Here is a 143,574-nt window from a genome sequence, read left to right on the forward strand (position 1 = left end):
GCACTGCCCCCTGCTCAGGCCAAGGAGAGGCAGGTCTCTGCCCCCCAGACCTGGCAGAGACCTCCATGCAGTGAGGGCAGGGGATAGCCCTCATTAGCTCATCTGATCCTTCCCACCCATGGGTGTCTGCACATGCATCAGCCCCTCCACCACGTGCAGGTAAAACACCTGAGTGTGTCCACGGCCGGGGTCCCATCTCAGCTCTCCTGGTGCAGTCCTGCTACTGTCCCCTTGACCCTTCCAGCTCATTCCGTGCTCTGTGGCCTGGGGCACTGGGTTGAAGTGAACCTACTTAGCACGTATCAGATGGCCCTGGATGGGCAAGGTGATAGCACAAGGGCCCTCGGCAAGCAGAGCTCTGGAAGGTCGCATTCTTGGCTGCACAAGGAGACGCAGTTAGAGCCAAGATGGCCCTGGACAGACCTGTGACGACTTGGACCAGTTGCAGCCCAAACTACAGGGGCCTCTGTGAGCATGTTATATTTAACATTTCTCAACAACAACATTGTGAAACACATCTCCGGCAGGTGGAGGGGGATGGTCAGGATCTGGGGGCTCGGTGGGGGCTCTGGGCCCAGTGGCGGGTCTGCCCCAGGCACCCACAGTCCTTGCAGCACTGTGTCAGCACACACATGGGCTGCGGGCTAGCGGCTGTGCTGGCCGTTCAGAAGCAGGTGCCTGCTGGTCCCAAGGCCATTCTTCAAACAGTCTCTCTCTTTGCTCTTGCCAGCCTCTTCCTCTTTCTCCTCCTCTTCTTCTTCCTCTTCCTCCTCGTCCTCACTCCGCACATCTTGGATTTCCTAGACAAAGGGAACAAGGGCTGTAAATGATGTTCCCCCAGGAGGTCTGGAGAGAACACGTGACATGTGGCCCCAGACCAGAGGCTCCACTTCAAGACAGGCCAGTAGCCAACCAACCTGCTAGGCCATACCATGAGTTAGAAAACAAAGAACTGAAAATAAATAAATAAATAAATAAATAAAACATCAAAAACTCATCAGGCAGACCGACAGAGGCAGAGGGCAGGACCAGAAGAGGGGAGGGGTCAGAGTGGACAGCCAGTGAGGCAAGTGTGGCTACTCCACGCACGTGCAGCTGGCGAGGGGAGCTCCTAGGAACCAGCCGAGGGATGCTGCAGCCAACAGAGGCCCAAGGGGAACTGTCCCTCAGTCCAGCACAGTTCTGCTAACTCCTTTATTTCATTTCGAAGGTTACTACAGGGTCTCAACTTCCAATCATATACCCTAATTGTCTACATAATAAGGAACTCTCATAAATTCAACAAGAAGAAAATAATAATAAAAAATACTCACCTAGGAGCATACAAGAACTTTGGAGGACAGAATGAAAAGAAAAAGAGCGTACAAAATGTAAAATGATTACGTGAAAAGACGTTCAATGTGATAAGTCTTGGGGACAATGCACATTTAAACAGCATAACAGCATGTGATCTGGCTACAAACACAGAGGAGCTAACATGAAAAACACTGGCAATGCCAAGCGCTGACAAGCATGCTGGGAGCTGGGGCCTTCGTGCATTGCCAGTGCAGACGTCACATGGTGTAGACCTGCTGGAAAACACTACGGAAGTTACCTACAGATTCCAGTATCAGTGCACTTGGGAGTCCTCCATTAAGTATCCTCCTCCACAGACATGAACATTTATGTTCACACAAAAACAAGAGTACATAATGAATGTGTTCATAATTGTTAAAAGTTGGAAGCCACCCAAATGTTCTTCAGTCAATAAATAGATGAACCATGTTACAACTTAAAATGAAACATTACTTAATAATATAAAGGAAATATGGACATTTATCAGAAGTTGCATGAACTTGAAGACATTTTGCTAAGTAAACAAGTTTCAAACAATTATCTACTAGCTGGGGCTGGCATTGTGGGGCAGAGTGTTAAGCCATCATCTGCAATGCCAGCATCAGGTATGAGAGCTGGTTCAAGTCCTGGTTGCTCCATTTCTGATCTAGCTCCCCACGAAAAGGCACTGAAAGATGGTCCCTGTGTCCCTGACACCCACTTAGGAGACCCGGATGGAGTTCCTGACTCCTGGCCTAGGCTTGGGTAGAACAATGGATTAGCAAGTAGAACACTTGCTTGTTTAGCAAGTAGAACAATGGATTGAACAGATTTCTCTCTCTCTCTTTTTCCCTCTGCCTTTCAAATATATAATTTTTTTAAAAGATTCATTTTTTATTTTTATTGGAAAGGCGGATATACAGAGAGGAGAGACAGAGAGGAAGATCTTCCGTCCGATGATTCCATCCCCAAGTGAACCGCAACGGCCGATGCTATGCCGATCCGAAGCCAGGAGCCTCTTCCGGGTCTCCCACGCAGGTGTAGGGTCCCAAAGCTTTGGGCCATCCTTGACTGCTTTCCCGGGCCACAAGCAGGGAGATGGATGGGAAGCAGGGCTGCCGGGATTAGAACCGGCACCCATATGGGATCCCGGGCATGCAAGGCGAGGACCTTAACCACTGCGCCACCGCGCCGGGTCCCAAATATATAATTTTTTTTTTAAAAGATTTATTTTTATTATTTTTTTATTGGAAAGGCGGATATACAGAGAGGAGAGACAGAGAGGAAGATCTTCCGTCCGATGATTCACTCCCCAAGTGAGCACAACGGGCCGATACTATACCGATCCAAAGCCAGGAGCCTCTTCCGGGTCTCCCACGCGGGTGCAGGGTCCCAAAGCTTTGGGCCGTCCTCGACTGCTTTCCCGGGCCACAGGCAGGGAGCTGGAAGGGAAGCGGGGCTGCCGGGATTAGAACCGGCGCCCATATGGGATCCCGGGCGTGCAAGGCGAGGACCTTTAACCACTTGCGCCACCGCGCCGGGTCCCAAATATATAATTTTTAAAAAGTAAAATGTTATCTACTATGTGCATGCTAATGTGGAGTGTGTGATACTCTGGAAAGGAAAGAGCAGCAGAGATGGAGAACAGGGAAGCAGAACCAGGAAGTGGCACGTGCGTTTTAAGTCCTGATTATGGTGATGGGCACACACACATGCATGTAAATGTAAAAGCCATAGTTCTGCACACCAACAAGTCTGTTTTGCTGAGGACAATGTTAAAAACAAAACTTAAAAAGATTTTTTTTTTTAGGAAGCTAAACTGGCTGGGGTTAGCCTTGTGATGCAGCAGGCAAAGGCTCCACACGAGCGCTGGCATGGAGCTGTGGCTACTCCGCTCTTGGCCAGCTCCCGCATCTGAGAACACAGCGGAAGATGGCCCAGGTACCTGGGTCATGGCAACCCACAGCACTGGAGAGACTGAATGAGTCTCCTTGTTCCTGCTTTCAGTCTGGCCAAGCCTGGGCTCCTGTGGTCATCTGGAGAGCAAACCAGTGGACAGCAGATCTCTTTCCCTGTCTCTCCTTCTCTGTCTGTAACTCTGTCTTTCAAATAAATTATAGATATTAAAAATAAGAAAGCAAACATGGCATTCCTAGTAACCATATGGTTAAGTTGAGCATGTCCCACCTGGGCACTTGATTGTCACTGTATGTCACTGCTGGTGATGGGCGCAGTGTGTATCCTCCTCAGGCATGGGCACCGTCAAGCATAGTTCCTAACTAGGAGTTGGTGGTTTCTTTTTCTCTCAGGATCCTTTAAAGCAGTTTTGTAGGGCAAGCTCCTAGGACACGTGGCAGTGAAGAGGGAGATGGGATTGTTACAGACCAGTCCTTGCTCTGAACGACAGAAGAAGAATGTGTAAACGAAGACAGAATGTGAAGTATTCCGATACTGGAGGAAGGAGCGCAGGTGCAGTCCTCCCAGCAAGGACCGGTCACAGGTACAGCGATGGACCTGACCTCGGCCTCCCCGCTTGGCCAGCTCAGAAAAGGAAAGGGCAGCAATGCGGGAGGAGGGGAGGCAGCTTCCTCCCACAACGTTCCTCAAAGATGACATTCACAACCATCCTGCTTGCGTTTTCCTTCTGGGACCTGCAGACCAAAGCCGACCAACCCCTGAGAGTCTCGTGGTACCTGTAACCAAACCCCTCATGGTGGAATCTGCACAGACACAGCTTTTGAAGAACTTGGCATGCACACCACCTGCTGGCTCCATCACTGAACTGAAATGTTCTGGGTTTTCCCACAGCACAGGAAGAGTCTCCAAGTCTGCACTCAGACACACTAAGCAATGAACTTGGTGTCTGCAGTGAGCACGCAACAGAGAAAGACACCCTTGCTGCACTGCCACGGGAGTGGGACTCCACAGAGCCCCTCCCACGGACGATGCTTTCAGGAAGGGCCCACCTTGGCTGGCGCTTGCTTTCCTGGCTGCTGTCCTGCCAACTCCTTTTTCTGCTCTCCAAGGGGTTGGTAGGGGGCAAGAGGAAGCTTGAATTAGAACAAAGAACCAAGTTCTTCCAAGCAAGGAGGACTGGCCACAAGCCAGGCATCCTCCAGGGATTGCAGAGTTGTCCTAGGTGGGAAAGCAGCCCCTCTGGAGGCTGCCCCAGGCTCCATGCCCTAGCCCCTGCCTGGCCCCAGGTCCTCCTCCACACCTTCTCTTCTGAGCAGATGCCCTGAACACACGGGGGCTTTGTGGTCCTGCACATTGGGGACCTGTACTCATGTCCACATATCCTGCTGGACACAGCAAAGGTGAGAACCCTGCTCAGAGCTGCCCACGCTGAGGCCCTAATCCACCTGAGGCCCCAACACGGTAACTTCCACATGGCTCTCACATACAGTTGGCCCCCTTGGCCATGCAGCCAGCCAAGCACAGATTGGAAATATCAGCCAACAAGCTGTGTCTCTTCCAGCCAGTGTACACACCTTTTCCTCTGGCTTCCTGAACAGCAACATTTACATTGTATATATCAAGTTGCAGGGATTACAAGCCTGTGGATTCGGCTTCCCTTGTGCAACCCACAGCCACTTGGCCACAGACACCAGAGGGTGATGCGTACACTCAGATTCCAAGACAAGCAGATATGATTCAAGGGAAGATCACATGTCATGTAGTCTAGAACATCACAAGTCATGGTCACACACACACACAGAGTCCAAGCCATGTCCCCTCCTCAGGCTAGCTGGTGCCACACGTGAAATGCTCAGACGCCTTCCATCTTCCACACCTCAAGTGGTAACATATGCCTTATTAGAGTTACAAGCCTGTTTCAACTATCCTAACATTCGCCAAGTTCAGTAAAAATCACACTTCAGGGCCCGGCGCGATGGCGCAAGTGGTTAAGGTCCTCGCCTTGCACGCCTGGGATCCCATATGGGCGCCGGTTCTATCCCGGCAGCCCTACTTCCCTTCCAGCTCCCTGCCTGTGGCCCGGGAAAGCAGTCGAGGACGGCCCAAAGCTTTGGGACCCTGCACCCGCGTGGGAGACCCGGAAGAGGCTCCTGGCTTCGGATCGGCATAGCATCGGCCCGTTGTGCTCACTTGGGGATGGAATCATCGGACGGAAGATCTTCCTCTCTGTCTCTCCTGTCTGTATATCCACTTTTCCAATAAAAACATAATAAAAATAAGTCTTTAAAAAAATCACACTTAAATACTATAAGCTGCTAAATATAAAAATGAAAATAGACACGAGACATCTGAATAGTACCCTTATAGCCATTTTAAGGTGTATAGCAGCCAGTTATGTATAAACTAAAATTGAAATGTCAATGAAGTAGTCACAGGATGTGGTTAAGAACTTGCATTTTCTAACATATTGGTTGCTCAATACCATGTCAATTAACTCCATGATGTTATAAATTGTTATTGATGTGTTGTGGCTTTACACTGGAGGAGATGATATTCTGCCAGCTATACTTTCAGACCAGGGAAGGTCTCCCAATGAAACTGTTGAATTTTTCTGGACAATAGGACAATGAAGGCACATGCCCACAATGAAGGAATCATGACTGGATATGAACTGTTCCACTGCAACAACGTCACGTGCAATACAGACTGCCTGATGACAACAGGGAACACTCACGTGCTGGTCTGTGCATCTAAAACATCATCGCGCCTGTTACTGTTTTAGGGTATGAGATGTAAAAGGGTTGTCACGGAAGTGCATGTGACACAATGCCAGCCACATCGACAGGCCACACTGAGGGACTCTCCCGGAGCACAGGGGCTGGCATGTTTTGCATATCCCCAGTGTTAGGTAATGCGTCACAACACATCTGTGTGTGTATTTCCTGATCAGTGACATAGGGTTGTTCCGTGAGGTACAGGTAAGGATTTGGCCCTATTTTGCATGCCCCCCCAAATGGCTGCAGGAATAAGCAAACAATAAGCCCTGACAATGAGAAACAGAAATGACTATCGCTAAGCTAAAACACTTCAGACGCACATCATCCCAGTCCCCAGCCCCTCCACAGGCGGTGGGGGGTGACAGCCACCCCAACAGCTGCAGGCCGCAGCCCACCTTGTGGCAATGCTGTGACGAAAGCCTGGGGACTCTGCGGGCCAAAGCCCAGGAGGCTGGGACTGACTCATACTGTCCCGCTGCTTTCTCAATGACTCCACATCTAAATCCACAGCTGGCAAAGAAACAAAGAACAATAGAATCAGCGTTTTAGGCTGTTTTGAAAGCAAACTTTCAGCTTTATGAGAAAAACAAAAAAAGTGCACTTTAAGCACTCAGCTTTCTAAACCACTAGCCAATGACATGCCTTTGTGTTATATAGCTCTTAGCATCCAAGTTGACAAGGTCACAGAAAAAACAATGAAATTTTCCTCCCCTCCCCCTTCAAAGGTGTTGTGCTGAATTGGAACTGGACCCTGGGAAAGCTGCTTCCCCTCCCCCTTTCCTCCTGGGAACGTGCAGGATGAATCCTGCTCCAGGTTTCACCAACTTCAAAGTGCACATGAGTCACTTGAGGTTTTTGATAACCCACAGACTGTTTCCCTGGAAGGCTGCTGGGGGGGGTGCCGCGTTCTCCCCCATGTCCAGGGTCGTCCAGGCTGGCGGACAGGGCTCAGGCTGTTGGCAGGGATCCCGTGGCCTCCCTTCCCTCTCCCTTAGATGGCTGCTCTCTGTGACAGGGGTCACCGTACAATTCCAGGACTTTAACAACTTTGGTTTCCTTTTTCTCCACATCTCATGAGCAACTTTGCAGCCCAGAAAGGCAATTGTACTTGTGCATAAAATTCCATGCATGTCTCACTTTACACAGGAAGAGATTCTTCAAAAATTATTAATAAAACATCTTGTAAAATGTTTTTAATTTACCAGGGATATGTACTATTTAAGGAATTCTGCTTCTCTACAAAGTAAAAAATTCCAATGCGCTTATTTCAAAATCTGGATTTTCATTTACAGGGCTGTTTTCTGTATTTTAGCCTAGAACACCTATGTAACAGAAAAGTCTGCTCCTCTTGTTACAGCATGCAAGATGGGCGTGCAGGCTAAGCCAAGCCACACACACAGGGTGCAGCTGTTTTTGCTGTCTGGCAGGCAAGCTCAGCCGGCGGAGGGCCCGCTGTGGCCCCCTGCCCAGCGGCGGAGAGGACACGGCCTGCTTGTTCGGCTTAACTTGTGGCTCTCAACCCAGGACGCAGATTAGAATCACTTATGTCGGAGGAAGGAAGAAGACTGCCAAAAATTCCATTGTCTGGATCCTCCCTCACAGACTAAGATTTAATTGGTCTGAACTGGGGCTTGGCCAAAGTATTTTTCTGTTGAAGCTCCACAGGCCATTCTCACTGATTGAGATCAACACAGTCAGTATGGAACAAGGTGGTCTGAATCAAAAGTCTGAGTTTCTGATTCAAGTAGGCATTATGAGCTAGCTTGAATATGATGGGCCTGAACTCCTTAAATGGGTGCTTCTAACCAAAGTTCCTTCAAAGCATTTAAGCACCTGTCACTGAGACATTCTTTCCCATTCTCAAGCTAAACTCAAAAAGATAACCTGACCAAGCAAGAGGAAGTTTGAAAAGAAGGAATGTACAGATGTTCCAACAACAGAGAATCCTGGCACCATCTGACAATTACTCAGAGACAGGAGAGAGCACCCTGGAAGAAGAATCCGTGATCGCACAGTGCCCAGCTCAGTGGGCACAAACAGCATTCAGCGAGCACCTGCCATGCAGTGCAACACTCAGCTGCCTCGATGTTCAAACAGAGATGGTGTGCTGACTGGGAACAAGCATTGCGTCTTCCCAACAGTCGTTTCTGCTTGAATTCATATTAATTAAACCTTATCTCGAAAACTTTTGCTCAGTGCTAAGTACAATGCTTAAAGAATCTGGATAAGACAGTGAAGGAAGGCCTGGCGCAGTGGCCTAGCGGCTAAAGTCCTCACCTTGAATGCACTAGGATCCCATATGGACACTGGTTCTAATCCCAGCTGCCCCAGTTCCCATCTAGCTCCCCACTTATGGCCTAGAAAAGAAGTTAAAGATGGCCCAAAGTCTTGGGATCCTGCACCCACATGGGAGACCTGGAGGAGCCTCCTAGCTCCTGGCTTCAGATCAGCTCAGCTATGGCCGTTGCCATTACTTGGGATTGAATCAGTGGATGGAAGATCTTCCTCTCTATCTCTTCTCCTTCTGTACATCTGACTTTCCAATAAATATAAATAAATATATTTTTAAAAAGGACAGGAAAGTGAGCAGTGGGTGAAAAGACTCCACAGAGTTGCTTAGCCACGATGGTTACCAGGAACTGGATATGACCCTGAGCCAGGGTGAAGGAGGAGGGCGTGCCCTCTGCCTGCCCCCACTGCTGCCTTGATGTCATTTTTAACTGAAGCCCTGCCAGGAACCCAGATGGATCTTGGTGCTGCCACTGAGTTGAGGAAACCATGAGTGGAGCACCCAGCAGACACGCGGTCAGTGATGGGTCAGAACCCCAGAGGGAAGGGTGCTGCAGAGGACACAGTGCACGCTCCAGGGAGGTGTCAGGGCCCCCCTCGGTCTCCTGGCTGAGTACACACCTGGGCATGCATGTAAAGAAACGCTGACCCCAGGCAAAGAACTGTCAGAGAGGAATTGGCAAAAATAGCTGTTGGAGTACACACTGGGGCTGCAGTCATGCAAGCACCCAGAGACACATCACTGAGAATAATAAAGCCCTTTTCAGATCCCCTCTCCCCGCCAAAGCCTGAGAGGCATAAGACAGTACTGTGTCTAAAGGAAATCCTGGCCCCCAGAGGTCACAGGACAACATCCTGGCTTCAAGCAACCAACAGGCGAGTGGATTAATCACAGCAGATGTGGCCAAGACATGAGTACCTCCATGGCCGAAAAGAGGACAGAAAAATAAATGACACCAGGTGGACATCAGAAGTGGCAGGGGTGGCAAACCTGCAGGTAAGCATAAAACACATTCACATTTTAAAAATCACTTAAGAAATAACTGAAACAAGACAAAAAGAATAACAGAGAACATACATATATAATTATAAGTGTGATGAAGATATATAATAGTAGCACAAAGGACAGGTATAAATAAATGATTGATACAGAGAGAGGCTTTTGAAATTTCTGGAAATGACACCACTCTGCTTGCAGGAGCTGGCTTACCTCCCTGGAGACTGGAAGGGACACACATACAGGCCGCAGGTCTCACTGACAGCAACTCTCTGCAGTGGACATGTGGCAACACCTGGAGCCAGTCCTGGTGTCACACCCAGTGTAGGGTGCTCCTGGCATCTCATGGCTAGAGGCTAGAGATGTAACCAGCACCCTGCTGTGAACAGTGCAGCCCCACTGATAAGGACCCCCGAGCTGGATGCAGCGAGGTAACGTTGAAAGGAACTTGCACAACATGGAGGCAGGCTCAACTAGGACCTCCTGAGGGACTGGATGGGCAGAACTCTAGCAAGTGGACAAGAGCTTCCTGAGGCCTTTCAAAGACCCAAGAAGGTCAGACCTGACTCTTGGCTCCCCTCCCAGGACAAGGCTTTTGCGGCTCCTCCACCAAATGCACTTTGCAGAACCCCACACGGGGATGGGGCAAGGGCACTCTCCAGACAGCCCCCCAAGTGCTCCCGTGCCTTGAGGACCTCGGGGGGCCAGGAACGCAAATCACCCACCCATGCATGTCACAAGATGGTCTGAGCTACACTAGAAAGCTCTGGATTGCACAGGAAGCAGCAGCAGAGTAAACACAACAGAACGGGAAGAAGCATTTGCAGCGCATGCCTCTCATAGAGGAGTTGGAGCCAAAATAGACAAGGAACTCAACAACTCAACAGCAGAAAGCAAACAATCTGGTTAGGAAACGGTGAAGGAACTGAACAGACATTTCTCAGAATCAAATGGCCAACAAATGCTGGGAGCAAGGGAGGGGAAGCTCCACACTACCAACTTTCAGGGAAATGTACATCAAACCCACAAGAAAGAAACACCTCATCCCAGGTAACATGGCTATCATCAAAGACAGGAGGGATAGAGTGCAGATCAGTGCAATCATGGAGAAAGGTATGGTGGCTCCTCAGAACACTCAGAGAGGAGCTTCCACACAGCCCAGCTCTCCCACTCTGAGTGTGCATCTGAAGGAAGAGAGATCAACATGTGGAAGTAATGCCCGTCCCACCACGGTCACTGCAGCCACAATGTGGAGTCAGCCCAGGGTCCAGCCACGGGGTGAGGAGAGGCTGGCCACATGGCACAGCACGTCACACCGCCATCTGTGATGCCAGCATCCCACATCGGAGTGTTGATTACTCTACTTCCAATCTTCTTTCCTGTTAACAGACTTAGGAAGGCGGAGGCTGCTGGTCATGTACTTGGGCACCTGCAACTCACATGGGTGACCAGGAAAGCTTTGACCTGGCCTACACCTGGCTGTGGAAGGCATCGGGATAGAAGATCTGTGTGTGTGTGTGTGTGTGTTTCTAATTCCCACTGTTGTTCAATAAATAAATCTTTGAAAGAAACAGATGAATGAATAAAGAAAATATAGTTTATATGTACAATGCAGTATTCTGCCATAAAGAATGAAACCCTGACATTTATTGCTAGAGGAATGAAACTGGAGTTGATTGTGTTCAATGAAATAAACCAGACACAGAAGGTTAAATACCACACTTTCTCATATATGGGAGGTGATAACAATAACAATAAAATTATTCAATCTGATTACTAAGGGTGGATAACAGGTTCTCCCACCCAATAGAGTGAATGTGGGAGGTTCTGGGGCTCCACCACACAGTGTGGTGACCATGGCTGATGTGATATATAATATTTTGTGTAAGGAATTGGAGTTGAGGAGCTGGCAGGCACCAGGTGCAAAGGAGAGATAAGGAAATGGAAAGGCTCCATAGGCTAGTTGGCTTGAACTATGTATATGTGTTAAAAGTTACACTATACTCTTTCAAATTGTGTATTACATGTTAATCCAAAGTTAAGTATAAATTTAAACACTAAAAGACATGCAGCCCTAGGGAGATGGGGGCCTGGGAGGCGAAGGGAATGGGAAGGGACAAGTGGTACTGGGCTGGTGTGGGACGCAAGCTCGCACAGCAGTAGACAGGCGGTTCCACTGCTGTGCCAGCACCAGTGTTCTCTGCCCACATCCCTTCTAGCATGTCACTCACACCATCCATTGAGGGAGGCAGGGCATGAAGTAACACCCAGATAAAACAGAGCAAGAAAGAAACCTACTGGCATGTTGAAGGCAGCACACCGTGGGAAGTGTCTGGGCCTAAAGTCCACTTCAATTCCCAAGATGCCTTCAGACATAGAAGATATGATGTTCTTCTAGGGAACTGACTATGGGATGGGACAGGGAAGCCACACGGGTGTGCGGTGGCTGAAAACCCCTCAGGACCGGGGCTCTGTCCCCCATGTGGGAGGCTCATGGTATGTCCCTTTCCAGGGGGTGTCATTTTGGCGGAAAGCAGGGCAGGCCACAGGCAGGGACAGGTTACTGGGCAGCAGACTCTCTCTCAGGCTCTTGCTATGGCTGGCTGAGGACTTCCTTGCACATTTCTCTCTTCCTCTCTGCCCAGTCCAATATCCTTTACACCCTTCACAAGTGTAGAAGGCAAGAGTTCCACCCACAATCCTGTGTGTGCACACCCACACACACATGTGGACACACATGCACAAGCGCACATCCATAGATGCACACACATGCACATGCGAACACATCTGTGTAGCTGTATGTTCCAACAACCAGGCGAGCACATGTGCACACACTTACACAGGCACATAGACCCATGCATGTACTCACTTGCGTGCGCACGCACAGATCCAAACCAGCAACAGAAAACGTCAGAGCAGGCTGTGTTTGCCTTAGCTTCTCCAGAGGCTCTTGGCAGTTTCACCCTCTGCCCTCTCTTTCTGCGAGTGGGAGATGTGCTGGGTCCCCTCTAGCCTTGCTCTTCATCAGATTCTACCTGACATGAGGTACGTGGGAAGAGGAAACATGCAAAGTGCAGGGAGATGAGAGGCTACCGTTCCATCATTCCTGGGGTCCCCTGATATATGGACTCCACGGTCAGCTCTGACCTCAGTCAGTGCCCTCCTGCAGTTGGGCCCTCTGATGGAAGGCTCAGGAGTTAGGTCAGTGAATCCAGGCAATTCTACACTTCCATAAGCACGTGCTGCATTCCTTGGCTCACACGGAAAACACTACAGAAGCAGACCAGTTGCCTAGAGCCATGCTGGGAGCCGAGGGTCAGGCCTAGCCAGAGCTCTGGCTGTGGAGCCAGGTAAAGAGTTCACGCCCAGTGGGGCTCTGCCTGGGATTTCCTGAGCTGCCTGTGTGGTGAGAAGATGCTATTAGTGCACAGCCCCTGAGAGTCCTAAGTCCCCAGGAGAGCACAGAGCAGGCCATCTGTGCCATAAATCATCACGTGATAAATCAAGGCTAGAATGTTTTCAAGGCTCATTTCTTGTACCCATGTCTACAAACTCTGAGTTCTCAGGAACAAGGTTTCCTTTGTGTGACATAAAATTCTCTTCTGAAATGTCCAAGGGGGGGTGGAGAGTAGCTAGGGGAGGGGGATAGCCATGGAAAATGGTGGGGGATTAACAGGGACAACATTGGCCAGCACGGGGTCTCCCCACACCTGTTTCTACCAATCTCTCTGGCGCAGGAGCACATTAACACAGCTTGCACATCCTGGTTATGCGTGTAGAGTTAGCAACAAGCCATGTATTCTGTCTGTTGTTAGAAACTCAGATTCCAGCGAAGATCCCTGTGTGTGTGTATGTGTGTGTGTCTGTCTGTTTGTCAAGTGGAGATAGCATGATCCTTTTGGAATAATATTTTAAAAAAGAAAAAAACCTTCCATTTGTGTGGAGTGATTTTTAAAGTGTACAAGAGTCATCCCAGACCTCTGCTTGGATATTCTTGGCCCCTCATGCTCCTTTCCAGCTCCAGGAAGATCAGGCCAGTGGTGGAGGCTACACAGAGCACAGTCACCGTTTACCAGACAAGAAGTGAAGTCAGCATCGAGTGTCCACAGGGGTCCATGAGACACTCTCATGAAGTTGCTGCCTCTCGGGAGGTCCCTTCACGTGACAGCTGCCTTCACCTCATTTCCAATAGGTCAAATGCTCTCAGTAGAAAACCTTTGTTAAAAGCCAGAGCACACAGAGAGGCGCTCAAGCCTGATGGAACAACACAGGAGAAACTACAGGTAAATAAATCGTGCATGTGTATCTGCAGGCAAGGAAAGTTTGCTCTAACAGGCAGCAGCTCAACAGTCACCCTGCCATGCAGGAGGGCTGCCAAGCAGCAGACGTTGGAGCAAACAAATGCCAAGGAAATATTGCTCTCCTGTTCGAAAAACCCAGAGCTGGAAAGGCCCTTGGGTGGGGTGCCTTGAGCACCAGGGAGAGACACAGTGGCTTTGGAAGTGATGGACTTCATCACTGTCCCAACAGAAAGAGAGTCATTTTGGGAAACAGCAATGGGAAAATTTCTAAACAGCTTGCAAAAAGATAGTTGCACCCAGGAGAAGAAAATACTTGGAGCAGGCAAGAGGGACCCAACAAGCAGGGCGCGGCAGGGGTAGCCGTCCTGACGTACCCTACCCTGCCTTCCCTGCGGTGGATGAGCCCTCCAGTGTGTGCCACTTCCACCGCAAGTGATGAATGTGGGCTTGGGCCCGTTCCAGGGCACTCATCTCAGAGCCCGTATGGTATCCATGAATCTAGCTCAGAGAACTCCTGCATCACACTGTCCACGAAGAGCTGTAATGAACCAATCAAATTCCTCACTGAGCACTGAGGACAATGATAACAGAACAAAGCCAAAGACACAATGGTGAAGAGCACATGAACTAGGCACAGGCCACGCTGAGCATACACACAAGCTGTGCGTCACCACCAACAACCTAACCATATAGGACACCTGTTGGCTCCCTAATCCTGGGACATACTCCAACCACAATTGGGAGAAAGTTTGTACAGATAATGGTGCAGCCTCAGCACGTATCACAGGAGGTGGAGAGTGGTGAGCCAGGAACTGGGGCTACAGAGATCATGCTGGAAATCTAACATAAGAACCTAGACTGGAACTCGCTGGAGGGAGTGGCACAAGTGACTGCAAACAAATAGCCATGTACCAACTGCAATAAGTAAAATCAAACTGGTGACCTGTGGGTGACAGAGCTTAGAAACCTGTCCCAAGGAGAAGACTCTGCTAACCAGAAGTACAATGATCAAGAGCAAAAGAAGAGACAAATGCACAATGAATATTACTGAAGACTCCCCTGCAAAGGAACAAAACCCTTTGCCAACCTCAGAGTTAACTGAGAAAGACATTGAGAAAATGGGGGATACAGAATTCAAAACACTTGTTATAAAACTTCTTATCAACAATAAGAAGCACGTAAAGCAGGCATTCAAAGAATTTAAGGAATATGTAACACAGGAAACGAATCAAATGAAAGCTGATATATCAGAAATGAAGAACACAATGGAGCAAATTAAAAGTACAGTGGAGAGTCTCCAAAATGAAGTGAAGGAGGCAGAAGAAAGAATCTCAAAATTAGAAGGTATTTCCTGTCACCAAGGGGAAACAAATAAAAAGCTGGAAGCAGAGCTGGGTCAAGCTAAAAAAAAAATATTCAAGAATTCAAAGATGGGTTGGCACGATGGCACAGTGGTTAAGGTCCTTGCCTTGCATGCCCCGGGTTCCCTTATGGGCGCTGGTCCTAATCTGGCAGCCCTGCTTCTCATTCAGCTCCCTGCCTGTGGCCCGGGAAAGCAGTCGAGGACGGCCCAAAGCTTTGGGACCCTGCACCCGCGTGGGAGACCCGAAGAGGCTCCTGTGGCTTCGGGCATAGTATGGACTGTTGCGCTCACTTGGGGAGTGAATCATCGGATGGAAGATCTTCTTCTCTGTCTCTCCTCTCTGTATATCCGCCTTTCCAATAAAAATAAAATAAATCTTAAAAAAAAAAAAAGAATTGAAAGACACTATTAAAAGATCTAATAGAAGAGTCTCAGAAGGTGCAGAAAGAGAAACTGGGCTTAAAGGTGTATTCAATGAAATAATGAGGGAAAATTTCCCTAATCTAGAGAAAGAATTGAGAAACAACATCCAGGAGGGGCACGGAACTCCCAACAGGCTTGACCAAAAGCGATCTTCACCTGGACACGTGATAGTCAAACTCTCTTTAATCGAACATAAGGAAAATATCCTTAAATGTGCACGTGAAAAAAATCAATTGACATATAAAGGAATGCCAATTAAACTCACAGGAGATCTCTCACAGGAAACTGTATAGGTCAGAAGAGAATGGAGTGACACATTGCAGATTCTAAAAGAAAAAAATTGTCAGCCCAGGATAACATACCCAGCAAAGCTTTCTTTTGTCTTTGAAAATGAAATACAATTCTTCCACAGTGAAGAAAAGTTAAAAGAATATGCCCATTTCAAACCTGCCCTACAAATGATACTTCAAGATGTTCACTTGACAGAGAAAAGGAATAGCACCCACCAAAACCAAAGATAAATGTGAGGAACATTCCAATAAAATGACAACAGAAGACTAAATCAATGAACAGCCCGTTGCTAAAACAACAGAACAAAATTACAATCTATTTATATTAACCCTGAATGTAAATGGCTTAAACTCATAAATCAAACATCATAGATTAGTAGATTGGATTAAAAAACAAAATCCATCTGTTTGTTGCCTACAGGAGACACATTTCACCAACAAAGATCAGAGGAAACTATATCTCATGAATTTTAATTTTTCTTGTTAGTTTCATCTCTTCAAAATACTTTCTTCTGATTAAATTATTCAGTGATTCATATAGTAGCATCATTTTCTTCAAGAAAATTCTTGATTTTCTTCTTTATTTCTTCAGGGACACATTAGTCATTCAGTAGCATGTTATTTAACTTCATGGTGTTGTTAATTTCTTTTTTCTTCCTGTTGTTCATTTTGTTTTGTGACTTTTCATTTAAGGGGGATGCATAGTAACTATGTAATGGAGACTATCATATCTAGTAACATGTTATTTAACTTCATAGTGTTGTAAATTTCTATTTTCTTCCTGTTGTTGATTTTGTATTGTGGCTTTTCAATTAAGGGGATATGCAGTAGCTGTGTATTGGAGACTATCATATCCAGATGTGAGGCTACAATGCAGTATGCATCTCTGCTTCCAGACTAAAAATGGACTCCCAATGAAATTGTTTACTGTATCTTGACAACAGGATGTTGGACTCTCTGCCATTGTCCATGCCCTCAGTGATGGACCTATGACTGTGTATGAATAACTATACTTTAGTAATGATATAGGGGAACTCAGTAAGCGGAGAGGGAATTGGGGAGGATATAAGGTAAATCCCAGGGCCTATGGAACTGTATCATAAAATGATAATAATAATAATTGAAATTAAAAAAAAAGGATGTATAAACTGGGGCTGGAACACCGGCTCAACAGACTAATTCTTTGCTTGCAGTTTAGGCATATCATATGGTTGCCTGTTCAAGTCCCATGACTCCACTTCCAATCTAGTCTCCCTTTTATGAACTCTGGAAGCAGTGGAGGATGGCTCAAAACCTTGGAATCCTGTACCCACATGGGGGACCCAGAAGAAGCTCCAGTCTCTGGACCAGCTCAGCTCCAGTCATTGCAGTTGGCAGGGAAATGAAACAGCTGATAGAAGACCTCTCTTTCTGTCTCTCCTCCTATCTAGCCTTTAATTCAAATAAAGAATCGTGAAAAGCAAAGCAGAGCAAGCTAGATGCTTGCATGTTTTTTCTTGGCTTTCCAGTGAACTTCCTGTACAAATCTGGCGAGGCCTCAGTTTCCTGGTCTGTTCTGTGCTTTCACTGAGACATGACGTGTGTGAAGTGTCCTTATAGGGAGCTGCAGGATGCTGCCCGCTGAGCAACAGGGAGCTGGGCCACTCCAGGTGGCAGCTCCCCTGACACATCTCTGCCATCCTCCAGTGGGAGACATGACAACCACATGCCTGGGTTTGCCAGGACCCCGTGTGGTATTTATAAAAAAGAACAAACTGAAGTACAACCAAGCTCTCAAGTCTCATAAGGCAAGGCATCCCGTGTTCCCTCTCCTGTCCTTGTAAGACAAAGAGAACAGCAAGGTGAGCAGGTCTTCTTGCCACGTTTCCTGCTGTGCTGTGCGGGTTCTCAGGTCATCACCAAGGCATCTGAGACCTTCAGACAAGGCTTGTGGTGGGCAGCACAATGCCAGCTGGGTGGTATTTGTTATCCTCGGAAAGCATGGTGACGTTTTACTTTAAGATCTTTGAGAATAAAAGCAGTGGCAGGGAGTCTTCAGTCATCATATGTGCACAATGACCCTAGTTGTTTTTGTTGTCCGCCCCCCCCCAGGGAAAGTAAGACATGCTTCTTATGAAAAATGCCATTTTTTTAAAAAAAAAATCTTTTTCTTTTCAATCTACCATGCAAATTCATGGAGACAAAGATGATTAATCAATTATTTTATAATTTTTTACCCTGATTTGTATGTTTATCCAAATTACTTATTCATTCTCATATTCACAATTACTTATTGAGGTCCTGCCACATGGAGGAATTTAAGTTACAAATTCTCAGTCGCTTAAGATTCCAAACAATTTCTGGAGGACTTTGTGCTTTTTCAATTTCATTTTTATAAGTTATCCTAAGAATCAGTCACCTTGGTAACAACTGAGGTGTCATTAAGGGTCAACTGTTTTTTCAACAGAGTTAATACGGTTTTGTTCCTTATTCCTCTAAGAATTTCTCGCTTCTGTTCCTCTCCTCTCCTCCCACTACCATTCTTTCAAAGGAAGTTTGGTGGCTTTGGAGGAATGAATAGATTTCACAGCCAGTTTTGTCACCACTCTGAAAAAAACACTGCCCAGGCAAGCCGGCTGGAGTCATTATAACTATGGCTGCTCATGCCTTTTCTGTGAGGCTGGGGCTGCCTGCCCACCGTGCTCCAGGTCGCCAGGCTCTGAGGCAGGCCCGCCAGGACTTGCTACAGACCAGAAGTAAGAAAATCTGCAGGGCAGGCAGCACAGCTGTCCACTGTTGTCCAAGCTACCCTCCCCTGGGATCACGCCTGGGCCCGTCATTATTGTCACTCATGAGTTTAACCAGGAATGGTCGTCCCATGGGGACAGGAGCTCCAGGAGGCGGGGACAGGCTCAGCCCAGCACCCTGCCCTCCTGCCAGCCAAAGATGTGTGACTTGTCCAACTGCTTAAATTCCTTCTCTCAATTGTTTAAACTCTGATCAGTTGCTTGGCCACAAAATAACTTTTTCAGAGATTACAGAAAACACTATTTCAAATTTTTATGCACAAGATCTAGAGGTAATAAGAGAATTTTTTTTACATAGTCCCAACTTTAAGGCAAAGCACCAATGCTCAAGAAACAAGCTCACATCAGTACTTTGGGTGAAAAGACAAAGTTCAGAACTTGATCCTTTTATTCCAGAATAATCTAGAAGTAAACCAATTTCCAGATCCCTCTAGATCCAGGAGCTAAAAGAAGGCGAAACCCCAGAGGTCAACATGAAAGTTTCATTTACTCTGTGAACTCTTCAGTGACCTCTGGGGCACACTTACTAAAGTAGGAAAAGGGTTTAATCCAAGTTGATGAATAAATGAGCTTGTCAGACTAACCAGCAGAACATCTGCCCCAGCCACATCATCGTGCCCAGGTGATGGAACCCACGTTGCACACAGCAGCAGCCCTTGGCAGTGGGCCAGCAGTGATCTCCAACTTCTAAGAGGCTCAGCTGAAACCACCCCAGGGCACGGGTTCAAGATAAAGACGGGGTGTGATGATCTTTAAACCTGGCTAAGGTTCAACTCAAACTGTGGCTCAACAAACTTTCCATCTACCACCCCCTACCACCCAGTCATTTCCTCCTTCAGGACTTCTGTCCCAGGTCTCTGGAGCCCTGCCCACCGACTGCCAGCCAGGGAGTGTCCCTGGTGACTGACCACATGGGGGCTGCTTCCCTGAGGTTACTGACCTTTTGTTGTTCTCCCTGTGAGCTGATTTGGAAGTCACATCAAAAACTGATCTCAAACAAACAAATGAAAGAGCATCTGACACTGTTTCCACCTGACCATTATCCAGGGAAGAAGCTGTTTCTTGGTTTAAGCAGTGATGGCTGTGAACACGGCCCTGCCTGCGCCTCACTTGGAGTCCGGAGTTGAACCGGACAGGTGGAGATTGGTCTTACCTTCATGAATATGCATCTCTTGAGCATCTTCAGGATGTAGTAGCCCCAGTAAAGGTGAAGGGCCTGTAGCACTATGAGCTGCAGGTTGAGGAAGATGTATGAGAAGAAAGGCTTGAGGTAGTGCAGGGGGATAACCAGCGTGCAGTACAGGATCCTAGGACACAAAGAGCAGGGTCGCATCAGAGCCGAGACACGTGGGAGTCGCCAACACGGAGACAACTACTTTCTCTCCCAAGGCATACAACAGTTATTTCATTTAAGACATTTTTTAAAAGATTTATCTTATTTTTGCTTGAAAGTTATATTCTACTCAGCTTTACCCCAAAACATTAGATGTTGCTAAAACCACTGGATATGAGCAGCCCTTTCCCAATCACTTTGGAAGTGGGTGCTCCTAAATGTGAGATGATTATATAAAAGGGTAAATTAAAGGATCCTAAACTCCAGGTGTACATTAAAAAGTTTTAAACAATTATCGCTTATTTGCCAAAGCTATAATGACTGATAAGGCCACCAGTAACTGAGGAATGGAGAGTTTCAGTGAATTCCCAGCCAATATTAGGTGGGTTTAAAACCCACTCATTTAAAGACAAAACCATCTTAATTTGCAGTATTTACAGTGACCTAAAACTCTCCCCACACCAGCTTAGCAGTTCATTTCCAGTCCCAGTTTTTGTTCAACAACGATATGAACTCTAAAGAAAAAACACATCAGCCACTTCTCCATTTTATTTAAGCAAAACTCTTCCATCCAAAATGTAACGGCTTCAAAGATTTCTTTTAGAAATTTTTCATCCCCACATACTGTCATCTAACAGGAGTCACATGGTCCATGTCATCTTGACCCTCATGTGTGGAAGGACAGGTCACAGGTTGCAACCTCCTCTGTCACCTAGTATGGAGCCAGCAAGTGGCAGGTAGCAACCACCACCAAAATTAACTGATGCCCAGACAGCACACCCATTAAGGTGTGTGGCAGTGTTCCAACAATACTTCATTGAACAAGAGCAGGCAGAACACTGGAGTTTGCCGACCCTGTTACCTGTTATCCTACAGAATCATTGCACAGAAGTCTGTTCAAAGATATGTCATGGTTGTCCTAACCTCTTACCAATACACATTTCAGTTGCTTTAAAGTTTTCATTATAAAGAACATTATAATATTTATAAGGACATGCTGATAGGATTGCTTGACTATCCCCCAGGAGTAGCTAAAATTCTGAGTCAAAAATTAAGTTCATTCTGCATTTTAGAATATAATGGTAGAATAATTTCTAGTGACATAGTATCAGCCTATATTCTTGCACCCAATAGATAAAAATATACTGACTCCCTCAGATCTCACCCAAGGCAGAATTGTGTCTATCTCTATCTAAAAATAACTCTGTTGTGTCTAAGTTTTTATTTCCTAAGCAGTGATTATATAAATATAGAATTATATGTATATATTACATGTAATTGGTTTATTTTTATTTTGGGGAACTGTTTTCTCATGATATGTGTCCATTTTTCTACTGAGTCATTTAATTTTTCTATTGGTTTGTGAGTTCATAAGTAACCGTGTATATTTCAAAATCATTAAACATCATTGCACAAGCTGATACTTCCTTTTAACCTGTAATCAAATCTGCCAACTGTTTCCTCTATAAACTTCTCTTTTGGTGGGCATTTGGTCTCGTGGCTAGGCCCCTCTTTGTGATGCCTGCTCATCCCACAACACAGTGTGTACATTCAAGTCCCAGCTGTGCTCTCAGCTACACCTTCCTGCTAACATACACCTTGGGAGGGAGCACGTGATGGCTCTAAGTAGACGGGTCCCTGCCCCGCACGTGGCAGAAAGGATGAGCTCTGGATCCCAGGATCCGCCTGGTTCAACATTTGCTGTTGTAGGCATTTGAGGAGTGTAACAATGGCTGCGAGCTCTGTTTTTCTGCCTCTCTGATACATCAAATTAAGACACTAACGTCCTTTCATCCCCATCAACATGCAGACATGTTTTTCTGGATCTCCTTAAAATCCTGGTTCTACTATTCTCAGTTTGTGGCATTCTCTGTGTATTTTATCACTTGTAAAATGGAAGAAGACCTTACTCCATAAACACTTATTGAACATCTACCCAAGTGCTCCATGACACTGGGAAAGCAGTCAGAATACAGCAATGAAAAAGAGATCAAAACTTGCCCACTAGTAAAACATCCCTCGGGCACCCACAGTCACAGGGGAGGCCTGTTCGCCATTCTAGCTTGCTGGAATGGCAATGCTACAACATTCTTCCCCTTTTCAATAGAAACTGCTGTCCTCCATCCAGTCAAGGGCCCCACGGCAAAAGTCTCCATGCTTTTCTGGTCACCCCCAAATTTGCAAATTTCCTCAATACTTCTGGCTGCCAATGTCTTGATGGTGACTGGTGTGACCTCATCCTACCTTGCAACAACAGTTACTTGTGTGACCTGGCTCCTCACTGGTAGTTATGCTCCTGAGGGCAGTGTCCATGACCCACAGTTATCTCCATGTTGCCTGACCCAGCCCCAGGCCTTGCCCCTCATTAGGTCCTTTGCTGCAGATTTGCCAATGTCAAAATACAGATGCAAAAGACAGACACATACTCACATACTCAAAAATATCCTCTTAGCACAGTCTACCAGAGAATGTTCATAGTCAGAGAAGACCAGGAAAGGGCAGGACTCCCTGTAGGAGACTGAACTGTAACTGTCTGGCTCCTGCAAGTTGGAGGGAGGGCAAAGGGGAGAGGCCTCCAGCAGGAGGGGATTTTGTTCTCCAACCTTAGAAGCCCTCTGGAAAATTCTAGAAGCGAAGAGACCAGTGTGGCAGGGAAGGTTGATGTAAGAGCAGGTGTGAGAGGGGAAAGGTATCTCCAGTAGGCTTTGCATGTGAAGGTCCGGACACAGCCTTCATTGTAAGAGCAACAGGAAGCTCTCTGCCTGCCTTAGAAAGTGAGGCCATATACTGGGATGGAGTCATCAGAGCTGGGTATTCAGCCTGCCACCACCAGCTTCTTGCCTTGGAAGCTGCCTAAGTCACTGCACCTTAGTGCCTTTGTGGGACTAATTATAGCCGTCAGACTGGGGGTAGGCATCCATCAAATGGAGCCCTCAAGGTGGAAGGAGCAGCCCTGGATGCACGCGTCTCTCAGATCTTCAAACCTCTGGACAGACAGACGAGGCCTCCGACATGCGCTCTCACCCCGTGAGGCATGGCTCCGGCCCTCCCCAGGAATTTCAGCAAGTCTCTCCCCTCTCCAAGACTCAGTTTTTTCCAGCAGATAAGGAAACCCCCATATGCCTCAGAGCTAATGTAGCTGACCAATGCTCAAAGCTTGGCCCAGCAGGTACTCAGAAAGCCCTCTTACTACCCTGACCACAGGAGGCTTTTTGCTCCCAGCCCTTCCCCACTACAAAGTACTTGGACTCATCACACACACACACACAGAGAGAGAGAGAGAGAGAGATGAAAAAGTGATCATGGCAAAATGACAACAGCAAAGGGCACAGGCCAAGGTTCCCTTACACATGTCTGGAATTTTCCTGTAAGCTTGACATTATTTCTCAAATAATAAAAGAACTGGACTGAATCACACACCAGGTCTCTCACCCTAAACCTGCATGGTCTGAAGGAGGGTGTGTACTGTAGTTGGTTGTGTCCCTTTCCAAGTGTGGGTACTCCCCCAAGGGCTCGCACAGAACACGGCCATGAGCACACCCTGCCAATTTCTCTCCACCTCATCAGGTGTACAACTGGAAAGTCTAGTTCCAAGATACACATCTGGCACTTCAAGGGAGTGGCCCCATCTTCAGCAGGGGCCCTCTCACATTGCACAAGCCCCTGTCTCTGTGCTGGCAGCGCCTGGGCTTTGAGCCTGCCATCGTCCCATCAGACCTGTGCTCTGCCCTCTAATCATCCTCAGACAAGGCCTGGCCCTCTGTAGATGAAAACTCCCACTGTGTGCATATCCCTTCTCCACCAGTAAGTCTCAGGCAAGAGCACATGTGATGCCTTCAGTGGTCTTTCAGTAGAGTTCACTCTCCTTTCTGCTAGCCATTCTAAGTAATTACATGGTCTCACTGCCACAAAGTTCTCATTCAGACAAGGGCCACGAAGGATCCCATTGTTCTCCCCTAGCGACACTGAGATCTCCAAGCAGAGACCTGAAGTCTGTGAACCAGCCATGGAGAATATGCTGACCACAAACACAGGTTCCAGGGAGGTGGGGAAGCTGGTTCTAATCTATTAGTCACACGGATGGAAGCAGTTTATTTTTCTCCCTTTGCAACATTCAAGAAACTCAAGTCAATATTTATACTCTACAAATATATGAATCATAGGTAAATTCAAAAATCTCTTATACTGCCGCTACCACTCCTCTTGTCTTCAGCATCCTCAGCTGTGATGAACCAATATCGAAGCAAGCAGTGGGGTGGCCACATGCAGACTGCAGTTGCAACAGACACCCAATTGTGGGCTGAGCCACAAACCAGTGCCCTTCCCTTCCCCTCAGGCTGACCAGCCTGAACAAAGTCAGTTCCTTCTCTTGCTACTTGTGAGAAAACTGTGCCACCAGAACAGCTGACTGGTCCTTGGGTCTTTCTGGCCTAATGATCCATTGGTGATTTCTGAATAATGTTCAGTGGAGTTATACATCCAGTGACGCAAAAATACAGAAGACATTGTTTGAAAACGATAGCTGAGAGTAAGTGTGGAAAGCACAAGGCTGCAAGATAAATGGTGCTGAATGAAAATGCGAACAAGTGATGTTTAAGCACCAATTAAATAAAAGCACTCTGGGTCAACCCCAGCATGCATTTTTGCTCAATGCTCGTGAGACAGTGTTTAGAACAACAGTGTATTTAACTCTGCTGACAATAAGACTATCAGAAACAGGAGGAAAAGAGCGAGAAGGCACAGGTGCAGAGATGTGGCAGGGACACATTGGAGCTGGTGTTCAGCTCAGTGGCTGACAAACTCTTGTCCTACATTGCAGTACCTGATTCAATCCCCAGCGCCAGCTCCTGACAGCAGCTTCCAGCCAATGCTGACTGGGAAGCAGCAGCGATGGCTCTGGTCACTGGGTTCCTGCCACACGCATGGAAGAATTGACTCCTGGCTCTAACTCCACTCAGGCACTGGAGCAGTAAACCAGTGGCCAGGAGTTCTCTCTCATGCTCTCTTTTACTTCCTTTATCCCTCTCTCCCTCCATCTCAAATAAATTTAAAGCAATAAAGATAAAAATGAAAAAAGGTTCATAAGGGAAAGCAAATGAAATGAAAACAATAGAAAGGAAGGGACAAGTGTGACATACAGACTCCAATCCCCAAAGCTTCCAGACAAATCCCAGTTAGCTTTCTCCCTACCCTACATCTCATTATGAAATGCACAACCAAAGCCACTGAAACAAAGAACAGAGAGGCTAGCCTGTAATCCACCCCACAGCATTGACAGAACACCTAAATCCTGAAATAGGTCAGCTGAGTCACCTTCCAATTGTACTTACTGTCTGTCTGTGGTTTGTTCAACAGTGAATCCCCAAGAAGTTCTGGACTGAATAAAACACCCTTGGAAAATGAATCCATAGAATTATGAGTCTGGTACAGAAACCTGGAGCCAGACTGACAACAAGGAACTAAACCTCCACCTCGAGCTGCACTGAGAGGACACAGGAAGATGTGGTTAGAGCCAAGTACTGTGGGCTTTAATGCATGTCTGCAGACTCTGGCGAAACTGCTCCTATCAAGAAACAGAAGCAAACTCTCCTTTTCTTACACATGAATCTGAGGTTGGACCTCCAAAGCTGGGTTACCACAGGAGATCCATTGTCTGCCTGGATTTCTCCTGAGAAGCACCACCCTGAAACATGGCCTCCATGTCAAGAGGAGGCCACCTCAAATGTGGGGCAGCCGAGGGCCAGCAGAGATCTCCATGCAGCTCACCTTCCTCGGACTACTCAACTCCATGACTGGGGAAAGTTGAACAAAAATCCCAACTCCAGCATCCTAAGGGAAAGCCTTCCAGAACCACCAGAGGTGGTGACAACCAATACATGCTGTTGCTTTCAGAAAGAGCTCTGCTAAGATGGCCTGGGGGAAATGTTGATTCTCTCCAACATGTTTCTTGTACAGCTTGTGAAACAAGTATCTCTTGGTACATTTCCAAAGGATTATACAAGAAAAAATGCAAAAGAAGGCTTACGTGATCCTCAAAACTTAAGATGCTTCTTCTTGGGCCTTTTACAGCAAGAGACTACCCACTGCCATGCTAAGTCATGGAGCCTTCCAATGGTCCATGACACACAACAGACCCTGGGGACATGTAGTGTGTGAGGAGGTGGGCACTGCCAGGCCAGTGGTGGGCTCACCTGTGAAGGTCACACTAGAAAGCTACACTCTATTACTATCCACGTGTCACTACTTATGCAATACTTGTTACCATACAACATTACAACTTCACAGTCATGCATGTCAAGCTAAAGTGGACAGACAGTAACATGATCTACCAGCAAAAGAATGCATCTTAGACATGTATTGTAGACTGGATTCTATATTGAAATCCAATTTCTGGTCTATTCATTAACCATGTTAGTAACTTCAGTAGTGAGAGATGGCATTTCCTGACCCCTTCCAGTGTCTCAGACATATTTCTAAAGTATCCTGCATTGCCTCCATGAGATCTCATATGACCCTTATTTCTAATTTGCAGGTGAGAAGCTGAGGCAAAAAGAGATGCTCTGACCTAGCCAAGATCACACTGGGTGGAAACAGCGCTGGGATGTGAATTCAGGCCTGACTCTTGCCCTGATGAACTGAGCCATGGCACGAGGTTTTTGCTCTCGAGAAAATGCCTCATGGGGCATGAAAGACACACCCAGGCTGATGAAGGTAATTGTCACAGGAGGTGACATTCTAGCCCACAGCAAAGCAAAATCAATGGATTGAGTCAAAGCATATCAACAGGACTCCCTGACTGTCCTTAAGACGTGCAGTCACTGAGAACAAACTGTCTATGGAGTGGCACTTCTCTGGTTTGTTGTGTAGACAGGAGCCAGGATACAACAAGGACCCAACCCACAGTTCGGCATTCCATTAGTGGGTGTAATTACAGGAACACACAGAACATGCCTCTCTTTTTAGAAACCTGGGACTTGGCCAATTACTCTTCATAGGGTACCTGGAAAAGCTGCACAAAGCAAGATGCACACTCAACAACCAAGATACTGGAAAGCTCCTGGACCACAAAACCCTCCATCTCCCCTTGAAAGAAAACTTCTTTCATACGAGAGCATTTTGTTCTGTGTATCTATAAAAAGGTTCAGGGCCCAGCACAGTAGCCTAGCAGCTAAAGTTATTGCCTTGCACATATCAGGATCCCATATGGGCACTGGTTCTAATCCCAGTAGCCCCACTTTCCATTCAGCTCCCTGCTTGTGGCCTGGGAAAGCAGTCAAGGATGGCCTAAGACCTTGGGACCCTGCACCTGCATGGGAGACCCAGAAGAAGCTCCTGGTTTCGAATAAGCACAACTCTGGATGTTGTGGCTGCTTGAGGAGTAAATCAATGGATGGAAGACCTTTTGTCTCTCTTCCTCCCTGTATATCTGATTTTCCAATAAAAATAAAATAAATCTTTATTTTAAAAAAGGCTTGGGAAGATTCCTTTGCCTCAGCAGAATACAGAGTAAGCAACCGGAGATCAACCTAAGCCAAGAGAGTGGTCTGACTGTAACACCACACTTGACACCCAGGCACACTGACCCAGGCAGGCACAGTGCCTGCCCACTTACCAGAAGGGGAAGACAATGAAACGGCTGATGAAAAACAGGGCAGAAAAGATGAAGAATAAGGTGTTGCACGTTTGGTTCCAACCGGCGTAGGAAAACATCTTAGCTGACTGAAAAGAAAGAAACTGCATTAGGCAAAGTGATAGTGGCATGAACTTTCAACATTAACTATGCATAAATAAAGTGATGGTTGCCAGGCATTCATTTCAAAAACAGTCTGTGAAGAAGGGCGAAGTGTAAACAGGCCACTGGGTCATCCAAGACTGGCCTTAGTGACAACCGCCAAGCTGGACAGCTCCATCCTACTGCCCCCCTCATCTTGTCACGTGTTGGAGGTTTGCAGTTAACACACTGTTGTTCTAAAAAGATGTCAAAGTGATTATAATACTCCTGGCTTTTAAAAGCACTCTAAGTTAGCATACAACAGCCTTCAAATGCATTTCATTGGGTCATTTGTTTAATATCTCCATCAGTGGAGAAGACAGCTGGGTCCAAAGCTGGGACTGCTGCAATCAGCGTGGCTACGGCAGAGCAGATCATGAGCAGCCTCGCTCCCTCACCCGACAAGCACTGGACACACACCAAAGGCAGCCAAACCAGAGGTCTCAGAAACAGCAGCCAAGAACACCGTTCTGACATCAGGGCCAATGTGGTTACAGAGATATGATCAGAGAAGGAGGTCATTAGAGCAGGGACAGCAGCACTCACAGTGGCTCACAGAGCGGCAGACCAAGGCCTCCTGCTCAGCCACTGGTTGCCCTAGGACACACTGGAGAATCCCGACCTCCAGAACGGAATTTACAGGGCTAATTATGATTACATGCGGGGTAAGAGCACGGGTCTTTCCACAGAGAACATTCCCACAGTGGCCAGATGCTTGGAAAGGGCCTCAAACACTTCTGGTTACTTCCTGAGCACAGTTTGGCAAGCTGCAGTCTGCCCCCAAGGCTGAAGCTGGCTGGTCCCTGAGAATGGGTTGCACATTTTTAAGGGGGTTTAAAGAAAAGAAAACACAAGGAACACGGAAGGGATCACACACAGCCCACAAACTAGATTTACTATCTGGCTCTCTACCAAAAAGTTCACTGATCTCAGATCCAGAAGAACAAAATTCTATTAAACTTAATCTCTTCCATATCAACCTATTTTCTATTATTAGTCCCTCAAGGAGCGATTCTGAATGTGAAATGGGTCAGCATCACTTTCCCTGGACTCATTAATGAGTGCATTTGAATGCTTCTGGGGCATGCTGCTCTGAGTCCAGCAGGAGATTCTTCAGTGACAAAGACCATTGAATCACAACTTCGTGCACAATGTGAACTAACAATGGAAGAAAGGAACTGGGCTGGAACAGGACCCCTGAAGGCAGGTGAACACTTACAGGCTAACTCAAGCACTGATCAAAACAAGCAGACGGTGCTGTCCAACCTTGAGAATCCCTAACACTATAAACCCAGGTTTTCCTTTTAAAGTTTAGAACCTTGCTTCTTTAGGCGTCTCTACTTGCTGATGTCCCTGCTAGCACCTGCAAGCACCTTTCTCTGTGGACTCTCCCAGACTAACCTCCTTCTCAGAAACACCGAAGAGCTCTGAGAATTAAAATGGACAGCTTCCTTTTTTTTTTTTTAATTAATCCTGAAGGATCTGGGAACCTGGAGACATTCTCTGGGTTTGTGCACATTCAGGACTAAGTTGCTCTCCGACCACTCCCTCTGGGAGCTGGCGGAGACGTGCTTCTGAGAGTTGTAATGGAGCATGCGTACCTCCAGCCAAACGTCAGCCACGTCGTGCACGAACATCACAAGGGTCCCACTGCGCACGTAGTTAGCACACCACGAGAAGCTCATCAGACTAATGGCGGCCAGGTGGTGGATGACGTGTGCTAGGAAGTCCTAAATAACCAGGCAGAAACGGTAGGCATTAAGCAAATGGAGACATTTCCCTGTCACTGGAAGAGCAATAATACCAACAACAGACATCTCATGCTTTGATTCTTAAAAAAAAAAATCTGGGTCTCGGTGCAGTGGGCTGGTGGCCAAAGTCTTTGCCTTGCATACACCAGGATCCCATTTGAGGACTGGTTCATATCCTGACTGCTCCACTTGCCTTCCAGCTCCCTGTTTGTGACCTGGGAAAGCAGTAGCTGATAGCCTGAAGCCTGGGATCCTGCACCCAAATGGGAGACGCAGAAGAATCTCCTGGCTCCTGGCTTCAGATCAGCTCAACTCCGGCTGTTGCAGCCACATGGGGAGTGAAACAGCAGATGGAAAAGCATTCTCTCTCTGTCTCCTCTGTAAAGCTGACTTTCCAGTAATAAAAAAAAATCTTTAAAAAAAACCTCTAAGAATAACAAGTACTGGCAAAAATGTGGAGAAACTGGAAGCCTTACACACAATAAAAAAAAAAATCTTTAAAAAAAACTCTAAGAATAACAAGTGCTGGCAAAAATGTGGAGAAACTGGAAGCCTTACACAATAAAAAAAAAAATCTTTTAAAAAAACTCTAAGAATAACAAGTGCTGGCAAAAATGTGGAGAAACTGGAAGCCTTACACACTGCTGGTAGAAACATAAAACACAGGGCTACCACACGGCCCATACTCCCAGAGATGAAAAACAGGTTTCAATAAGAAGCTGTGTCATAAAGGCCAAATGGAAGAAACTACTCAAATTTCTGTGAACCAATAAATGGTTATGTGCAATGTAATCTGCCCACACAATGACCAGTAATCAGCAATAAAAAGGAACTCAGCTCTGACATGGGCTGCAACATGCATGCACTTTGAAAAGACACAGTAAGTGAAACAGGGAGACACAAAAGACCACATGTGGTCTGATTCCCACGTACAGCCAGTCCACAGAGACACAGAGCAGGTTAGAGGTAGGCCAGCGTTTGGGGAGATTGGGAGAAGTGACGGTGACATTCGAGGGGACAGGGATTCTTCCGGAGGTGATGAAAACATCACAAAAATTATTGTGGTGATGATTGTATTAAAAACCACTTAATTGCATATTTTAGATGATTGAATTAAAAATTTCTGTTTCCTAGCAAACAAATTAGAACAGAAAATACGATACCAATAACAACAGTTCAATGTGTTGAGCACTTGGCATATCAGGCAGTGTTTTTGTGGATTAAGTTGCTCCCAAGGCATCCATGTGTTGGCTGTTGGACAGCCCCTGCACATGTCACAGAGTGGAGAAGGCAGCAAGTCCCACCCGGCCAATGGGGCTCCACCTCACACCACGTTAATATATCCAAAGTTACACAGCTATAAAACTTATTTGTTTATACTGAATTTTCAACTACTGTGAAATAGATGTGGTATAAGTACATGATCAACCTCCCTGTCTATGAAGACTTCCTAAAAATGAGTATTTTCAGTACCAGTCTTTGAGAAAAAGACTCAAGCAACTCAGTTTTGCTGTATTGTTAGACTGAGGTGGCGACAATTAATGTGTGGGACTCACATCTCTCAGATCCTCTCCCAGTATGCTGTCACACACAGGGTCTTTGTGTTCCCATGTAAAATGCTCAGCTGACCAGCTGAGTAAGTGAGCTCAACTCAAACCAATTCAGTCAACCCAACTTACTTTTTCCCAAGATTAAATTAAACTTGATTTTATTTATCATATACACGTTGCTGCAAACCACCCTTCTATGTGGGGTGTAGCACCATAGTGTTCATGGTTTGATCAACATTATCGACATACACAAAGAAGTCATGTGGCTACATTCAGGGTGTAACATGGGGTTGTGGATGAGCAAAGAGGATCGGTGAGAACCAAACAGCTCCCCCAAGGTCTCTCCCTATGACCTGAAAGGGGACACTGGGTATGTTTGTGACTCAGTTTCTCTGCAAATAAAGCAAAACTAATAATGGCTGAAGTAAGATTTCCTCACAAGAATATTCAAGGTCCCATTGAGAACAACAATAAAATCAATGGACTGCAACTAAAAATACATAGAAAAATACAATCAACTATTGGAATCTTAGGCAGGAGGATGAGAATTTTCACAAAAATTAACAAAGCAGCTTTGTACATAAGATGCTTACCTTCCTCTTGACGTCAGAACCAAGGCTAAACAAGAGAGACAAGTAGAAACCCAGCTCCAAGGTGTAGTACCAGTACTGGGACGGCAGCAGGGGCTGGGGAGAGGAATTCCTTACGTTAAATATCAACAGATTGTTTTAATGCATCAAGATCCATTTACACCCATTTATAGTTCACAAAAATCAATAAAATGACAATGATTTACATTTCTACTTTCAGGAATGGACTAGAGATAATATTCCATGATTATCTATTTCTACAATACAATTATTCCAAAGTCAGGTTAAATGTTTTGTCTAAGAAGTTAATAAAATAGCCACAGCTGTAGATACTTTATTATACTCACTGAGAATTAAATTGGAAAAACAATTTTAAAATCTTCAGAATAACAGGAAGTCTGTTTTGTTGGTCCCACATTTCACCTTGTTTAACATTCCTTGAATACTACTCAAATCTGATGCCTTAACCTCTTTCTTGGGGACAAGCCAGTGGTCAGAACTGGCCCAGTCTCAAAGGGTACAGCAATGAAGTGCACACAAGGACTTAAGGACACTACAAATGTCTTTAAAATTTTTTGTACAATTAGAATTTCCCCTAATGATTTTATAGTTGGGGGCGGGAGCTGATTTCAGCTAAGCTGAGGCACTGTGTCACGTGGTATGACAGACTGTTGTGACCCATCTCCAGGGCCTTTTGAAGTCTCCTTGCACAGCCACCAGGGACTTGGATGGAGTGAGCATGTTGGAAGCTGAGACCTCAAACCAAGCACCATCTAGACATCAGAGCTACCCTGCTGTCCTGCTGCAGAGAAGAGCATCGAGGGCTGAGTGGTAAGGCTACCAAACCCTCTGTGGACAGAAAACGCGTGAACAAAGTCAGAGGATGCCATGGGAAGCAGAGCCTTGGCTCAGCCACGGCCACTCAGATTGGTGATTCAAACCAGGAGCATGTCAGTGGTTGCTAATGTAGGTAAGAAGCTCTGAGGATGGCTTATTAGGCACCAATAGATGACCAACACACTTGACAAGGCACGAGTAAGCTGGAGGTGGAAGACAGTAGGGCCAGGGTTTGGCTGAGCAAACACTTAGGTCTCTTATTGTGTAACCTTTGATTCTTTAATGTCGAGGCTAACATATTCAAATGATTGGTTATCCTGGTCCAATCACCAGTCTTAGCTTAGTTCCCAAGTTAGAAACAACTTTTAAAAATCTGGATAAAAGGAAGAGGGAAAAAAAAGTGCATCTTTTTGAAATATCATACAGCAACAAGAGCATCCAGAACCCAAGGATCCCAAAGAGGAGAGAAAATGTATTAGAGTAAATCCTTTAATTCGAGTGTTCTCTTTATTCAAGAAGTACCACTGACCCAAAGAGAGTACAAAGAAAACCATGCCTCTGGATATCATGGATCCTCTATTGTTCAAATTTATATGCAGCATCAATTCCAGACACTAAGGACCTTTGTAGTTTCATAGTGCTTAGAAACAAGGTGGCAGGGCCTGGTGTGGAAGCTAAAGTCCTCACCTTGTGTGCGCCAGGATCCCATATGGGCACCAGTTCTAATCCCGGCTGCCCTGCTTCCCATCCAGTTCCCTGCTTGTGGCCTGAAAAAGCAGTCAAGGATGGCCCAAAGCCTTGGGACTCTGCACCCGCATGGGAGAGCCAGAAGAGGCTCCTGGCTTCAAACTGGCTCAGCTCCAGCCATTGTGGCCCCTTGAGGAGTGAATCAGTGGACAGAAAATCTTTCTTTTTGTCTCTCCTCCTCTCTATATATCTGACTTTCCAATAAAAATAAATAAATCTTAAAAAAAGAAAAAAAAAAGAAACAAGGCAGCATTCAAGTCAACCAAGGAAAAGAGAATCGCAGAAAACACTGAAGTGTTTTAATTCAAACCACTGAAGAACACCTGCTGGAACACGATTGGCTGAGAACACATCTACCCTCCCTGAGACATGGGCCACAATGAATTAGTCCAATCATGGACTACAGATGTTTAGCCCCTTCTCTAACACCCAGCAGAACTCTCAGAAAGAGGATGTTAATCTGATCATCTACGACTTGTCATATACAGTGTCTCTTATTCAACCAAAAGCTTTCAGAGCATAAGAATGAAAAAGAAGGGGCCAGCACTGTGGTGCCAGCATTCTATATGGGCAGCGGTTCGAGTCCTAGCTGCTCCACTTTTGATCCAGCTCCATGTCAATAGCTTAGCAAAGTACTGAAGGATGCCCCTAGTGCTTGGCCTCTTCCACCAAGGGTGAGACCCAAAAGCTCCTGGATCCTGGCTTCAGACTGAACCAGCTCTGGCAGTTGGGACCACTTATGGAGTGATAGCAGAGGGAAGATTCTCTCCCTCCCCAGCTCCACATCCTTCCTCTGTGTAACCCTGTCTTTCAAATAAGTAAATAAATCTTTCGTATTTTAAAATATGAATGAAAAAGAAACAGCCCCACTAGTGATGCATATATTAAGCTCATCAGACATTGAGTTTAAAACAGCTTCAAAAATCAATTAGAAACTAGGAAATTTTGGTAGAGAAAAGGAAGCCACAAAAAATTAAATGAAAACTGGAGATTTAAAAAATACAATAACAGAAATTAATGTCACAAAAGATGAAAGCTCTAGGGAACTGGAGGACATCAAAGTAGAAAACACCCAGAACTACAAGGCCTGGGGTCTTCACCCTACCTGCAAGCCAACCAGTCAGGTTGTCACAAGTTTTATAGATACCAGGAGAGGAGGAGGCTCCTGGGTCAGAGTATTGGCGACAGTGCCCAGGTTTCAGGATTTGGGTCAGGTCTGCCACCCTAGTTCCTTCCCTCAGGACTAAGCAAACGGGAGCCAGAGCAGCAGGCAGAGTCCAGGGGGAACTAAGCCCTGGCAGGGGCAGGCTGAGAGCTGAGCGAGCCATAGTGCTGAGGGACTTACCTGCTTGGGGTATCCATTCCAAACCTCCCACAGGTCGTATGCCCAAGGTTTCTGGGGGGGGGAGAGAAGCCAAGAGAGAAGTACACTGGTCAGTCCAAGGCTAACTTCAGCAGAAAACAGGCTCTTCTTGATGATCTTTTTGCAAGACAAGATGCAAGGAAAGATCTTGTGTCTCCCTCTATAGGTATTCACACATGTCCTTCTCAAACACCTGTAAGATTCATGACTTGGGAACTAGAGCAGAATAAACTGCTGTAAGCAGAGGCAGCGGCTGTGAGCCAGTGGCTCTGCTATCAAAATGATTCCTGCACCAACCAGATCCGTAACAACGAAAGTATCTCGAGATACAGTGGGAGTTGGGAGAGATCCTGACAGAAACCTCTAGAACTGTCTGGAAGTCTTGTAGCTTAAGAGCCAAAATTTGAAAAATTCAAGACAAATTTCTATCGACGAGATAAAAAGACAACTCACATCATAGAGGAACACAACTCCAGCAATGTTGAGCAACAGGTAAAACGCAAACCGCCAGCTGTGGAGAGAAAGACAAGTGTTCACTGCCGGCCAGGGGAGGCCCAGCCTAAGGGACGGGCACTCAACGTGACAACGCAGGCAAAGCATACGCGAGCCCTGCACTCCTTGCTCACAGCCCTGCCCTGCCCGTGACTGCCAGGCGATGCCAGGGAGTTCTTCCATCTCAGCAGGTCCTAACTTCCCCATCCACACAACAGGTGGAACAAACTTGCCCTCCACAGCTGGTGACAGGCAGTAGTGTGCAGTTCCTTTTGTAGTCTTTCTACCTCTCTGTGTGTTTGCAACTTATACTTTTTATCTAACAGATTGCTGAAACAATGCCATACAGTAGTGTTTGTCCTTACATTTGTGTAAGGTCCTTGGGGAGCCCTCCCTACCCTGCCTATAAGATAGGCAGGAGGCAGGCACGTGAGTGTGTTTCATGACTGCACCTGCAAGATGGGAAGATGGCCACTTGGCTGCAGATCCCTCTAGGATGTATTGTATCTACTTGGTAGGGTTGTGAGAGGCAATCTGCAAGAAGGTGCTGATTATAACGCTGACCTAGGCTGTGTCCCTGAAAGGGCCAGTGTTTAGACTCTGCCCAGGTTGTGTTTTCCGAGCACTGTCTCTACCTCCACACCAGAACACAGCCCTCTTTGTGGCTTGTTTGGATAGGAGAGCAGAATAGGGCTCAACATCAGCTGAACCACAGTAAAACACGAAGGGCATCTTACTAAGTGAAACAGTGGCGACCTGTCTGCACTTATTTTATCCACATTTGGTCCAGCAAAGCTGCAGACAGCATTTCCCTAGATCCCCTGGATTATCTTTGTCCAAACAAAAAGCACAAATCAGGAGAAACAAGATGGCCAGTCAGCCCGCCAACACAGCCTCCAGTCCAGCGGCACAGCCCATTGGAAGTGCTTCTCCAACATTTCCTTGTATCTTGCCCCTATGCTGGGGACAGTGCCAGCCCACCTGAGTAGTCACATTATAGCAGAATTTTTAACACATATCTCAACAAGATTATGAAGTTAGTATTACAATTAATACCTTCTTGCAGATTGCTTCTTACAACCGTGAAAAGTAGAAGCAACACATCCTAAAGAGATCTGAGGTTAAGCCACCAGAGCCTGCCCGAGCTTCTAACACAGACAAGCAGTGCAACCCACAAGCCACAGCATCTCAGAGCATCCTACTCAACTTCAATTCTAGCACATCAGGGGCTCTCAAAGTGAGTGCCAGGGAACTTGGAGGCCTAAGGTTATCATAATCATACCAACCCATCATTTCCCCCTTCCCCTTTCACTCTCTCACATGATTACAACATTGCTCTGAATGAAACTATACTGCTAAAATGAGAGCTTGTACAGTCTTGTGTTTCCACTACAGGGAATATCATGCAGGTATAACACACATAATGCTTCTTCAGGGGCCCCAAGAGTTTTTAAGAGAGCAAACTCTTAAACATTTGACAATCGCTATCCTTGACTGATAATGAGCGATGCCATTTCACTTGCTTCAAAAGAATCTAAGGTTGTAAAACTTCCTTTATTCCAGGAAAGGCTGAGATCCATATAATTGTGGGAAGAAAAAAAAAACACTGTGGAAAAAAAATTCAGAAATGGATGTGTTATGCAAAGGTAATAGTAACAGGGAAAGAGGGAACTTTAGGATGAGAATAGCAGGAACTCGGCAGAGTGACCTGGCTGATGGTGAGAGACGCTGACAGGGCCCAAGGTGGGATTGGAGTGTGGGAAAGACAGAAGACATGCCAAGTCAGGGAGAGTGAGGTAAGACCCTCCTCTGGCACTGGGGGCTCTCCTGCCTAGAATCTGTAGGCACCCAGGAAGTCACATCTTAATGTTGGGGAGAATGCTATTTCAGCTAATAGATTTGATTTCAAAATAAAAAGGGAGGGAGCGATCACTTAGCCTAGAGTTTGGATGCCTAAGCGCGACATCACAGTACCCGAATCAACATGTAATGCCAGCTTCCCGCTAATGCGCACCCTTGGAGGCACATGTGGTGGTTCAAGCACTGGGATGCCTGCCACCATGCGCTCGGGATGAAGTGCCCGGCTTCTGGCTTCAGCCTGGTGCAGCCCTGCTGGGGGCGAGCATTTGGAGCCTGAACCAACAGAAGGGAGAATATTCTCAAACAAGCAAGTCAACTTTTTTTAAAAAATGACCTGTTATGCAATAAAATCCAGAATGCTATGGATTAACATGATAGAGTCACAGGGAAGCCCCACAGAGCCCAGGGTGCCCGGAGCACATCCACTCCTCTGGCCGGTGGAACTGCTGCCTGTGGGAGTGTCACTGGAGCCTGCTGTTGGCGAATGCCTTTCCTGAGATTCCTACAATGCCCGGGCTGGAGGCTTGCCTGGGATTTCTGAAGCACAACCCAGAGCTGGCAGAAGAAAGTGGTATCTCCATAACAACACAAGCCTGATGTTTTCTTTATCTACTAGAGAGCAACATTTAACAGTTAACTGACTTAGGAGAAATCTGTGACATTGCCAAAAGCTAAGACCAACTGGAAATGCCATCTGTGGGTCCACTTACTGTTTCCTGAATATACCTTTTTTTTAAAAAGATTTATTTTATTTTATTTTATTTTATTTTATTTTATTTTATTGGAAAGCCAGTTATATAGAGAGGAGGAGAGACAAAAAGAAAGATTTTCTGTCCATTGATTCACTCCTCAAGGGGCCACAATGGCTGGAGCTGAGCCAGTTTGAAGCCAGGAGCCAGGAGCCTCTTCTGGCTCTCCCATGCAGGTGCAGAGTCCCAAGGCTTTGGGCCATCCTTGACTGCTTTCCCAGGCCACAAGTAGGGAACTGGATGGGAAGCAGGGCAGCCAGGATTAGAACTGGTGCCCACATGGGATCCTGGCGCACACAAGGTGAGGACTTTACCCACTAGGCTACCATGCTAGGCCCAACACCCTGCTTTTGATCTTGGCCTTGCTTGAAAATGCTGCCCTCAGCTTCTGCTTTAAAACAGAAGCTGTATATATATATGTGTGTGTGTATATATATATATATAAACTTACATGTATATATAAAATATACACACATTTATTTATTTATTTAAAAGCCAGAATTACAGAGAGAGAGGAAGAGGGACAGACAAAGAGAGAGTGGGTTCCTCCTTCCACTGGTTTCTCCCTATAAGGTCACCATGGCCAGTGCTGGGCCAGCCTGAAGCCACATTGCCACTATCCCCTTTGCACTGTCACATTCGTCTGGTCTCACAGTGTGCAAGCTGGACAACACTGCTGTGCAACTCAACCCTAAGACCACAGCAGGTGCGGTGGTCTCACACAAGAAGTCCCATCTCCCTAGTGAGAGCTTCAGGCTGCTGATCACACCAGGATTTCCTCTTAAGATCTAGGACTCTGTACAAAACAGCTGTGCACAGAGATGTCCACGGGTGGAACTCCAGGCCCCCTGTCTCTGCACTTACCAGCACAGCTAAGTTCCAGGAGATTGTGCACACGCAGATGGGGGAGCATCAGGTGGCAGTACAGCACAGCAGGACAGGAGTGGGAGACTGACTCCAGCAACTCTCCCAACAGCGGGGGGGAGGGGGAGGCCTACAGCCAGCCAGTTCCCTCCTGCGTTTTTTTGGGGGGGAGGGGAGGTTGTTTTGGTTTTTTTAAAGATTTATTTTATTTGAAAGGCAGACTGACAGAGGGGAATAGACAGAGAGAGAATGGTAGGGCTCCCATCCACTGTGACTTCCCAAACAGTGGCAGTCAGGACTGGAGCAGCCAGAGGCCAGGACCTCTCCTGTGACCATTCCCAGGTGCATTAGCAGGGAGCTGGCTTGGAAGCAGAGCAGCCCTGAATAGAATCAGGGCTCATGTGAGATGCCAGTACTGCAGATGGAGGCTTAACCTGTGTGACATGACAGCAGCTCTGTGCCAGTTCCATAACCTTGAAGGAGGCCTGAGGCCTCCTTCCCTCAACAGGGTCAGCCCCACATCTGCTGTCTCATCCTACTGCTGGGAGGACCAAGCAAGCCCTTCTGGGGAACCATAATGTCAAAGAAATTGTCAGAAAATTGAGTTGAAGTATCATTTAGCTCAAAGGTAGAGAATTAGTCCCAGCTTGGGACTTAAAGATCGGAATCATTTCTTAGCAAGAACAAGCGATTGACAGCAGGGAAAAGGAGAGCAGAATGTGAGACTAGCACCACTTCCTGTTGTTCAGTGGAGATGCTTACAAGGATTCCAAGAGTACTTTGCAAAGTTCCATGAACGTAAGGTTACCAGTTCAGGTGCCTGTGGCCAACCCACAGTGGAACAGCTGCCTCTGATTCCCAGCTCCTGTTCTGACTCCTGCCTCCTGCAGCCTGCTGGCATGAACCTCAGGCAGCAGTAGGCAGTGGCTGAAGTAACAGGCTTCCTGGACTGGTTTTCAGCTCTTAGCTTTGACCCAACTCAGCCCCAGCTGTTGTGACCACCTGGAAAGCAGAGGAGCACTCCCTCTCTATCTCACTCTCTCTGCCAAGTGGACAGATGTTTTTTATAAAGTTCATGGAAAATGTATATTATGAAAAAAACTATGCATAGGTTTCAACGCTTTGTTGGCACCAAAATAAACATCTTTGGCTTTAATTTTCCACGAATTTTCCGAAGTGCCTTTTTACTTGTACCAAGCAAACACTGGAGGCAACACAATATTATCGGATTTTTGAAGCATTAAAAACCAGAGTGAAGCCGCCTGCAGAAAGGATTCAAGGGGGCCAGTAGGTCGACAGTGACTCCAGCTCAGCCCACCCTGTCCCTCCCTGAAGTGAATGGGAGATGAAGGTGGAATCCTCAAGCTGGGAGTCACAGCCATGCTGGATAGAAAGAGGTGCTCACAAGTGGAGCTCTGAGCAACACAAAGATTGCAACTAGGTGAGTAGTTGTGGCTTAAAGCCAACCTGGACCCTAAAAAAGAAAAATCCAGTGATGGCATCCTGAGCTGCGGGTGAAGTACAGGAGCCCTCCTGGCCACCTCAAGAGAGCTTGTGCTTGCACAGTTCACAGCAGGTGGTGAGTGACCAGGCTCTGACCAAACCCATCTGCACCCTTGCTAGTGTTCTCGGACAAAACCACGGCATTATTCCACCCATGCCATCCTTCTTACCAAGCTTCCCGGAACTTCTTCATCCTGGAAGGCTTGTCTTGATTCTGCCGCCTCCTAAACCATCTTTCAACCTGGCGTTCTGTCAAGTTACATTTCTTTGCCAGTCCACAGAGGTCAGTCTGAAATGAAATAACACAAGTGAACTGCAAAGGCAGACTGGCAGGCAAGAGACAGTGAGATCAGGCTCCATGAACTTGCATCCAAGGAAGAAGGATCCTGGCACCAAATTATGAGCCAGGGATTTTCACTGTGACACAGTGGGTTAAAATGCTGTCTGTGATATTAGAATTCCTTATCAGAGCTTCAGTTCATGTCTTGGCTGACCCACTTCCTAACCAGCTCCCTGCTAATGTGTCTTGGAATGCAGCAGAAGACATTGCAAGTCCCTGGGTCTGTATACCCACATAGAAGACTGGCTGGGTTCCATGCTCCTGATTCCCAGTTATTGAAGTCACTTGTGGAGTTAACCAACAAATGGAAGGGCCCTCTCTCTCTTTCTGTCATTCTGCCTTTCAAATAAAGAAATAAATCTTAAGAGAAAAAGAGACCTTGACCAAGGACTTCATCTGTCCTGCTCATGAAGTTAAACAGTCTCTGTAACCAGGTGGAGACCCAGATTGGGTTCTAGGCCTGGCCCAGCCATTGCAGTTCTAGACATTTGAGGAGTTCAATCAGTAGGCAAATGATCTCTCTCTTTCTCTCTCTCCTCTCTCTCTTCCCACCCTCCATTCTTCTTTCCCACCTTCCCTTCTTTCTCACTCTTCCCTCCTCCTTCCTTCTTCTCTTCATGTTTCAAATACAATTAAATCAACCTTTTTTCCCATAGGGGAACTGAAGCTCCAAGAGTTTTAGTGACTTATCCAAATTCTAAAATTGGCAGCAAGTTGTAGACAAGAATCTAGGCTGTGTTAAATGCAGGAAAACTGAAAAATGTCTTGGCCATCCATGTTCACATTAGTCAGATGTGCAGCCTGCTTCAAACTAACCAGGAATAATTCCAACAACCCAGATGGATGCAACAGAAAGTGAAGTTTTGCAGAGTGGAGTAGGGGGAGGGTCTGGGATTTAAAATCAGAGACTGTAAGGAGGTCAGCCCAGAGGTCACAAACTTGAAGGTCAGTTAGGGCTGAGCAAGAAATAAAGATGGCCAAGGAGACCATACCATCCCACAGGGAAGACTGGACTATCAGCTCCTGGCGTCTGCACAGCCCTCTCCAGGCCACTGCAGGCATCAGAGAGTAAAGCAACACAAAGGAACTCATTTGGGCTTTCTCTGTCTCTGCTTGAAAAAAGATTTATTTACCTCTAACATAATTTGAAAACATAAACCAGAGTCACGCGGGCACAGATTATAATTCTAGCGTGTTTGCCCTGTCCACAGCAGAGCATGCTCGGAGGCTGTGATGAACTATATTTTCTGTTCTCTGGGCCCAGCTCCACTGTTACACATGCTGATTTGTTCAAAACTATGAGTGAGAGTCCGTTCACTAGTGCCAACTACTGCTCCGGGTATTGGAGATTCAGCAGTGAGAAAAACAGACAAAAATCTGTGTCCTCATTCTGGAATTTCCCCAGACTTTAGGACAACCCAGTTTTGTTATTATGCCAGCACTTTCACCAGAATCTGCTGAAGCAGAAGACACAAAGGGCAACCAGCTTGCTGTGATCAGCAACCTTGCTTCTCCAGTGCAGTCCAGGGACTCTGCACCACCCTGGCCTCGGCCACCACCATGGCCACTGGGAGGGAACTCTTGCACACATGTGTCTCTTTTAAAATTAATTTGTAAGGTAAGTATTTACTGAACACATACAATGTACAGAAAAACACACAATGTATCATGGGAACGGAAATAAGCATGATTAAGAGACACAGGGTCGGGAAGCCATGTCTAAGCATGTTCCTATGGGGGTTAGGGTGGCTATCTGTGTTACAGCTCTACTGAGCACTCAGGAGTAGGCTGCAGGCCACAGGGACACCGCAGGCAGCACCTACAGAACCACAGTGACTGCCACATAAAGCCCTGGCCTCCTCGCCGAGAAGGCAGCTCTGCAACTGGAGCAGCCCCCCTCCTGCCTCCAATGCCTACCAACTACACTAGGGAGACTACTGCTCCACAAACGTCAGAATATAGGGATGATTCCAGCAAGCAAATGGATGTCCTTACTGACCATAGAAACAGGCATCTGGTGGGTCCTCAAGTGCCACATTGTCCTGATCTCCTTTTCTAGAACAACTCTGCCTCAGTTCAGAAGGACGTGGAGTCAGGAGTCGGAGCAGGAACCTGAACCCTGGCACTCAGACAGAGGGGGCCAGGCAACCCAACAGCATTTCAGCACGAGGCCAAGTGCCCACCCCTGAACTACAACCCTAAACCCCTGGGTGCTCTAGGGTACAAGAGGAAGCGCACAAGGCGGAAGGTTGGTCCAGGCTCTGGCTTTTGATTCCACTACTAGGGAGCAGCAGGACAGCCCAGGTTGAGCCTTCGTCTTCCTCATCTCAGTCATGAAGTGAAAGGCGACTTCCCCTCTAGGTCAGTTTCAGTACTTCTTGATTTTCCTTAAACTGTCACATGCCCATTCTCTTCCCAGAGCAAGAAAACTGGGCAGAGACCAAATTTTCCAGATTATTTCAGATGCTCCGTAAAGCTGACTTGAAACTCTTGTCCACAGTAAGTGCAGCAAGTCATTGCCTGGGACAGCACTGTTCTTCATATTGTACTTTAGGATTGAACAAGCGGAAGATGATAAGATTCCCTGAGTCAGCCCTGACTTTTGAGGAACACAGCCAAGTTTCCTTTTTAAAACATACAAAATGAGGCTAGGCATCACTGTCACCTCTGGCAGCAAAAGGATTCAGATGAATGGCATTAGCCATGATGGCTCCTCACACTGCCCTGTTCTAGGAAAGCAGTCAGGCACACAAGCTGTGAGCAACTGAAGACAGAGACAGCTCTGGCTAGCCAAGAGCCACTCAGAGCACAGAACCTCAGGCCATGGGATGGAACCTCTGCACGTCTTCATGTGCAAAGGGCCTTCCAGGGCATGGACAGCAGAAGCAGCCAAATTCAGCAAATCAAGCCCAGACCCTCAAAATGTCAACACTCTTGCTTTCTGAGTGACTGGCTGTAGCTGTCCCTAGTCATCATCGAGGGCATGCCACTGGTCGGGGCATTGTGTTTCAGCTGTTCTTTACAGACATGCGCTGGGCAGAGAGTGAACACCAGACCTGGTGGGCCGCTAGACCTCACAACTATGAAATTTAAATCTCTGATACGTGCATGGGTGATGCACCACCACCTCCCTGAAGGACTTTTTGTCCTGGGAAGAGAACTGTGGGTTTTAAAACCTCTCTGCACAACAGGCAGAGGCACCGCAGATACAGAGAACTGCTCATGACAGTGACCCCTGTGGATATTTCCTTACTGTCTACAATGCATTCTGGCATCATCAACATGTCATACTTGGGTTTCTATGTCCTAGAGATTACCTTTTTCACCAGTATACTCTGTATATATGATCATTAAAAATTACACCTATCATTAAACATTAAATTTTGCTCTTTATGCCCAGATCATGGCATTGATCGTTAGGGCTCAATATTACAGAAAGCAATCAGCAATTAAATGTATTATATTCTTTTTTAAGATTTATTTATTTTTATTGGAAAAACAGATCAAATTTATGAAGAGAAAGATCATCCATGCACTGGTTCACTCCCCAAATGGCTACAACCTGGAAACGAGCCAACCCAAACCCAAGAGGCAGAAGCTTCTTCCAGGTCTCCCACACAGATGCAAAGTCCCACAGCTTTGGATCATCCTCCACTATTTTCCCAGGCCACAGGCAGGGAGCTGGATGGGACATGGAGCAACACCCACATGGAGCAAGTGGGAAATGAACCAACACCCACATGGGATCCCAGTGCTTGCAAGGTGGGGATTTAGCCCCTGAGCTATTACACCAGGCCCATTATTTGTATTTGTAACTTTGCATCACATTTAGGATGCTGCATATAGCCTGTCAACAGCACAAAGAAATAAGTGCAAATGAATCAAATTCTTCATAGACAAAGGGGGGATGATTTATGTATTTGTTTATTTTTTGCACAGGTGGGGTAAGCCACAGATGATTGAACCAGTTTAGGAAGGCTTTGCGATTGGCATTGCGGTACAACAGGCTACCCATGAGGCCTGACTACTTTACTTCCAGGCCAGCTCCCAACCAACATGTCTGGCAAAGCAGCTGAAGGCGGCCTTCATACTTGGAGCCTTGAACCCATGTTAGAAACCCAGATGAAATCCCAAGCTCCTGACTTCAGTCTAACCCAGCCCCAACTATTTAAACCATTTGGGAAAATAAATCAGTGGCTGGCTTATTCTATGTCTCTCTCCCCTCTCTCTCTGTTACTCTGTCCTTAAAATAAATAAATCTTTAAAAAAAAAAAAGAAGGAAGAGGAAAAAATAATTTTACAATCCAAAACAAAACACTGGTACTTACTTTTTTATTCAAAACAAAATGTTATATATTGCTTTGAGGTAAATTATGATTTGATTTCTTAAGTGATTTTTTTAATTGAGAAATTAATTATGTAAATTTCAGAAATATTTAGCAAAAACAGTCCACACATACAAGCCTGGAATGCTGCAAACAGAGTGCTTAGGTGCCAATGTTATATAGATCTGTACTTCGATTTCTTATCTTTATATGTGTTTGTACATTTTCCTTTTTTTAAATTGTACTTCTGTTTATTATTATCATTTTATAATACAGTTCTACAGGCCCTGGAATATACTTTGTCCTTCCCCAATTCCCTCCCCCCTCACTGAGTTCCCCTATATCATTACTAAAGTATAGCTCTTTCTTCATACACAGTCATATGTCCAACATTGCGGGCAAGGACAATGGCAGACAGTCCAGCATCCTATTGTCAAGATAGAGTAAACAGTTTCATTGGGAGTCCATCTTTGTCTGGAAATAGAGATGCATACTGCATTGTATCCTCACATCTGGATATGACAGTCTCCATTAAACAGTAACTATACATCCCCTTAAATGAAAAGCTACAATACAAAATCAACAACAGGAAGAAAAACAGAAATTTACAATGTCATGAAGTTAAATTACATGCTGCTAGATATGATAATCTCCATTACACAGTTACTATACATCCCCTTAAATGAAAAGCCACAAAACAAAATCAACAACAGGAAGAAAAAAGAAATTAACAACACCATGAAGTTAAACAACATGCTACTGAATGACTAATGTGCCACTGAAGAAATGAAAAAGAAAATCAAGAATCTTCTTAAAGAAAGTGATACTACTGTATGATTTATGAGTCATTGAAGAATTTAATAAGGAGAAAGTATTTTGAAGAGGTGAAACTTTTGTTGGTACTTACTTTTGATGGCTGCCTTGCAGAATGTTTGAAAAAATTCTCTAAGACAGTATTTGGTGTAATCTTTCGGACCGTATCTTTAATACCAAATGTTTTTGCTAGAGGTGTAGCAACAAACCTACAAAAATATGAAAAGAAGTCAGTTCAAGCTGAGGCTGAACCCACACCAGCTGCACCCAGCTCAGGCTGCGGTTCTGGATCCTCTGTAAATGATTTCCCATTTGTTTTGGTGTCACAGCCAACATCCTGTCCCTCTAAAGTTCAGGGGAAAACAAATAATCAGGCATTATTTGCAAGCACTGATTTGGAAATGCAATAAAATACTTGTACAAATTCTAAAATGTATTTTGTATTAACCCACATACATTTATATACAAGATCTAGGAGTTAGGGTGAGCTAGTCTACTCAAAAGTTCACTTTAAGACTCTTAAGGATTGAATTAAATGTTACTGAAATAAATTTTTGATGACATAATCTGAAAGAAATTATGACATAATTTCACATTTTAGCACATGAAAAAATATCCCATGACTTCAGTAAACATTTAGCAATTGGAGAGAGGGGTAGAAAGGTGAGTGTTCATTTAACCTTGTTCTGGCAAGCTTCTTTTCCAAGTGGCTGTGCTGTTTGCATTCCTAGCAGTTCCATAGGGTAGGCATTCGTGTGGGCTGATTTTCCATTCTTTCTATTGTTTCCTAACTCTGGCTTGTTTTAAGTTTCATTTTATTTTTCTACAGTTTCTTACGATAGAAAGCAAGATTATTGATTTGAGCTCTTCCTCCTTCTTACATTTAGTTATTTGCAATTGTAAATCTCCCTCTAAGCACAGCTATTGCTGCATTCTGTATTTTCAGTATGTCATGTTCCTTTTCAATGTTTCCCTTGTGATTTACAAATGCCTTACTGTTTGTGATTTATTTGGGGGTGGAGGTGGGGAAGTGATATTTGGCCTAGCAGTTAAGATGCCTACATCCCATTCTACAGTGACTAAATTCAATTCCTGCCTTTAGCGCCTGTCTCCCACTACCTACTAATGCAGTCCTGGGGATAATTCATGTAATTGGCTTCCTTCCACCCACAGGGGAGATCTGGACTGACCACAGTTCCTGGCTTCAGCTTTGGCCCAGCTCCAGCCCCAGCCACTGTGGGCATTTGGGAAGTAAACCAGCAGATGAAATATATCTGCCCTTGAAATAAGCTTTTAAGCATGTAATTTAATTTCCAAAAATCTGTCCATACTCTTAATTTTTTTTCTGTTACTCATTTCAAATTTCATTTTACTGTGGTTGGAAAACATACTTTGTATTCCAATTCTAAGATTAGTTCTATGACCTAACATACACTCCAGCCTCAAGAACGCTCGTGGGGCACAGAAGAGGCATACTCTGATGCGGGTCAGATGCTGTGTAGATGTCTGACTAGTTGGTTCACAAGTGCTCTTCGAGTTCTACTTCCTTTTTGATCTTCTGCCTAGCTGTTCTATCCATTACTGAAGGTGGGAAATTGAAGTCTTACGGCTGTTGTTGAACAAACATCTCCAGGGAAAAGGCTTTGATTACTGGACAAGCAATGTGTCTGGTCAAATAAAGACAGCTTTGTTGTGGAGTCTCCCAAGGAGCCACCTGACAAGTCAGATAATGATAACCATTTAGTGCTGAGGCTTTGAAGCACTAGCAAGTTCACAGGCAGCAGTCACTGCGGGCGGCTAGCATTTCAAGTCCATCCCAGAGGTGGAGCAGGCGGGATGGAATAGGGCAAGTTAAAATGCCACCAGGCTCACTCCTCTTGCCAAGGTCCAGTCATTTTTCTTGAGTAACAACTCCTTGTTGACTGTAAGCCATTGGCTAATTCTGAATTCTGACAGTTTTAATTCTGATCATTTTTGACTGTTTTTACAGAGAAGAGAACTACCCTGACAGTTTTTCTAACTTCTATTGCACTGTGATTTTTGTTTGAATTTTCCTAATGACTAATGAATATCTTTTATATGCATATTTCCCCTGCTACGGTGGAAGAACTGAAACTCCAGATGACTCCATTCTGCCACCTTGATACTCTCCTCTGTTTAGAACCCATTGTCTACCTGTCTACCTGGCAGTCAAAAGATTAGCAATCCCAGACCTTCTTCTCCTGAATTGTCAATATTCTGTTATAGAGTTAAAGGAATGCGGTACTAAGAAGATATTATGTGTGTTAGGTTTAAACACTTCTCATAAACAGGAGGATATACATAAAATTTCATTGACAAACAGAATTATGAGTTCATATTTTGGTGCAAGTTTTATGAAATCCACGCACAGTCTCTTCTTTCTTCGTGAATGTTCTACAGACTTTCAGAAAACCTCTTGTAGAAGCCACAGCCTACCGATGGAAGGCTGAGTCCCAAACCCCAGGCCTCCAGAGTTTCTGTGCCAGCAGAGTTTCTCAAAGAATTTCATAAAAGAGGATAAAAATATCAAGAGTAACACCAATTCCAGGCAAAATCCTGGTCTAGTGTGCATATTTTGTGACAGTCAGCAGTAGCCTTTTCTCAACTCCCGAAAACTGGAGTATAGAGGTTGCTCTGTCTCCTCCAGCCATGACAAATGGACTGTCCCACGGGGACCTCATGTTGTCAAGCAGAAACCTGCGTGTGAGAGGGCTGGTCATGGCAGAGTTCAGTATAGAAAGGCCACCCTGATTGTGCTACTTCTCCCAGGCTTCTGGTTCTTTGGGTAGCATTATTTACTTTGACAGAATCTATTTACTCTACAAGAGTGAAAAGTTAGGCAGCTTCAATTTCTTTCAAATTATAGTTAAGACACATAAAGAATGTCCAGAAGGGAAACCAGTCAGCTGTCCCCACCTCCATGTCACACCATCAGCCACCACTAATGTCTGCAAAGAAAAGCAAGTCTCAAATGCAAAGCAAGAATCAGTCACTTTTAATCTGTTTCTTCATTTCATGCTGGCCTGCCTGTCCATTCTTGCTTTTTCGGGAAGGAACATTACTTCCTCCTTGCTTGGCTCTTGGTTGGTACCAACAGACAGAAATAAGCCATCTACGTGATGGCTCGTGATCCTTTCACAGAGTGCGAAGGTGTAGCACAGACACAGTCTGGGATGGAAGAAGAAAGCTCCCTTATGCTAGCTATATCATAGGAGACATTCCACATAACTGTTTAAAAGAGCTTAGGAAATTTCACATTAGTGATGATCTCATTAAACTGCTACTTTTGTACTCTCAGGGACATTTACTCTCCCGGGCCATTAACAGTACTTCACTGCAAATTCAAGCAGCACTGACATAGCAGGGAAAATACCCGGTCCTAACACATGGGCTGGAACCCCAGGTTTGTACCTTATGTGCCAATTGTGTGATCTTGACCTGGTGTCTCACAGATGGAGGTCACGCCACCTGTGACCTATTACACCATTACTTTCTATCCAATGTAAGGTATTAGTGATTTCTTTAATGACAAATGTTTTAATTTGCTACAAAAAATATAGAAGCCATGAAAACATATACATGCTTCACAAAGTAGGAGTTCTCTCCCATGCTAAGTTGTCCTTCCATCTGTTGTACTAAGAGGTTCATCACAGAATGGAAATGGCTAAATGTACGTTAGTTGATTTAGTATTGTAAAGCAAGAGGAAAAACAGACTCTACTTAACCCATTGGTAAGAAATGACAATACTTCTAGTATTATAAGATCATGGAGTTTTTTCCTGATTGTTCTTGCCCAACACATAACAAGTTTGTTTCTTTGGCAACCAAAAAGAACTTTCTGGTTCAGTGTTCTAGACAAACTGTGAAAAATAGCACTGCACACCAAAAAAGTAGAAAATCTGTAACAGAAGTAAGGACTCTAGAAGCCAAACTCAAAAGATAGCCAGAAGCAATGCAAGAACAGCATGTATTTCAGGATAGCAAGAAGGAATTCAGCGGCTCTGAAGTGCAGTAGCAAACTCTACTTTGTTTCTTTATGCATGCTTTAACAAATTCAACTATGCAAGGAAAAGTAGAATTAACCTTTAAGAAGGAAGTAACATTTTCAAAAGCCCTCAACAATGATTGAGTGATATCTAGGGGCTCCCTCTCCTGCCCAAAAGCAACAGCACACTGTTGGCCCCAGGAAAGCTATTTGTAGGAAACCCTTTTGGAGAGTCCGTGAAACAGGGCTGGTCAAATTAATCCTGAGATAAGAACCCTGAAAATGGTTACAAACATATGATCTGTATTATGGTTCTTTTCAGACAAAACGATCTTTATCAGATTTTGTCTTAAGTTTATCCAGCTCTTGACATTTGAATATTCTTTCTGCTCTAAATGAATTAATGTGCTAGCAACAACAATCTGCCACACAGACAACCACCTTCATCTCCTATTGTAACACCAATCTGAGCTTTAAAAAAAAAAGGTTGGAAGCAATATCTAATTAAGTTTAAATTTAATCAAGAAAAAAAAGACATTTACTTATTCTAGGAAAGCAATCTGGTATTTTCTTTTATTTCCTTATACTTAGGAATTGAGTCAGCAATAAAACTTCAAATAAATCTTTAAAGTAAGCTAGGTTATACAGTAATATTTGGCATAGTCTTTCATGAACCATTTTTGTTACTTTATAGGCATTCTAGAACAATACTGTATCTTCAAGTCCTGTATTCTTCTACTGCTGCCTTTTGGGGAACAGAGAAGACAACCTGGGTACCTGGTACCCATGTTGTTGCCAACAGTAACAAGTTCTCCTTCTCTCAGTCCTCTCCACCCTAAACCTTTGGACTCAGAGGAATCTATGGTTTTCATTTTGCCCAATTTGGCCTCTAGATTACATCAGGTGCACTTGATTATGTGAAATCCCAATAATCTGAAGCCCATCAGTGCCTCAGTGGCAACCTTTGAACAACAGACTCTCTAAGGATTTCCACGAGTTTAAGCCTGGGGACTTACTGGGGAGGGAAAACACCCAACCATTACTTACTTTTCAAAGAAATGTCTAATAATCAGCAAGAGAAGAGCACAGGGAATCGCCATGTACAAGTGAGAAGGCTTGGCAAACACAAGTCCATTGTGATCGTCCAGATCTGACCACTTCATCTTGGGAGGAAGCCAGAATCTTTCCAACCAGAACCATTCTTTGAATGTCTGTAACATTCTAGAGAAAAGGAAAAATAATGTTATATCTATGACACAAAAACTTGAAATTCAGACAATACTGAGCATCTTCACCTAAAATATCCAAGTCAGAAGATTTTGAAAATAAGTCAAAAGTGGAGTTCTGTTTTTCAGTGTTTCATTGATCTTTCATTGCATGAAATAATAATTATTCTTCAAATATTCTCAGAGCAACTTTGTCTATGGCACGGTAAATGGAAGTTGCAAACACCACTGTTCACACTTTGGGGAGACATGTATGAATATAATGGGTGTATTTTCCTCTTACATGATTCAAGACCTAAAGATTAACAATAGACTCAAGGAACTCAACCAGCCAAAAAGCCTCCTGACAACCCCAGCTTCAGGTAAATCTTCACCAAGACCAAGACTTGTGCTAGGAGATAAAGGACAGACACGCCTAATTTCATATTGCAGCAAGGAGTTTAAATTATTCCAGGTTGATAAATGCTTTTGGAGATTTTATAAGCTGTGAAGCACCATGCAAGGCATTGAGGACACAGAAATGAACAAGACAGAGTTACATCCTTAAGGGTGAAACAGGTTCATGGCACAGCAGGCTTGAACAGACGACTTTGACGCTTTTCAAAAAGTCCAATAAAAACAGCATATGCACAGTTGTGTGGGAACAAAGTGACGGGCACTGAGCCCAGCCAGGAAGCATCATGGAAAGATAACGGCAACAGATGGCCCTTGAGACGTCTTGAACAGTAAGTGGACATACACTGGGGAAAGCAGAAAAATAGGAAAAGATGGAATGAACTTTTCAAGAAAGCACTTATTGTACAGACCAGTTTCCAGAAGTACAGAATAACTAGAATCGTAGGGTTCATCTCAGTGTTCAGCCTGTGAGCTTTCTGATCTTGGCATTCTGACCCTGCGGATGGTCTGTTCTACCTTTCAAAGTCTAATCAGCAAAAGGAGTTCAGATTCCCAACAGGGCAGCCACAGTAACTCCATAAACACCTTCCTGATTTAGAAACACCGAGACATAACATGGAAAACTACAGCATGTTGGTGCTGCCACAGTGAAAGAATCCAAGGTGTGGAATGCTGAGCTGCAAGGGAATTGCACAGACAGTCCAGGTTTATTGTCCTGGCATAATTACTAATAGCTCCTCTGTTCAAAATGTCTCAGTTTGGACAATAAATCACAAGGTCACCATCATCACAAGGCCACCGAGGAAGGCAGGACTGGGTCACAGAAGATTTGCAGGTCACACTGACTCTTGACTTTCACTAGCAAGGCACACTTAGGATGAGTGCCATGTTTAGATATTTCCATCAAGTTGCTTTGGCAACCAAGTCCTGTGTTAACTCAGGTGGCATCCTCACGCCAGTTAAAGGGAGATACCTCTGGGCAGATACAACTCTTCAGCCCAGCAGAAATGATTTAGAAAATCGACAGGGACTTAGGGAGAATGAACATCAATATTTTCCCACAATCTGTCTCACAGTGCTACACTTAAACCCTATCTCCTTACACGCCAATCAAGTCCACCTACTCTCCCAGAAGGCACCTGTGTCTCCAGGCAAGGAGGTACACCATGAAGAGCCCGGGAAGATGAACTCCCGGAGAAGCTTATGTACACTACACCACTACTACGCCCAGCTCCACTGCTCTGTGTATTCAACGAGGGTGCCATATACAGGACTGCTGAATGTGGGCATGGCACTCATTCTGACCCACTTTCTCTCCTCATGGGCAACTCTGAGGCCCTCTCAAAGTTCCTATCTCTTCTCATGGGACTGCCTGCTTGTCTTCCTGCCTGAATGTATTCCTACTCTTCCTGTAATAAATTCTCCTCTCATTGATGCACCTTACTGATGGCTTTGTGCTGAATCCATCTCACACACGGCAAGGGCTTGGAGTGAAACCTGGCCACCACATCCCTATGACAGAAGGAGAGCTGAATTTCATTCTGCAACTCCCGCCTCCGCCCCATCCAGGCCCACACCTGGCAGCTCGGTCGGCAGTGGTGCGGAACACATTTCCAGATATGGAAAGCCAGGAGAGCAATCAGGAGCTGAGACCAACAGGTTTAAGATGCTGCTAATGACATGGCTCCAAACTGGAAAGAGAACTAAAGGGAAACAGAGAGAATTGAGACTGCGGTGGGAAAAGGGACAGAAGTCAAAGAATCAGTGTGGCAAATGTAAGCTGGAGGTCCAGAGGACAAGCTAGCTTGGCAGGAAAAGAGCGGAGCACTGAGGACAGCTCCTGGGTGTGGACCATATCCCTCAGAGAGACCCAAACCAAAACCAGGGATTGAATTCTGGTAAGGAAACTCTACCTCATCCAGCCTCCTATCCACTGCTCAGGCAGAATCTCCTCCGGCCAGCCCCACCCACACCTGCAGATCTGTGCCCTGGCGGGAAGGCAGCCCTCTCCAAGGAAGGTGATTTCACTATAAAGCCTCCCTTGAGAGGGAGAGATAAGAACGCTTTATACAACTGCAAAACTGTGAAAAGATGTAAAGATTACCTGCGAAGATCTCCTGAAGATTTCCTTCTCGTGGGCTTTGGGGTGACCCAGAGGAGAGAAAAGCTCACAACTGAGTCAGGACTGACTGGCTGTGGACCAGAGGAGCAGCAGGGCCCACCAGCGAGGGCGTGGACCCACTGCAGCAGTTCCTCTGATAAGGCAAAGGAGGGCCCAAGCTTGGTTGCCTGGGCCACTGACACAACTGACCAAACGAAAAAAATCAAGAAATCTACTTAATTTCTCACACCAAGGGACAGCTCAGGTCAAGAGCAGGAACAATTATCGGAGTCAAACTCTAAACACAATACAGCGTTCTGAAAGACCCTGAAAATCAACCTAGGCTAAACCCTCGTCCCAGCCCCAAGTTCCTCAACTGCATCAGAATGAGGCCCCAAGCTCAGGCATCTGAGAATGTATAAGCTCAACTATAAAAAGACACTCCAACTTAAAAATGGGCAGGAGATCTGACAGACATTTCAACAAAAAAACATATACAAGTGGCCAATAAGTGCACAGAAAAAAAGCTCAACATTATCAGCCATGAGAGAAACGCACATCACAGCCACACCCAGATACACCCTCACTCCCACGAGGACAGCTGCACTCAAGAAGATTACAGGCGGTGGAAAAACGCGGGCAGCGCTGGAGGGCCTGCAGAGTGCCACGCCTGCCCCTGCACTGCCTCACGGCTGTCCACACAACAGCTGTCCTAGGGATCTCCTCACTGAGTCTGAAGGGAGGCTTGCTCCCACCTGGGTGACCCTAAGTCAAAGAAGTGAGATAAAAGCTTGCATTCTACGTGAGTCCATACATGGGCAAAGCCATAGAGAGGAAAAGCAGGTTGAGTGCCTTGAGGAGGGGGTGGAGAGCAGGCATGCTGGAGGATGTGCTCAGAAGGGACTTCCAGTGGGTGCAGGATTCCTTCTGGGAGTGAGGAAGATGTTCACCGCCTGAATGTGGTGTTGGCACACTGTGAATACACTAAAACCCACTGAACCACATGCACTTAGTGGGTGACCTGACAGGCTGCGAATTAGAGTTTAAGGGGAAAAAAATGGGTGAAGACAGCTCCATCTCAGGTCATCACTTCTAGACTTTGCCTCCATTCAATCCTGAACTTCACACCGGAGTTCCCAGTTATTTCATACACAAGGCTGCAGCTTTACCTTCCAAGGTCACCTGATTCAAGTTGCTGTCTCCAAACCCACAGAGACATATAATTGAAAGACCGGGCCCAGAGTTAAGGCTTCAGGAGGATTTCAAAGGTCACTATGAAAGGAAGACCATCATGCATCCAAAAGTAAGAACAAACTCCCCAGACATCAGCATGTTCAACAAGTGGGAGCCAGCTCACCGACACTCAAAAACCAATGTGCTTGCATCTCGTGTGGCTCCAGTGAGCTGGGCCATCCCTCCAGCCAGTCACTGAGCCCACCTATAGGTTCTCCTCAAGAAGAAATGGGATGGGCCCCCTCTCCTAGTCCTCAAGTATGTCAGGATATTAGCGAAAAAGAAAACACCGTCTGCCCTGGATGCCATGTGCCTGTGCTGACCCTTAGCCAGACCCTCTGGCAGCCTTCCAAGCCCTCTTTGCCTGAGCTCAGCTCCTGCGACACGCCTGACTGGAGCTTTCCCAGCACCCAGCCCTCCCAGGAGCTGTGCATGGAATTGGCACAACGCCTTTCCCACTGCGGACCGCAAGGTAGCCAGTCTCTGCTGCTGGCATGGGCACAGGCTGAGGCGCAGCCAGTTGGATGTCTCAGGAGCAGACAGAGGTTTTCGGAGGCAGCAGCACCTGTGGGCCGGCCACTGCTGAGACAGTCGTCACCCTGCAGCTTCTCCGTCTCCCCGGCTGCCTTACTCACTGTTGTCAGTCTCTGAGCCAAAAGGCTTCCTTCGGTGCCGTCAGTCACACCAACAGCATATTTTGTTAAGACACCAATGGAGAGGTGGATCCTGCCACCTACAGACAAGAACTCAGACCTGGCACCTGCCTCAGCCTGCACCAACTCAGCTGCCTGAGTCTCACCTTGAGCACAAGTGCCTGTTCTTGAGGCTTTTCTGGAAGCAAGCTCTGAGCAGGGGCAGGCAGATGGGCACTGGTCAGTCTCTCCCCAGTTACGTCTGACCTCGGCCTCCTGCCTTGACACTTGCTTGTCTGTCTTCGTTCAGTCCTTTGATCCCACATTTGCCCCTGCTCTGACAGTGACCGTCACGGACAAGGAAGGTTGCCTTCCTGCCGCAGGCTCACCAGGGTGTCTGCTCTTCCTGATACAGCCTTACTAAAATGTTCAGGCGCTAATAAGAAAGTCTGTGGAAATGGAATTACAAAACAGATCCATTTTATTGTAAAATACTTTAAAACACATTTTTTTATGATACGCTTTCCCCACGAACTTTTTGAAGATCCCCTTGTATCACCTATACAGAGAGAGGAAAAAGATACTTATGCTGGGTTAACCAGGACTGCACTATTTCAACGATATCCAAAAAGAAAATTACAAAATGTTGAAATGAGTATCGTTGCAAAAGTTAGTGCTGTGAAAGAACCTCCCCAGGCATTCATAGCACCGATTCCATCACTCAGGGTCTGTGACAGACTCACTTAGTTTTGGTCAGTGTGAGAAACCCAGGAACTCTCACATTAAACTCAGCCCATCTTTCATGGTTACTCTCTTGGCTCAACTCAGGGCCTCTCTGGAAATTTAAAATAAACTCTGCTGACAGCCTGTGTGTCTCGGCTTGATAGTCTCTGGAAGCAAATGTGCTCATAGTTACCCCTGTACATTCTTAGAGTACTGTAACTTTTATTTATATAAAAATACCTAAGTGAATGAACAATTTTTATTTATAGACAGAGCAGTCCAAACTATTTCTTAAGAAAAAAAATCAAAACTATCAACAGCAAAAAAGTGTCCTCAGTGGCTTCTCCGTGTGGGGTTGAAGCACCAGCAACTCTCTACGCTGTTCCGCCAAGCCAGTAGACCTGTCACAAGTTTGCACTCTTTGAGGCGGCATTTAAGAGCTCCAGGTCGGACTGAGGGCTGAGCCAGGGCTGACAGTAAGGAGGCCGAGCAACTGAGAAGACAGTTGAAAGAAGATGTCTTGGGCCAGGAGCAATAGTGTAGTGGTTAAAATCCTCACCTTGCACGCGCCAGGATTCCATATGGTCACTGGTTCTAATCTCGGCGGCCCTGCTTCCCATCCAGCTCCCTGCTTGTGGCCTGGGAAAGCAGGAGAGGAAGGCCTAAAGCCTTGGGACCCTGCACCCGTGTGGGATACCTGGAAGAGCTCTTGGCTTCGGACTGGCTGAGCTCCAGCTGATGCGGCCACTTGGGGAGTGAACCATCGGACGGAAGATCTTCCTCTCTGTCTCTCCTCCTCTCTGTATATCTTTCTTTCTGGCCTTGTTCACTATGTGCCACACTCAGTTACCATTGTCTGAGCAGACAGAAGTCTTACTGAGGCTACCCTGCATTTCTGAATAATCAAGTGTTGATGATCTACAAATAAATTCATTTACACTAGTTGCAAAACAATCCTTAAAATTTGGTTCGAGGGCCAAGCAAACATGTTTATCTACATTTAGTCTGCTTGTGTTTTCTTTGGAACAAACTCTACAAAGCCAGCCAAAAAAACTGGTTATACTTTTAAGATAAAGCAGAAAAGGAAATGTTACCACCTGCTTGCCGCCTATGCACAGTGTTAACAAACTGGGCCAACTGTAAATTCCAATTCTAAGAGCATTTAAAGTGATGCCTTTCCACACGAGGCAGGCAACGCAAGTGAAAGGAAGCTTAACCCTGAATAAATTTATTGTGATCATATTAGTGCATTCAAAAGCCTATAACTGTCTGGACTTAACAGCTGAAAGGAAATTGGAGAGTTAGAGGGGGAAAAAACTCTTGCCTTTTGTACAGAGAAGCAATAAAATCCCAACATGTAATATACATATATTATTTATGTATATATATATGTGTATATATATATATATATATATATATAATTCTCCCTTGAAGAAAATCAAGGATCTGGGTTACAGGATTTATTTGGAACTTGTGCCAATTCCTGATTTAATGTCTCACATCCCCAAGTCACTCTTTTTGCCTGTCCAAACCCTTCAGGGTCTCCCTGCTGCCAATTGGCCCCAGGGCTTCCCCAGGAGAAGTGCTGGGCCAGGGAGCAGAGGGAAGGCTGGGGCAGCGCCCCCAGGGCCTCACTCACTGCTGATCAATATAGTTCTCACTGCCCCAGCAGCTCTCACTGTACCCAACAGGACAGACTACTGGTGAGTCCCAGAGGGCTGCACCCCAGCCCACAGGCACCCTTCCTTCAGGCACTCACTACTCCCATTCCTGTGTTCCTTAGAGTCAACTTCCTGGTCAGACCCTTGCTCTCCCATGCTGCTGGACCCCATCCGCCTTCTGGAAGAGTCCAGTGACCTCTGAGCCCACCTGGGAGGAGATGACCACGACTGAGGGTCTTCCGAGTGTACCACACAGAAAGGCACTTCTGAAAGGGACCTCAGGTGAAGGGCTTCTTGGCTCCCTCCTCCAAGGCTGTGTGTTTTGCCAAGCTTACTGGATAAAAGACTTGAGGCTTCAAGAAGAAATGATTCTGCCCTTTTATTCCCACTAATTCTAAAGCTCATTGTCCCCAAGGGCCAGCTGTCACTGTCTACTAGGGCAATATTTTCCCACGCTATTGTCCCTGGCAAAAGAAGCAATCCCGGCTAAAATACCAGTTGGGCACTTGGAGTCTAGATGGGGCAAGTTCTGGTCCTGTGGGTCAGATTTCCACCCTAGAGCTCATTCCTTTCCTCACACCGTGAACAAGCTGTATGTACAACTGGGATGCCCTCCTGAGCCGATGAAGTGTGATTCCTAGGAAAGTCCTGGGCAGAATCACTGCCAGCCGTGGTGTAAGGGAAGCTTCCCTTGAGAAGGTCCTGCCACAGGTGTGCTGTGCAATGGTCCCAGCCCTGTCTGCAGGCCACACCTGACCTGCCCTCTCCCAGCATATTCCCCAGGCCCCCATCTCTGTCCAGCCACCCCGTGCCACCCTTACTCATGGCCCCATAACCTTGGCTGCCTCTGCTTTCTGATCCTTGTGAGCAAAGGCTGTGTCCTCTGTGGCTTGCGGTATGCAGGCAGCCCTCCTGATGAGGACGCTCCTCTCACCTGGCCTAAGCCCACCCTCCTGATCCCTCCACTCTCCACATAGGTGTCTGCAAGATCTTCACCCAGGTCTTCCAGCACCGCTGCTCCCCCGGCATCCTCAAACCCACAAGAATGCCCCTGCTGGATTTTGCCTTTATCCCTGCACCTTTTTCCACATCAAATTGGTTACTATGTATTTACGCTCTGGTTTGATTAAAATCTGACTCCCTTCCTGGAATTTAAGGCTTCTCCAACTTGGCATACAGGAAGTGTGCAGCTGAGCCCAGCGTAAATGGCTCAGGTACTAAAGCCTCACTTTGCATGCACCTTGCATAGGCACTGGTTCGTATCCCAGCTGCTCCAGCCCATCCAGCTCCCTGCTTATGGCCTGGCAAAACAGTAGAGGGTAGCCCAAAGCCTTGGATTACTGCATCTATATAGGAGACCTGGAAGAGGCTCCTGGCTCCAGCCATTGCAATCAACTAGGGAATGAACCAGCAGATGGAATTTCTGTCCCTCCTTCTCTGTATGAATATGATCTGCCTTTCCAAGAAAAATAAATAAATCTTCACAATCAGGGAAGCACACAGCCTCCAAGTGCTCAACACCCAACATGGGAGGCGGGCTAATCCCATCATCCCATACACGGCTGCATCTGACACGTGGCAGTGACACCTAAGCAGCCATGTGCCCTGGGACAGCCAACTGATGTCAGTCTCCTCATCTAAGCAGCAGGCACGACAATCAGATCTCCCTGAAGGACCGCTAGACTGAGGAACTACGCAAGTCCTTGTAAACCACAGGACTGCATGTCAGCTAAATGACAAATACGATCATGCCTCCAACAGGGGAACTAGATGCACAAAAAGATGCCCAAATTCTGTTATTGACATCTGTTAATTTAGACATTATTCAAAAACAATATTTAACACCAAGTATATTATGATAAAACCATCACACAACAACTGCCTTTTAGAAAGTAGGTTCAAGTCTACCTGGGAATGTATGTAAAACTGAACTGAATAAAAACTTAAACCACAGTTAATAAATAGCACCTCAATATTAGCAATATTTGATTTTTAAAAATCAAACTGTTAAATGACATTAGGGAATAGTAACTCCAAGTTTACATAGTCAGCTGATATTAAATTGCAAACTTTATTGACATGAAAAAGGCTCATGAAACATGAAAAAATAAAACCTACATTTAAAGTCACATCTGTGCTGTGGTCATGATGACAGCATGCGATCTCACTACATTCTGCTATTTTACACACACACACACACACACAAAGCCAAAAACCAGAAAGAAACATGAAGAACAACTGCTATTCTAAAACTTGGGAGGGGGTCAAAATGTTAAAATACTATTGCTGCTGGTTCAATATTAGGACAGTTTATAGCTGCTATTCTCCAACATTTAGTCCATCCCTTTCCAGATGAAGACACAGAGGCCCACAGAAAATAACTGTACTGGAAGGATAGTCAGTACCTCTCCAGCTCACATCCAGATCTCTCCGGCTACACGGTGTCTTATTTCACACTGCTGATTTTACAGAAACTAACTTTTTCGCAGTCAGTGGCTCATACAGATACTAATGGCTGCTTTGAAGTAAGGCACAGCCTACATACCTGCTTAAAAGCTCATCATAACCTTTCGACACAACAGCTAACTATTGAAATCTTTGTTTTACCCATTTCAGAGAAAATGCCACACGTGCTTCCTTAGTCCACACACAAGCAGACAGGCTGTGGATAGTTCCTGGACCTAGACTTTGGAGCCTGGAGGTGGTACAGGTAGATGGCATCAGAGGTGGAGCAGGTGGCAGTCAGCCAGTGCACCCCTTCCCACTGCTTCCTCGTCCTGCTGGCCCCACTCACTCCCTTGACAGCAACTGCCAATTCCCTGCTTGGTACACTATGAGGACATGAGCTGTGAGGCCTAACCTGGGGATCTGGGGACCTAGTCCCCTTAACTCTGGGGACCTGGACAGAACCCTGCAGGAAACAGGTGTGGCCACCAACCGAGAGCTATGACACAGAACAGGTGTATTTTATAAGAATGCTGATCTTAGGGTTCAAGGTGATGAGGACAGGCTCTAGAAGAACATCATCCTCCCAGTTAGCTTTAGGAGTCTGAAACACAAACTTGTAGATGGTAACCAGGCACTGGTGTTGCAATGTTAAGAAATTTTAACCCAAGTATCATGGCATCAATTTGCACGTCCTTCCCAATAGGTTGCAACTCCCCACTGGGTGCTTCTTCCCAGGCTGTCCTCCTTTGTCAGCTGAGTCACACACCTTGCTTCACAGGTGACCCTGCTATTGGTCTCAGATGCAAGCAAGTGGTTCTGGCAGAAGCAAGGGAAATGGGAACCTGCTGCTGGTGACTCACAGAGGGCCTGAGATGAGTCACCTGGCCTGTCTCCTCTGCCATTCAAAGACAGGGGGACAGGCTCGGTGCCTCCTGTGTGCCACCCGAGCCGCAGCAAAAGCTTTCCTCTGTTAAAAAGAGGTCAGGAAGGCCTTCTCAGGAACTGCCAGCCAATATCTGGCCAGAAAAATGTAAAGAGAAAAGCAAAGCAACAGAAGCCAGTGCAAGTCTTCACACGCCACCTGGAGCAGCTGCCCGTACCTACCAAGGTCTAGAGGCTGCAGCAGCACCTGAGGCTCTGGAGTTGGCAAGCTGGTCACTTAATGCTAAATGACCTCGGACGCTCCATAGCCCTGACTCCTGATTTGCTCAGCTGGGAAGTGGGGCTGATTCCACCTGCTGCAAAGCTTCACTCTGCATTTAGGGGTTATTAGGCACAGGCATCCCACCCTCCTGACCCAACAGCTGTGGGACAGAATCCGTCATCACGCTAATGTAAACAAGAAGGCAAAGCACCAAGTTGAACAGGATTCCCCAGGGCGAGGATTGGAGGCGTTCCTGCTGCCTCTCAGCCTGCATCTTGGTGGGCTGCAGCAGCTCGCTCATGCTGGGGGGATCACAGTCTGCATGCTTCCACCCAATGTGGTCAACCAAGCTAGGGACGAGGCCAGGAGAGACTGCCCTGCGATACCACCTGACCCCAAGCTTCCCAACAAAGACACTCATCTGGGAGGATGCCCAAGCCCATTGCCTCAGTGTAGCACTCAGGGCCTGGTGGCCTCTGAGGGGGGTTTAGGGATCTGAATGCTGACTTCACTCCTGATATGTGCGAAAGGGTAAGTGACATTTTCTAATCCTCAATTTCCTCATCTGTAAGTAGGTACAGTAATACCTATCTTGTAAGGCTAGCTTGGGATTGAATAAGGCCTATGTCCAAACCACTAAGGGTAAAAGCTGGCACACAGCCAGTGCTGGAGAAGCTGCAGGCACCATCTGCCTTCCCCAGCCTTCGAGGCACCTGCCCTCACTGGTGTTCAGTTCACCCAGGCAAGCACCGTTGGGGAGAGTTGAGAGAATGACTGTCACCTGACAGGTAACGCTTACCCTCAGGGGTGGCAGAATTTCCTACATCAGAGAACCCATCCCAGGCAGAGTCGCCGTTTTTATGAAAGAGAGGAAGACTCAGAGAAGGGCATGAGGCTGCATCCTGATTAGCAGGAATCTGGAACACCTATTTCACCCATGGGGCGAGAGGAAGTCAAATCACTTTTAGGGGTGACTGGGGCATACCGATGAAGCAAGCCCCCGATTTCAGTATTTCAAAATGCATGACTGCGTAACGTCTATAGGCAGGGCTTCCTGTTGCACAGCATGCTGCCCCCACAGAAGGCAGCACCCCTTGGAGAAGAGCGAGATAACCAAGAGGCTAGTCACCTCAGCGAGGGTGGGGTGAGTGGGTGTGAGCACTACACGGGAGGACAGGGAGATGCGAAGGGGGCAGATCAACAGACAGCCCCAGCGACACACTCCCAACTGCTCTCTTCCTCCACTCTGCAACACTAGAAAAGCTAGAACCAGCAACAAGATCTCCTCTGACCTGAGGTCACGGGCATAAGGCTTGGGGCACTGTCTCTCCCATGAGCAACTCCTTCTCGGCCAGGGAGCTCCTTCTGCCAAGGGCCATCCTGCGTATTCACCAGGAGGAGACAAACCCTAAGATCCCAAACCTGAAAGAGTCCATCATTCCTGGCTAGTCCCTATCTAGTAAGAAAATGCTTTTAAAGAGAGATATACATTGTCCAAGGAGGTGGGGATGGGGGTAAAAGTAGAGGTGAGGATGACGGAGAAACTGAATCTGAACAGCGCTAGTGGGTCTGCAAAGTCTGCGATGTAAAGAATACTTTGTGTTCAATCTTTCGTCATTTCACTTATACTTTTTTTTTGCACTGATGATTAAATCTATCTATGAGTTTCAACTTAGAAATATCTGGCCTATAAATATATATGGCAGGGAAAAGGCCTGGACACATTGTTTGAAAAACATATAATTTAAAAATGAGAGTTTCTCCAAGTTTTCAAATTTCATATGTGTGTTGTTTCCAAACAAACATATTCTCAGCTTTTGCTGATACGCAGTTATGGAAGACTTACTTCATTCTCTGGTGTTTGCCTCGTAAGAAACCAGACCACACAAAGGAGAGAAAATGCCGGGCTGGAAGGTGAGTGTGCTCTTAAAGTTCATGGGAAATCAATGGAATGAAAAGCATGAGTTTATTTTGGTGCAAAGACATTTCTGAAATTCATGTACAGCCTTTTTATTTTTCCATTCAAATATTTATAAAAATTTTGCACCAAAACGAACTCATCCTTTCCACTGTGTTTTTCTGGGAACCTTCTGAAGCAGCTGATGCCCTGTCTGGCACATGTTCACCTCCTCCCACAAGCCCACCCCAGGGACCACTTACACAAGGGGGATTTTCTGGTTACTCTGCTACTGATCCTGACATGGGGTCTAGAACACCCTAAACTTTCTCACAATTTCTTCTTGCTATACTTCCTCAACTGCTTTTATACAGAGAATATAGCTGCCACACATGCCACCTCGAATCCTGAGTCTAAATGTTGTTAGAAAGGCCTGGGTGGGCCTGGAGAAGAAGGGCATGGGAGCCAGAGCTGAGCAGGCCCTCAGCAGAAGGGCACTCCCAGCTCACACTGGTAAGGCTGACACACCAGTGTCTTCAGGCAGCTCTAGAGGACAGGAAACCCCAAGCAAAGCGAACCAGAGTTTTAGGATGTTCAGCCCAGATACTCCTAACCCAGAATACACACAGGAAAGATACAACTCAGAACTCAGGTGAAGTCTCTTCACAACCCCCAGGGGAGCCTTCCTAGCCTCACTCAAGCCCTTTGGTCCTGGAGAAGGACCTTTCCCAGGAAGCCCCACAAGATTGGGAAAGTCACTCATTTGACTTCTGATGGGATCGCAGTAATTTCGACCATCACACTGTCCAGTGAACATCTGTGGAGGAGCTCCATAGAAGAGGGACAGCTTTTAGATATTCAACAATTCTGGAACACCAACTCTGCATCCACAACTCGGAGCTGGAGCCCAAAGAGTAGTGCCCACATTTAAGTTCTATCCTTCATTTAACAGAACCCTCTCAGGGGCTCTGGCACGGTGGCCTAGCAACTAAAGTCCTCGCCTTGCACATGCCAGAATCTCATATGGGCACTAGTTCTAATCCCAGCTGCTCCACTTCCCATCCAACTCCCTGCTTGTGGCCTGGGAAAGCAACAGAGGATGGCTCTTCAGGACCTGCACTTGCCCCCTCGCTTCAGATTGGCTCAGCTCTGGCCATTGTGGCTACTTGAGGAGTGAATCAGCAGATGGAAGATCCTTCTGTTTGTGTATCTCCTTCTCTCTGTACATCTGTCTTTCCAATAAAAACAATAATAAAATAAAAGAACCCACCCTGGCCCTCCTGTGGCCATACTTCCTAATGGGACAAGGAGGCCATAGGTCCTGCAGAACATGTCCATCCATACCCCATGCCCCCTTTCTAGACTTGCCAGGTGTGCCTGGAGCCCCAGAATTCTCTGCCCAACAGCCCTGAGCCCACCTCCAGGGCCTATATGGTTCCCTTACCAGATCTGTCCTCCTATAAAGCTACAGCACGATATATTCCTAAGCCTAGGAGTGATCAAAAGGAGATGAACGGGAGAGGAAGACGGGAGCCCAGAAGAGATCTGTAGAATTTGGTGTCACACGTGTATACCAGATGCCCACCGAGCAGGACAGAACTGAGCATAGAGACAGGGCTAGGCTCAGGACTTGGACCCCCAGGGTCACCTGGCCAGGGTCCCTTCACTGTTGAGGTGGGCCTATCCACAGGATCTCAGGGGGGATCTGCACTCCAGATATCCCAGAACTCTGGGAGCCATGATCTGTCTGGGCTGTGTGGCTCCCAGTGTGGCACGGCCCAGGAGAAACCCTCATAGGTCCAGTGCACCTACTCCACACCAGAGAAAGTGCCTTCTCTGTTAGACCAAGTAGGGACTCTGCAGCTGGCTCCTCAGAGACACGCTGCCATCGTCACCCCACCACACATCAGGCAGAGAGAATACATCTGTGACTGGCCTCGGGAAGAAGGTACAGAAAACCGCAGGCTAAGCACAGGCTGTGCCTTAGGGTTAAGGGTTAGGGGTTAGGGGTTGACAACAAGCTCTGTTGTTAGAGGTGGCAGGGTTGCAGGGGGAGACCCCATGGAAGCCAGACACAATGTGTGCAGAGGAATGACAGGGTGCAGACACCGGCGGCACTGACAACTGGTTTTGTAATTGAAAATTAAGAGCAATTCCGCCACCTTTGCACAGATGAAAGCCAAATGGTTTTTGTAAAAATTAAATGACGTGTTTAAAATGATGAGTGAGAACTGTGTAACAGGTTGTAGTTTCACCCACAAGCATCCACTCATTTAGCCCTCACATCACCAATATCACCAGCAAGTCACCCCTCCAGAGTGAAGTGACTTGCAGAAGGGGAACATGCGGCCCAACCTAAGTGTAGGCGCTTGAGGCCAAGAACTTGCCTTCCCTGTGCCTCACAAGGTTGTTTCTTTCCAGACATCAGCATGTGTGAACAGCTCTTAGAAGACCAAACCCGCTAATGTCTTTGTCACTTTTTATGATTCTGAAATAATGTGGATGTGAAAGTTCCTCTTTATAACCAAGGTACTGGAAGCTGCGTGGCATAGCAGGCTCCTCCCCTTTGTTCTGGAAGAGCAGTGTTGGGCAGGAGACAGGAAGCTCTGGGCCCATCCTGCACTGTCTAATGGCCTGTCCCTAGAGTCTTCCTGACCAAAACAGAGACTGTGAATCTCCAATGCTTCCCAGGGAGGAGTGTGCAGTTGCCTTGGTTAAACACAGCTCCTCCCCAGAACGTGACAAAGAATGCCATGGAAGCCACCTTAAGTCATGGATACAACTGTTCAGGATTACAGCTAGGAGAACACAATAAAGGGGAAAATGGAAATGATAAATAAAATACACGTAATGATAATTACCTGAAGTGTTGCTTGATGGTTTTCTATCAAGGAGCCCAAGTACTTTATTTATTTATATATATATATAATATATATATATTTTTAAATGTTGTGTTTACTTTCTCAGCATCCCTGCAGAAGGAAAAGAAAACCCAATTAATATGCTATGCAATTATAACCATAAATTTCCTTTCAGCTGTAAAACATGAAGTCTCGGTTAGAATCTAATGATTAGACCTATCATGTTTGGTTTGACATGTGTAGTGGGTTAAAATAACTCAAATCAACATTGAAAAGTCAGGAATTTCACAGCTTCCCTTGAAGGAGCATAAAGTCTGGAATTGTCATGAAGGCAGCAGGTCTTCAATGGAGCACACATTTCCTAATCTCGCTAGTTTCAGTCCATGTCTGGTTTCCAAGGAATTCAACTCTAACTCCTTGCGTCACCAAGATCTACTCCTCGACATCAGTGTCTCTTAAATGAAGCCAGTAAGTCAGGTGCTGCCTAGCCCAGCAATGACGGGCACACTTAAGCATGCAGGTCTCAGAAGTGCCACTTGCCACCATCAGTGCTCAGGTGCCCAACCTTGGCTCCATGTGTAAATTACTTGCAGGAGGTTTTTAAACCAAGCTCTCTCCTAATGGAGACTAATTAAAAGTAAAGTTTCTGGGGCTGGCTATGTGGTGTAACAAGTTAAATATCTGTCATGCCTGAATCCTATCTGGGTGCCAGTTTGAGTCCCAGCTATTCCACTTCCCATCCTGCTCCCTGCTAATGGTCCGGGAAAGCAGCAGACAAGGGCTAAAGTCCTTGGGCCCCTGTGCCCACTTGGGAGACCACAAAGAATCTCCAGGCTCCTGGATCTGGATTGGCTCAGCCCAGGCTGTTGCTGCCATTTGGGGAATGAGCCAGAGGATAAAAGCTCTCTCTGTTTCTCCTTCTTTCTGTGTAACTCTTTTAAATAAAATTAAAATCTTGTTTTAAGTGAGGATTCTGAAGATGCAGATGTTATGGTTGCTTAACAAGCATGCTGATGGAAATGGACTGTTCGGATAATGAAGGAAGCAAGCACACAGCACCACCAGTGCCAGATCCCTCACCCCACGGTGCCCTGCCTCCCTCAACTGCTCCTCCCAACTCCCATCTGCATGAATTCACAGAGTCTCAACTTGTTGAACTGAACAGGAAGGGAGGCACCGGGCATGAGTTCCATGGCCTATGAATTCTTTTACTCAACCTTCAGGACAGTGATATATCCATGCTGCTGCACACAGTCAATCTGTATTCAGTGGTGCATAGTATTCCATCCCACGACTCCACCACAATCTAGTTTTCATTCTTGTTGTGGATGGGAATTAGGTTATTTTGAGTTTGAGGCCATAACAGTTAATGCTGTTAGCTGCAGACACTTGTAAACATATGTATGCATTTCTGTAGGGCATACACCCAGAAGTGGAAATGCCAGCTCAGAAGTCACATGCATATGCAGGTTTAACAGATACTGTGAAACAATTTTCCAAAGCTGTTGTACCAATATCCACCCACAACAGTTCATGAGAATTCCAGTATTTGATACATTCAACCACAATTTGACAGCCTTTCAGATTTGTAGCCTTTCTGGTGAGTGTATAGTGGTACTAGATTGTGGCTTGATTTTGCATTCCCTTGATAGTTAAGACTGAGCCACTTGAATGTGCTCTTCGATGAAGTATCTGGGTTTTTTCCTATTATTTTAGCCTATTTCTTGTTGCTATATGTTGGATGTAACTCCTTGCTGATATGCATGGCAAAGTCCCCACTTTGTTCCCCTGCAGCTTGTCTTCTGTGATTTTAATGGTGTGCTTTGAGAAACAGAAGTTCTTCATTTTAACAAGTTCAACTCTTAGATCCTTGTCATCGTGTTAGTAATTTCTACATCTTGTTGAAGAAGTCACTGCTTACCCTGAGGTCATTTATGTATTCTATCATCTAGAACACTGGTCAGCAAGACAGAAAAAGAAAGTCACATATGTAATTCTAAAACGTTTAGTAGCTACATTTCAACAATAAAATTAATTTTAACATCTATGTAACCCAATACATTCAAAATATCATTGCAGCATATAATCCATATAAAATTGCTAATGAGGCTCACATGTCCCCACAGTCACTGTGCCAGAGTACAGGAGCCCATGAGCCCATGAGCCCATGAGTACATGAGAAGGGGAAGCGTTCCAACAGGAATTACAGATGCTGAGAGCTTCCCCTCTGTGTGGGGTTGGATAGCATGTGGTTCATGAGGCCTTGCTGTGGCTGGCCTCGCACATGTTTTGTTAACAGGGTAGAACCAGAAGCCCATAGGCTGTCGGAGTAGGAGGACTGATCTCGCTGACTTTAGGCTGCTAGTTCCACTGCAGGTATAACTGCAAAGAAGCCAAGAGAGAACTGCCATAGATGAAAATAAAAATAAGATTTGATATGAAAGTACCCATCTTGGTCCTGAAAGAAAACAAACAGCAGCAATTGAGAAATCCTAAGCACAGAAAACCGAAACAACACCCAGAAGAGTTGGGATCGACACACGAGACATTCTATGAGCAATAAGAAAGCTAGAAACAAAGTAAATCAACTGTGTTCTGTCTTTTTAAAAATCATTAATGAGATGGTTTGTTGTATTATTTTTCTACAGGATGTTTTTCAAATATGGTGTTTTACATGTCACTGGACCAGCCACATACAGTCCAGGTGCTCATTAGACTGTGGATGGTGGCTGCCCGCTGTGCACAGCAGATCTGGGTGTGATACTGCTGCAGCCACCTCAGCCAGATCCGTCAGCTAGATACATACACATTTGGAGAATTAATGCTCATTTCTTTCTACATGGATACGCAAATGCCCATGCTTTCTGTGGCACTTTTGTTCTCCTAAATCAATGATCCTTCCATGTGTGGGTTTGTTTCCGGAATTCCTAGGCTACTCCAATGGTTTATTGTGCCTCTGGCTTCAGGGGTGTTTTGTTTTGTTTTATTTTGTTTTGTTTAACACTGCAGTTGATTTGTTAGGTCATGACCAGAAATGGTATAGAGTGGAATAGAATGGAATAGAAGAGGAAACATCAGGATGTGTTAAATTGTGTCATGGGACTGCTATGTCTGGAAAGTTGTTGAGTTGTGCACTTAAAAGCTCTGAAGCTTTCATCTTACACAATCGGGTTCCGAGCAGAATCCCACATCAAGCAAACCCTGCTGGAGAGAAGCCAGGAGGAGCCAGTGACAGCTAATGCAACAGGAGGGGCTTATTACAAGACCCTACAACTTTGACCCAGAACAGAACATGGCAGTGATTTCATCATGCGAACACCACAAATAAAACGGCTAATCTGTTCAATTTAAAATTTGTTTCTCATCAGCATATTGTATGTTTTTCAAAGTTCTAGTCATATTTCAAGCAAGAAAACCAGTTTTGTAGGGAAGAAACTGAATCCAATTTAGCTATTAAATGATGTCAAATAACCTTCATTACTGAAGAAAATGCTCTCAGATTTTTTTTTTTTGCTTGAATCTTGAAATGATTAGTTATTGTTCAGCCTTGTCAAACTCAATCTATTCAACAAGGATTTATTGACTATTCAATAAAATATGCTTGGAAAAGGAAAAAATAACACGGATCTCCTTCTTGCAGCTTACATACCCCCCACAGAGAACTAAATGCTTTATCACATGTGATTTTTTTTTAAATTCTTATGATCCTGGATAAGTAAATAAAATTATTTTAAATTCCTTAATTTTATATTTTATTTTAAATAACTAACTACAATGCCTATCCTATTAATTTTATAATACAATATAATATAATGCCAAATTCGTTTTCATATTACACATATGCACAGATTTAAGTACATGTGTATCAATCCTGAGCACAGGAATTTGGGGATTTTGGTAAAAATATCTTCGTTCCCTGGCACCCCCTCACAATATAACTCAGGAATTGAGGGGAAACTCTCCATTAAATTGGAACTTCCATAAGCCAAGCCTCAGCACAGATTCCCTCCACAAACTTCTTAGTGACCAGGCAGGCCAAAGAAACGAAGAAATGGTTCCTACAGCAACCCCAAGCCCTTCAAGTGTGGGTAGTGAGTGTGCAGATACTCACAAACTGAGAACTGAAAATTTTTCATAGAAAAAGAGATTTGTCCCAAGTTTACCCAAGCCAAATCCCCTTCCCACCTGAACTATCTGGTATTCATGAGTTTTCTCAGACTTTAAGGCATGATAACAATAAGCTCTGGAAATAATTTAACTGTTTTAGAAACTTACTGATCTCTGCAGTCCCCCTAAACTTGAACATCTCCCCACCATCATCAAAATGTGATGGGTCAGAGTCTTAACCTCTCTGTTCTTATCCATGCCAGTTGAAGTTTCTGTGTGTAATCTTCATTTGCTTATTTATTTTACATAGACTTTATGCTTAATTTATGTTTTCAGCCTTTAAAATGCCAGCTTTCAGGATAAGGCTTAAGGTATATGGGATGGATATACAGCAATGGGTCTGAGGTTCCCAGGGCTTTGCATAAAGTCAATGAGCTTGTGCTCTATCTTTCATTTGTCCATTGTCTCATGTGTCTAGGGCACCTGCAAAAATGTCCTCAATCTTCTTAGGTCTTCCAGTTAAAAAAAATCCCTATGTACTTTGTTAGGTGCATACAACCAACAAGGTAGGGGTGCTGAGTGTGGAGGTGTTTCTAACAGAACACAACTGCCCTTGATTCCAGAGGACGCTTCATGTATAGTTCCTCAAGATGCAAAGTTAGGAGAGACTGCCAAACACACCATTCATGATAACCAACTGGCCTACTCAGAGAACTTGACTGTAGGCATTTGACACACTTGTCCCAAATCTGCTTTTATACAGGTGTACATCTCCAGGCCTACCTCTGTCCTGCATCTCTCAGCTCACGTTGGAGAGTCCCTTAAGAGCCTGAGGTGGCTGTGTGGATGCTGTAGGACCCCAAGAGAATGAGGGCTGCAAGGCCAGCCTCTGCATCCTGGGGGAGGAGTGACAGCCTGGAAGGCTGCCCAGCTTCCTCTCCTGTGCACCTTGCCAGCTCCCAGCAATGCTTCTGTTAGGGCTTTGTGAACCAGGAAAGACATTTGTGCAATCTCCTAACCCTCCTCACAGGTCTGCAACCATTAGCAAAACAATGCATTCGCTGCCCTGCTTGGGACACTGCCTCACTGGTGGCAAACAGGAGCTGCCTGAGAGCCTACCATTTGTCAGGCCAGGTGAAAGACACTTGGCATATCTTGTTTTCCCATTCCTTGTAACAAGCTACCCTATGTGGTGGACATTATCATTTATAAATAAGGGAGTCGAAGTTTGCAGAAGCTCCCCGGTCTGCCTAGGCAACACTTACTAAGCAAGAAGTGGGGATTCACATGAAAATCTGTCCATTGCACAAAGCTTTCACTCCAACAGCAGAAGCTAACTGTGGATGGACTTTATTATGGTGGGTTCAGACACTCGTCCACATGACGAGGACTCTGTGAAGGGTCGATGGGACAGGACAGGGATAGAGGAGTTCAGATCACAGGACAGGCAAGCAAGTGCTTGCCTTCCTCCCTGCTGTGCCACTGCGAATCTCAACAAGCCTAAGCTTCCTCATCTGAAAACCACAAATTATGAATGTTCTCTCTTGAAATTAAATGGAAAAGGTATACATACATAGTAGGGACTGTATATAATCAATATAGATTATAACTCAAATTATAAATAGATTATAAATAATAAATGTCAATGGATAAGAACCCAGAATTACCTTTAAGCGTCTTTAAGCCTAAGTGAATTAATTTGATGAGATATTTTAGAAACAAGCAAACACCTTTTTTACTGAGAAGCCTGCACAATTATCTGTATGGACAAATGCCCACTGTCTCCTAAAAGAATTTTCCTTTTTGGCGAGCAATTCTACAGATAAAACTGTAAGTGGAAACTCCTTTTAACAACAATAATAAGAAAACAGGGTTGTGGGGTGCAGAGTGGGGAGACGAAGAGGTGGTTTCGGTCTGGACCCTGAGGTCTGCTAGAGAAGACACCGGAATATTACAGATGAATACATCAATTAGTATTCACCATCTGGGGAACCCTATGCACCACCCCCATAACACCTTACAAAGAGTCTGAGAAAATAATGCTTAAAATCACATCCCTGTAAACATGATTGGATTAGGAAATTTCCCTGCCCACCCCCCTCCTCCAACACACACACACACACACACACACACACACACACACACAAAGCCCACCCACAGGTAGCTGGCAGCTTTGAAATTTTTTAACTAATTTCACTTGAGGAGGCAGTGAGCACCAGACCACCCGACAGGACCAGCGTGCAACAGCCTGCCTCGGGAGCAAGCCCTGCCTTGCTCAGCAGTGCTCCGAAGGGCACTCCGCCAGGCCACCTGGCAGAGGTCTATAGCCCCCTTTTGGGTTTCTCAGCAGAATCAAATCAGGGCTTCCCCAACCAAGCCAGCCCTGCTGATCACCACCAGATTCCACTGTAGATTCTTCTATCATGTCAGTGAAGCAGCTCCAACTTGCCAAAGGGCCAGGAGAGTCATCCATTACAGGCCGAAGTTTGGATTCGGTGTGTCCCAACCCCAATGCAAAAGGGAACTTTTTCATTTTGCTGCTTTCTGTCTGTCTGTCTGTCCCTCTCTCTCTCTGACACACACACACACACACCCCATCAAGGCCAGTCAGATTCAGAAAGTTCTCAAATCCAACAACACCCATTGGATGAGGCTCCTACCTTTCTGAACTGTTGGCCCACGAGAGATGCCCCTTGCTGCCGAGAGCAGCCTGAGATGTGCCCGGCCGGCTTTGTTCTCAGGCAGCACACACCTCATCTATGTGTAAGCTCCGAAATTCTTTCAGAGACCCACCCTGCCAAGTTGCAAGTCAGGATTTCTGACTGAGGGCAATCAGTGACGTGAGACAAAGCCACTGGATGGCACGTTCAGGTTCTTCCTGACGGGATGTTTGCTTCCTGCTCTACCACTTGGAGAGAGAGTGTGTGCTCACCTTTATGTAGGCTCCTGAGCAGGATGGTCGTGCCATCTATGTTAAAAGGAAGGGCTTCTGTGGCAGAGAGAAATGTGCAGCACGGCTGCCAGCGGCACACCACAGGGCACAGCCTGCAGCCAGCCCCGTCATCCATCTGAGCTGGTTTGGCAAGTATGGGACTCTCCAGAAACCTGCAGATCCCACAGATAGCTAATTCACTGCCACTTCCACACCCCCACACCACAAAACTCATCCACCAAGGAGCATCAGTGCAGTCACGGCCATTTCTGCTCCCCAGAAACTGAGGAACCAAAACACACTTTAAAAAATCAACCATACAGCAAACAACAATTAAGGGGGGAAAAAAAGGCTGGCAAACTTTGGAACAGTCAGAAGTAACCAGCTTTGTTTTTGTTTCCCAACGATCACAAAGAAAGGCCGGCCCCTGAGTGCCAGGAACTTGCATCCTTGTTGGTCTGTCTCCCTAAAGTCCTTCCATTTCAAAGGCAAGCATGGATATGCTTTCCGGATCGTATCCAGATGTAAACTTCTGTGGCCATTTTTCACTTTCTCTTGCTAAAGAGGAAATGATTTGGGCTTGGATTGCTTCAAGGTGCTTTGCCAGGGAAGACAGCCTCAACAAGTTGATTCATGTATGATTCATGGAGCACCTGAAACCAGGCACCCCATTGCAGGCAGCACAGGCAGCGCCACCCACTCGGAATCCTTCTCAGGAACTGCTGTCACCTGCTGAAAGATGCCTTTCTTTGGCTGTCAGTGAGTAGATGACAACAAATTAAAAACAAACTGGAGGCAGAAAAGGAACACTCCAAGTCTCTCCATCAGCACTGATGAGTTTATTCAAAGAGACTGATAAGCTTGCTTGCTCAGTTCTTCCCTGCCTGTCCTTGTCTCTATGGATGCTCTTTTCTCTGATGGAGGGGGACTCCTACAGTTTTCACACCACCTGGCAGCAGGAGCTTCTGGCATATGGGTCACTGGGTGGGTGGGAGAGAGTTGAGGACTTCACTGGTCCTGGCCAGCATGGAGACTCCTGCAGGGACCTGTAACACTGAGCTGCTATTGCTAGTCTGCACGCACAGACAGGACTGTCCCACAAGGACAGTCCCTGAAGACTGAGCCAGTTGCCCCTGGAGCCCCAGCAAGGGGAATGGGAGAACTCAGGGGGCTCTCTGGCCCTGGGAGTTGCAGGCATCTGCAACCACCCCAAGGCAAGAAAAACAAAACAACCGCATTCTGGGATTCTGAAGGTAATTCCCTCCTTTTTCTCCATCTCTCTGGCCTCACAATAAATCCATCCATTCATTGTTGAAAGAGAATACCCCAGGAGGTATTGTAAATCAAAGCAAGATCTCTGCTGGTAGATGTCATTTCTTCTGGGTGATTCTTAACTGTTAGATTTTACAAGAAAACTTTAGCAGTAGATAGAGACATCAGGACACGAAGTGATTTCTTTAGAATGTCAACCACTTACAGCATTAAAAAAAAAAAAAACTTAACACCACACCTCCTACAAAAAAAGATGTGGACAATCTGGTATGACATCAACCTAGCAGTGCTGTCAGGAAGAGAAAGAGGCACGGGAGAAAACCCAGGAGACTTTTTATGCAGAGTGAGCTTGTTATTCAACACTGTGGTCATGGGCAGGGCCTGCCTGCCTGCCCCTAACATTTCGCACAGGAAAGTAGGGGAGACGGGTAAGAGCAGATCTAGGAAAATCTGCTCCAGATGCTGGAGGGCCGCGTAGGGACACAGAAGATGAAAATGAAGGAAGCGGAAGGCAGGAAGCCAGACTCACCCTGGCAGGAAGAGCAGAAGCTGATACTGAGCCCAAAGCTCCACTGGCCGCGAGCAGAGGACATGAGGGGCAGAGGAGAGGAGAACTTCTGGAACTCCACTCTGGGTGTGACGCCCCAAACCAATCCTTGATCCACACGTCTAGAGAAGATACTGTTAGTCACACATACTCCACCCCTTTCCCTCAGAGGACAGAGTACCCTGCCCGAGACTAGATGAGCACCATGTCGACCTTACTGTTTGTCGTCTGACTGTCAGGTAGGAATCCAGAAAGTAGCCAGTGTGCAGGAGGGCCTAGGACAGAAGCTGAAGGAAGCCTTTGGAATACCAGTACACACTACAAAGAGTCTGCCCACATCCTGCCCAGTTTACCTTGGGGAAAGGTTCCAGGCTTTCCCCAAGAAAGGCACCCTAGAGGAATCTTCCTGCCCAGTCTGATCACAGAAGAATTGAACCTATTTCACACCCAGTAAACCCTCTGTCCAGAAGAGGGAAGAGAGGAAGAAATAGCAGGATGAATTGAAGCCGATTCCCTTCTAAGCCCCAATCTGCCTACCCTCCCGTCTCAGCACTTTCCTGAGATGCCCACCTCCCTGTTAATCTCAGTAACCTTGCTTCCCCACGACAGAACGGCCAGGCACTTCTCTCAGATTCTGTCTGGAGAGGTGCCTTTCCCCATTAAACCTTGTGACCTTGCTTTCCACTCTGCTCTCACCCCTGGCTGAATCCTTCATCGTGCAAAGCCCACCCATGCCACTCATCTCCACTACCGTAACCAGCAGAGTTCCTGAGTTGTTACTTTTCAATGAACTGTTTTTGGGTCATGCTCTTTCTTAGAATTTTCAAAACATGAAGTTTGCTCACAGACCCCCACTTTTAAGTCAAAATGCCACCAGTCAGGTGTTTTTTACATGGGTGAGTGGATAAACTCCCGTGGAACAGAATGAATGAGGCAGAGCTCTTCAGCGTGCTTCCAGTGGGGCAGCACCCACACTGACTACGCTTTCACATCATGTCTTATTGACACAGGCTTGCTCTGCCCCCACCCTAAACACAGGTGGACTGCAGTTAGGAACCTGGATCTGGCTCCTCTGCCCACCTCACCCCTACCCCCAGCTTCTACACTTCACCTCCCCAGCAGCCCCTTTGAGAGCAGTTCCTCCACAACGCAGTGAGGCCCTGGGACAAGTGGATCTCACACATTCAGATTCCCCTACCAAAGCTCCTCTACCTGCGCTCCTGCTTTGCTTTCCCCATTTAACTTACCAGCTCTCTCGTTTCCTTGTTATCGTCTGCCTCTCCCCAGTTAGGTCCACAAAGAGAGAGCCACAATCTCTACCTGCTCAAGCCTCCAGGGACTAACCACAGCAGTCCCTGGCTCTGAATGGGCACTTGATGTGGGCAGAGTAAATTCACTTATCGATACACTTGCTCTCGACCCCAACAGGTACTTCCTCCTGGGCATCTCCTTGAGTTCTTAACACCTGAAGTCTGCATCACATGCGGTGGCCAGTTCCACTCTGAGTTTGCTGAGTGATGGCAGAATTAGCTCTCGAAGGCTCAAGTCTGTCATGTACCAAGAACCTGATGCAAGGGTCCCTTCAGATCCAGCTAGCACATTCTCTGAGAACATGATGTGACAATCATGTGAGCACTCCGAGGCAGCACTCCTACTGAGAGCAGGTCAGCTGGTCATGGCCACTTGTGAATACAGCCCTGCTCAGGCTGCAGCTGTCACGACGGGACAGGACAGCCTGCTGCCTCCAGTCCCCCGGTGCTCGCTGTGTGACCCCACTCCTGTTGGCTGTGTGACCTCTCAGTGCCTCAGGCTTCTCAACTGCAACAGGGGGAAAATAACAGGCGTACACACAGGTTAAATGAGAGGTCGCTGCTGTGGCACAACAAGAAAAGCACACAAGATGGCCCAAATGCTTGGGTCCTCATTAACATGTGAGAGTCAGAAGGAACTCCTGGGCCTGGCATGGTGGCCTAGCAGCTAAAGTCCTTGCCTTGAACGCACCGGGATCCCATATGGACACCAGTTCTAACCCCAGCGGCCCCACTTCCCATCCAGCTCCGTGCTTGTGGCCTGAAAAAGCAGGAGAGGATGGCTCAAAGCCTTGGGACCCTGCATCCGTGAGGGAGACCTGGAGGAGGCTCCTGGCTCCTGCCTTCGGGTCGGTGCAGCACTGGCCATTGCGGTCACTTGGGGAGTGAATCATCGGACGGAAGATCTTCCTCTCTGTCTCTCCTCCTCTTTGTATATCTGTTTTTTGCAATAAAAATAAATAAATAAAAATAAATAAATCTTCAAAAATAAAAAAGAAGAAACTCCTGGCATCCAGCTGTGGACTGGCCCAGCTCTGGTCATGGCAGCCATTTGAAGAGTAAACCAGTAGATGAAAGATTTCTTCTTCTCTCCCCCTCTCTTTCTCTACCCTTTTCTCCCTTCCTGTCACTGTCTTTCAAATAAATGAGTAAATTAAAAAATTAAACGAGATATATACACAATACCTAACACTCTGAGTGTTAGCTAGGATTATGGTTATTACGCACATTAATGCATGTATTAATACATTTACTTTCTAGTATTTTCTTCTTATGCTCTAATAGAGTTATTTCATGCTTATTGATTTAGTTTCTCCAGCTAAATGTTGGACTGAAAGACTGGGTGGTTGTAGCCATCGCCATTCTCTGAACATAGTATTCATCTAATAACTCTTCTGAAACTATTTATTGGGTTCATTCTGTGGGCCAAGGCCTATCACAGCTTTTGCAAGAGCTCTGGATCTCACGAACAAAAACAGCACAAGTGCTGAAAGAGTCACAGGTGTACACTCACACCGACAGGCAAAGGCATTACACAGAGCAGCAAGCAACAGCCACATGTCTGTGGGCTGGGAGTGATTTCAAGTTCTTACACAGCGGGGAAAATGGACTCTTAAACATTTACTATTCCATGGGCACTATCCCATGTGCATAAAAGCTTTAACCGTGGATTTTACACGAAGATCTAAGACTTATATAGTATATAGTCAGGAAGCAGATGTGGCCATTAAGTTCTCATCCCCCTAATATAGCCAACCCTATGATTATCTGTCTTTAAGCAGAACTTGGCAGTTTCAACAACTGCAGTCCTTTTACCCGACACTGTGCTAGATATCTCAGTAAATATTCCCCTTGCTTTAAATGGACATAGGTGAATTGCATCGGCAATAAACAATTGGGCAAAACAGGGCTTAAGACGGGGACTAATGTTATATCTGGCTGTCAATGAATCTCATTTGTCAACAATACAATGAGGAAACAAAACACTTCTTGCTCATCCAACAGTCATTTATCCCACACATGCATTGTATGAGTGGCTTGAAGTGCCAAGATGAAGACAATGCCTCTGGCCTCAAAGAGGTAGGATCTAACCCTTCCCCTCTCCCCTGTTCTTCCTGTCCCTACCCTATCATGCCACCTACCAACAGAGCTGGGAGAGGAAATACTTGGGAAAACCGAGACACTCAAGAATGGGCACCTCTCAGCAGCCTATAGATTACTTGAAAAGCCACTAGCCAGATTAAGTTTCATGGTATCACCTCCCTAGGACCCATTCCCAAGGAGGGGGCACACATACCTCAGCCTTCTTATTAGCACAGGACGGGGCTACTCCACAGGCACAAGGGACATGCAGCCCACACTCAGGGCTGCGTGTGAGCACTGGGAGAACACGGCTGTTTGTGGCTCCACCATTCTGACCATTTCCTTGCCTTCTTGAGGGGGGAATATTCCTTCCCTTCTCTTCTCTCCCCTCCCCTCCACTCCCCTTCCTTCCTTCCAGCCCTCTCTTTTTCTGCTAACACTTGTGTGATTTAAAGTGTACAGATACCAGTTCTAGGAATGTTTCCTTCCCTTTCTCGCCCCTGAGGGAGAGCTGCCCCCTGCTGCTGCTACCAAGTCATCTCAGCACACAGCCCATCAAACCTCCTTGGTGAGGAACTCACCGCTCTATTTTCCTCCAGGCACATTTACCTCAACCTCTGTGCCTATTTCCCACCCTGCTCCCTCTAAAAGATGGTGTCCACCCAGCCTGTCCACCCTGCTCTCCACTGTACCTCGGCAGCCCTCCTTCCTTCAGTTGAGCTCCTTACTGAACTCACGTGCCTGCCCCTGGCTCATCTCCCACCTGTCATCCCTCCTCATCCAAGCTTATATCCATCTGCTCTGGGAATATCTGTCCCTTTTCTTTGAAATGTCTATACATGTGTTATCCCAATACCACCGCTGGCTCCATTTTCTATGCAGCCATATTGTGTAACAGTATAGCACAAATTACTTCTGCAATGCCACTTGATTAGAGCAGCGGGGCACACACAGGCAGCATGATATACACGCTAGCTCCAAATGGCTCAGATCTCACCCCAGAAATATCACCAGGTTCATTAGAGACCCCAGAGTGTACTGGAGTATGAGCAAGTAACCTCACCAAAGGGGAGTGTCACATTCTCGTCTGATGATAGCACTCTTCCCCTTTTGTATGAAGGTGTACACACATGCACACACACACACACACACGTAACTGCTGCTTCCTTCCATGCATGCTGTTTTCATTCATTTCATACGCGACTCCTTCCCACGTCTCTGAAAATAGAAAAATCACAGAGAATAAGCATGAGATGGTCCCTTCCTAGCTCCCAAGAGTCTGCAATTTCGTTGAGCGTCAGCAGCCCCTTCACTCTGCCCCTCTCCTCCCTGGGGACTGCAGACAGAACTCCCAGGCTGTGCAGTACGTGCTGTGGACCCACGAAGCCACAGACCATGTGGATTAGAAAGCATCACTCACCAGCTTCCTCTGAGACTTTGAGTAAAGAAAAACAGTTCTTAAAAAAATATATATACATATATAAATATATATAATTAGGTGGGAAGGGTCTAGGATTAGGGGAAAGCAGGTGGGACCATTAGTTTCACATCTTTTTTTGTCTTCTTCCTGTATCTAGAAGAAGAGGGGAAACAAGGGGAGAAACCTTCACACCAGCCTCCCAACTGCCTCGGTTCCCAGGGATGGACAACGGCCAACTGATGCTACCCCAGGTTCTCCGATGCGGAGCACGCTCTGAGAGTTCTGCTCAAGCAGTTTCAATAGTTCTGAAATGCTGTCAATCTCGCTGACCCAAGGATGAGGAAATCCTTCCAAGGTCCACTGGCTGACATGGTCCACCTTAGAGTCTCCATTTGCCCAGATTTGTATGCTTGGCTGGGGAAGTTGATCAATTTGTTCTGCCCTCCTTCCTCTGCTAAGGTCATTTAAGGTACCATATGTCTTGTGCAGGGTCCAAAGGACTGCCATATCCTCCATGTGCATCTGCGTATGCCATCCATTGCTCCATCTTAGCCACCAAGTAGGCCCAATAACAGAATCCTTTTTTTAAAAAAATGACACACCCGGGCCTGGTGTGATAGCCTAGTGGCTAAATCCTTGTTTTGCATGCACTGAGATCCCATATGGGTGCCATTCAAGATCCAGCTACTCTACTTCCTATCCACCTCTCTGTTCAAGGTCCAGAAAAGCAGGAGAGGACAGCCCAATGCCTTGGGACCCTGCACCCATGTGGGTGACCTGGAAGAAATTCCTGGCTCCTGGTTTTGGATTGGTTCAGATGCGGCAGTTTTGGCCACTTGGGGAGTGAGCCACGAGAACAGAAGCTCTTTCTGTTTGTTTCTCCTTCTACCTGTTTATCTGCCTTCCCTAAATAAACAAATAAATAAATAAATAAACTTTAAACACACATACATACACACAACACAAAACAAACTTCCTTGGCATTTGATTGGTTTGCAACTAAAACATCACCTCAACTGTCTTCCTGTTGGGTGCTGTTGGAAAGTGTTCTAGTGGATGGGACGACTTTTGCTGACTTACTTCACTTCAGACAGATGCCTCACAGTTTCCATGAAATAAACCTACCCCAGAGCAGTTTTTCATGAAAGAAACCAGGTGTAAAAATTCAGTTTATGAGAATCTAATAATATATGTCACTGCATATCAAAATAATTTATAATTCGTTCATTTGTGGAGCCCCCATTACAGCAGTTAAGATACCAATAGGTTCAAAGTAAAAGCACTCTTGTTTAAACATGGCAAACCATCCACACAGTAACTGTGGGAGGTGGCATTTGGACCATTTATAATTCACTGCATGACCTATATATGTAAGGCATATATACATATATCTTTAAATAAAAATCCACCAGTGGACAAATACATAAAAACACATGTTCTGTGCCTCAAATGTCTATAAAAAGTTGAAAACATGGGGCCTGGCATGGTAGCCTAGTGACTAAAATCTCATTTGAGTGCTGGTGCGTGTCCCAGTGGCCCCAATTCCCATCCAGCTCCCTGCTTGTGTCCTGGGAAAGCAGTAGAGGATGGTCCAAAGCCATGGGATCCTGCGCCCGTGTGGGAGGCCAGAACAAGCTCCTGACTTTGGATCAGCTCAGTTCTGGCCATGGCAGCTGCTTGGGGAGTGAAGCACTGAATGGAAGATCTTTCTCTCTGTCCTCCTCTGTAAATCAATCCAATAAAAATAAATAACTTTTTAAAAAAGTTAATATCAAATCTGAAATAAAAACTACTTTTCAATAAGAAACCCCTGCAGCCTCAGGAAACCCAGTGATCAAAGTCTTAAGCTTTTGGAGAAAATAACATAATAACTGGAACACTGTGGAGGAGCACATTAAGCCACAGCCTGCAGGGCTGGCATCCCATATTGGTGTCAGTTCCAATCCTGGCTATTCTGTTTCTGCTTCTGCTTCTTGCTAATGTTCCTGGAAAAGCAGCAGGAGACGGCCCGAGCATTTGAGCCACTGCAGTCACACAGGAGACCTGGAAGGAGTTGAGGCAGCAGGCTTCAGTCTGCACTAGCCTTGGCCATTTAGAATCACCAGATGAGGATCTATTCCTGGCTTTCCTCTTTGTCACTCTTCCAATTAATAAATACATACAGGCTTTTAAAGTCATTGGAACGGTCCCCAAAAGTTCTGGATTATGAAACCTCAAGCCAGGGTCTTAGCAGGGACGCTAACTATGCACAAAGATATTTGTATGGTCACACGTGCTGATAGTGGGGGTGATCTGTAAGTCACAGCGATTTCTACGGTAACAACGAAGGCTCATGGCTTCCATAATTAGCCACCACCCAAGAGAGGATGTCACAGAGTGGAGCAATTCTGCCGTCCCATTCCTTACATGTCAGGAATGACCTGTGCTGGCGCAATGGAGCAGATACCCAAACTCATACCATGCTAATGCTAGGTGAGGTAAACATAACACTCGGAGCCAATGAGTGCAAAAATGCCAGGCCGTCGTCTCTCCCATAAGTCTGGGCATGCAAGTAATTAATACTCAATCTGGATAAATGCTACTGCAGAGGGGCTTTCTAGTCTACGCAAACAATGGTCCTAAACAGTCACAAATTTTAAAATGTCACCTGCGGTAAATACATTTTACAACATCCTCCAGTATAAATGTTCACATATAGCAGTTGCCTGTATCTAAAGTTTCACATACCAATACTTATTTACACTACATGGGGCATACTCTATTATCTATTACAAGCTAGTCACCTCAATTTAGAAAAACAGTTGATCTGGACCCCTTCTCCCCTCCCCCCCCCAAAAAACCAAAACCTGAGTTATATTAGTGGATGAAGATGCACTGTTTACACAGCCAAACCAACCTAACCAGATTTGCCTTTTCCACAATTCCACATCCGATTCGGGTCACCACCCCACCCTCCACCTCGTGCCACTCCAAGATATTTTCTGATGAGATAAAAGAAATATTTGGGTGATAAATAATCTAAAAGATTGGCAAGATAGAGGCCTCCACATGGCAAGGCCAAGATGGGGTGCCAGCCCTGCCTCCTTGACCCAGCCATAGTCCTCCAGGGCTCGCTGTGACACACCCATCTCAGCTTGGTAGACCACATCTCTCCTTACTGGGGCAGGGCCAGCCCAGCACCAGGACACTCAAGTCTGCTTCCCAGGAAACCCACAGAGGCCAAGATGGAGGCCAGCTGGACACTGCGGCCAGCATGTTGTCCCCCTGGACTTGGCAAGGCCATGCAGACCGCGGCTGCGGTGAGAGGAGCTGGAGAGGGCGGCATGCGGGGACAGGGGCCTTGGACGGGACCTTGGCCTGCGTGAAGAGACCAACCCGGCCGAGCGGACCCTGACCACTGCCTGTGCAGCGGCGGCTGCTGCGCGGTGTGTGGGCCCTAACACACCGCTGGCTGGCAGCACCCTGGGGCACACTCCACCCCCCAGCCCTGGGCCGCACCCCGCACCTTTCTCCTCCTCTGTCGTGAGGCGAGGCTGAGGCCGAGAGTCCACAAGGCCGCGAGAAGGGTGGCGCGGCAGTGCATCCTGGGACAAGCACAGGGGTGGGGGCCCTCAGGTGACCCCTGACCTCTGACCCAGCCATCGCGAGGGCACCCCGCGAGCCCCCCCAGCCTCAGTACGATCTTCACAGAGGGCCAAATCCAGACTGCTGCCCGGCATGCTGACTGTTGGCTGGCTTCCGGTGGTAAGAAGGCAGGGGACAGGTTCTAGAAAATTCCATGACGGGGTATGCCCTCTCTGTCCCGCCCCGTCTGCCATTCAGCTTTCTGCTTAACACGTTTGAATTCCCAGAGATCCGAGGTTAGGAAACTCGATATAGGAAAAGGAGAGATTTATTTCTCTGGATATTTGGTTAAAATACACATCTATGAAACGCGGTTATGGAGGACAGGGAGCTGGCCCTGGAGCTGGTGGCTAGGAACAACCGGGTGTAAGCTTGACTCTTCGATTTGCTGACTTCTGAATGCATGCCAGGTGTTTAAAGTGCTAATTTCATCGTCAGTAAAATGAGGATGGGGGGCTGATGTCCTGAGGTTTCAGTGAGATAATGTCTGTCTGTAGGGGTGAGGCCCACTGCCTGTAACCTCAGGTACTCTAGACACCAAAGGTATCTCCACTATTCTTTTTAGAAGGCACAGATTACAAAGCACCTGCTTTGTAAGGAATACAAGTAAAGGGCGCTGAGGGAAGTCCAGAAACAGCTAAAAGCCCTGGGATGTAGGTCCGCAGCAGTCCTGACGGACGAGAGGAGACTGAAGGCCACACTGAAGGGCAGTGGTTTGACAGATACTTGAGGAGTGAAGCAGCAGACAAGAAGTCTGTCTCTTTGCCCTTCAAATGAATAATTAAACTTTTTTTTAAATATTTTTTTTTGAAAAGCAGATTTACAGAGAGAAGGAGAGACAGAAAGATCTTCCATCTGCTGGAAGCCAGAAGCCAGGAGCCTCTTCCGAGTCTCCCACGTCAGTTCAGGGTCCCAAAGCTTTGGGCCATCCTTGACTGCTTTCCCAGGCCACAAGCAGGGAGCTGGATGGGAAGTGGGGCCGCGGGGACATGAACTTGCACCCATATAGGATCCCGGTGGTTGGAAGGTGAGGACTTAGCCACTAGACCACTGCGCCGGGGTCTAATCTTTCTTTTTTTCTTTTTCTTTTTTAGCCCTGCTTTGGAGCCACTGATGAACTGACACTGGAGATGATACAGTCCCAAGTAGAGTTCCAATATTTTTCTAAAACATACCAGAGAGGGCACAGCACAGTGACCTAGCAGCTAACATCCTCACCTTGAATGCGCTGGGATCCCATAAGGATGTCAGTTCTAATCCCAGCAGCCCCGCTTCCCATCCAGCTCCGTGCTTGTGGCCTGGGAAAGCAGTCGAGGACGGCCCAAGGCTTTGGGACCCTGCACCCGTGTGGGAGACCCAGAAGAGCTCCTAGCTCCTGGGTTCAGACCAGCATAGCTCTGGCTGTTGCAGCCACTTGGGGAGTGACTCATCGGACAAAATATTTACCTCTCTGTTTCTCCTCCTCTCTGTATGTATCTGACTTTGCAATAAAAATAAATAAATGTTTTAAAAAATAAAACACACCAGAGAAAGAGCAAGGTGATGAAGGATGAAGGTGATAAGCATGGGAATCAGAAACTTGGAGCCAGCTTGTGGCATGGTGGATAAAGTCGCCGCATGCACTGCCAGCATCCCATACAGGCGATGGTTCCAGTCCTAACTGCCTCACTTCCGATCCAGCTCCCTTCTAATCAGCCTGGAAAGGCAGCAGAAAATGACCCTGAATTGACCTGGTTGGCATTCGAAGTTCCTGGCTTTGGCCTGGTCCAGTCTCGGCTATTGTGGCCATCTGAGGAGTGAACCAGTGGATGGAAGATCTCTTTCTGCTTCTTCTCTCTGTAACCCTACCTTCTAAATAAAGACTTAAAAAGCAGAAACTAAACTTGCATGTTAAATGAAAAAATGAGTGAAGGATGGCAGAAGAAACAGAAAAAAAAAGTAAAAAAGTATCTGGGATGGCAAGTGAAACACTGACCTCCTCTCTGTATATCTTGCCTAAAGGCAAGAGCATCTGGGAGAGAAGCAGACCTCAGGTGATCTCAGAAGACTGGAATTTCAAGTACAAGAAGGTATTTTGGAATTGCCCTTCAAAAAAGCCTGGTTCACCTAAACTAGTCGGGGCTGCTCTCCCCTACCCTAGGACTAAACCCAGCAAACCATGGAGCATAATGACAACAGCTGAAGGAAAGTTGGACCCGAGATTACTCCTTGACCAGTTACCGATCAGGTCAACAAGAGAAAAGGTGACCAACAAATAGGCTCTGACATGTAGAACTCCGCGCTTGCCCCGCCCCCTCCATACACACAACAAGATGTGTCTCCCTTTCCAGGGCAGTGCCCAAACTCACCGCAATGGCCTTCCTTCCTGCCAGCGTCACTCAACAGAGGACCCCATTACACAGCCAAGACAGGACTGACTGATAGGATACGTGGACTGTTGATAGCAGGATGCTACACTTGATCTTAGCCAAAAGGCCAAGAAGCAATGGGATGGCAGGACAAGGTATACAAGTTGAAATCAGATCTGAAGAGAAGATATCCATCATAGCAGTGTGTTAGGAATGGCAATTTGCTTTATGATTCAGATGAAATTCACAATAGCCAGAAAGGTGGAGGGGTAGGACCCTCAAGGAAAACCAAAAGCTGCCCCCTATGAAAACCAGCTTTTTTTTTTTTAAAGATTTATTTTTATTATTTTTTCATTGGAAAGGCGGATATACAGAGAGGAGAGACAGAGAGGAAGATCTTCCGTCCGATGATTCACTCCCCAAGTGAGTGCAACGGCCGATACTATGCCGATCCGAAGCCAGGAGCCTCTTCGGGTCTCCCATGCGGGTGCAGGGTCCCAAAGCTTTGGGCTGTCCTCGACTGCTTTCCCAGGCCACAGGCAGGGAGCTGGAAGGGAAGCGGGGCTGCCGGGATTAGAACCGGCGCCCATATGGGATCCCGGGCGTGCAAGGTGAGGACTTTTAACCACTTGCACCACCGCGCCGGGCCCGAAAACCAGCTTTTAAAAACACATTGCTTGGACTGTATATTTGACTTTGTGATAAAAAAAAAAAAAAAAAACATTGCTTGGACTGTGGCAGTGCCAGGATCCCATATGGGTATGGGTTCATGTCCCAGCTGCTCTACTTTACCTGCAGCTCCCTGTTTATAGCCTGGAAAGCAGTGGAGGATGACTCAGTCCTGGTTCCCTGTACCTGCAAGAGAGACCCAGAAGTTCCTGGCTGCTGGCTTTGGATCAGCTCAGGTGCAGTTTGCATCCATTTGAGGAGTGAACCAGCTGATGGAAGATTTTTCTCTCTGTGTCTCTCCTCTTCATAAAACCTGCCAGCAGGGCCCGAGCATTTGGCCCACCATCTGCTGCCTCCCAGTATGTGCTAACAGGGGGCTGAAGTAGAAGCGGAGGTGTGGGGGCACCAATCCATGATCCAATATGAGATATGGGTGTCTTAAGCAGCGGCTTCCCCTGCTGTCCCACAACACCTACCCCCAGCCGTGGCTCTGATGACCAGAAAAAGGCATGCTCAAGTGCGTCATCTGGAAAGCACCGAAAGATACTGATCTGTATGTTTTAAGATGGCAGGTATGCTTTCCAAATAAGCACTGGAGCTAAATGCAAGAGAGTAACAACCCATATGCAAGCCAAGAGAAAACAAAGGCAGCACCAACAAGTCAGATAAAATAGCAGACATAAATGTAAGAATGGGAGTTTCTAGCCAATCCTCACTAGAGGACCAGAGAGCCAGGGGCTTAGTTTGCTGACCCCTAGAGCAGCACCCTGAGAGAGAGGGACTCCAGGGAGAGTGAAGAGGGGCGCATGCTCATTCAGCTTCCACAGTTTCTGTTTCATTAGGCAAGGTCGCAGCGAGAAGAGGGAGGGGACTAATAGCATGGATTCGTCTGTAGAATAAAACTCAGCGCATGAATCCAGCATTAATGTCCATTTGCCAAATGCCTCATGCCAGCAGTTATTTTTGTATGGTAAATACGTAATGTGTAACAAGAAATAAATCATCTAAAAGGTTAAACCGATGTGGATTATTCTTCCACAAAAGGGAAAAAGCTTTTTAGATTGTGCTCTTAGTATGAAATTCACTTATTATCTGATGCTTATAAATCATGAAACAAAAAAAAAAATCAAACTAAGACATCTAGGTTCAAAATGACCATCATAAATGGTAGGACCGCAAAGCCTGGTCTGGGGTTAGCTCAGTGGGGGTTTTCTCTGGATCTGACAGTGAGCTTTTCACCAGCTGGCTGACAGCTGCAGCAGGCCAGTTGGGCAAGTGGGCAACACAGATGGCAGAGGGTGCCCCCTCACGTGTGCTGTCAGCTTCCCTGTGATGGTGTGCTGCTGGGTGTGGGGGGCAGTCTTCCACAAAAGGGCTTTACCCACTGACCTGTGGCAAGTGCAGTGACCGCTCTTGGGGAGGCAGTCCTGTGTCACCCTCCAGGGCAGACTGTAAGGAACAAAAGAGGCAGTTAACAGAAGTGGCTCTGACAGGATCCCTGCCAGTCTAGGAAGCATAGAGGGTCAAATGCCCGGCTGAAGGGTGCTGATGGACGGCGCTGGCCACTCGGACTTCTCACATTCCTCCTGTTTGTGATTCCTCCCCAATGTGACTGGCAATTAGACTCACCTATGCAATGGGAAAGCTCTTGTCCACTCGTGTCACTTTCCAGTTTACTGCTCAGTCTTCCCTTCCACAACATCATCAGATCAGTCATTGTGTGTGTTAACTGACACACAATTACAGACAGCCTGTGCCGTGATCAAGTCAGGAAGGTGGCACAAGAAATCACTCACCTCTCAGTTCTTTCCAGGGAGGGAAACCTCTGAGTGGGGTTCACAGGATCGGAAATAAAAAACAATTGCAGGGCCCGGCATGATGGCGCAAGTGGTTAAGTCCTCGCCTTGCACGCCCGGGATCCCATATGGGCGCTGGTTCTAATCCCAGCAGCCCCGCTTCCCTTCCAGCTCCCTGCCTGTGGCCTGAAAAAGCAGTCGAGGACTGCCCAAAGCTTTGGGACCCTGCACCCGCATGGGAGACCTGGAAGAGGCTCCTGGCTTCAGATAGGCATAGCATCGGCCGTTGCGCTCACTTGGGGAGTGAATCATCGGATGGAAGATCTTCCTCTCTGTCTCTCCTCCTCTCTGTATATCCGCCTTTCCAATAAAAAAAATAATAATAATTAAAAAAACAATTGCAGGTAAAGTTAACATCTCAGAAATTCTGACTATGCAGGCTGTACTACATTTCCATATTTTGCAGCAAAGAAAAACACTTTCCCCTTCTAAGCAGAGTTGGTTTTCTGTCATATTAAATAGTTTATTGAATAAATTAAAATTGAGGCAATTGTTCACTGCCACACACATGGGAGACTCGGAATGCCATGTGGACCAGCCCCAGTGCCCATGAAGAGTGAACCAACAGGTGGAGGGCTTCTCTCTCTCCTCTTTCAAGTGAAAAATATACCAGTAAGTTTTGCAAGAAGGACGATGTTAACTATAAAGGTTTTGATCTGAGCTCATATTCACCTTTCTTAGAATAATCAGAATAATTAGAACTGACTATTATTAATCTGATTATTATTTTAATGAGAAAAGGCCTTTTTTTAAGCAATTACAACTTACCAATGGGCATTTTCATAAAGCAAGGCAACTTTACATGGATGAAGTCATAAATGACAAGCAAACCAATTAAAGTTCAATATTTAGGTCATGTTTCCAAACTTCCAGGCAGCACTTGGCTTAAAGGCAGCCTTTGTGGGCTGTGTCATGAGGAGGCAGGTGCAGTTAGCAAGCCTGAAAGCAGTGGGAGGAAAGCCCGTACGTCATCCACAGGGATCCTGTGCACAACCATCATCTTCACCAGCTTGTCATTCTGAAAAGTCTCAGCCAAATCTGTCTTCAGGTGGTACGGAGACCACACGTCCTGCGCACACTTGGTCCGGCTAAAATTGCTCTGACGTCACCAGCAACTTCCTAACGATCAAACTTCTGTGTGAAAAGACTGAACTCCAGCCGCACTCCCTTGTCGGCACAGTTCCTGGTCTGCCTCTGATTTTGTTTCCCTTTGGCCTTCTGTGCAAGCCTTTTCCCACCCCACTTCTCCCTCTGTGTCCTCCGGGGCGATGGGACCCTCCTCCATGAATCTCATTACTTAGGTGTCAGTGCCTGTTACTTTGCTTTGATGCTGCTCTTCTAGTTTGTCATAGAGGGTGTCTGCTGGACACCACTGCATGCCAGGGATGTCGCCTAAGTCATTCCGATGGAAACCGAACCCCTTTTCTCCCTTTGAAGATTTCTTACATCCTAGATTCAGTAAACAGGCACAGCATCTTAGCATGAGAATGGAAGATGGCTCCTTGTTTCTGGCACATCCACTGCCTCCCTTTGTTGTGGCCTTTCTCCTGGCACACTTGCACACCATGTTCCAAGGTGATACTTTCTGAGAAGTTTCCTCAAATTCATCTTACATTGAGTTTTTAAAATTTGTACCATCATATTATTAATTTGTGTAAGGAATGTTTTGTCCCCATTTAGTATTCTTATGCATAATCTCTAATCTCTGAGGGCATCAAAGGATGAACTTCCTTCTTGTTCAATCTGTTCCATGTTTATCTTTTATGTCAGAGATGTTGCCTAAATGCCAGATTATCACTGGCTGCTCACCCACACATCAGTGGGAAACTTCAACACCAATTAGAAGGGTGGGCGTTTGGCATGGCAGCTAAGACACTGCTGGAGGCACTTGTATCCCACATTGAAGTGTGTGGGCTCCATTCCCAGCTCCACTTCAGACCCAATTTCCTGGGAAGTAAACAGTTCCTGGGTCCCTGTCCACCTTGTGGGACATTCAGGTGGAGTTTCTGGTTCCTGTCTTTGGCCTGGTCCAGCTTCTGCAGGCAACTGAAGAGTGAATAAGCAGATGCAAGAGTTCTGATCAGAACAAGACTGATCAGAACCCCTATGCCCATGCTGAGGTTTACAACTGTAGCTGGCATGGCGCAGTGGTTTGGCTGAGGGGACACTTCAGGAATCTTCTCCTGTTAGCATGTTTAGATTTTTTTTCTTGGGTTTATTAGATTCCCCAGATAAGTCCCCTTTTTAAAAATTAATTTTAGATTGACAAAACAAAAACTGGAAAGCAGCACTACAAGTTTCCATGCACCTACCTCTTTTCACCCATGAACATTTCATATTAATATATGTCACAGTAAGTGAGCCACACCTAACTTCTCCTGTTTTTTTTTTTTAAATCTGTACTCCTTCGGCCCCGCCCACCCCTAGTCATCAACATAGTGTTCAGATCAAGGGTTTTTTCCTCCTTTATTTCAGCTCCCGCACAGACAGGAGAACATGTGGTATTTGTTTGTGTTTGGCTTTTTTCACTGAGGATGTTGTCCTCCAGTTTCCAATCATTTTTATCACAACTGACAGGATTTCATTCTCACAGTTGAATAATGTCCCGTTGCGTAGAATACATTTTCTTTACCCATTCATATGATGACAGACACCTGTTGCTTCTGTGGTTTTGGTTACTGTGAGCAGTGCACTACACACTTGGTGGAGCAGGTGTCAGTCTATTTGTGCATCTGTGTAGCCATTATACTGTCACAGCCATCCCTTTCTTCATCTTCTGCAAACCCTCCTCAGCTCTCCACTGACTGCAGAACAGGGTGGGCATTAGATCTGACTCCAAAGCACTTTCCTGTGATGACCTGTAACAAACACTGCAGACTCCAAGTTGCAATAACAATATACCTCCATTATCTTCCACCCTGAAGCCAGAGAATAAATTATAGAGAGAAGAATGAGATGATGGAACCAGACTGCCTGACTCACCATCTCACCAGTTGGGTGATCTTGGACTGGTTACTTAAGCTGGTTTGCAAAACAGGGATCATAAGGATACCCACCTTCTGACACTCCTCTGAGGATTAGGGCTCAGAGAACAGAGGATAGCATCTGTGAGGTGCAATGTCTCTGGGAAGGGGCTAACGCCCTGCACACCTGCCCTGCGCATATTGCCAAGTCCTTGAAAGCTCTGTTCTTTATCCATCACTTGTGTTGTACCTGTGATGTGACAGATGCTAGCCATCCAACAAAGGTCAAAGAGCTTGGAAGATGGATGGATGGTTGACTAATGGCTCAAATATCACATGACAAATGCTCCAGGAAAGGGTGATTTACAAAGACACAGAGCCCTCAAAACCCAGTGGTTTGTAACAGGTGGGGAAGCCCTTTTGGATCCAAGATGGGCTTGACGACGCAACACCAAAGCCCAAGAGGTTGTGCTGCCTGGAAGCGTGGGCAGGGGGTGGAGCACAGGGGAGGCCGGGCAGCAGGCCAGGCCTATTGCACAAAGCCCTGCGCAACCTGTTGGAATCCAAACGCCACTGTTGAGCAGTGTTTGTCAGTCTCGCTACCCTGGTAGGCCAGGTGTGTCACATAATTGTGAGGAGTCAAGAGTAAAGCACTACTAATCATAGCTAAGATGTAGCTACCTGACATTCAGAAAATAAATTAGCTCACATTCCCAAGTCATGCTGAACGGAAGATGCTGGAAATTAAATACACCCACAAGGGTTCCATTTATGCAAAGGACAAAGCCAAGTAAAGGTGGTGTTTTCTTGCTTCAGGATGCATTTCCCTTAGGGGAGCAGTGAATGAAGGGGATTCAAGAAGCTTCTGGCATGTCTCTGTGTGCTTCCACCTTTCCACTGCTCCCACGGGTGTGCTCTGAGCCACACACTTCCTTATCTCTGACACTCCAAGTTAGGACACATCAAAGGGGTTGGAGTTGTGGTCCAGTGGGTGAGGCTGCCACTTGGGATGCTGGCATTCTATATCCGAGTGCCAATTCAAGTCCTGGCTGCTCCACTTCTTATCCAGCTTCCTGCCAATGCACCTGAGAAGACAGTGGAAGATGGTCTGAAGATGGTCCAAAGATGGTCCTGCCTCTCACATGGGAGATCTGGATGGAGTTCCAAGTTTCTGGCATTAGCCTGGCCCAGCCCTGAATGTTGTAGCTATTTGGGCAAGGATTCAGCAGACAGGTCTCAGGATCTCTTTCTTCTTCTATCTCCCTTGGTCACTCCTATTGTCACACTCCTTTAAACAAATAAATCTTTGACATTCTTTGCTCACTCAGACTCACATATATTCTTCCTGGGAGGAGTGAGGGTTGATGGGAACGCACTGTACAAATGGTCAGATATGTGCTCCTCTATATCTGAGCTCTGAGAAGAGCCCTGGGATCGGTTGAGCCACCAGCTAGAGTCCCCACATGGTCAAGGACCATGGCTAGCAGCAGCAGGGCCAGACGAGTGTGTGATAAACTCAGTCGGCTACTGAGCCACCAGTACCCAGCGTACCTGTGACATCCCTCTCATTTTACATCTCCCGCAGGGCCTGAAGCATCTTTTGTACCTTTGTGGACAAGGGCACATCTGTACAAGCAGGAGTTATACTGCACTCAACATTCAGGTTCCTTGGAAACAGTTTTATTTTCTCAGAAAGTTATTTTCAAGAAAGAAAAATATGCACCCAGCTTAAAAGAATACAGGAAGACATGAAAACTCCTATCTTCCTCTTCAAACCTCTCTTCTAAGGGAGCTACAGTGGCATTCTTGCACATTTTCACACAGTTCATAAGCATACAGAAGCAGGCAGCCTTGGAGATTCCTACTACACACCATGGATTCAACCACCTGAGGAGTGAAAACATTTGGGGGAAAAATTGTGCCTGTTATTGAATATGCAGGACTTTTCATTGTTCCCTAAATACTACAGGATAACAACCACTTACACGGTGTTTACATGTATTAAAAGTATTACCTTCCAAATTTTCCATGAGAAAGGTTCAGGTGTTTTGAAGGCTGGCTTGAGACACGAGCTCACCTAGTATTTGAAGGTGGAAGAGCAGATGGAGTAGTTGATATCATAACTTATTTTTAAATTGATTAGTGAGAAAGGCAGTGAAATGGAGAGATGATCCATCTGCTGGCTCCCCTACACTCCCACTGCTGCCAAATGCTTGCAATAACCAGGGATGGGCCAGGCCCAAACCGGGAGTTCACGACGCAATTCAGATCTCTCATGTGGGTTAGGCAGGTACACAATCACTTGAAACACCACCTGCCGTCTCCCAGGGAAGCTGAAACTGGTAGAAATACCCTGCCTGTTGTGGCAAACACTCATCCCTGTCACAATTTGAAACAGGAAAATTCCTCAGTTGTAGGCAACTGCCTAGATTGCCTTGTGCCTAAACAAGTGTCACACGGCTGGGGAAAAAGCAGCCGGTAGCTGGCGGGAGCTCTGGGCCTGGTTAATGTCCAAATACCAAATATATATAATACACAAAGTCAGATATACAGAAAGGAGGAGAGACAGAGGGGAAAATCTTCCATCCGATGATTCACTCCCCAAGCAACCGCAACGGCTGGTGCTGCGCCAATCCAAAGCCAGTAGCCTGGAACTTCCTTCCGGGTCTCCCACATGGGTGCAGGGTCTCAAGGCCCCGGGCCGTCCTCGACTGCTTTCCCAAGCCATAAGCAGGGAGCTGGATGGGAAGTGGAGCTGCCAGGATCAGAACCAGTGCCCATATGAGATCCTGGCACATTCAAGGTGAGGACTTTAGCCACTAGGTCATGCTGCCAGGCCCTATATATATATTTTTAAGATATGTGGGGGAGGTGAGGAATGTCACTCTGGCCCCCCAAGTTGCAGTGCTCTGGCACATACAATGGCTGGGACTGGGGGCAGTCTGTGCCAAGCAGAACCATGGCACATGCTGTCCTGTGCCAGATCTGGGGCTGGGACCAGGTCTGATAGAACTGGGTGAACTCCCCTACTAGGCCGTAGTTGTTGCTGCAGAGTACAAGAGCCAGGGCTGCCACACTTATCATCATTTATGTGAGCCAGGACTGGAAATGGGCTGCGCCTGGCTGGCTAGGATGCAACACCACCAGTGAGAGCTGAGACTGCAGGTGGGCCATGCCAGATTTGGTTGAAGTACCCAAGTGCAGGATCCAGGACTGTGAACAGGCCTGTTGAAGGAACTTTGCAGACTCATCTGCTAAACTGGTGACCACCAGAGCTGGGGCTGCAGGTGGACCAGGCTAGGCAAGGCCGCAGCACCTGTTGGCATGCATGTGGGATGGGTCTCGGAGCAGGGTGGGGTGGGCTGAGCTAAGCTGCAGGACCACAGGAATATGCATGAGAGCCAGATGGGATGCAGGATGGAAATGGCTAGGCCACAGCATATGCCAGCACGTGAAAAACTGGGGATGGGGGTTGGCCTGGTGAGGGTTGTTGGGGACTACCCAAACTAAGCTATGGCACCTGCTGGTGAACGTTAAGACTAGGCTGGACTGGACTAGGTTGTAGAACTATAAGTTACCATGAGAGATGGGGCAGGAAGGGGAGCAGGAAACTGACCAGGAAGTTGCATCCACTGGTATGTGCATTGGCTGATACGAGGAACAGACCGAACTTTACAGTGTACTAGGTAATGCTCACAAGAGTCAAGTCTGAGGTCACCCAGACAAGGTTTATTGGGGAACTCCCCAGCTAGATTGTTGAACTCAAACCTCGGGCAGACGGAAAATCACAGGATATGTGGCCCGACATTGAAAGGCGCTGGCCTCCTCAGAGGCATGTCCAGATGCACAGAGGGGACCTGACAGCCACCTCATCTAGGCCATCAAGAGACACTGAGTGCATCTTCAGAGGCTGGAAAGCAGTACAGGTTGGACAACTCTTGTCGTCAAGCTTTGCAGCAAGTATGTGGGTCTGTGGCTGAATTGAGGTGGATTTGGTCAGCCAATAAACCCTGGGAAGATTTTCTCAACCCTTGTGCAACAGAGCCAATGATGACAACGTCTCAGAACTATGAGTCACTCAAGCAACACCCTGGAACATCCTTCCCCACATCAGGGTCTCTAAACTGTCATCGAATGACTGCCCCCCCATTCCTGGGTGATGTAGCTTGATATCAAGAAGCAGTCCCTACCCTCGTCTGAAGCAGACCAGAATAAAAAGAACGCAGAAAAAGGTACTTTAGAGATCTAGGTCTATTTTCAATTTTTAAAAGGTGGTAAATTAAACAAATAAATAAACAAAGCAAGAAAACTGGGTCTGGCATTGTGGCACTCTACTCTGCTCCGGGTCCCTGTTACTGGTCTGGGAAAGCAGAGGAAGATGGCCTAAATATCTGGGAAACTGCTACCTGTGTCAGAGACCTGGATGAGGTTCCTGGCTTCAGCCTGGCCCAGCCCTGGCTGTTGTGGCTATCTGAAGAAGTGAACTAGAGGGTGGCAAACTCTGTATCTACCTCTCTGTTTCAAGTAAATGAAGTCTTTAAAAAAAAAATAAAATAAACAAAACAGGAAAACTAACGACTGCATACCCCGAGAGAAAGCAGGTGGCTAAAACAGTTGGATCTCTGTCAGCAACATGGGAGTCTGGAATCCCAGGTCCAGATGCTGTGAGCAATCATGTCACTCTATTGCATTCTTTCAGCTATTCTTTTCTTTTCTTCTTTTCTTTTTTTTTTTTTTAAGATTTTTTTATTGCAAAGGAAGACTTACAGTGAGGAGAAAGATTTTCCACCTGCTGGTTCACTTCCCAAATAACTGCATTGGCTGAAGCTGATCCCATCTGAAGCCAGGAGCCTCTTCTGAGCCTCCTGCGCAGATAGAGTCCCAAGGCTGGGCCGTCCTCCACTGCTCTCCCAGGCCACAGTAGGGAGCTGGATGGGCAGCAGAGCAGCCGGGACACAAACTGGCACTCACATGGGATCCCAGAGCTTGCAAGTGGAGTAGCCAATCAAGTCACCAAGCCAGGTCCCAGATAGTTCAAGAAACAAACAACAGAAATGTCAACTGAATTTTAAAAATCAGAGTGGATCCATCTGTATAGCACTATTCAAATGTGTAACATTTAACTGTCCTGGGCTAATGTCCCCTCAGTCTAGGTCCACTGGGAACATGTGCCCAGCGCTTTGGTAGAAGTAATCATCATGAGGCTACAATGGGTTAGGGTAGCCCTGATCAGGGTCTTTGTAAAGAGGGGTACTAGATACAGACTTGTACACCAGGGAAACGCCACATGGGGCAGAAATTGGGGTGACACAGCTGCAAGGCAAGGGGCCCCTGGGAGGGCTATTAACCCCCACATGCTGGAAGAGTGAGGAAATAGGGCTCTGCTCTCACCTGGCTTGGATTTCCAGCCTCTCATGCCAGGAGGGTAAGTCAGCTGTTGCCACTGGCTAGCCAATTTGTGATTTGTTATGGCAAACCTAGCAAACCAACATGGCGACCAGCCCACATGCTGTACAAGTCTGACCTACAAGTAGTTGTCACTCCAAGTGACAGAAGGCCATACAAAGTGACCTATTTCTTTTTAGTCACTAAACTGCTTTCTAATACAGCAAAAAGAACCCTATTTAGAAAAACCTTTTGCAGTAACATTTTTAAAAGACTTTTTCACGGAAAAGACAGAGAGAAGAGGACACACAGAGATCTTCTCTCCACTAGTTTACTCCCCAGTTGGCCACAAAGGCCAGAGCTGGCTTGGTCAAGAGCCAGGAGCCAGGAGATCCTTCCAGGTCTCCCCTAAGGGTAAAGGAGCCCAAGGACCTGAGTCAGCCTTTGCTACTTCCCCAGGACACAGTGAGTAGCCTGTAAGTAGCCATAGATAGGGAGCAGGGTCAGGAGTGGAATGGTCAAAACCGAGCTGAGCACCCATACAGGATGCTGGCACCATAGGAAGAGGTTTTATGTGCTATGCCAAGGCACGACTAACACAGCCTTATTTACTTCTAAAAATACACTTTACTGGGGGAAAAAATCTAGAGTTTTACTTGAAATGCAGAGTGACAGAGGGAGAGAGGAAGAAAGAAGCAAAGAGATTCTCCATCCACTGGTTTGCTCTCAAAATACAACTTCATCTGGTTTCCACAGGGATGGCAGGGACCTGAGTACTTGGTCATCATTTGCTGTTTTCTCAGGCACGTTAGGAGGAAGCTGGAGCAGAAGCAGAGCAGGCCAGATGTGAACATCACTCCCATCTGGGGATGTGGGCATTCTGTGCCACCCAAAGACTTCTTTTTTTTTTTTTTTAAGAAGATTGTCTCATTGAAGCATAATTTGTACTATTCAAGAAAGTCAATTTCTGATGACGAAATGACGCTATTTTACAAAAGGATCACAATTTTTTTGGGGTTTTTTTTTGTTTTTTTTTTTCAATTTGTGTTTCTATTTCTTTTTTTTTTGTTTTGTTTTGTTTGGTTTTTTTGTTTTTTTTTTCAGTTTGTGTTTCTATTTCTTTTTCTTTTTTTAATAAAATTTATTTTGACATTCTTTACATAGTTAATTAGGGTAAGAAGGTTCAAGGGCTACAGGAAAGTGGATAATACTAGTATGTTTTCCATATTGTTACCTTCATGTTTAAAGGGAGGTATTAAGGGAGAAGGCCCACCCAATTTCCCACCCTCCCCTGGTCCCGGATGTAGGGCATGCTCTGAGGTTCTTGCTCAAGTGGTTTTGATATTGCAACTGTTATGAATGGCTGTCAATCTTGCCACTCCAAGCACTATGAGGTCCTTGAAGAATCCACTGGTTGACATAGTCCATCATAGCTGAGATGGTTGGTTGCCCTGTTCTGTCTTCTCTCTTTTCTTCGTTAGGGTTCTGAGTCCAGCATTTAGATTAGGAAGATCTCCAAAGAAACTTCTTGTATGTGCTAACAAGTACAGGGCCTGGCACCGTCCATCGCTCCAATCAGCTAGTGGTTGCAATTGCTGGGTTGGTTCTGTTTTCACTCCCGACTTCCACTGGAACCAATGGGTGTTGCAGTCCAGCCTGGTTCTGCCCAGCACATACTTGGCCCTCACATAAACCAGTGGGAGCTGCAGCCTAGTTGGAGCGACCTGCAATAACCCCCACCAGGCCCGCCCCCTACCCTGGTTTGCCAGTAAGTGTAGCAGTAATCCAGTCTGTCCCACACCCCATTCAACCCCAGCCACTCTTAGTTTTATGTCCTCCTGTGGAAGTGGCAGCCCAAGAGGGATGAGCCCACTGTTTCCCTCCCAGGCCTCTCCCACTCCCAGATTCCAGCTGATGCTGCGTCTAAGCCCAAACAACCCTCACCCACTTTAATTCTGTTTGCACCAGTAGGAATAATCCGCCCAGCCCGGCTTTTCCCTGATCTAGTCCACATGGGGCGCACAGGTGTGGCAGCTCTGCCTAGTCTGGTCTGCCCCCATCCCAGCCTATGCTCTCCTGCGGAAGTAGCTGTCCAGCAAAGGAACCCTCCCTTATTCCCCTGCTGGCTCTGCCCACTTCCTTTCTTGTTCTCAGGCTGGTTGGGCGCTGTGGTCCCTTCCAGTACAGGCAACCTCACCTCGGCATTCCATATTGTGCACTAGTCTTTGTTGCGACCAAACCTGGTTCGACCCACACTGGTGCCTGGATTTGCCAGTGGATGACGTGGACAGATTCAGCCTGGTCTTGCCCCCACGCCTGCCAATTGTATGCCAGTGGGTAGCTTTCCATGGCCTTTTCTGGGCTGTTTCCTATCATGTTTCTTGCGCTCACCTTCCGGGTCTGTGTCCTGCCAGAAGAGTTGCCCAGGCTCCTCCATCAAAACCTCTCCCAATGCCAGGTTTCACGCTTACCAGTGGGTCCATGAGCCAACCCTACTCAGTCCACCTCCTGTCATAGCAGGAACTGTGGCTTTTCCTGACTGGCCTTCCACCCAATCTGGTTCTTGCTGTTGGATGTTCCAGCCCAGCCATGGTTTGTCCATACCCACGTATGGCTCACACATGGCTCAGTAGGGGTTTGAGACCTTGCCTAGTCCATCCCACATCTGCCCTGGTCCTCCAGGACACCAGGGGGTGTTGGGGTCCGGCCCGGTTCGGTGCATTCAATCCCAGTCCACACTTGTGCCAAGGGAGACTACAACTGTTTCCAGATCAGAACGCAGCCCCCCTTCCAGGCCACACGCCTCTTGGTGGGAACCTCAGCCCAGCTAGGTTTGTCCCCTTTGCTCTCCAACCGGGTCTGTTCCCAGCCATAGATCACTTGCCTGCCAGTGGATGCTCTGACCCAGCTTGGCACAGCTCCTCCCCTGTCCCGAACTCTGCCTTAGACACTGTGGCTTTGCGTCCCTGGCTCCCGCAGACCAGTAGGTACAGGAGCCTAGCTCGGCATGACCTTTGCTCCCTCCTGGTTTCTAGTTTTACTTGTGGGCTAAGGTTTGCTCAGTCGTGCCTGATCTACTCTGTTCCCTTACCAGTTGACACATTAGCAAGCTGTTGGAGCTATTTTTGCAGGACAAGCCCCAAGCCATAGTTTCTGCATGGACTGGTATTTGGTGCTCAGCATTATTAGTGATTACAAGTTTTACAAAGGAAGAGTTACTGCCTGTTTCAGGTCCAAGAAGCACAATGGGTTCAACCTGGAGCTAATTAAGCAGCGACTCAAAGAACCAAATCCCCAGAGCTCCACAGCCAGGCAGCCAGCAGGCGGAGCCTGGCACCAAATGGCGCACTGGCCGCACAGGGAACGGCTCACCATGTGCACATGGCGGCCATCCGGGATCCAGGCATGAGACGCCCCGTTCTGAGACCCACCAGCTGCCGGGAGGCTGCTGGAGGTTTAAATAACCCAGGGCCAAGGTCGTGCCCCTCCCAAATCCCATTCACCACCCCATGAAGGCGGCGGGTGCGTCCCGGACCTGCCCAGTCCCGGAGGCTTCCCCCCTCGGTCTACTCACCCCGAAGGAAGCAGCCCCTGGAACCCAGCAGGCCCGGGGAATGGCTCACCATGTGCACATGGCAGCTGTCCGGGATCCAGGCATGAGATGCCCCGTCCTGAGACCCACCGGGATCACAATTTTTTAAAAACAGATTTATTTTTAAGATTTTTCTTGGAAAGTCAGACATACAGACATACAGAGAGGAGGAGAGACAGAGAGGAAGCTCTTCCATCCACTGGTTCACTTCCCAAGTGGCTGCAAAAGCTGGACCTGAGCCTATCTGAAGCCAGGAGCTTCTTCCAGGTCTCCTATGTGGGTGCAGGTTCCCAAGGCTTTGGGCTGTCCTCGACTGCTTTCTCAGGCAACAAGCAGGTTGCTGGATGGGAAGTGGGGCCACCAGGACATGAATTGGTGGCCATATGGGATCCCGGTGCGTGCAAGGCGAGAACTTCAGCCACCAGCCTATCATGCCAGGCCCGGGATCACAGTTTTATTATACATTGTCTCTGTATGATTTAACAATTTCAGAAGTGCAGTTGGATTGTATGGGAAAAGATTTTTCTTCTGCAAACGGGAAATGGCACTCTGGAGCTCCCGGAAGCATTTCACTGTTCTGTGAAGTAGTCCTGCTGCACAAGCACTGCCTTTGGAGGCCACCTCACCACCAGCACAGCAGGAAGTCTCTCGGATCAGCTCTTGACCTCCACTGCTGCCAGCTGGGGCAGGGGTTGCCCTGACTGCTGTTTGCTGCAAAGATGGCTGCTGGCTACTGGCCAGGCTTTGGCCTGTGCACTCTCCTTCAGAATCATCCGAGCTGTCGTAATTTACCAGACTTGAAGGGACCTGAAGAGAAGATGAACGATGAGCCTGCATGGTGTGGGTCACCACCGAGGACACAGCCTCGCTCAAGTGTTCACCAGGAACATGGGAAGCCCCGGGGACCCGAGCTCGAATCCCACCGCGACTGGGAAAGGCAGTCACTCGGCAGGGAGCTGTCCGGCTGCTGCTTGTGCCTTGAGCCAGTGAGGGTACACAACCACAGGTATGGATGCCCAGTTCAGATGTAGGTCCATCAGAAGACTTGCAAATGGTCAAGAAAATATTCCACTCTTTTTGCAGTAGCTTTAAATACCTGACAAAATACTCAAGAAAACAAGTCTCTGATGAAATCAAAAAGTCAAGAAGAACTGAAGAATCAAATCCTACATTTTTTAAGAAGAACAGGAAAATACAATGCGGATTGCAGCCGTTTTCATGCATATGACGGTCCCACCTTTCTCCTTCTGGGGCCAGGTTTTCAGTGGCTTCCCATTCTCTGAAAGGATGAGAATGGAAAACTCAGATTAACAACTTTTATGGAAACGGAGGGTTTTTTTTTTTTAAAGATTTATGTTTCTTTTTATTGGAAAAGTAGATCAGATTTACAGAGCGATAAAAATCTTCCATCCATTCATTTACTCCCCAAATGGCTGCTAAGGCCAGGGCTGAGCTGATCTGAAGCTAGGAGCCAGGAGCTTTTTCCAGGTCTCCCATGCGGTTGGCAGGGTCCCAAGGCTTTGAACCATCCTCTACTGCTTTCCCACAGGCCAGAAGCAGGCAGCTGGATGGGAAGTGGAGCAGCTGGAACAAGAACTGGTGCCCACATGGGATCCCAGTGCAAGCAAAGAAAGGATGTAGGCATTGAGACATTGTGCCAGGCCTGAAAATGAATTTTAACAGCTGTAATCCACAAAACCACCTATCAAATTATTGTTAAACCTGAAAACTTTCAAAACCCATACCTTTCCCCACAAATCCTACATAAGCCTGACGACAACAGAAAACCCACTGACTTCAGTAGTCCTGGTTTGTGTCTGCTCAACAAGTCATCAGTTTCTTCATTCTCAGGGTGGTTGGAGCCTACACCTCCTTCTTTAGGCACCCCGAGGAGCCCAGTGCACATGACCTGGACCAAGCCATCAGGGCACCCCATGCTGCTGGCCACAAGGTCATTCAGTCAAGAGTGTGGACTCCCATGGCCGGAGCAGGTTGTGCTGACACTCAGGCAGGCCCCATGAGGCTGATGGAGACACAGGGTCCTGGTGGTCACTGACAGCTGTGAGGTGGAGAAACAGAGCCGCCATCACGACACGGCTTGAATCCCTGTACGCATGGGAGGCCAACTTGGCCTCCTCAGATTCGAATTCCTACAAAAGCCCCAAATTCCATCGTTTGGTTCATCTTTGGATTTTATGGTTTACAATAAAAAAAAAAAAAAACCAAAAGACCCCAAACCATGCACATGGGGGTACACACACACAAACCCACCCTTAATACAACTACATTAAAAACTACATCTGTCATGAGAACGTGCCCTCTGGATACGTGGCACTGAAGTCTACAAAGCGAGCAGTCCACGGGCCGAGCAAGGCAGAGCCGGGCTTTCTCTGTCCCGGGCGGCACAAGGCCAACTTTGAGAGCAATCAAGATACGTGCACTTGCAGGCCTGTGCGTTTTCAGATGGAATTTGTATTTGACCATTTCTGAGCCTAATTCAAATCACATGCAGGAATTTCTGTTTTCTTGATTAGAACCTTCTGGAAGTTGGCCCCAAGCACTTCCAGGCTGAGTTGCCACTGCCAGTGGGGTCACGGCACAAGGAAGTGCTGGCGGCTCAGCACCACATCACCAGTCATGGGAAAGAGATCCCTTCCTCCTGTGCCAAGGCAGAGATGGAAATGAAGCGAAGACTTCAGGATTTTAATAAAGTAGAAGCAGAAATGGTGGAAGAGGTCATCAGTCATTAACTTCAGAAGCAATCATGGCAGCTGTTGCAACAAACCAGAATCTGTAGAAAATGCTACGGGTAACATAACTTTATAAACCAATTTTGGGGATTTGCCTTAAAACTGTATCTACCCAAATCCAACTACATATTAAAATAAAAATCCAGAACTGTGCTTCGGGTTATTTGTAGATCTGTACTCACCTTTATAAAGGGAAAAATGACACTCCGGACGCTCAGCACAGCCAAGTCAGTCATGCAGATGACGAACGCACTACTCCACTGCTCACCTACCTGGAGGCGCACAGCAGCTTCCCCATCACCAGGTGAAATAGGTGGAGGTTCAAGCGGGAGCCAGGCTCTCAGACCCCAGGCCGGCTCAGGCACCCCGGGCCGGCTCAGGCACCTCAGTTGGCTCAGTCATCCTGGGCCTGCCCAGCTAGCCAGCTTCTCAGGGTAATCCAAGTGTGGTCTCCTTTCTTGGAGGGCAGAGCCAAGAAGGGAAGGAGATAATACACACCACACATGCTCAGGAACATTTCCTACATTCCCGATGTGCAGACAGCCCAACAACTGCTTGAACACACACTGACCTGGTCACCTTGCTGTAGATGCCCAGCGATGCCTTGGCAGCCTCCAGCATGTCATCGTCTTGCTCTATGAAGACCCTCGACAGCCATTCACAGGGACCGTGCAGCTGCAGTGAGGAGTGCAGGGGAGGTGTCACGAAGGTCAGCAACGCAGACATGTACTTCTGCAAATCAACTTGCAAAATGCAGGCAACAGCTGATAACCCGTCCTAACACTGCACCTGCACATGCATGCATGGTGTCCCTAGGACCTTAAAATGCACAAGTGCAGTTCCCACGTTCAAAGTCCTGTGAGATCATCTTCGTGTTGCAAATGAGAAAGGTAAGACTGGGGGGCGGGAGGGAGAGTGAACTTTTCAAGAACATGCATCTGAAGTGACTTTCCCAAGGACTTTAACGGAAAGGTCCAGCGAGACAGTCTGACATCACTGCCGGATTACCAGTGACCTCTGAGGAGGGAAAGCTAAGAGCGTGACCGCCGAGCAGGCAACACGGAGCACTTCTGGTGTCAAAACTGTTACTCCAGCTGGTTTCTAGGGTTACAATGCAACCCAAGAAAGATAATTTTGCCTTCAAAATATCTGGTTAGTCTACTTTTCATTTGCTGAAAGTAACATTAAGCATAAAATTTACAAAAAAAAATTTTTTTTTGCTGGAGTTTTTACCGCAATTGGTAACTCTGAATTATGTAACACATGCCACCTGGTGTTGTGAACTGCAACTGCAAGGTCTATGAGCTTGTTCCTAAGAGCTGTGGAGCTGCAGCCTGCCTCTGCCCACAGCTCCGACCTTGCACTGGAGCTGCCAGGCTGCTGCCAGGGGCATTTCCTTCCACTCAGCTTTCTCAAACTGCAGGACTTGTCTCCCCCAGCACTGGAACTAGAAACCAGGCTCTGTATTTTTCACATGGATTTCATTGAACTTTCCACTTAACATCCTAGAAATAAATATATGCAAAGATGTCTCCATTCATGTAACTTTCTACACGTTAGTTTCAATTCATTTTCTAATGATCAATAATCTAATTTTATGAGGGATGAAAATACCATAAATATTTGCACATTTCTTGATTTCTATCACTTACTTATAGGGAACACAAGAGCAACTTATTAGTTTGGGGGACAAGCACGGTAGCCTAGTGGCTAAAGTCCTCGCCTCGTATATGCTGGGATCCCATATGGGTGCCCATTCATGTCCCAGCGGCTCCACTTCCCATCCAGCTCCTTGCTTGTGGCCTGGGAAAGCAGTAGAGGACACCCAAAGCCTTGGGAACCTGCACTCACCCAAATGGGAGACCCAGAAGAAGCTCCTGGCTCCTGGCTTTGGATCGGCTCAGCTCCAGCCGTTGCAGCCACTTGGGGAGTGAACTAATGGACAGAAGCTCTTTCTGCTTCTCCTTCTCTGTGTAAACCTGATGTTCCAATAAAAACTAATAAATCTTTTAAAAAATTAATCAATTAGCTTATTTTGAAAGGCAGACAGAGAGACACAGAGATCTCCCACAGACTCCCTGACAACAGCCATGGCTGTGCGGGATGAAGCCAAGAACTGGAAGTTAAGCCAGGTCTCTCACAGCGGTGGCAGGGATGTTAAGCACTTCAGCCATCACGGCCCCTCCCAGGCTGCACATCAGCAGGAAGCGGGAGTTGGAAGTGCAGCCTGGACTTGAACCCTGGCACTCAGGCAGGGAACACAGGTGTCTGGTGTGGTGTGTTCCACAGCTGTGCCAAGTGCCCTCCCCAAAAGCAACTTTATAAAAAACCTACCATCCTTTAGGCTATGTAAATTCAGGTGCAATTCACAAAAAGCAGACATGTTTCTTACAGTAATTTTAGATTTTTTTTTTGAGGAGGAAGAAGGAAGAAAATTTAATGGACTAAATTAAGATCACACAGCACTTAAATGAGCGGAATTTGTACTGGTCCTGAGCTCTGGTAACTCTGAACTATACTTAATTTGATAATCACTACTTTGTACACAAATGGATTTCAGAGAATTACCTGTCATTTCATTAGCTGAGGTACAACTCTGAAACTTGATTTCCAAGGATTTCACGAGCACCAGGCTCACGGCCCTGCGGATCACAGGATCTGGAGCAGAGCACTGTCCCACTGTGGGCTGGGCTCTGTCGCCTCCGAAGCAGGAAGGCGTCCCATGGACAGACAGCGTCTTCAGCAGCCCCAGAGCCACTGCCTGGAGAACAGCGTCCGCCAGAGCCGAGGTGTCGGCATCAGCAGGATGGCCCGGCATCACACACGTGGGCACGGGTGCCCGGCACAGGTCCTCTCCCACTGTCCCAAGAAGGCACTTTTTGATGAGTAGGAAGAGTTTCCTTTGGACAAAAGCCTCAACAGGCCACATAATCACATCTAGCATGCAAGAAGGCTTCAAAAATAAGATCCTCTGGCAAGTGAAGTGTGATTTCAGGAAGACCCTGGAGGCGCTGAGCAGTTCAAGCAGCTCCAGGAAGCTCAGCAGGTTGGTAACGAGTTCATGAGGAGCTTGGCAGTGTTCAAAATGCTGAGAAAACAGGGAATCATAGAAAACTTCCAGAGCTGCGTCCAAAGGGGTCAGCAGCTGCCGGACAATTTCTGCAGATACAAGAACAGCCATTGTTACCAAAAGAAAAAACAGCTCATTAAAGCATAATTTTACAGTGTAGTTCTTTTAATAAATGTCATATATATATATATATATAAAAAAAAGATGCTATGGAATTATTATTTGCAGTGTGAACAGAATGTGAAGCCAGTAACCCCACTTGACAAGTACCAAGAACAACTAACACCCAGGATGCACCGTAAGGAAAAGCTTTTGTTTCCCTTGTAACTTTCCTTTTTGTTTCAAAAAGTTAGGGTTAGGGTGCCCTCTGGGCACAGCACGCAGGTAAAGCTGACATCTGCACTGCTGGCATCTCCTGTGCACCCAGGTTCAAGGCCTGGCTGCTCTAATTCTGATCCACCTCCCTGTTAACGCATCTGGAAAGCAGTGGAAGACAGCCCAAGTACGTGGGCCCCTGCATCCACATGTGAAGCCAGGATGAAGCTCCTGGCTCACTGTGGTCGCTGTGGCCACTGTGGAGTGAACTAGTAGGACAGAAGATGCTGCAGCTTTTCCTAGTTCAAGACAGACCAGGTACACAGTATTCTGTCCACCTTTATTCTTCATCGTAAAAATAATGCTCCTGGGAATCAGACAGTTGTTCACATGGCAGTACGTTCTTACCTGCTTTCTGGGAACTTGTATCTTTGAAGATTTCCTTTATTGCAACTGTAAGAGTACACAGACAGTATATTGCTTTATCACTCTTCGGGTAGTCAGAAAGACTTTTTTGGCAAAACGCAATGCAAGAGTCACTCAATGGCATCTACAAGTGAGAACACGAAAAAGCTGCTTATAATACGGTAGCTTCTTTGCGGTTACAAATCAGTTGCAATATGTGGTACATACAACATTGTCAAAGGATGTATGATAACACGTGGTGAGACAAGTTTAGACAGAAATTTAACGTTCTGTAAGCCACGCCATTCACACTGCTACGGCACAAAGCCTCAGAGGGAAACATGAGCGTCAGTGCTGAGGCACAGTGGAAGAAGCCGCCGTCTGCCATGCTATAGCATCCACACTGTGCTCCAGTTCTGTCCCAGCTGCTCCACTTCCCAGCCAGCACCCTGCTGATGCCTGGGAAAGCAGCAGCAGATATTCCAAGTGCTTGGGCCCCTGCACCCACACGGGAGACCCGGATGAAGCTCCTGGCTCGTGCTTTTGGCCGGGTTCGGCTCCAGCAGCTGTAGCCGTTTAGGGAAGAACCAGCGAATGCAAGATATCTGTCTCTCCCCTCTCCCTCTGTAACTCTTTCAAAGGAAACAAGGAAGGCTCAGCAGAGCTAACTCTGGTTTCTAAAATGACATGCTTTTGTTCTTTACACTGTGTTCCAGTTTTCAAGTTTTCTATTATAAATAAGCACTTTTGCTTTAAGAAAACCTAATTCTAAAAAAAAAAAAAAAGAAAATCTAACTGAAATAAGCCAACATATGCATATAAATTTCTTTATTAGTAATTCAGATAAGAAATCTGATTCTTAATTTATCGAGTTTGCTTTTTATTACATTGTAAACTCACTTAAGCTGTGGAACAGGCCCTTGGGCTCAGGTCAAGGCCTCTACGTCCAGGGCAGAGGGGGCTTCCTTCCTGTAGGCTCATCCCTTGGATTAAGAATCTGATTTACGGGCCGGCGTGATGGCTTGAATGGCTAATCCTCCCCTTGCAAGTGCTGGGATCCATACGGGCACTGGTTCATGACCTGGCTGTTCCAATTCCCATCCAGCTCCCTGTGTGAGGCCTGGGAAAGCAGTCGAGGATGGCCCAAAGCCTCAGGACCCTGCATCCATGTGGGAGACCTGGAAGAAGCTCCTGGCTCCTGCTTACAATTGGCTCAGCTCTGGCTAGTGCAGCCACTTCCGAAGTGAACCAGTAGTTGGAAGATCTTTCTGTCTCTCCTTCTCTCTATAAATCTGATTCATTATGATTTATTCAAGACTAACCCTTGATAAATACCACTGTCACACTACTCCATTCTTACATTTCTGTGGATTGGCACAATATTATGTGAGCCAACACTTGAATATCACACATATCTGAAGGATGAAATTTTAAAGGAACCATAAAAGAAATAACAACAAAATTTTGTCACTTACCTTTTCTTTCAGTTGGAAATACAGAAGCAACCCAAGACACTTTGTGGCCATGTGGGATAACAATTTATCCGAGTTGTGGAACATACAGATCTGTGGGAAACAAATACATTTAATCCACTGCTGCTGGATGTCTCTTATTGTAAGCATCCAGGTCTCTGAAAAACAACAACCAACAGCTCACCAATTTGGAATCGACTTCAGTCGACCGTACAAGCCTGCTGACCACATCTCTGTACTTGGCCCTGACACGGCTCTCGGTGTGGATGGAGGAGGCCCGGGCCAGCAGCACCTGGATTACCGTCAGCTGAAGCAGCACCAGCTCCCGGGTGCTGCTGCTCTGCTGGCTGCTTCTTACACACGTGGGTGCTACCGAGGCGGGAGCTGTGCAGACAGAGGCCAGCTGGGGCTCCTCCTGGCCGTCCTGGGCGCCTGCCCACTCGGCGCAGGAGATGGTGGAGTGACCCTGACCCGGCACTGCTGGGCTGAGATAACAGGTGTAATGAAGGCTGTCATCTTCGAGTATGGCTCCAAGAAGTACTTTGTTGTATAACTCTTCCAAAACTTCATGGGAAGCTTTCATTTTGCCTTCCGTAAGGATGACAATTTTCCAGCTGTAAATATTTGTGTTTTCAGAAATGTGGTGAATCTATAAACTATTTCTTCAGGAAAGCCTAAAATACAAAGAATTAAAAATTGCATGTATTACTCATATATGAACAAGATAAAAGCAAAGTTTCCATTAAATCAGTTTCCCCAGGTAAAGCGAGTGTTGATTGCTGAATTTCTAAAATGCAAAGTAGTAATAGGCATTATTTTTTTTAACAAATAGCAATGAAATGTACGTTCTGCATACAATTTAAGAACATAAGCCCTTTGTAATCTTACCACAGCAGAAACTTGAGCTCTCCCCTCCCGTTCCTCAGTGGGCCCTGGCACTGTAACCTGTGAACCACATGGCCGTGGGGCAGCTGTCTGGAGCACCACAGCTGTCCAGCAGCATTCCCGCCCTCCACAGGCCCAAGGCGTTCCCCCTCACCTGCCAAGGTGAGACAGGCAAAAAAAGGTCTGTTGATGTAGTTGAATGTCCCTTGCGGGCCACTGGCTTAGCTCTAATTCATCAACCTTTACCTTCAATTTAGATGAAAACCTAAAGCTGCATTGCTATAAGGTCACACATTATTACGGCTACTGCTGATTAATTTCCAACTTCATATGCAAATAGTAAGAGCTCCTGATTATCACCTGTAGCATTAAATAAAATGACAGGGAGCTTAGAGCACAGAGTACAAGTACCACAGCAAGAGGGAGGTGAGTGCAGACTCGGGAGTGAGCAGAGATTCCTGGGTGTCTTCTCAATGCAACACTCGGGCCCCTGGGTAGAGCCTCACCTGATGGGGCCTGGCCCCTCTCCTGCTTCTGAGCTATTGTACACCACCCCTGCATCACTGCTTACAGTGCAAGCATCCACAGACTATGGGAAAAGCAAGTTTTGCTTTCATCAGCAAGCATTTCCTTACTCCAAGAAGTTCATAGTTATTGCTTTAAAAGCAGTATTACATCTGCCTGTTTCCTTAATGCGTTCAATAACATCTTTGTATGTGCTCATATGGGGGTGATCTGTTCTCATAAAGTCTATCCTTGAACAAAACCCACACCTCTTACTCCTGGCTCCCACATGTCTACAAATTCCTGCCCCCCTGGACTTCTTCCCCACAGGAAGGGGCCTAATTTCTACAATAAAAGCCTGTGGAATTTTTGCGAATAACTACTTTCCATCACTCAGTACCTTGAGTGTACCAGGTTATCTGGGTGAGCTTTACAACATACTCACAAGGTAAGAAAATATCACACTCATGTCACAGATTAGGAAACTAAAGAGCAGAGGGGTTAAGCCAAGATCTGAAGCAGAACTTCAGAGCCGGAGCCCTTCGGCATCAGGACTGCGGGGCCTGCTCAGTCTTCCTCTGGTGCTTGGTTGGCTGGGACACTTCCATCCAGCAACCCTCCTAAGCTTATGCAGTAACTTACACAGCCTGATCATCCACCTTCCTCAAGATCATACTACTGAACACTGCTTCTCACTGTCCGTACACGCTGTACAAACCCTAAAGTCCAGGAGGTTAACTGCTGTGCAGCTTTCCCATGGGAACTACACTTCATTTTTTTCAAAAGCCGCCATGCAACCCAAGGTTGAAGGACATGTTAGAAGTGACTCAATGGTATATTTCTGCAGGACTTAGCTTAGCCTAAGAACAGCCATGATGCCAGGGCCACGTGCCCAGCCACAAGTGGAGAAAACCCAAAGCTCAACTGATGAGCTCGCTAGCAGAAATGGGTGGAACAGGTCCTGTCTTAGTAGAATCCAGGCATGAGACAGAGGAATGGCCAGCAGGGGAACACAGTTTGGGGAGGCAGAGCATCCATCACCATGGCTGGGCATCTCTCTGTGTAGAATCAAAGTGCCTAATTTACATCCAGACTGGGGTTTCTACGGGAAGAGGGCTCCACCTTTTCATACTCCTCCCCTTTCTCTCCTCCCTCTCCCCTGAACAAGATTTGTTGAGTGTGAATTACGCCAAATTACTCCCAAGATTTCATTACCTAGAGTTACCAGGCTGGGCACACCACAGGTTATCACCCCTGGCATACAGTGTTCTAGGGTGCTTTCCTAGGAAGGCTGTGAAGGTTTCACCGCACGTCACTAGGCTGAGTAGCCCACCTGCTGCAGGTAGAGGAGACGCCCTCAGGAGCCTTTCTGTGGCAGAAGGCTGGGACCACCTGCAAGGCTGCTGGACTCAGTAAAAGGCTGGGTTGCTTCTAAGGTTTGCTTCCAAGACCATCACACTGTTCCTAAACGCCGACGGTGTAAACCCTTTCTCCTCTCCCATCCTGCCTGCTCCACAATACCCAACACCTACCAGCTCTCCTTCCCCTTGCTTCAGATACCACATCACATGTAGGCCGTGACTGCAGGCCTGCTTGACCACAGGGAGCTGGGAGAGAGGGTCCCTGAGTAATAAGAGGAGCTGAAGGCCTGAGGCGGGGCCTGCTACCACCTGCTGCCCACCACTTGGAAGACTGGGCACCAGAAAACACCACACTTTGCGCTTCCTTCCTGAGTCCACCCTGTGGTGGGAACGTGGTGTCAGGTGGCTTGTTTCCCACAAACATCCATTAATTTTTTTTGTCAAAATTACTTTCATCAACTATACCAAACCCAGAAATATCCTCACAGGAAGTCAAATTACTCACTGATTCTATTTTAGTATCAGCTCATAAATAGCTGACAGCCATTACAGAAATGAATGTGTAAAATCTGGCCTTGCTTTTTCACCATTTAAAATAATTTCAACTTTCCACAAAAAAAAAAAAACAAACAAAAAAAAAAAAACAGCCCAAAATGGAGTGCTGCTGTAAAAAGTTGAAAATGAAGCATTTTAATAAGAACTGAGAGGGCCCGGCGTGATGGCGCAGTGGTTAAGGTCCTCACCTTGCACGCCCAGGATCCCATATGGGCGCCGGTTCTAATTCCAGCAGTCCCACTTCCCTTCCAGCTCCCTGCCTGTAGCCCGGGAAAGCAGTCGAGGACGGCCCAAAGCCTTGGGAACCTGCACCCGCGTGGGAGACCCGGAAGAGGCTCCTGGCTTTGGATCGGCATAGTATCGGCCGTTGCGCTCACTTGGGGAGTGAATCATCGGACGGAAGATCTTCCTCTCTGTCTCTCCTCTCTGTATATCTGCCTTTCCAATAAAAATAAAATAAATCATTAAAAAAAAATAAGAACTGAGAGAGAGAGAGAGAGAAACAAACTAGGAGGAAGTCCTTCAGCCTGAAGGCTAGACAGAGTTCACAGCCTTGATTCTCAAACTCACAACTGATAAAAAAGACTTCAACAAAGAGAAAGTTCGACTCTGTGGAAAATCCTAGTAAGAGAATGGAAGACAAGCATGACTGATAAACGGTCAGCATTCAGAGTAAAGAACTCTTAAAACTCAACATTAGAAAAATAATTCAAGAAGAGATGTGCAAGAGATACAAACATTCATTAAAGTGGCAACTGAGATGGTAACAAGCACCTCACAGGTGTTCAACCACGGCAGCCACCAGAGTAACAGGAAGAAGCAGCGAGAGCAAACGCTGGCAAGGGTGTGAAAATGCAAAATGGCACAGCTACACCGGAGAAGTGGCACTGCTCCCTGCTCCAAGGCCTCGGCCCTGTAATCCACATGGGAGATTCAGAAGCAGCTCCAGGCCGCCAGCTTCGGACCAGCCCTGGCTGTTGTGGCTATCTGAGGAGCGCACCTGTGCACAGAAGCTCTCTCGGTTTCTCTCTCAATCTCTGCAACCCTTTCATGTAAAAATAAATGACCCTGGGGGGTGGGGTAGAGGAAAGAGCTGAGCTGTGGATACCAGCATCAGCGTGAGAGGACCTTCAGCGAAGCTGTGCTGGGCACTGCTCCCTACACAGGCAAACAGCCCTCCAAGTGGGCCGGAGCTTCCTGGGAGCAGCTGGGAGGCCGCCATGGAAGGCACCCCCACACACAGACCAGAAGCCCACAGCCAAGGAAGGGCCTCTTGCACATGAAGATTCTGCTGTTAGGACGCAAGGGTGGTACCCTAACTGAATTCACAGACAGGGTGGAGGTCAGCACATGTGAGGCTTGCCGGGTCTTCCACACAGTTTAACCCCACATGGGGTTGTCATGGCGTCTCCTCCTTCCTGGTCCCTGACCAGACACAGGTGCATCATGGGAAAGTGGGTGTACTTTGTAGATAAGGAAGGGGGAGGGGTTACAATGCAGCAGGTAGACAGAGACTGGCTGCAGCTCTGGTCCGCCTCACCCTTCTGGCCTAGCTCCTTCACATCTAGGCGCACACATCCCAACAAATACAAGTAGTATGGGAAATCCCAGGAAGACTGGTGCACTGTACCAGGAACCTGTCCTGACTAACACTATACTGAGCTTTGTAAGATGCTAACCTTGCTGGACATGAGGCAACGGCTACAAGAAGGTATTATTTCCTGCTTAATACATCAACATAAAAAAGCCTAATTAAAAATAATAGTTTTGGGGCCAGCATTGTGGTTCCAAGGACTAATCTTCTGCCTCCAAGCACCGGCACCTCCAAGCAGCCGGTTTGTGTCCTGGCTGCTCTACTTCCCTTTCAGCTCCCTCAGCTCCCTGCTTGTGGCCTGGGAAAGTGGCAGAGAATGGCCCAAGTCTTGGGATCCTGCATCCAACTGGCAGACCCAGAAGAGGCTCCTGGCTCCTGGCACCTGCCAGTTCCAGCTGTTGGGGTCATCTGGGGGGGGTGAACCAGCAGACAGAAGATTTGTCTCCTTCTCTTTGTAAATCTACCTTTCCAATAAAAATAAATAAATAAATCTTTAAAATAATAATTTCAGCTAGACATCAGTCTTGTAATTCTTACTACTAATGCGCTTAGGATTTCATTAATATGAATTAAAATGTTACTGAAAACATCAGAATTTTAAGAATCTGTGGAACAAAGACTATATAAAATTTCTATCCGAAAATGTTAATATACTTTCTTAAACTACTTCTAGGCAGAAAATAGAACTTTTAAATGCAATCTGTTCGTTAGAAAACACTATCACTTAACTGCGAATTATCGAAGGAGCTACTACCAGCTTAACTTTTTTTTACATGAATAAAGACATCACTCCCTCTTCTAGAAAAGTTTTTTTTAAATAACCCCTATGTTTAAATTCCAAATACAGAAAACTATCTATCTTAATGGACAATATTATTAACACACAAAAACGACTTTGCTTTGTATGGACTGGCTATTAAAGTTTGCTAATACAGCAAGAAATTCAATACTGCACTTCAGTCCAATTCAACAATTGGCTCAAATCTGATCACAACCCTGGGGCCACTGAACTAATTCTGTCGTACTAATGAAGAGGCTGTGACACTCTGAGAAGCCAGGACACAGAGGATAATGCTGTTGCCCGGGAGTTCGTTCCTTCTCCCAACCGGACAGCATTCATTCTGCCAGGAATAGCAAAATGGATCCGCCAGCCTCTTCACGAAGGGGGTGGCGAGCTTCCTGGCAGCAGGTGTGTCCTGTGGAGTGTCATCTGGCTGTTTCTACCCAGGCCCTCCTCAATGTCCTACCAGGCAGGAGATCTGGAGAGCAGAGTGGGCAAAATGGGCTATGCTTGCCAGTTGTAGGAAACTGGCCTTCCTGTGTGTAGGCCTAAATTTAGGCAGCACGGACAGTGCCTAGCTGCAGCGGTCCCTGCTGGCTTCCTTAGAACCAGGGGCTCCAGTGTTGGTGTGCACCAGCGTTACTAAGAGGGCCTGGAAAAGCAGGGCACGGGAGCCTAACCACCCTTGAGCCTCAGAGGGGGCTCTGGAATGGGGTTCCCAGCCCACTGCTGGGTCACTGAAAACACTGCCATGTCGTTCTGTGTTAGGATTCTGTCCTCTTATCAATGCTTGTGATAGGACTCTGACACTGGAAAGAAATCTGCTGGTTTTTTTCTTCCTCAGGAAGGAAAAGGCAGACAAACCAATTACAGGAAAGAGGCTTCCTCAGAGCCAAGCATTGTGGTATGGTGGATTAGGCCGCTGCCAGAGATGCCAGCCTCCCATAGAAGTCCCAGCTACTCCATTCCTGACCCAGCTCCTTGCTAACGTGCCTGAGAAAGCAGCAGAGGACGGTCCGAGTACTCAGGTTCACCCAACATAGACCTAGATGGAGTTCCTGACTTCCGGCTTTGGCATGGTCCAGCCCAGCTGCTGAGGCCATCTGGGGACAGAACCAGTGAGCAGAACACCTCTCTTCTTCCTAGAACACTTCTAGGCTCCTGGCTCAGAGCCTGACACAGGGGAGGACTTACACAGTCATCAAACACATTCGTGGCTGAAAACCAAGTTAGGGACATAAGCCATGAGTGAAATCCTTCTAAAACCAGTTCCCGGGGTTATTTTGCTACTATTTTTGATCTTCACTATTGTCAACATGCTAGTGATTTTTTTTTTCTATTTTGCATTTTAAACTGCCAAAACAAAGTATCACATGCCAAGACTTTATAAACGAAATGGGATTCATGGGAGGAGCAGGAATCTGAGCTGTCAGTCTTTCCCAGGAGAAATCAGGTGCCTTAGAAGGGGCCCATGAAAAGTGGCCTTAGTGCCAAATACAATGTCACATTTCGAAATGGTTCTGGGGAAGTGTCGATTAAAACTACCTTTGTAGAAAAAAAGAAAATCCCTTAGTGGACCAGGACAAGAGCCACAAGGGACTCCAGAGCCATTGGTTCCTTCCCTTTGTGGCAGCTTCCATTTGGCTGAGCTAATGAGAGCTAGGTCTGCGGAAACTGCCTAGCCAGCCCTACCCCCACCTTGCCTGCCGTGGGGTGGTACAGTTGTGTTCACGGTGACCCTACTGACTTTACTGGGGTTTCCAGACAGCCCCTGTGGTGCCAGGAGGGTGCTTGCAGTTACCCAGAGCATAAACCCCTTATTACCATGAAGGGCTCAAGGGTTCTCCATTATTTGGAAAATTACTGTACTTGAAGACAGGATTTTGAATGAAAAGCAAATGGCCAGAAATAGGGAAGAGCGGGAAATGAAGAGGCAAGTCAGTCCCCTTGCTCACACGGGCAGGCAGGCTGCAGACGCTGCATCTCCACATGTGGGTGCCGGCACTGCTGCCAGCTGAACAGCCGAACCCGAAAACCCGAAATCCACAAAGCTCGGAAAGCTGCCACCTGCTGACCACTGTGGGTCAGGGATGCTCCATCTGGCAAGGGCTTCGTGCAAATATCCCCAAATCCAAGGCAGGGAGGAAATCTGAAATCTGAAGCACTTCTGGTCCCCCTCATTCTGACGAAGGATCAACCTGCCTGACTGAATATGCTCTGCATAATTATTTACATATTTCTTTACATTTCCTCACTCCTCTGCTGCATCCTTTTGGGAGCCGAAAACTGCCAGGTTCTGTCATTAGCACATGTTGTAAAACTAAACTTACAAATCTAATTCCAGTAGTTACAATTTTCAACAGATTTAAAAGATCTAGTTGCTTTTGTATGCAATTCATGAATTGGGCAGCACCTCACTTAGGGCGGTGCTGGGGAGAGCGGAGCAGAGGAGTGAGGTTTCATAGGGCAGAAAGGGCAGAAGAAAAGAAGACAAAGGGGGTGGCTGTTTCAACGTCACTTGGATCACGGGCTGTGAACATTGGGCTGTGGAGAAAACTGGCCCATGTCATAGCTGAGTGTTCACGGGGCACCCGGCACTAAGCGATTCCATTCCGGTTTGGCACAGCAATGACCTCTTACAAGGCCAACGAAATAGCACCACAACACCACGAAGGTGGGAAAGCGGCTGGACAGGCAGCTCCTAATGTACGAGGTTCTCTTAAGCAGGTCACCGCGCTTGGCAGGACCTGCAGACGCGGCCGAGGAGGACCCGGCACAAGCCTGGACTTCCTCCACTTGCACCTGGGATGCCCGCAGCGGCCAAACTCAACAACCCGCGCTAGCATAAAGTCCCAGGCCCCAGAACAGGGTCCTTCCCGCCCACTCACCCCGGGCCTGGCCTTCAAGCCGGACACCCTCAGGCAGCGGTGCCCAACGCTTCCTCGGCCACCATCCCAGTCCTTCCTGTACTGCACTGCAGTCCGCTCCCCGCTGCACCTGGCGCCCAGCCTCCCAGACCCCGGGCAGCTCAGGGCACAAACGGCACACCTAGGCCACCTGTCACACGGTGACCCCTGGGTAGCCGACACGCGGCAACAGCTCCTTTCCACGCGTTAGGAAGGCAGTCTCCCTCAGGAGCGAAGCCCCCTGCAGCACCAGGGCCCTGGCAGCTTCTCCTCGGTCGGGGAAGCTCTGGCCTCGGCCCACGACCTCCTCGTCCCTCAATGTCAGCCCCTCGCAGACCGCTCCCGCGCACGCGGACACCGGCGTCCTGGACAAACCCGACGCCCGTCTCTCCGCCCCATGTTTTTTTCCTTCACATAACCTCGCGTTCGCATCTCCCCCAGGAAGGGGAACGCACACAGCGCCGCCTCCGCAACCTCTGAGTTCCTTGGCCAGCCGCACGCACGCCTTTCCCGCGCAGTCCCCGGCGTACCTGTCCGGTCTGCGGCTCCCACCCCTCCGCCTTCGCAACGCCATTCCGCCGAGCACCTATTCGCACCTCCGCGCCACCGTAGTTCACACAAAGTCCACGCTGGCCCCTCCCCCCGCATGCGCAGAGGCCGCGTTCGGCGTACCGCGTCTCTTAGCAACCACTTCGAGTCTCCCCGCCAGGGGCGGAGCCTCGGAAGCCTCAGCGGGGGTGGGGGAGGGAAGCCGCGGCAGGGGAAAGCGGGTGGGACCAATCAGAGATGAATCCTAACCCGGAGCGGCACGCCCCCTCCAACTGTCGCGAGGACGCAGACAGCTTTACGGCAGGCAGGGGGTGGGGGCTGCCGGGGTAAGGAGGGGAGAAGGAAGCAACCAACCAACCAGTGGCCCCCACCCCGCACCCCCACCCACCCCGGGCCTGGTTTACGGCTCCGGGCTCGGGCTCCAGGGCGGCCGCTGATTGGTCGCGGAAGGCTTGGTCCCATCCCAGTGACCCCAAAGTGCTGGAGGGAGGGGGCGGGGGTGGCCCGGTGCAAAGTGCATCCCGAAAGCCCCCCGTCCGGAGACCCCGCCGCTGGCCCTGCGGCCCCCTGGTGACCCGGTACCTCGCTGTCCCGAGCCCTCCCGAGTCCTTCCGTAGCTGGAAGCCTCCGGCCCGGAGCGCGGCAGCCCCCTGCTCGGAGCCCCTGGACCGGGACTGCCCCCCCAACCCCACATACACACACACAGCCGAGCCGGGACTTCCTCCCTGCACCCCGGCCCCGGGGCCGCCTGGATGCTGTGCGGGTGGGGGCCGTGAGGCAGCGAGGAGGCACCCGGGGCCGGCCCTGTCTGGGGGTGTTTCTTCAATGGAGAAGTTGGTGAGTGTGGCGGAGGCTGAGAGGAGGCAGAGACGCGACAGCTGAGCAGACAGGTAAAGTCAGGTAGCTCCCTCAGGGCAGCGGGCAGCGGAGCCTCCCCTGCCCCGGCCGCTGCACCACTCGCCGGGGGCTTGTTTTCCAGGTTGGAGCTGGCTGGGGAAGACACGCGCGAGCTGAAGGGGGTCTGCCCACCCACCCCCCGGAGAAGCCGCGGGCTGTGCGCCTGTGACCAGCGCCCCTCATCCAGGTAAGCAGCCTTGTTGATTCCTGGCCCCCACCTCCTCAGGCGCGGCTCGTGTTTTCGGGGAGTTGCCCGGGAATGCACCCCCCTTGCCTGACCCAGGAGACAGAACTGCCCACGCGTGATCCTAGCCACGTTGATAACTTCCCTGGGCTGTGGACAGCTGCCCTCCCCCCTTGCCCGGTCCCTCTGTTTCCGTGTTTTGCATTAACTGGTGTGGCTTTGAGACCTTTTGTCAGTAGCTCCTCCTCTGCTCTCCTAGGAATTCTTCAATGCCATGTTGATTGCTTGTTAATTCTGGATGACTCTGCTTTTTAATTAAACCCACACTTTAGGGATTTCCCCCCAACTTCTTCCTGTATCCCCTTTTCTCTGTCTCCAAAAAAAAATCTTTTGGGTGTCAGCTGACAGCGGTTTGGTACAAGAAGGTAAACTAGTGGCTTGTCTTGGAAAATAAATTTTTTTTTCATTTTTACTTTTTGCTGGTAAAAAGCAAACCTTGTCATCCCCTGTGGGAGCACTTACATGTGAGTCCCATTGGGGCTTCTGCGTGTGACACTTACAGACGGGTTGTCAGGAGATAAATAAGACTTGTTCTACCTCCAGTGTTCTAGAAGAACTGATGAACATGTACACGATGTGTTGCCCTTTGACACTCAGAAATTTCCTGAAAAGAGAGGGACGTTTTGATGTGTTGAGGTATATGGAGTTGATTTCGGCATTCTTCGTAAGGAGATGACTTCCTACAAAACCCTTACTGAGGATTCGCTAGATTGAAAGGTGCTGCCGCCCTCTGGAAGTTGAGTCCTGGGAAGTTTAGGGCACTAAGGTGGCTCCTCAAGAGGGCTTGCAGGCGGGGGGGGGATGGCACCTGTCGGCCAGGAGGGTGACTTCTGCCACCGCAGCGGGCGTGGGGAGCAGCCTGTGAACCTCAGGGTTTTAGTAGTCCCCATCATCGGGGCATTTTTTAGCGCAATGAAGTACTTAGAAGCAATTCCGAATTTTGGTTTATTCTGTCCTGCCGGAGTTTGTGCCTGTTGCCCAGTGTCTTCACTGCTTCTGCTCTTACTCGCAATGTGGCTGAAGATATTTGGGGGTTGGCAAGTTCTGCAGGTCTGGGACTCGGGTCCCCCAAGGGAGACTGTAGGGTTAACGGACTCAGACGTGCCTGCTGGCCTCTTTCTCAGCACCCTTGGAGCTGTGTGTGGGGACCAAGGGTGACTCACCTGCCCCATTGGAACTGAGCAGAAATCTATAAAGTGAACTTCTGTTGGTCAGTTGTGATTTATGTATTGAGAGACTTGTCAGGGTTAAAAATGCTGAAATACCCAAGGGGTATTTCTGAGATCAACAGGGATGTTTGCTTACTTTTAAAGCCTGCTATGTTAAATTTTCCTTTTTTTTTTTTTTTTTTTTTTAATTTCCTGCTTTGGGCTTAGCCTACAACCGAGGCAGTAGATTGGGATGTTTCCGTTGCCATGGGGTTTTGTCACCTCAGGGGTTAGGGGAGGGACTGTGGCCTGTCCGACTTGAAGGTAAAGAACAGACATCACTTTCGCTGGGGTCCAGCCAGGTCTTTAGCTCTGCTTGAGTAATATTCCATGCATTCTCTCAGCCTCTCAGTTTTTCTAAGATTAGGGATTTGATATAAAAGTCATCAGTGTCTGTCGCATTTCTAATGTTACCCTGATTGAGAATGTTTGCTCTTGGTTATGCCAAACATCTAAAATATTTGAATATTTATTTACCAACATGCTCAGTTAGGTAGATTTTTTTTTTCATATGTATTAAATCTGTTGCCAACTTACTTGGCTTTTAGGGGGAAAAATCATCTGGTTTACTTGCTAACCAACAGATTAATAATCACGCAAGAGAATGATGGATTCTGTTATTGCTCAGGAGATGGGCAGACAGAGCTTCCAACCTCAGGTTTCCATCCAGATGCCCACAGTGGCCAGGACTGGGCTAGGCTGAAGCCGGGAGCTCAGCCCAGGTGGGGCAGGGTCTCACCTGCCAGAACCATGGCTGCCTGAGGCGTTGGTGCTGGGCACCACCCGGGGTCTAACCCAGGCACTTCGCTGGTGTCCTAACCTCTGGGCCATGTACCTGCTCTGAGGTAGTGGATCTCAATCGAGGACAGTCAGTGATAATGTGTTTGGTATACTGTAGCTAATACTTGCATTTTTTTTTAATACTGCAAGTGATGTCATTGTTCGTTATGAAACAGGATATGTACGGTATGTCTTTATTTTGTTCTCATGTAACTTTGGTGGCTTAGGGGTTTTCATAGCATCCCTAAAGTGTCCAAGGCTAGTTGATGCTATCAGGGCCACAAGGCAGAGTTTTCAGCCTGTCGGTTCACACTCAATCCAGGGTTGTGGGGCCAAACGCATCCGCTTGGTAGCATGGTTGTCTCCTTTCCTGACACTTCCTGGGCGGTGCCTAGGGACACCTCAGATGTGATCCCGTACGTCCCTCCCAGCAAGACCTTGGCATTCATAGCACCTGAGACTGAAGCTTCGCTTTAGATCTGGATAAGTGAGTTTGAGATTTTCCTCTATTGCCTCATCCACATGTCGTGAATCTGTGCTTTTGCTGGAACTCGGGTGAGTCATAGATAAGTTGTGGATGATAAATCCTTAAGGTATATGGACGCCCATTAACTTGGAGGAAGTGCAGATTCCTTGTCCTGGAACATCCCCATTTGGCTGTGTGGAGTGATGCTAGCATAGTGCATTCACTTGATTGGGGGCCATTGGCCCCTCAGCGCCTCGGGAGGGCTGACAGCGATTCTGAGAGCGGTTGGAGTGTGCGGGCTTTATTTCCTTGCCGGCAGGCATCTTTGGCATCTTTGTTTACTCAGCAGTGAAGCAAGTGATTGCGTTGTGTCTTGTTGATGGGAAGTCCAAAAAGCCTGCTTCTAATTTATATTGCTTAATTGAAAAATGTGTAGACTTTTTAATATTCATACCTGTTAAGTTGTGCTAAAGGAAATTTGGGACTTGTGACCTCCTTGGTGAGGGCTGTGGAATTGCAGGCCGATCTTAAGTGGACTTTGCTGTTATTTTATTCTTCACTCTGTTCCATCAGCATGGGCTTTTTTGGTCTTTTAGCTATTTGAAATGAGGTTCTGGCTTAAGCCAAATGAAGTTCACTTGGTATCTATATGGAAATTAGGTGGTAAGGTATTTAAATCCCTCAATTTACCTTAATTTAATGTGGTCCCGAGTATAAAAGCTCTAAGCCTGCGTTGCTTTCCATGGGGCCCAGGTAGAGTGGAAAGCATGCATGAGCCAAAGGCCAGCGTGGTGTTAGCATGCCCGGTGAGGCCCCGCATCAGAGGGACATGCACTTTGGAGGTGTGGTCATGTGTTCGTGTGCCCTGTGGTTTGCTTCCTGCCTGGCATCTGGGGTGGCATTTCCACACTTAGGTGCGCCCTGAGTCCACAGTCATCGTGGACTCAAAGCTCCGACAGTGAGTGGGAGCCGTCTCCTCCCCACGACAACTTCCCTGTTAGGTTTTTAGGCCTGCACGCTCTCAGGGAAGACCAGCTTTTTCTCATTCTCTCATCCCTCTGTGGTTTCTAATAGGCATCTTCACCCTTGCGCACTGTGTTTGCTTTTCAATTACAGACTCCTCCTCCCTCCCCTCCCCTGCCTTTTTATCTGTACACACATGAATAGCTGTGTACTCCGTTAGATGCAGATCTCATAAAATAGCCCAGGGAACATTAATCACCTGACTGTTGGGATGTTTTTCTAGTAAATCATTGTCCTGGGTGAGTCCGAGCAATACAGTGGCCAGGAGTCATGGGTCTGTCCCACGTGCCTTGCCCTGTCAATAGCAGCACAGCAGGCACGTGCAGGGAGTGTGGCACAGCCTGGTTATCATGCCTGGTACTGTCAGTTGGAACGCAGACCACTCTGAAGACGTCACCCGGGAGTGGCAGCTGTGGCTGAGCCTAGCCAGGCGTTCGGAGGACGCTGGCGTGTCTGACTAGGGGGCTTGTGTGGGGTCATCGCAGGCTTCTCTTCTCTGTACGCCTTGCTTGTGGCAACAGGTAACAGTCCCTTCGCTGTTCTCACACCAAGCCTTTGTCTGCTCACATCCTCAGCGCCCCGCTCCCCTGCCTTCCTCCCCATCACGCCTAGCTGTCTGCTTGGAGGCGGGTAGTCGGACACCAGTGGCACCCTTAGCCACCCGAAGGAACCTTATGGGAAGGCAGCAGGCATGGGGGCACCCCAGGAATTGTTTGTCCTGCGAGAAACAAGCACAGGTTCTTTCGTGGGGTTTTATGAGACCCATTAGGTGGAGACCGGATCTCTATCTTAAAAATACACTTCAGCTTAGGGTTACAGCAGAATCACGAGGCTGGAGCGGAGGCCAGGTTCCCTGTAGACACTGAGGGACGAGCCAACTGTTACCTCCTTTGAGGTGAACACCAGCCACAAACACTTGGATTTCAACAGAGCGTTCATTTCTCCTCCTTTTTCAGTTGAGTTATTTGTTGTTGTTGTTTTTTTTTTAAGATTTATTTATTTTATTGGAAAGGCAGATAAACAAAGAGGAGGAGAGACAGAGAGGAAGATCTTCTGTCAGATGAATCACTCCCCAAGTGGCCACAACAGCCGATGCTGCGCTGATCCAAAGCCAGGAGCCAGGAACTTCTTTCTGGGTTTCCCACGCGGGTGCAGGGTCCCAAGGCTTTTAGCCATCCTCGACTGCTTTCCCAGGCCACAAGCAGAGAGCTGAATGGGAAGTGGAGCTGCTGAGATTAGAACTGGCGCCCATATGGGATCCCGGTGCGTTCAAGGCGAAGACCTTAACCATTACACTATTGCGCCAGACCTCCGTTGAGTTATTTATATTGATATGAAGTCACCGATAATTATTTCACACCATGACCCTCTGGGTTGGCTGCCCTGTCCCTCTGTCATGCTGTTCTGGAGCCCTTCCTTACTGCCTGGCACATAAGATAGGCCCAGGCATGGCTTCCGGATTCCTCCACCCCAGTCTTAGAATTGACCACAGCATTCTGCCTGTTCCACACATTGCCATGTAGGAGTTCTCCTGACCACAACTAGCTCGTCTGTTTAGAACAGTAGAGTTCTAAATCCAATTCCATGTCTAGGTCCAAGTTGGCCAGCTTTTTGCCTTCCCCAGAGAAGTTTGACAAGAGAAAAATCAGATAAGAAAAGAGGAATGGGTAAATATAGACCCTTCCCTGGGCATTGACTGAGAATGCTGTATGGCCAACAGTCCATGCCCTGTGGCAGGCAGGAGGCCTGGCCCTGTCTATGTGATGTGTAAGTGACAGAAGGCTTGGCACACAGCGCATCTCAGCAGAGTGGCTGTTCTCCTGTATTTAATTCCCGGAGTGCTTCCAGCCTGCTGTGTCGAAGCCGCTTTGCATGTGTCCTTAACTCTCCCAAAGCTTCCAGAGTTAGGGTGTCACAAGCAGGGAGAAAGAGCGTGAGTTATGGGAAGCTGGCCCGATGCCTGAATTTGATGTCTTTCTAGAGGAAAAAGTTTCGAATTGATGGACTTGGTGACTTCAGGGCAAACTTAGAACTGGAATTCAGACACACATCTGTTCCTGTGGATTTGTTCCTCGCCTTGGCCACCTTGTTCGTTGAATGCATGAGTGTTCTCGTTGTAATCCTGTTGAGGAGGAATTGGTGATGAATGCCATTGTTAGAAACAAGCAAAGCCAGTCTGGAAATCCTTTCTCGGTAGGGGAAGAATCCGTGCTCACCTACAAAGCCTGAATATGTGGTTTGTTATTTTCTTCACTCAATCTTTCCCATAACATTGCAGTCTGTGAGGGTTGGGTGGGGTGGGGAAGGGATCCTAAAAAGAAATTGTGTTTGATTTCCTCTTGAAGCTCGGTGGAGTTGACGAGGTCATTTGGTCAGAGAATGGATCTGAGCTCTCTGCTCGCTGGGCTTGCGGAAACGTAAGCCCGTGCAAGGGCAGGACGTGGGGACAGCCCTGGTTCTTCATGGTTACCCAGGACTTTCCCACAGTTCTTGTTCTGTTTGCAGGCTGGGCCCCGCTGAACGTCTCCCCACCATGCTGTATGTGCACCATGGTCCCTAGGCGTCCACAGCTCAGAAGGGACACTCTTCCATCAGGTAAGGCGGTTCAGGGTCACCAGGCACCCATGCTGTTTTGGGAGACAGCCTTTGCTGGTTTTAGATTTGCCTTCACATCAGCTTGGCATACGCTAGGAGAAAATTCAGCGTTATTTTTACAGTGCTTTTCTTCTTGGTAGAACTCAGGTGGGTTTAAGATCAGCATGCTATTGAAAAGGGAGCTGTGGAACGCAGTGGTTCTGAGTGTGCAGTCCTGGCTTCCCGGGCTCCTGCTCGTGAGGTTTAGCGTTTATAACACTGAGAATAAGAAAAGGCCGCTCCAGACAAGATTCTTTATTTGCTTTCAAAACTTCTCCGATAAGAGACTTAATTGTAGTTACGTAATTAAGCGAAAGGATGGGGAACTCTTCTGGAGGAAGCAGATTGTTAAATCTCTCCCAGTTTTTTCTGAGGAAATAGCTCCCCAGCAGTCACATTGGTGAAAGTCGCTCCCTTGGTAGTGGTGCTCGGAGCTGGATGCAGACCCTGGTACTACACTGGGCACACCCGCAGCTCCCTGGGTGCTGTGACTGTGCCAAGCTGACCCAGGCTGGGCTACGGCATACCTGCAGCTCTCTGGGTGCTGCAACTGTACCAAGCTGGGCTTATGGCACATCTGCAGCTCCCTGGGTGCTGTGACCGTGCCGAGCTGCACCAGGCTGGGCTACGCAACACCCACAGGTCCCTGGGTGCCGTGACCGTGCTGAGCTGAACCAGGCTGGGCTACGCAACACCCACAGGTCCCTGGGTGCCATGACCATGCCGAGATGACCCAAGCTGGGCTTACTTGTCCCTAAGTGCAGGCAGTTATAAGAAGTTTTGCCAGATTATCCTGAGATATCTAACCCACATTTGAGAACGAAGTGTCTAAAGGGCTTTATCACATAATTTTTTGTCCTTATTTTTAGAAGCAGGAAGTACTAATTGAGAGATGAGTTTAATCTTTTTCTGCAAATTAGCTCAATAGAATAACTTCTTAGAACCTTGTTAGTTTAGGTTTCTGTGTATACTGTACTTAAAAGCCTGCCAAAACTGGTTTTGTGCACACCTCCACTCGCACACACAGAATCCATGATTGGAATGTTGTCAGTGTGGACATCTCATTCATGTTGGGCTTGCGCACAGGTCTCTTGGGGCCCAGTGAGTGTGGGGATTCGGTGTACCACTTTTTCCTTTAAAATAATTTAGTCACAGTGCTCACCAGCATCTTATTTGGACTCTCAGAGTTTTAAAATATATGATCCTGCTGCTTTGATTATTTTTGGAATGAAACATCTGGAAAACAGAGTTTAGAAAAATGCAGAGTGGCTGTTCTAGTAACCCAAGGTGGAAACACCAGTAGAAGGAAGAGCAGATGAACAAGCAGAAGCAGCACAGTCCCGGTGTTGGATTCTCGTTTTCTTCATCCGGCCACTTCTCTGCCCAGCCTGTCACACTCTGAGCTGAAAATAAGATGTTCCGATACTTCAGAAAGTTACGCTGAAGGTTTTTGCTTTTTGTTTGTTTTTGGTTTTATTTATTCTTTTTCTTAATTTGCTGCTCATAATTGTCTTTAGTTTTCATAGCGTATGGTTTCATACTCCGTATGTATTATTTGAAAGGCAGATTTACAGAGAGAGAAATCTTCAGTCCACTGGTTCACTTCCCAGATGATGGCAGCCGCTAAAGCTGAGGCAATCCAAAGCCAGTAGCATCTTTGGGATCTTCCACATGGGTGCAGGAGCCCAAAGACCTGGGCTGTACTTCTCTGCTTTCCCAGGTCATAAGCATGGAGCTGGGTCAGGAAGTGGAACAGTAGGGACACGAACTGTGCTGCCCCCTCCCCCCGTATGGGATGCTGGCACTGTGGACAGAGCATTAGCCTGTTTTGTCCCTGTACCACCACCCCTAATATTCCCTATTTCTTCACTTTGATCTCTGATAGAATCCTTAAGCATTTGTGGCTTACACCTCCATGGGGCCTGAAGTAAGTCAGAGGTCCTGAGGTCCATGCTCCCCTGTCTTGCTACCTGGTGTTACCTCCCGTTTTACCTAAAATCGTGCAGCTGTGCTCACAGGCTGCTTGCTTTGAGTTTTCAAAAGGGTGCAGGAGAGTTTTCTTTTTTTTTCCCAAGGGTACAGGGGTTTATGCCAGGGTTTTTTCTGCAACCATTATCGTCCTAGAGAAATTACCAACAGTTTCGGGGTCAGCGAGTGCACGTTCATTAGTCGTACAGATTGTCACTACCAAGGCTTTTGGATTCAGACAACAAACAATGCTGTACGCTTTTATCAATGTCCTCTGTGCATCTGCCCTTACAGGCTGATCCCTGGGACCTCATGAACCCTCTGTGACAAGCGGACTCAGCTAGGATGTTACACCACCACTGTCGAAGGAACCCTGAGCTCCAGGAGGAATTGCAGATCCAGGCCGCCGTGGCCGCCGGGGATGTTCACACGGTACGGAAGATGCTGGAGCAAGGCTACTCTCCGAACGGCCGTGACGCCAACGGCTGGACCCTGCTGCATTTCTCCGCCGCACGAGGGAAGGAGAGATGCGTGCGAGTCTTCCTGGAGCACGGAGGTGAGTTGGCAACAGGCAAACCCGTTGCCCAAGGAAGCGCTTGAAATGTACTCCTGTGTAGTGTGTAAAGGGTGTGTGGGGCCGTATAGTTTGAATGCCCCTCTCTCACGTTAGCACTCAGCATCCTGTCTCCTCAGTGAAGAGCTCTTGCTGTTGGCAGTGAGTGAGATTTGATGGGAACCAGTTTGGGGAGCGGGCTTTGCCATGTGCAGTGGTCATTTCTTCATGGCCTGCCATGTCCAGGTTAGCCCAGCCTCTCCTCAGGGTTCTCAGGTTAGCCCAGCCCCTCCTCGGGGTTCCCAGGCACCTTTATTACAGAAGAGACTGTGGTTCCTGCAGTTTGTAGAAGGACCACGTCCTTCCTGCTGATTCTTGCTTAATCGGAGATACCTCGGCCAGGCCCCAGGGAGCACTGTGGGCCTCAGGACATCTCGGCCAGGCCCCGGGAGTACCACGGGCTTCAGGACCCCCTGCCTTTTCTCTTTTTTAACCTCTCTTAATTCTGGGAGCTTTCTTTTAGAGTGTTTGGGAGCACCTCTTCTAGCACTGTGTCTGACTTCTAGGTCTCCTCTGAAGGAGACTGGCGATTTGAAGTCCACTTTTGTGTTAATGTACACAGCTGCAGATTACATTTGACGTTTGACGTTTTAAGTTTTAAAGCTAACAGTTGCCCTGAATAGATTCACTTTTCCCCCTCCAGTTGAACTGTGAGCTCCTTTCCTTTCCTTAAAGATGGAGCCTGTGTATGTTACCGTCTGTTCATGCACTGTACCCCTCGGTTCCAGGGTCAGGCAGCGGGACTGGCACGTTCCACCTGTGCCACTTGAGGGCCTGCAGTGGTTTGGTTTCATTCCTCAGGTGTGCTTTTACTAGCCTGGCCAGACTTGCCTGCATCCTAAGTGCAGAAAACATTACAAGCCCCACAGTTCTCCTGAGGACCGTGTAAATTATGTGCCTGTACAAATACAAAGGCTCAGAGCTCAGACTAAGTGCATGGAGCAATGCTAAACCTGAGCCTGGGGCTAGTCCCACATCCCAGGGCCCTGAAGTGGCAACCGTATGCCTGGAGCAGTTGGCCATCAGCAGGACCCAGACTGGGGCTGGCTGGTATGTGCACAGTAGCTGCCTTCATGTCTTCACCTTACGAATTGCAAAACCTCACTTGTGAACTTAGGGGAGTTGTTAGCAGAAAGCCAGCAGAAGCCCTGGGGAAACAAACAAAGCAAAATGGAACCCTGAAAGGTAGATGTCAGATCAGAACCTTGAGTAAGTTCTGGAAGCACTTAGTCAAATCAAAGACCGAGACCCTGGCTCTCACTGTGTATTCCATCCAGTCCTGTTATTTTTTGTTTTTGCCAGCCACCCTCTAGGAAAAAACAAAAAAGGAATTTTAAACAAGTTCAGATATTCATGTAATATGTGAACATTGTCACCTTTAAAAACATAAAATCCATCTTCAAATAAAGTGCAAGTACAGCCCAAGTCCCTTGCACGAGCCCAGTCTGTGTGCCTACTGCTGCGTGGTGGAAGCAGAGGGGACAGTCTCATTTACTGCTACACCTCCAGGTTCTTTCCTTTCACTTTTTTCTTTTCTTTCTTCTTCTTCTTCTTTTTTTTTTTTAAGATGTACTTATTCATTTAAAAGGCAGAATTACAAAGAGAGGGAGAGACACAAAGAGAATGGAGACAGAGATCTCCCATCCTCAGGTTCACTTGCCAAGTGGCCACATGGGTACAGCTGAGCCAGGCCAGAGCTGGGACCCCCTGGAACTTGTTTGCATCTCCGATGTGGATGTGAGAGCCATCCTCCACTGCTTCCCCAGGTGCATTGGCAGGGAGCTGGATCAGAAGTGGAGCAGCTGGGACTCAAGCCTGTGCCCTTGGAACACAGGATACACTGACTTCATTATTCTACGTCACATGTTTTTTACACACTTATATGATTTCTTTACAGTCAGGATTCTGCAGACTTTTCCCATGAAAGGCAAGGGAATGAACATTTCAGGTTTGTAATCCCTACAATGGTTTCTGCTGTAGTTAGTCAGCTTCGCTGCTGTAATGTGAAAACAGCCAGACATGATATTAAACTAACAGGCATGGTTCTGTTCCAATAAAACTTTCTTCATTAAAACAATTGTGGGAGGGAGAAAAAAACCCAATGATGGGCTACTGTTTCTGAACCCTGTTGTCCTTCTGCAGGTGTTCTTGTGGATGGGAGGATGGAATTCCGTGTTGTGTATAGTGGCATACTCACACTTAACAGCTAGGTCCATCTTGATTTACATACTCGCATTCCACTCGTTTAAAGCATACACTTCAGCGGCTTTTAGTGTGTTCTTAGAAGTGGACATCTGTCAGTACAACCAGTTTTACAACATTTTTATTACTCCAAAAAGGAGTCTCATGCCAGTTCTGTAGTACTGTATGGCTACTTCATAAAAGTTCATCGAAATGGCATTTAAAAGATTAGCTGATTTTGATACAAAAGACATTTGGATATCCTGCATAGTTTTCATGTTTTCCCGTGAACTCCGTCAGAACTCCTTGTATATTCAGATATACTCTGCTCTGTTCCTTGCAGTTGTTTAAGGCTATGTTAATTAATGTGGATGTGCTAACATTTGTCAAACAGCCTCTCATTTTTTATGTTTGTCTTTGAATTAAGTTTTCTCAGCACATTTTATTTTTTAGACACACATAATTAAAAACCTGATTAAATCTACTGTACACGCTTTGGTGAGGGGGAAGCACCTGCTCTTCAGCGCTCGCTCTGACTTCCCTTCCAGAGGCGGTGGCTTTCATTCATTTCTTTAATACCCTGGAGAGTGTGCATACGTACTTGCTGACTTTCTACCTTCCAGCTTGCTCCCACTGTTTTGATTGATGAGTTTATTGGAAGGACAGTATGCCAGAGAGAAAGGGAGACACAGAAAGACCTTCCATTTGCTGGCTCATGCCCCAAATGTCTACAGCTGCTCAGGCCAGGCTAGGCAAAGCTGGGAGCCAGGAACTGCTGCCTGGTCTCCCACACAGCTGGCGTGGCCTCGTCTCCCACACGATTGGCGTGGCCCAAGCACCTGGGCCATCCTCCACTGCTTTCCCAAGTGCATCAGCAGGAAGCAGAACGACCAGCAGAGTTCCCAGAAGTTGAACCCGTATAGGATGCCAGTGTCACAAGTAGGGCTGCACTGGGTGGCTGAGCCCTCACCCTGTCCCTTCTGAAGATGTATTTATTTATTTGAAAGTCAGAGTTATGGAGACAGAGAGCTCCCATCCTCTGGTTCACTCCCCAGGGTGCCACAGCAGCAGGGACTTAGCCTTGCCCAAACCAGAGGCCATTAGCAGGGAGTTAGATGAGAAGTGGAGCAACCAGGACCCACAGCAGACCCGAATGGGATGCAGGCGTCACAGACCATGGCTTTCCCTGCTATGCTACAACACTGGCCCCTGCCGCTGCCCTGTTCTGTTTCGTTGTACCTCTTGATTGTTTTCGCATGTACTTACTGTGTTACAACAGCTAATTTTCAGTGTACGACTGTCAGACTCCACTGTAGGAGTCTCATTCACGCTGACAGGCCAGTGGTGGCCACTGTAACTTGTGTCCGTTGTTACCCTGACAGACTCCTCTGCCCGTGAAATGGTCCATGGCTTGCACAGTTCCTGGAATGTGGTTGCCCAGTTAGAACCTTGACGTGTGGATACTAAGGGTCCTCCAACAAGGTTGTGACTGACTGGGCTGGCGCCACCCCACCTTAGCAAGAGTCCCTGGCCACACAGCTTGCTTTTCCTGTGTGAAATGCTTGCCCCTTTGCATTTTTTTTAAGTTTATTTTTATTGGAAAGTTAGATATACAGAGAGGAGGAGAGACAGAGAGGAAGATCATCTGTCAGATGAATCACTCCCTAAGTGGCCACAACAGCCGCCACAGCTGCGCCAATCCAAAGCCAGGAGCCAGGAGCTTCTTCTGGTTCTCCCACTCGGGTGCAGGGTCCCAAGGCTTTGGGGAGTCCTCGACTGCTTTCCCAGGGCACAAGCAGGGAGCTGGATGGGAAATGGGGCTGCCGGGATCAGAATCGGCGCCTATATGGGATCCTGGCGCTTGCAAGGCAAGGACTTTAGCTGCTAGGCTACCACATTGGGCCTACATTGTTTTTGTTTATTTTCAGAATTATGCATCAGCAACAAGACATCCAAAGGCTTGGACTTTTATCTGTTCTTTAAAAATTGGCTTGCAGGAATTGTTCATGTGTGCCCTGTTGTGGTTTGGAGGGTGAGTGATCTCTTCCAGATTTATAGTTTCTTCACATCACAGGTTTTCGTTTTGAAAAAGCAGAGAGAGACAGAGGAAACTCCCCTTTGCTGATTGACTCCCCAGATACTGTAGCAGCTGGGGCTGCCTCGGGAACTCAAGGCAGGTCACCCCTTGGGCGGTCACTGCTGCCTGCCAGGGTCTGCATGGACAGGAAGCTCGAGACGGGACCCAGGGCCGGGTACTGAACCTCCCTTGGCATCTGATGTGGGACTCGGCCCTCTTTGCCTGCTTCCTAACTGCCAGTTTGAGATCCTGCCCCCCACTGCCCCACATTCTTTGTAAAAATACCTTGGACGTATTTGACTTCTTAGATGTTCACTTCTCTTTGATGACTTGGAAGGCAGAGTGACAGAGAGAAAAAGATCTGTCTACTGGGTTCATTCCCCAGAGAACCACAGACAGCCAGGACTGGGCCAGGCGGAGCCACGAGCCTGAATGCCAGGACTAGTTGACAGGGCCCCCTGGCTCTTGGGGTCCTCATCTGGTGTTTCTAAGAGTGCATTCCTTAGTAGGAAGCTGGGTCGGGGTGCAGGAGCTGGGCCCCAGTGCCTAGCCCTCTGATAGAGGACATGAGCAATCCCAGGGGTGGCTTACTCTGTGTGTGCCACAGCGCCCCTGTGCTGCCATGCTTGGGCAGACGTCTGTTTTAACATAGAGGAGGATATTTCCTTTTCACCTGCGGCTTGCGCCTTTGTGTCTTGTTAAGGCCATTATCTGTGTAAATATTTGTCTGTACAGTTTTGTGGTGTTTGAATCAGCAAGTGAGAATGTATTTCTGTTATCTAGCATGAGATGTGCTGGTAACAAGTTTACTTGGACTTGGTATCCCTCATGTGGCCAAAGTATTTTGGCGGTAGCCAAAGTATTGTCGCTCTTGTCATGTTTTAAACATGTTTCAAATTTGTTAAGTTTGTCTTTATTTGAAAGGCCAACAACAGAAAGGGAGAGAAAGAGACTGATTGTCTACCTGACAGATCACTCTGCAAGTACCTGCCAGAGCCAAAGGTGGGCCAGGATGAGGTCAGGGACCAGGAGCACCATCCGGGTTCCCATTGCTGAGAATATTCTAGCCGTCATCTGTCTCCCATGGTGTGTCTTAGCGGGAAGCTGGAGGGGATGCAGAGGTGAGACCTGGTCCCAGGCACTCCAGTGTGGGATGGACACGTCCTTAGTGTCCTGTAACATTGCCCTTGTTTGTTCTTGTGTAGTTCTGTATGCCTGCCTCCTTTTCGCTTCCTAGCACCATTATCAACCACCCTGGAGAAGTTAGTGGGAGAAAAAACCCCTCCTGCCACTGCAGCATGGACTTCCAGTCCATGGGTGAGGCTCTCTCTACTCTGTTAGTGCAGTCCTGGCCCCTGGGCTCCAGCACAGGGAGACTGGCACAGCCCAGGCTGAGGCCCTGCGCCATGGTCCTTGCCAGGGCCTGGCTCCGAGGCCCCTGCTGACCATGCCCCACATACAGAAACCGCCTGGACTCAACCCTTTCCCCTCCTGTAATTGGACCATTCACGGATTATAGCAGATTCTGCCTCTGGAATAGTTGTTGAATCTTTTCACTGGAGACACCAGTCTCCTGTTGGGCAGGGCACCCTCGATCCTCCATGCTCTCCTCCAGTCTGCCCCTCCCCCCAGTGTCCCGATGATGACGTGGTCAGCTAGATGTGAGGGCGTGAATGCTGATCTTCAGGCCATCTGTGGTTCCCCAGTCCTGTGATGATGGCAGCTCTCTGCAAGACTGGCTCCTCTCGCCTGTCCAGTTTCAGCTTTGAGCCGCAGCCCCTCTGTCTGATGGCATTCCCTGAGCTGGGCCTCTCTCCCGCTCCCTGCTCCTTCACCTTCCTCATGCCAGTGCACCCTCGGCAGCACCACTTTCTCCCAGACACTTCACCTCGGGTTTATGTCCCTGTTGGGTGACACTCATGTTCCCCTACCCAAGGGTAGGACCCGCACCTGCTTCACTAACAGCAGGCAAGCAGGCGATTTAGGCCAGTCCAGAGATGCCATCCTCTGGCCTTACAGAGACTAAAGCACTCGTGGAAGTGGGCCACCTTCCCGGTGCGATAAGAGCTGCCCGAGAGCATCACTCATGCCCTTTTCAAAATCACCGAATGGGTGGAAGAGGGGGTCACTCTGCATCCCTCCCCATCCCCATTTGCTCTGCTGCGGTGAGTGAAGGACACACACAGAACTGTGTAGTTAGGTGGGGCAGCCAGACAATCCCCTTTAGGTCATTTTCCATGCGTTTTACTCTGCTTCTGCTGAGCATCTTTTGAATGCCTGGCTCTGCGTTATGCACTGAAAGATAGAAATGAGTGAAATGGTGCTAGCCCCGTGGGCAGATGCATGTATAGTCAGCATTCATTGAAATTCAGGACAAGTGGACCAGAGTAATGATGGAATGGCCGGCCTGGCCGACCATCTGCCTCATGCACCAGCGGAAGTGCAGCTGGGCTGCCGGCCATGGGCTGAGCTGGGGTCTGTGCTGCCCGTATGAGGACAAGACACTTCGCACCTTGAAGTCCTGTGGGCGGTCAGAAGGAGCCTCACTGTGCTGGACTGGGGGATTCCCAGAGGACAAGTTCCTGAGGGGATGGTGGTGTGATGGGTGTCAGGTGGGGAGCTGGGAGGATGGAGCTTCCTCCAGGCGTGGGGGCACTGAGAGAAGGCTGTGGGAAGCTACCATGGCTTGCAGGAGCTAACAGGCCGAGCAGGATTGGCTTAGTGTGTCATGCTAAGGGCATTGCCGAGCTGAGAGCACAGTGGATGGAGAGAAGGGGAGAAGCAGATCTGTGTGGTTCCAGCAGGTGGACGTCCGGAAGTGGGGGGGAACCGTAAACAAAGAGCTCCATTTACCGAGGAAGTGAAGATCATTCAGAGAGGGGCGGGCGACTGTCAGCCAGGTGGAGTTGAGGAAATGGGCCATGGGTATTGTGCACCTGCCACTCAGCCAACTATAAATGTTGTCCTGCGTATGTTAACGGATCGGACTTTGGCAGTGTTAAATCCAAACCCCACACAGTGAGCCCACAGTGAGGGGTCCTGGAGAGCCAGCAGTACTCAGAGCTGAGAGGCCCCTCAACTTGGCTTGGAGGTGGGTAAGCCAGGGAGGAAGCTCGAGGAGGAAGAGCTCCAGGGAGCTGTCTTTGCTGCTGGGGGAGTTCTGCAGTCTTGAGGACGTGCATAATAGAACTCTTTGATGTTTCAGAAAGGGCTGGGGTGGCAAGTGGGGTACCCTTTCTGTAAGCATGTGGTCCGTAGAGCACTGCAGCTGTTTACATTGCCACTGTTCTCTCATGACCCTGGCCTCATTCTAAGTGCTCAACAGCCACATGTGACTGGCAGCTGCCGTATTGGACAGCACAGCTGTGTCAGCTGTCAGCCTGTGTAGACACGTGTCAGTGTGCTGCCTCACTTCCAAACATCCAGCTTCAAATGGTGAAAGCGTAAGTTCTCATTGTGTCCAAAAGTAAAGTCTCCAAGCCAAATGGGACACACAGTTAACACCTCACCTCCCGGCAGGCTTTGTGACCAGGTGAGCGTGCTGTTGGGGACTGTGAGGGCAAAGTCTGGTGGGTGAGAATGAGAAGGATTGAAGGATCCAGCGTTCTCCTCTTGACCTTTCTGTTTCAAGCCTGTTTAAAGCTTCCTAGACATTGTGGAAGTATTTCAAGCAGTAACACGAAGAGGTTCTATCTTAGTTGGTGCCTGTGTTCATCTTCAGATTCAGCGTGGGGGCTGTTGGTACATTGGCCTGAAGCTCTGGAAGGAACCCAAGGAAACTGTCCAGGTCTGCTCTTGGAGAAGGAGGCGGAGTGGGTGCTGTTGGTGAGATTCAGGCACTGAGAGTGAGCAAGAGAGAAGGCAGTGAGTGAGGAAAGCCGTGCGGGACAGTTGGAACTCCTTGTAACTTTTCAAAAATGAAGTTTGCAGATTGTTAAATCCTAGCTGTGGTGAAACACATATGTTGATAGGATTTGTGAGGGGCCTTTGGGAAGCAGTTGGCAGTGCAGCTGGCAGTGTGTACTAGAACCTTAGAAACAGTGGGTGCTTTTGCCACCCCCCAAAAAAATGTATTTCTTTTTAAAGTAACACCTATTGTTACGGGAAACAAATTTGTTTTCTGTATAAAAATGTCATCCCTCATCGTATGTATTTTTAAGAAAGGGAAGATGTTCACATCAGTGCCCAGATGTGAAGGTCAAGCACTTAGAGTGTCATGACAGTAATGTGTGGCTTTTTGCCAAGACTGTAAAGCCGGAAGTCCACCTTCCCAGCTGCTGGGAGCTGTCAGGGGATGCACACTTGACTTTTGACTTGGTCTGCCACGCCTGTAAGCCCGGATGCTTGGTTCATTTCATCTCTTAAGGGACAGCAGTAATCAGAAAACTGCTCCTGGGTTCACACTAGATGCAGATGACAGGGGCAGCACAAAGACTGTGCACGAACACCTTCTGCTTATGACCAGAAGGGAAGCCAGGGTGCAGGTGGGCGTGAAAGGCCCGGAGCAGAGCAGCAGTCAGTGTCATTGAAAACGGAAGGGAGTAAATGATGGAGACAACTGATAGAACATCAGAATTAGCTCTTGGAAAAAGATGAGTAATATTGATAAATCTCCATCAGGAGTGATGAAGAAAGCAGAAGACATGAGCAGTTCCAAGAGACCAAGGTTTCCTAGACCCTGCAGCCATCCAGAAGTTAGTAAAGGTCTCACTAAGCTTCTGAGTGGTCTCTACAAAAACAGGTTTGCCATAATTGGCCCAAGAGAAAAGCAGAATGATTTGATAGCCATATGTGCATTTAAGATACTTAGTTCATAACTGGAACTTTCCATGAAGAAAACTTGAGGCCCTACCTGGCTTCCCTGTTGAATCATTTCAGCTGTGCAAGGAACAGAGCAGAATCCTTGGCAGGCCCTGTGAAAAAGCAGAGGAGGAGACACTGGATGAGGCTTGGCATTGCTCTGACATCAGCCCAACAGAGGCATTGCAAGGAAAGGAAGCTACAGACCAGTACTCACTATGACAAAAGACACGAAAGTCCTTAACAGACCAATGAGTGATCAGCCCATCAGTGCATAAGAAAGATACCACATCATGGTCACTTGTTGTTTTTAACTTGCAAGGCAGAAAGACATAGGGAGGGCCCATCTGTATGAGTTCACTACCTAAATGCCCATGGCAGCTGGGACTGGACCAGACCAAAGCCAGCAGCCAGGACTCTGTCCAGGTCTCCCACGTGGGTGGCAGGACTCCAGCCACTTGAACCATTCCTACTGACTCTGCGGGCTTGCCTTCATGGGAAGCGAGATTCAAGAGCCAGAGCTGGTACTAAAACCCAGATACTTTGTATGGACCAGCATCTTAACTCTCAGGCCAGGTGCCTGTCCTCCAGCTGATTTTAATCTCAGGCATTCAAGATGTGTTTTACATCTGAAAATCATTAAGATGGAGTACAGAATAAAAGCTAACCAAGTGATCATTTCTGTCGATGCAGAAAATGAATGTGGCACTTAATAAATAACCTTGCATGATGAAGACTGAGCAAAAGGTAACTTGCAGGGTCTCAGGAGGGACAGCCATGAAGAACTTTACCTTGGATGCTATACTGTACGGAACACTTAATATTTTTTTAAAACTAATATTGGGAATACAGCAATGGTAAATGGTTTGGGAAAGCTAGAAAGAAGAGTGGAGATGGGACTCAAAACCTGGGCATTCCATTATGGGACATGGGTGCCCCAGTGGGAGTTTTAGTTAATGCCTCAAACACCTGTCTCCCAACCCGATTTTATAGAAAGTTGGAGGACTTACATCACCTCTTTCCAAATTTACCAGAATGTTCCAACAGTCAGACCAGTCTGGTATTGGCATATTGGTGAACTTTCAGATTGATTTAACAGAACAGAGTTCTGAAATAGACCTGTACTTTGATAGTAAATTGATTTCCTGCAGAGTTACCTGGCTGAATCATTGGGAGGAGATGGTTGTTTTCACTGTGTTGGAACAGATGCCTAACTGAGAATAGCAGACTTTGAATGTACTTTATACCGTACACAAAAATCAAGAGGTGGCTAGATCATGGATCTGAATGAAAGTGCTGGGGCCAGCATTACCATGTTGCATTGTGTGCTCAAGCCATTCACCTGTAACGTCAGCATCCCATATCCCGCTGCTCCACTTGTCATCCAGCTGCTTGCTGATGCAGCCTGGGAAAGCAGTGGAAAATGCCCCATGTGGGAGACGTGATGGGGTTCCCGGCTCTTGTCTTCATTGCTGTCATTTGGGAGGCGAGCCAGCAAATGGAAAACCTCCCTTCTTTCCCTTTTCCCCTCCTTTACACTGATAAGTCTGTGAAAAAATGAATTTAAGAACTAAAAATGCCAGATTTCTACAAGAAAACAACATTTCTGTGACATGTTGCTTAAACGTTTCTGAATTAAAAGATATCAAAAGATAACTTTAAAATTAATAGATTTCAAAATTTCAAATTTTGACTTTCAAAACATGAAAAATGAAAAGGCAAGCTGCAGATGGGGAAAACACAAAATGTGGGGAAGGGCTGATCTCTAGATACGTGTAAGGGATTCTTACAGTTGGTCATGAGATTTGTGAGCAGAGGGATCAGCACAGACGGGGGCCCTTTGTGATGGCTCAGTGGCTAAATCCACTCCCTGTCCATGCCAGGATCCCATATAGGTGCCAGTTAGTGTCCCGGCAGCTCCGCTTGCTATCCAGCTCCCTGCCTGGGAAAGCAGTGGAGGATGACCCAAAACCTTGTGCACTTACATGGGAGAGCTAGAAGAAGCTTCTGGCTCCTGGCTTTGGATCAGCTCAGCTCCAACTGTTTGCAGTCATTTGGGGAGTAAACCAGCAGACAGAAGAGCTTTTTCTCTTCTCTCCTTCTCTGTAGATCTGCCTTTCTAATATAAATAAAAAAATATTTTAAAGGGGGGGGAAACCCTCTCAATTAAAAGGTGAAAAATAAGACAATCAGATGGGAGTGAATGAGCCGCACGACCCTGATTTTTAGGGGAATGTGAACCAAAGCGCTGCGGGCCGCGGCCTCCCTGTGCAGTGGGCACAAAGAAACTCACTGCCCGATGCCAGGGGTGGTGGCTGGAACTACCGCTCATTGCTGTGAGGCTGTGAAAGGCATGGGCACTCAGGAGTGGGCCACGTGAGTGGCAGCGTTCACATCCAGTGTCCATTCCCCAAGTGACCCAGCAGTGCTCCCACGTGTCCCATACACCCACGAACACACTTAGTACATATGTGGTCATGGTGGCTTTAGTCAGAGATCCTGGAACTGGATGACCATCTGCTCATGGCTGGGTAGATGTTTTCAGCATTGTAGAATGCTGCTGGACGTTATGAACAAATGGACCGTTGGAGACACTGCAGCACGCCGGAATCCAGGGACACAAGGCCCGGAGAAGTGAGTCCAATTCAGTGAGTTACATGTGATTCCATACAGGAACTGTTAGAAATGGCTGAACTTACATGTCGGGTGCTGTGCCCAGGGCTCAGAGCCTGGACAGGGAACAGAGGGCATGAAGACACCTTTGGGGAGGCAGAGGTGTTCTGTATTCTGAGTGTGATGGTGGGCACCTGACTGCATGCGTGTCCAAGCCCAGCAGTGTCTGAAAAGGACTGAGTTTTATTTTGCCTCTATAAAGCTGTTACTCACAGGAATGTTTCTTTGCCTGCGGGGTGAGTTGGATGAGGGGAAGGAGTAAGGAGTTTGATGGAGATCCTGCTTTGGAGGGTGTGTCCAAGGAAGGTTCTGTTGTGCAGGGTCATTTGAACAGGCACTTTTCTCAGCTGGGGACTCTTTCTCTTGCACGTTTCTCACAGTATGTTGAGGCATCTTGTAATTTCTGTGGCTTTCCCAGGTGAAATTGTTTTCTTGTCTTATTACGTTCTGCCTGAGACTGCCTGATACGCTCCCCTCTTGCTAACACTGCCTGTTAGCCCACAGCACCTCCTGCACGGGGCTCTCAGACAAGTCACTGAGGGTTGAAGCATAGGTCACTGCTGTGGGCAACAGGGCACCGCCGCAGCTCAGCGTTATGCCATAAATTGAATCAGAACCCAAAAAAGACCTGAAGTGAACAGCAAAGATAAAATGTTTAACTCTGTTGTCAGAATGGGACAGTGCAGATAAAGATGGTGCTAGCACTTTCACGGCACTTTCAGTGGGAGAAAAGGTTGGAGTGGAGGAGGAAGACGCCCATAGATACAGAGGAATGTGTGAAAGCAGAGCCTTAGGCAGATAGAGAACCAGCTTCTGGCCAGATCTGTTGTTTCCTTGGGGGGCGGGGAGGCAGAGTCTCCCATGTGTCCTGCCTGTCTGCCTGCGCCTCGCGGGCCCTGGATCAGCAAGGCACAGACGTCTTCGCTGGAGGGCAGTTGAGATTGTACGTTGGTGCTCTGCCAGCAGGTGGCAGCAGAATGCCGTGTTAGGATGTTCTTGCTTTCCTCTGCTAAGTATAGGTTGTTTCTTGGAGTAAAGACCAAGCCAGATACGACACCCTAAATAGGTTAAAGTAATTCCACCTTTTATAGACTGTCACTTCATACGAAGTGAAGTGGTTTGGGGAATTCAAATGGTAACGTTTATCTAAACAAACACTGTTTGCTTTTGTGAATTTTGCTAGCAACTCCTCACCTGAAGTTTTCACTGTTTTGGTGTTATTACTGTTTGACACTTTTTTAAAAAAATTTTTTTCCAATAGATTTGCATGAGGGAACCTAGGTGTTCTGTGTTCTAGAACCAAATGATGTTTTACCACATGATACTCAAGCATTTAAACACATCACTTTGGAGGCATTTAAACAAAATGTGAAAGACATTACTTTATCTCTCTTATAACAGACCACTAGCTATGGACAGTTGATACAAGAGAAAAGCAGCAGAACCATTCACCGTAGCAGTGGATTCGTGAGCTTCTGGGGCACTTACACAGAACCCTGTCGGTCCCCCAGAGGCATCGGTGGGATGAGAGCTGTAGGGAGCGTCTGTCCAGGGCTCAGATGTCTCCAAGCTTGTCACATGTTATCCTTCATCTTCGTGAACCGCTAAGTTCTTGTAAAACTAAGAATTCGTGGTCTTTGTCTCCTGGGAACATGGCTTGTCAAGAGCACTACTTCACATGTATCTGCTATGCCTTGGGCTTTTCACAGGCCACAGAAAACCACTTCTTAGTGTTATTCTTTTCCCTAGGCTACCCTGCAACAGCTCAGCCTGCCAGAGCCCAGTGCATTGTGTTTGGAGCAGCAGACTCGCTGCTCGCACTTCACTTAGACCAGCAATCAGCACAGGAGAGAAGCCTGGGGCTGGACAGAGATAAGGCAGTGGGGTCACCAGGGACCGGAGCTTGAAGTCGCCAGGAGGGGGAAGCAGAGTGACCTGTGTGTTGACAACACTGAATCTCTCCTGCTTCTTTAAGCCAAGCTGGGTAACTGTCTGCCCAAGTTGATTCTTTGTGTCCAGCTGAGGGAGTGAGCCTGTCCTTGCTGCCTCCTGACAGCTTCCGATGGCTCCAGCCTGCCATGCCTCACGCACGCCCAGGGCTCTGCTAATGTGTCCTTTGCTCTTTAATTCTAGCCGACCCCACAGTGAAGGACTTGATCGGCGGCTTCACTGCGCTTCACTATGCTGCCATGCACGGCCGGGCCCGGATCGCCCGCCTCATGCTGGAGTCCGAGTACCGGAGCGACATCATCAACGCCAAAAGCAATGATGGCTGGACCCCGCTGCACGTGGCCGCACACTACGGGAGGGACTCCTTTGTGCGGCTGCTCCTGGAGTTCAAGGCCGAGGTGGACCCGCTCAGTGACAAGGGAACGACGCCCCTGCAGCTCGCCATCATCAGAGAGCGGTCGAGCTGCGTGAAGATCCTCCTGGACCACAGTGCCAACATCGACATCCAGAACGGGTTCCTGCTGCGCTACGCTGTCATCAAGAGCAACCACTCTTACTGCCGCATGTTCCTCCAGAGGGGGGCCGACACAAACCTGGGGCGCCTGGAGGACGGGCAGACCCCTCTGCACTTGTCCGCCCTCCGAGACGATGTGCTGTGCGCACGGATGTTGTACAGTTACGGAGCGGACACGAACACGAGGAACTACGAGGGGCAGACCCCGTTGGCTGTTTCAATAAGTATTTCTGGGAGCAGTAGACCGTGTTTGGATTTCTTACAAGAAGTCACAAGTATGTAATATAATTGTTACTATTAATTTTTTTTTAATTTTGAGAAGGGCTTAAGGTCTACTTAAAATTGACTTAATAGGCTGTTAATCCTGGCCAGGTAAGTAATTCCTCATGCAACCTGCCACTTTGTTTCTCAAAGTTCTGTGCCATAGATGTCACAAGAATGTGATCACAGGGGTTGATGGACATTAAGGGAAAAGAAGAGAGGGACAGAGGCCAGAGCAGAAATTTGGAACCCAACAAGGAACTGCGTCAGGTGGAGACAGCCTTCCCAGGGTGTTGTGGGAAATGCCGAGCCAGCTTTGGGTGTCAGGGGCCCCAGCTGCACGCTCCCGACTCTGGCCCTGGGGTTCATGTTTAACCCGGGACTTCTCTGCTCCGTGTGCACCCCTATGTGGAATACGGCTGTGTCCCTGGGCCGCATGGTGCCATGTCCCCGGACCATGGGGTGCTATGTCCCTGGGCCGTGGGGCACCGTGTCCCTGAGCTGTGTGGGTTGTCTTGCGTCTGAGCTCTGACCATGTGGCATTAATATCAGTAGACATGTTTGGACTGAGGCATTTCAAAGGGGAAAGGGAGTGAGGAGACGTGCCTGCGTGCAGGCTGACCAGGAGAGCTTCCTGACCTGCTGGAAGTGATCCCGGTGCTTCCATCGTGTGCTTTTCCAGCAGCCTCCAACAGCTAGCAAGCACCTGGCAAGTGGCTAACGCCACCGGGGAACAGCCATATTAAATGACCTTGAACTAAGTGAGCTGGCCACAGATGTCTAGTGGTCCCTGGGAGGTCAGCGCAGACCTTGGCCGCTGGGGAGAGGCCCTGGGGGCAGCCCGGTGGGTGCCCCCTGGGCAGAACGCTTTTAGGTTGCTCAGGTAGCTGGAGGCTTGTGGCCACAAGGTGCCTGCTGTCTCCTTGTTGTTGAACTTCTGTGTTGGACACTTCTGGCCCTGAGTCAGAAATTGTGGCTGTGCAAGGAAGCTCACACACACAGGCCACACAGCCGCTCATTAAACACTTCGCTGCTTAATTTGATGCCATAATCAGAAGCTGGCCTAACTCTACCACCATGAGCGGTGCCCCCTAACACCTCTGTACCTCAGTACTTCCATCTTCAGGTTTGGAGTAGAGCTGCATCTGTCTTTCATGTTACGACGAGGACTCTGTGAGTTCATAATTGTAAAGCATGCGGTGCTATAGCAAGTATTTCCCAGACTACAACACGGAACTGTTGACAGGAAGTAGGGGAGGCATGGCCAGCTCTGGCTTCCTGCCGGCGGAGTGAGGCAATCCCTGGTTCTTCCTCTGCCTAGCCTTTGGGTCTCACTGCTGTGGCCTACTGTGTAGACAGGCCATACACCTAGCAGGTGCCCAGCAACGCCACACGGCCGGTCAGCGCACACACTGAGTAGCTGGGGCGAGTAAACTTGGAATGCTTTCTAGAGGTGTGTGGTCTGCTGTTCTGTTGCTTTTACGAGGCTACGCTTATCCCATGCTAAGGTGCCCCAGCTTGGGTCCTTCCTTCTTGACCCCAGGGTGTGTCCTGCCACAGGCAAGGTGGGTGCTCGACTGTGATGGGTTGGCTTGGCCCTGGGTGTGGTGCATGCTGGAGAGGCCGCTGCAGCTGGTGCCCCCGAAAGCGTACTGTCTCCTGGAAAGCAGCCTGGAAGGAGGGTCGCAGATCATGGGGCACCTGCGCAGACAGGACCAGCACGAGGTGCAGGGTGTCTGACCTGAGGACTGAGTCCTCAGGGTCACTGGGCGGCCTCTCTCAGAGCCATCTTCTGTTCATTGGGTTACTTTACTGGATAAGATTTACCCCCACCCCAGTTCAGACCCCTGGAAATTTAACTGTCCCAACTGTTTGGCAAAGTTACCATGAAAACTCTGGTATTTCTTGTGTACTTACTGTCCAAGCAAATCAAAGTGGCTCAGTCATAAAGTTGTGTCTTGTGCCTTGTTGGTAGTGAAAGGAAGGAGCTGGCATTGCCATTCCGCTGTGGCCAGACCGAGCTGTCCAGCAGTCAGACTTGGGCAGCTCTGCCTTCTAGAATAGTGGGAGCTCCACATGGGCTTCTGCAGAAAGCCAGTCAAATGGAGGAGTGGCCTCCTGGTGCCCAGGGGCAGTGAACACAGCGGACACGAGCCAGGGTCCGCCAAGATGCAGTGATGAGGAGCAGCTCATGGAAGGAGAGATGTTTCCCGGGTCCCAGGTGGTGCTCAGGAGAGACCAGTTTCAGCGTTTTTCCTTTGAAAACCAATGAGAAAGAAAAACTGATATGGAAGAAATGAAGTAAAGGGACAGCAGGCAGAACACAGAAGGCATGTCCAGGGGCAAGTGGAAACATCA

The 143,574-nt window shown here is 47.5% G+C and overlaps 3 protein-coding genes across 5 annotated transcripts in view; 1 reads left to right on the forward strand and 2 right to left on the reverse strand.

The window, feature by feature from the left end:
• Nucleotides 1-557: 557 nt before the first annotated feature.
• On the reverse strand, nt 558-65,730 carry CERS3 (ceramide synthase 3). The gene is made up of 11 exons (XM_040969188.1): nt 65,674-65,730; nt 50,399-50,572; nt 45,440-45,554; nt 40,038-40,156; nt 34,853-34,910; nt 34,382-34,432; nt 31,456-31,548; nt 29,163-29,291; nt 27,403-27,509; nt 19,611-19,764; nt 558-800 (listed from the first exon to the last, which is right to left on the reverse strand). Exons 2-11 carry the CDS (start codon nt 50,569-50,571, stop codon nt 645-647), a joined length of 1,155 nt encoding a protein of 384 aa, XP_040825122.1. The 5' UTR covers nt 50,572; nt 65,674-65,730; the 3' UTR covers nt 558-644.
• Nucleotides 65,731-100,146: 34,416 nt separating this feature from the next.
• Nucleotides 100,147-110,070, reverse strand: LINS1 (lines homolog 1). The gene is made up of 7 exons (XM_040969561.1): nt 108,832-110,070; nt 107,977-108,466; nt 107,796-107,885; nt 106,324-106,465; nt 105,099-105,689; nt 103,102-103,273; nt 100,147-101,059 (listed from the first exon to the last, which is right to left on the reverse strand). The coding sequence occupies exons 2-7, from the start codon at nt 108,373-108,375 to the stop codon at nt 100,210-100,212; spliced, it is 2,244 nt and encodes a 747-aa protein (XP_040825495.1). The 5' UTR covers nt 108,376-108,466; nt 108,832-110,070; the 3' UTR covers nt 100,147-100,209.
• Nucleotides 110,071-117,573: 7,503 nt separating this feature from the next.
• Nucleotides 117,574-143,574, forward strand: part of ASB7 (ankyrin repeat and SOCS box containing 7) — a 39,020-nt gene continuing 13,019 nt past the window's right edge. The window contains exons 1-5 of one of the 3 annotated variants that reach the window (XM_040969130.1): nt 117,574-117,817; nt 117,907-118,011; nt 124,051-124,140; nt 126,442-126,703; nt 140,625-141,230. In XM_040969130.1, coding sequence (XP_040825064.1) covers nt 126,493-126,703; nt 140,625-141,230 — 817 coding nt within the window. In that variant the 5' untranslated portion in view covers nt 117,574-117,817; nt 117,907-118,011; nt 124,051-124,140; nt 126,442-126,492. Of the gene's footprint in view, nt 117,818-117,906; nt 118,012-123,878; nt 124,141-126,441; nt 126,704-140,624; nt 141,239-143,574 lie in introns of those variants that run through there. The other 2 variants (XM_040969132.1, XM_040969131.1) reach the window with 2 other exon arrangements.

Source organism: Ochotona curzoniae, unplaced genomic scaffold (genome assembly GCF_017591425.1).
Source record: "Ochotona curzoniae isolate NIBS_2020 unplaced genomic scaffold, NIBS_Ocur_1.0 scaffold_4701, whole genome shotgun sequence".
NCBI classification, from domain to species: domain Eukaryota; kingdom Metazoa; phylum Chordata; class Mammalia; order Lagomorpha; family Ochotonidae; genus Ochotona; species Ochotona curzoniae.

What these genes read in the sequence shown, in the direction of transcription:
- CERS3 (XM_040969188.1), bottom strand. Translation starts at nt 50,571, where the DNA reads ATGTTACAGACATTCAAAGAATGGTTCTGGTTGGAAAGATTCTGGCTT. An exon ending in ATTAGACATTTCTTTGAAAA is followed by an intron (nt 45,555 to 50,398) that starts GTAAGTAATGGT and finishes ATATTTTTGTAG; the next exon opens with GTTTGTTGCTACACCTCTAG. An exon ending in GAGTTGTGTTCCTCTATGAT is followed by an intron (nt 34,433 to 34,852) that starts GTGAGTTGTCTT and finishes TCCCCCCCCCAG; the next exon opens with AAACCTTGGGCATACGACCT.
- LINS1 (XM_040969561.1), bottom strand. Translation starts at nt 108,375, where the DNA reads ATGAAAGCTTCCCATGAAGTTTTGGAAGAGTTATACAACAAAGTACTT. An exon ending in ATTTCCAACTGAAAGAAAAG is followed by an intron (nt 106,466 to 107,795) that starts GTAAGTGACAAA and finishes TCTCACTTGTAG; the next exon opens with ATGCCATTGAGTGACTCTTG. An exon ending in ATCTACAGCAAGGTGACCAG is followed by an intron (nt 101,060 to 103,101) that starts GTCAGTGTGTGT and finishes TCATCCTTTCAG; the next exon opens with AGAATGGGAAGCCACTGAAA.